The sequence below is a fragment of the Pan paniscus genome, chromosome 7 (genome assembly GCF_029289425.2).
Source record: "Pan paniscus chromosome 7, NHGRI_mPanPan1-v2.0_pri, whole genome shotgun sequence".
NCBI classification, from domain to species: domain Eukaryota; kingdom Metazoa; phylum Chordata; class Mammalia; order Primates; family Hominidae; genus Pan; species Pan paniscus.
The window spans coordinates 162,637,910-162,782,088 of record NC_073256.2 but is presented as its reverse complement, the minus strand read 5'-3'; the positions used below and the strand labels follow the sequence as shown (position 1 = coordinate 162,782,088).

Here is a 144,179-nt window from a genome sequence, read left to right as displayed (position 1 = left end):
CAGCCAGATGCTGAGCGAGCGGTGGTACACCCTGGGGCCCAATGAGATGCAGAAATACCACGACCTGGCCTTCCAGGTGAAGGTGGCCCACTTGCAACAAGGACTGAAAGAAGTCCAGCTCAGAGGCCAAGCCCACAAGCCAGGGGCTAGCAGGAGTGTAACAAGGGCTCGTGGGAGCGGAGCATATCAGAGACGGGCACTGCCACTGCCCCTGGGGTGTCCTCTGAACTCCTGTCAGTTGCAACCTAAACACTCCAGAGCTCGGATACCAAGGAGCAGCTTCTGTGGGGCAGAACGGCTGCACACAGTCAGGGAACCTGGCTCAGCCTGGCCCAAGCCTTCTCCCACAGGGGGGTACACAGCCTGGACGGCAAGGAAATAGACCGTCAGGCACTACAGGAACTGACACAGGTGGTGTCTGGCACTGCGTCATACTCTGGCCCAAAGCCTTCTACTCAGTATGGAGCTCCAGGCCACTTTGCAGCCCCTGGTGAGGGAGGTGACCAGTGGGCAGCCCTGCTGCTGCCCACTTGAGATGCTCATTCCCAGCAGATGGCCAGTGAGGACATGGCGAGTGACGAGGAGCACACGGTCATCCATGAGGAGGAGGGGGTGATGATGTCATGGCTGATGATGGCTTTAGCACCACTGACACTGATCTCAAGTTCAAGGAGTGGGTGACTGACTTGAGAGTGGGGACAACTCTGGGGAGGAGCCAGAGGGCAACAAGGGCTTTGGTGGGAAGGTACTTGCACCTGTCATTCCTTCCTCCTTTACTCCTGCTGCCCCTTGCTGGATCCTGAGCCCCCAGGGTCCCCCGATCCACCTGCAGCTTTTGGCAAAGTCTATGCTCCCACCCTGTCCTCCCCCTACACATACTCGGATGCTTCCTCCTCAACCTTGGCACCCACCTCCTTCTTACTGGGCCCAGGATCCTTCAAAGACCAGGAGTGTGGTCAAGGCAGCAGAGCGGGCCCCCTATGGCCCCTACCCCTGGGGATGGGGACCCACGGACGCCTTCCAAGGCAACCTGTTTCCTCCCAATGGATCCTGCCACCTTCTGGGGCAAGAGACCTGAAAGTGTGGGCGACCTGGAGCTACCAGGCTCCTCAGTCATCAGGGTCCCTCTCAACACTAAGGCTCTCCTAAGCAGGAGCTGGGCTGAGCCACCCGGGGGGCAGAGGGGGGCTGGACTCAGGTGAGTATGGGGGTGGGGGCTCCTGCACTTCGACACAGGCAGCGGGAGGGTTTTCTCCCCATTCCCTCTGCACTCCCAACTTGAGCTATACTTTTTAAGAAAGTGATTCACCCTGCCTTTGCCCCCTTCCCCAGAACAGAACACGTTGATCATGGGCGATATTTTTCATTGTGCCAAAAAGTTGCCGTGACCGTCATTAAACCTGTTTAACACCAAATAATCAGTAAAATAAAATAAAAAATTCCGGCTTGGTGCAGAAACTCACCCCAAATAAATCACCTACCAAAATATTTACATAATGGTGGAAATATTCCAAAATTCAATATTTTGGGATTTATACACAAAAGATAAACAAATTAGAGGCCAAGAGGCTGCCGGAAGGGAAAAACGGGGCCTGGGAAGGCCGTTGTGACGAATGAGCTGGGCCTAAAGAGGCCGCTGGCAGGCGGGAGCTGGGCCTGCCGAAGCGGCCGAGAGGCAGGAGCTTTGGACTCGGGAGGCCGCAATGAGGCAAGGGCTAGCTGGGCATGGAGAGTCCGCTGTGAGTCCGCTGTGAGTCCAGGCCCATGCAGACCTTTGAGAGGCAGGAGGCCAGGCCTGCAAAGGCCCACTGGAGGTCAAGTTCTGGGCCTGAAGAGGCCACCAAAAGTCAAAAGCGGGGCCTGGGAAGGCCGCCAAGAGCCATGAGCTGGTCTGGGCTGAAAGAGGCCACTGGGAGGCAGGAGGAGCTGGGCCTGGAGAGGCTGACTCGAGGAAGTTTTGCACCTGGAGAGGCCGCCGAGAGGACGGAGCTGGGCCCGGGAAGGCCGACTTGCTGCTCTTCCAGGCCCAATTCCAGGCCGACTTGACGACGACTTGGGCCTGCAGAGGCCGCCGGGAGGCCGGAGCTGGGCCTGGAGAGGCCGACTTCAGGACGATTTGGGCCTGCAGAGGCCGCCCGGAGGCCCAAGCTGGGCCTAGAGGAGCCCACCGACCTTGCCATCGGAGGGCAGGAGCTGAGCCTGGAGAGGCCACCGTGAGGCCTGAGCTGGGCCTGGGGAGCTTGGCTTCGGGAAGTGGTGGGCCTACCAGGGCCGCTGGGAGCTGGGCAGGAGCTGAGTCCAAAGACGTTGTTGGGAGGCCAGAGTCAGGCCTGGAGACACAGCCAGGAGGAAGAGCTGGGCCCGGAGAGGACGCCGGGAGGCTACAAGTGGCTCTGGAGAGGCCGATTTGAGGAGGCCCGGCCTCAGCCTCCCACATGGCGGCCTCTGCAGGCACAGCTGTTTCTCTTGGCTGCATCTCCCACCTCCCAGGAAACAAGCTTTTTTGGCTCAGCTCCCGCCTGCGTTTGTAGACACCGAAGTTTCGGCAACCAAGCTCTTCAGACCCACATCCCGCCTCCCAGTACCTGAACAGTCCCAGCTCCGGCTGGAGAACAGAGTCTGTAGGCCCCGCTGTTGCCTCAGAGGGGTGTCTCCAGGCCCAGCTCTCGCCCCACCACGACCTCCCAGGCCCAAGGACCTGCCTACCTCCCAGCAGCCCACGTGCGACCCTGCTCCTCCCTCACGGTGGCCTGTTGAGGCAGGGGCTCACGCTGACCTCTCTCAGCGTGGGAGGGGCCGGTGTGAGGCAAGGGCTCACTCTGACCTCTCTCAGCGTGGGAGGGGCCGGTGTGAGGCAAGGGGCTCGCGCTGACCTCTCCCAGCATGGGAGGGGCCAGTGTGAGGCAAGGGCTCACGCTGACCTCTCTCAGCGTGGGAGGGGCCGGTGTGAGGCAAGGGGCTCACGCTGACCTCTCTCAGCGTGGGAGGGGCCGGTGTGAGACAAGGGGCTCACGCTGACCTCTCTCAGCGTGGGAGGGGCCGGTGTGAGGCAAGGGCTCACGCTGACCTCTCAGCGTGGGAGGGGCCAGTGTGAGGCAAGGGGCTCACGCTGACCTCTCTCAGCGTGGGAGGGGCCGGTGTGAGGCAAGGGCTCACGCTGACCTCTCTCAGCGTGGGAGGGGCCGGTGTGAGGCATGGGGCTCACTCTGACCTCTCTCAGCGTGGGAGGGGCCGGTGTGAGGCAAGGGCTCACGCTGACCTCTCTCACCGTGGGAGGGGGCGGTGTGAGGCATGGGGCTCACTCTGACCTCTCTCAGCGTGGGAGGGGCCGGTGTGAGGCATGGGGCTCACTCTGACCTCTCTCAGTGTGGGAGGGGCCGGTGTGAGGCAAGGGCTCACGCTGACCTCTCTCAGCGTGGGAGGGGCCGGTGTGAGGCAAGGGGCTCACTCTGACCTCTCTCAGCGTGGGAGGGGCCGGTGTGAGGCAAGGGCTCACTCTGACCTCTATCAGCGTGGGAGGGGCCGGTGTGAGGCAAGGGGCTCACGCTGACCTCTCTCAGCGTGGGAGGGGCCGGTGTGAGGCAAGGGCTCACTCTGACCTCTATCAGCGTGGGAGGGGCCGGTGTCAGGCATGGGGCTCACTGTGACCTCTCTCAGCGTGGGAGGGGCCGGTGTGAGGCAAGGGCTCACGCTGACCTCTCAGCGTGGGAGGGGCCGGTGTGACGCATGGGGCTCACTCTGACTTCTCTCAGCGTGGGAGGGGCTGGTGTGAGGCAAGGGCTCACGCTGACCTCTATCAGCGTGGGAGGGGCCGGTGTGAGGCAAGGGGCTCACGCTGACCTCTCTCAGCGTGGGAGGGGCCGGTGTGAGGCAAGGGCTCAGGCCTACGTCTCTCAGCGTGGGAGGGGCCGGTGTGAGGCAAGGGGCTCACTCTGACCTCTCTCAGCATGGGAGGGGCCGGTGTTAGGCAAGGGCTCACGACCTCTCTCAGCGTGGGAGGGGCCGGTGTGAGGTAAGGGGCTCACGCTGACCTCTCTCAGCGTGGGAGGGGCCGGTGTGAGGCAAGCGCTCACGCTGACCTCTCTCAGCGTGGGAGGGGCCGGTGTGAGGCAAGGGCTCACTCTGACCTCTCTCAGCATGGGAGGGGCCGGTGTGAGGCAAGGGCTCACTCTGACCTCTCTCAGCGTGGGAGGGGCCGGTGTGAGGCAAGGGGCTCACGCTGACCTCTCTCAGCGTGGGAGGGGCCGGTGTGAGGCATGGGGCTCACGCTGACCTCTCTCAGCGTGGGAGGGGCCGGTGTGAGGCAAGGGGCTCACGCTGACCTCTCTCAGCGTGGGAGGGGCCGGTGTGAGGCAAGGGCTCAGGCTGACGTCTCTCAGCGTGGGAGGGGCCGGTGTGAGGCAAGGGCTCACGCTGACCTCTCTCAGCGTGGGAGGGGCCGGTGTGAGGCAAGGGCTCACGCTGACCTCTCTCAGCGTGGGAGGGGCCGGTGTGAGGCATGGGGCTCACTCTGACTTCTCTCAGCGTGGGAGGGGCCGGTGTGAGGCAAGGGCTCACGCTGACCTCTCTCAGCGTGGGAGGGACCGGTGTGAGGCAAGGGGCTCACGCTGACCTCTCTCAGCGTGGGAGGGGCCGGTGTGAGGCAAGGGCTCAGGCTGACGTCTCTCAGCGTGGGAGGGGCCGGTGTGAGGCAAGGGGCTCACTCTGACCTCTCTCAGCATGGGAGGGGCCGGTGTTAGGCAAGGGCTCACGACCTCTCTCAGCGTGGGAGGGGCCGGTGTGAGGCAAGGGGCTCACGCTGACCTCTCTCAGCGTGGGAGGGGCCGGTGTGAGGCATGGGGCTCACTCTGACCTCTCTCAGCGTGGGAGGGGCCGGTGTGAGGCAAGGGGCTCACGCTGACCTCTCTCAGCGTGGGAGGGGCCGGTGTGAGGCAAGGGCTCAGGCTGACGTCTCTCAGCGTGGGAGGGGCCGGTGTGAGGCAAGGGGCTCACTCTGACCTCTCTCAGCATGGGAGGGGCCGGTGTTAGGCAAGGGCTCACGACCTCTCTCAGCGTGGGAGGGGCCGGTGTGAGGCAAGGGGCTCACGCTGACCTCTCTCAGCGTGGGAGGGGCCGGTGTGAGGCATGGGGCTCACTCTGACCTCTCTCAGCGTGGGAGGGGCCGGTGTGAGGCAAGGGCTCACGCTGACCTCTCTCAGCGTGGGAGGGGCCGGTGTGAGGCAGGGGCTCATGCCTCTGGGCAGGGTGCCAGAGGCATGGGCATCAACAGGCCACCGTGAGGGAGGAGCTGGGCCGCATGTGGGCTGCTGGGAGGCAGGCAGGGACTTGGCCCTGAGAGGCCGCCGTGGGGTCAAGAGCTGGGCCTGGAGAGGCCCCTGGGAGGCAAGAGCGGGGACCTGCATAGGCTGTTCTCCAACCATTGCTGGGCCCGTACAGGCCACCGGGCGGCAGGAATTAGGCCCGAAGAACTTGGCTGGAGAAAGTTCGGGGCCCACAAAGGCGGTTGGGAGCTGGGCAGGAGTTGAGCCAAAAGAGCTTGCTTACTTGCTGGGAGGCACGGCCGGGAGATGCCAACTTCAGGACAACTTGGGCCTGCAGAGGTCGCCGGGAGGCCCAAGCTTGGCGTGGAGGAGCCCACCGACCGGAGACCATTTGGGGCCCACAGGTGCCATCGGAGGGCAGGAGCTCATCCTGGAGAGGCCACCGTGAGGCCTGACCTGGGCCTGGGGAGCTTGGCTTGAGGAAGCTGTGGGCTGTGGATATTGGATATATCCAATATCCGATGGAGCTGTGCCTGTGGAGGCTGTTGTGAGGCAGTAGCCTCATCTGCGGAGACTGCCGTGACGTAGGGTATGGGCCTAAATAGGCCATTGTGAGTCATGAGCTTGGTCTGTAGAGGCTGACTGGAGAAAGTTCTGGGCCTGGAGAGGCTGCCGGGAGGTAGGAGCTGGGCCAAAAGATTTAAGCACATTTACATTTATTAGGGACTTTATTTCCATTATTACAATATATAATAATATATTTAATATATTAATATATTTAACATATTAATATATATAATAAATATATATATTTATTATATATCCAATATATAATAAAATAATTATAGAACTCACCATAATGTCGAATCAGTGGGCGTGTTAAGCTTGTTTTCCTGAAACTGGATGGTCCCACCTGAGCGTGATGGGAGAAAGTGACAGATCAATAGGTATTAGATTCTCATAAGGACAGCGCCACCTAGATCCCTCACATGCACGGTTCACAACAGGGTGCGTTCTCCTATGAGAATCTAATACTGCTGCTCATCTGAGAAGGCGGAGCTCAGGTGGGAATGTGAGCAAAGGGGAGTGGCTGTAAATACAGACGAAGCTTCCCTCACTCCCTCACTCGACACCACTCACCTCCTGCTGTGTGGCTCCCTACGGCTCCATGGCTCAGGGGTTGGGGACCCCTGCTCAAGTGCATCCAAAGCGACCCTTCCCAAAACAGTCTTCACAGTGGTCAAGGGCAGCAACCACTTAGCTCCCAAGGCATGTGCCTCAGCTGGCATTTCGTCACAATCAACAGTAAGAGGTAGCTTGAGTCACTGTGAGGTCACCTACTGGAAATCACCAGCATCCCATTTCCCACTGGCAAAGAGCTCAGCACTGCCCCCTGGGAAACCAAACCTATGCCCAAATCCCATCTGTGTGGGTTTACCTCCTGGGACCCTTCCTAACATATTAGTCAGAGTCCAATCAGGAAGCATAAACCACTCAAAAGTTTAAAGTGGTAAAATTTAATATGGAGAATTATTCATTATAACAGGTGAACAGCATAATGAGAGATTGGCTAGCACAAAGTAAAGAGAACTCTAGAGAATATGGGACTAGCCCAGGCCAGGCATGGTGGCTCATGCCTGAAATTCCAGCCATTTGAGAAGCTAATGCAGGAGGATTGCTTAAGGCCAGGGGCTAGAGACCGGTCTGGACAACACAGTGAGACCCTGTCTCTATCCAAAAGAAGAAAAAAGTTAGCTGGGAGTGGTGGTGCACACTTGTAGTCCCAGCTACTCGGAATGCTGAAGTTTGAGCCTGGGAGGTCAAGGCTGCAGTGAGGCATGATTATGCCACTACAGTCCAGCCTGGTGACAGAGCAAGACCCTGTCTCAAAGAACAAAACAACAACAACCATTTACAGACAGAAAAGAAATAGAGCTAATAAGCTGAGGAAAGATGTTGAAATGTGACAAATAGAGTAACATGAGGTCTTTTGTCTATTTAAAATAATCAAACAAAAAATGACTTACTAAATTATAATACCCTGTGCTGGCAAAGGTGCAGTGAAATGGGCACTTTCTTATACTATGAGGGGTGTTTAAATTGTGTATAAGCCTTCCTGGGTAAAGCCTGTCAATTTTTTAAAATAATGGAGACAGGGTCTCACCATACTGCCATACTGCCTCCTCCAACTCTTGGCCTCAAGCAATCCTCCTCTCTTAGCCTCCCAAAGTGCTAAGATTATAGCTGGGAGGCACCCAAAACCCTGTCGATTTACATCAAGGGTAATGAGAATGTCCATTCACCATGACTCACAGTAATCTTACTTCTGGGGAGACAATTCAATCTAAACAAAAGGTCATCTGGACACACAGAGTAAAAATCTGGGAGTAACTGAAGACAGAGTTGCTAAGTGAAATAAGAAACAGTTCTAAGAAATTAAACTATGGTATCAGTAGGCACCTGGTAAAAGGTCAGTTGATGTTAGCTGCTACTTTTTTGTTGTTTTGAGACAGGGTCTCACTCTGTCACCCAGGCTGGAGTGCAGAGGCCTGATCATGACTCACTGCAGTCTCAGCCTCCCTGGGCTCAAGTGATCCTCCCACCTCAGCCTCCCAAGTAGCTGGGACTACAGGAACATGCCACCACACTAGGCTAATTCATGTGTTTTTCTGTAGGGATGGTGACTCCCCCTGCGTTTCCAAGGCCTATCGCAAACTCTTGGCCTCAAGCCATCCTCCTGCCTCAGCCTCCCAAAGTGTTGCGATTACCAGTGTGAGCCACCACACCTGGCCAGCTGCTACTTTTAGCAATATTATTATTATTCCACTCAATTAAAAATTATTATTTTCAAGGCTATGCAACAGTATGTATCCTACAGCGTAATTGTAAAAACATATACAGTCGTCGTCCCTCAGTATACAGAATCAGTTCCAGCCCCCCATCTCTGCATATACCAAAATCCATGCTTACTCACGTTTCACTGTCACCCCTCTGGAATCCACGTATACGAAAATTCCAAATATTAGTTGGGCATAGTGGCAAGCACCTGTAGTCTCAGCCACGTGGGAGGTTGAGGTAGGAGGATTGCTTCAGCCTGGAAGGTTGAGGCTGCAGTCAGCTGCGATAGCGCTACTACACTCCAGCCTTGGACAACAGAGGGAGACCCTGTCTCAGAAAAAAAATAAATAAATAAAACAGGTTAGAAACTGTAATGAGGTCTGCTGGGCAAAATTCCATATAAGCAAAGTATAAATTAATAAAGCAAATCGTGATAAATTAGTACGATTGACTTTCTGGAGTTTCTGACAATAAAAGTAAGGAAAATGCAGAACACAAAGACAGAGAGTAAAAAGAGAAATTAGGAAAGCATTCTACATGTTGAATAGGAAGACACTGGCCATGTTCGTGCAGCGGCAGTATGTCGTGACATGACATACCTTGGAGAGAAGTTAACAGATGAGGAAGTTGATAAAAATCATCAGAGAAGCAAAATACTGGTAGCGACACTCAAGTAAACTACGAAATTTCCATAACTTATGTCAGCAAAGTGGGAATACTGTACAGTGCGTGTTGAAGTTCCTATACAACATTGTTTACCTGCCTTTTGTTTGTTTGTAAGGAATGTATATACTAAAAGTTCTTCTTGCTGTCAAAAGAATATGTGTGAATAAGTCATTTTAACTTATTCTTCTGTTTTTCTTTTATCTTCCTGCCATCATCCCACAGCCTTACTTTAGAAATTTCTTGTTTAGAAAATTGAACAAGTGCTCCTTGTGGTGGCAAATACCTCGAGGATGGGAGGCAGGGGTGGAAGGGTCACTTGAGGCCATTAGTTTGAAACCAGCCTGGCCAACAAAGTGAGACCCCATGTCTACAAAACAATTTAAAAATTACCCAAGTATCATCATGTATACCTACAGTCCCAGCTACCTCAACTTACGGAGAAAGTTCAGGGCCTGGAGAGAAGGCTGGGAGGCAGGAGCTGGGTCTAAAGAGGCCATTGTAACGATGGAGCTGTGCCTGTGGAGGCTGTTGTGAGGCAGTAGCCTCATCTGCGGAGACTGCCCTGATGTAGGGTATGGGCCTAAATAGGCCATTGTGAGTCATGAGCTTGGTCTGTAGAGACTGACTGGAGAAAGTTCTGGGCCTGGAGAGGCTGCCGGGAGGTAGGAGCTGGGCCAAAAGATGTAAGCACATTTACATTTATTAGACACTTTATTTCCATTATTACACTGTAATATATAATAAAATAATTATAGAACTCACCATAATGTCAAATCAGTGGGCGTGTTAAGCTTGTTTTCCTGAAACTGGATGGTCCCACCTGAGCGTGATGGGAGAAAGTGACAGATCAATAGGTATTAGATTCTCATAAGGACAGCGCAACCTAGATCCCTCACATGCACGGTTCACAACAGGGTGCGTTCTCCTATCAGAATCTAATGCTGCTGCTCATCTGAGAAGGCGGAGCTCAGGCGGGAATGTGAGCAAAGGGGAGTGGCTGTAAATACAGACGAAGCTTCCCTCACTCCCTCACTCGACACCACTCACCTCCTGCTGTGTGGCTCCTTACGACTCCATGGCTCAGGGGTTGGGGACCCCTGCTCAAGTGCATCCAAAGCGACCCTTCCCAAAACAGTCTTCACAGTGGTCAAGGGCAGCAACCACTTAGCTCCCAAGGCATGTGCCTCAGCTGGCATTTTGTCACAATCAACAGTAAGTGGTAGCTTGAGTCACTGTGAGGTCACCTACTGGAAATCACCAGCATCCCATTTCCCACTGGCAAAGAGCTCAGCACTGCCCCCTGGGAAACCAAACCTATGCCCAAATCCCATCTGTGTGGGTTTACCTCCTGGGACCCTTCCTAACATATTAGTCAGAGTCCAATCAGGAAGCATAAACCACTCAAAAGTTTAAAGTGGTAAAATTTAATACGGAGAATTATTCATTATAACAGGTGAACAGCACAATGAGAGATTGGCTAGCACAAAGTAAAGAGAACTCTAGAGAATATGGGACTAGCCCAGGCCAGGCATGGTGGCTCATGCCTGAAATTCCAGCCATTTGAGAAGCTAATGCAGGAAGATTGCTTAAGGCCAGGAGCTAGAGACCGGTCTGGACAACACAGTGAGACCCTGTCTCTATCCAAAAAAAAAAGAAAAAAGTTAGCTGGGAGTGGTGGTGCACACTTGTAGTCCCAGCTACTCGGAATGCTGAAGTTTGAGCCTGGGAGGTCAAGGCTGCAGCGAGGCATGATTATGCCGCTACAGTCCAGCCTGGTGACAGAGCAAGACCCTGTCTCAAAGAACAAAACAACAACAACAACAACCATTTACAGACAGAAAAGAGATAGAGCTAATAAGCTAAGGAAAGATGTTGAAATGTGACAAGTAAAGTAACATGAGGTCTTTTATCTATTTAAAATAATCAAACAAAAAATGACTTACTAAATTATAATACCCTGTGCTGGCAAAGGTGCAGTGAAATGGGCACTTTCTTATACTATGAGGGGTGTTTAAATTGTGTATAAGCCTTCCTGGGTAAAGCCTGTCAATTTTTTAAAATAGTGGAGACAGGGTCTCACCATACTGCCATACTGCCTCCTCCAACTCTTGGCCTCAAGCAATCCTCCTCTCTTGGCCTCCCAAAGTGCTAAGATTATAGCTGGGAGGCACTCAAAACCCTGTCAACTTACATCAAGGGTAATGAGAATGTCCATTCACCATGACTCACAGTAATCTTACTTCTGGGGAGACAATTCAATCTAAACAAAAGGTCATCTGGACACACACAGTAAAAATCTGGGAGTAACTGAAGACAGAGTTGGTAAGTGAAATAAGAAACAGTTCTAAGAAATTAAACTATGGTATCAATAGGCACCTGGTATAAAAGTTCAGTTGATGTTAGCGGCTACTTTTTTGTTGTTTTGAGACAGGGTCTCACTCTGTCACCCAGGCTGGAGTGCAGAGGCCTGATCATGACTCACTGCAGTCTCAGCCTCCCTGGGCTCAAGTGATCCTCCCACCTCAGCCTCCCAAGTAGCTGGGACTACAGGAACATGCCACCACACTAGGCTAATTCATGTGTTTTTCTGTAGGGATGGTGACTCCCCCTGCGTTTCCAAGGCCTATCGCAAACTCTTGGCCTCAAGCCATCCTCCTGCCTCAGCCTCCCAAAGTGTTGCGATTACCAGTGTGAGCCACCACACCTGGCCAGCTGCTACTTTTAGCAATATTATTATTATTCCACTCAATTAAAAATTATTATTTTCAAGGCTATGCAACAGTATGTATCCTACAGCGTAATTGTAAAAACATATACAGTCGTCGTCCCTCAGTATACAGAATCAGTTCCAGCCCCCCATCTCTGCATATACCAAAATCCATGCTTACTCACGGTTCGCTGTCACCCCTCTGGAATCCACGTATACGAAAATTCCAAATATTAGTTGGGCATAGTGGCAAGCACCTGTAGTCTCAGCCACGTGGGAGGTTGAGGTAGGAGGATCGCTTCAGCCTGGAAGGTTGAGGCTGCAGTCAGCTGCGATAGCGCTACTACACTCCAGCCTTGGACAACAGAGGGAGACCCTGTCTCAGAAAAAAAATAAATAAATAACACAGGTTAGAAACTGTAATGAGGTCTGCTGGGCAAAATTCCATATAAGCAAAGTATAAATTAATAAAGCAAATCGTGATAAATTAGTACGATTGACTTTCTGGAGTTTCTGACAATAAAAGTAAGGAAAATGCAGAACACAAAGACAGAGAGTAAAAAGAGAAATTAGGAAAGCATTCTACATGTTGAATAGGAAGACACTGGCCATGTTCGTGCAGCGGCAGTATGTCGTGACATGACATACCTTGGAGAGAAGTTAACAGATGAGGAAGTTGATAAAAATCATCAGAGAAGCAAAATACTGGTAGCGACACTCAAGTAAACTACGAAATTTCCATAACTTATGTCAGCAAAGTGGGAATACTGTACAGTGTGTGTTGAAGTTCCTATACAACATTGTTTACCTGCCTTTTGTTTGTTTGTAAGGAATGTATATACTAAAAGTTCTTCTTGCTGTCAAAAGAATATGTGTGAATAAGTCATTTTAACTTATGCTTCTGTTTTTCTTTTATCTTCCTGCCATCATCCCACAGCCTTACTTTAGAAATTTCTTTTTTAGAAAATTGAACAAGTGCTCCTTGTGGTGGCAAATACCTCGAGGATGGGAGGCAGGGGTGGAAGGGTCACTTGAGGCCATTAGTTTGAAACCAGCCTGGCCAACAAAGTGAGACCCCATGTCTACAAAACAATTTAAAAATTACCCAAGTATCATCATGTATACCTACAGTCCCAGCTACCTCAACTTACGGAGAAAGTTCAGGGCCTGGAGAGAAGGCTGGGAGGCAGGAGCTGGGTCTAAAGAGGCCATTGTAACGATGGAGCTGTGCCTGTGGAGGCTGTTGTGAGGCAGTAGCCTCATCTGCGGAGACTGCCGTGATGTAGGGTATGGGCCTAAATAGGCCATGGTGAGTCATGAGCTTGGTCTGTAGAGACTGACTGGAGAAAGTTCTGGGCCTGGAGAGGCTGCCGGGAGGTAGGAGCTGGGCCAAAAGATGTAAGCACATTTACATTTATTAGACACTTTATTTCCATTATTACACTGTAATATATAATAAAATAATTATAGAACTCACCATAATGTCAAATCAGTGGGCGTGTTAAGCTTGTTTTCCTGAAACTGGATGGTCCCACCTGAGCGTGATGGGAGAAAGTGACAGATCAATAGGTATTAGAGTCTCATAAGGACAGCGCAACCTAGATCCCTCACATGCACGGTTCACAGCAGGGTGCGTTCTCCTATGAGAATCTAATGCTGCTGCTCATCTGAGAAGGCGGAGCTCAGGCGGGAATGTGAGCAAAGGGGAGTGGCTGTAAATACAGACGAAGCTTCCCTCCCTCCCTCACTCGACACCACTCACCTCCTGCTGTGTGGCTCCTTACGACTCCATGGCTCAGGGCTTGGGGACCCCTGCTCAAGTGCATCCAAAGCGACCCTTCCCAAAACAGTCTTCACAGTGGTCAAGGGCAGAAACCACTTAGCTCCCAAGGCATGTGCCTCAGCTGGCATTTTGTCACAATCAACAGTAAGTGGTAGCTTGAGTCACTGTGAGGTCACCTACTGGAAATCACCAGCATCCCATTTCCCACTGGCAAAGAGCTCAGCACTGCCCCCTGGGAAACCAAACCTATGCCCAAATCCCATCTGTGTGGGTTTACCTCCTGGGACCCTTCCTAACATATTAGTCAGAGTCCAATCAGGAAGCATAAACCACTCAAAAGTTTAAAGTGGTAAAATTTAATACGGAGAATTATTCATTATAACAGGTGAACAGCACAATGAGAGATTGGCTAGCACAAAGTAAAGAGAACTCTAGAGAATATGGGACTAGCCCAGGCCAGGCATGGTGGCTCATGCCTGAAATTCCAGCCATTTGAGAAGCTAATGCAGGAAGATTGCTTAAGGCCAGGAGCTAGAGACCGGTCTGGACAACACAGTGAGACCCTGTCTCTATCCAAAAAAAAAAAGAAAAAAGTTAGCTGGGAGTGGTGGTGCACACTTGTAGTCCCAGCTACTCGGAATGCTGAAGTTTGAGCCTGGGAGGTCAAGGCTGCAGCGAGGCATGATTATGCCGCTACAGTCCAGCCTGGTGACAGAGCAAGACCCTGTCTCAAAGAACAAAACAACAACAACAACAACCATTTACAGACAGAAAAGAGATAGAGCTAATAAGCTAAGGAAAGATGTTGAAATGTGACAAGTAAAGTAACATGAGGTCTTTTATCTATTTAAAATAATCAAACAAAAAATGACTTACTAAATTATAATACCCTGTGCTGGCAAAGGTGCAGTGAAATGGGCACTTTCTTATACTATGAGGGGTGTTTAAATTGTGTATAAGCCTTCCCGGGTAAAGCCTGTCAATTTTTTAAAATAGTGGAGACAGGGTCTCACCATACTGCCATACTGCCTCCTCCAACTCTTGGCCTCAAGCAATCCTCCTCTCTTGGCCTCCCAAAGTGCTAAGATTATAGCTGGGAGGCACTCAAAACCCTGTCAACTTACATCAAGGGTAATGAGAATGTCCATTCACCATGACTCACAGTAATCTTACTTCTGGGGAGACAATTCAATCTAAACAAAAGGTCATCTGGACACACACAGTAAAAATCTGGGAGTAACTGAAGACAGAGTTGGTAAGTGAAATAAGAAACAGTTCTAAGAAATTAAACTATGGTATCAATAGGCACCTGGTATAAAAGTTCAGTTGATGTTAGCGGCTACTTTTTTGTTGTTTTGAGACAGGGTCTCACTCTGTCACCCAGGCTGGAGTGCAGAGGCCTGATCATGACTCACTGCAGTCTCAGCCTCCCTGGGCTCAAGTGATCCTCCCACCTCAGCCTCCCAAGTAGCTGGGACTACAGGAACATGCCACCACACTAGGCTAATTCATGTGTTTTTCTGTAGGGATGGTGACTCCCCCTGCGTTTCCAAGGCCTATCGCAAACTCTTGGCCTCAAGCCATCCTCCTGCCTCAGCCTCCCAAAGTGTTGCGATTACCAGTGTGAGCCACCACACCTGGCCAGCTGCTACTTTTAGCAATATTATTATTATTATTCCACTCAATTAAAAATTATTATTTTCAAGGCTATGCAACAGAATGTATCCTACAGCGTAATTGTAAAAACATATACAGTCGTCGTCCCTCAGTATACAGAATTAGTTCCAGCCCCCCATCTCTGCATATACCAAAATCCATGCTTACTCACGTTTCGCTGTCACCCCTCTGGAATCCACGTATACGAAAATTCCAAATATTAGTTGGGCATAGTGGCAAGCACCTGTAGTCTCAGCCACGTGGGAGGTTGAGGTAGGAGGATCGCTTCAGCCTGGAAGGTTGAGGCTGCGGTCAGCTGCGATAGCACTACTACACTCCAGCCTTGGACAACAGAGGGAGACCCTGTCTCAAAAAAAAACAAAATAAAACAGGTTAGAAATTGTAATCTAACCCTAACCCTAACCATATTACTCATGTAATTTTGGGTGTCATGTGTGCATTAGGAATGCTACATTTGTGTTCCGACGCTGCAGTTGGAACCAGCAATGCAGCCCCCCGCCTCGGGAGAATCTCGGTGCGCAGGATTGAGAGAGGCTTTTGATTTCCCGTTTTCCACACTGAACCGTTCTAACTGGTCTCTGACCTTGATTATTCAGGGCTGCGACCGTGAAAGATTTTATTCACCGTCCATGCGGCCCCAAGTTGTCCCAAAGCCAGGCAGTGCCACCAACATCTCTGCTGAGAATGCTGCTCCGCCTTTACGGTGCCCCCCAGGTCTCTGCTGAGCAGAACACAGCTCCACCCTCGCAGTGCCCTCCGCCCACCCGCGTCTGACCTGAGAAGAACTCTGCTCCGCCTTCGCAGTACTCCCGAAGTCTGTGCAGAGGAGAACGCAGCTCCGCCCCCTGGCGATGCTCTCCGGGTCTGTGCTGAGGAGAACGCAAATGCGCCCTCGCAAAGAGGCGTGGCGCGCCGGCGCAGGCGCAGAGAGGGGCGGCGCGGCGGGCCCGCGCAGGGGCAGAGAGGGGCGGCGCGGCGGGCCCGCGCAGGGGCAGAGAGGGGCGGCGCGGCGCGCCCGCGCAGGCGCAGAGAGGGGCGGCGCGGCGGGCCGGCGCAGGCGCAGAGAGGGGCGGCGCGGCGGGCCGGCGCAGGCGCAGAGAGGGGCGGGGCGGCGGGCCGGCGCAGGCGCAGAGAGGGGCGGCGCGGCGGGCCGGCGCAGGCGCAGAGAGGGGCGGGGCGGCGCGGCGGGCCCGCGCAGGCGCAGAGAGGGGCGGGGCGGCGCGGCGGGCCCGCGCAGGCGCAGAGAGGGGCGGCGCGGCGCTGTTGGGGAAACGCGGCGCAGGGCATAGAGGCACGCCGGCGCGTCCCCGGAGGGGAGAGGTCGCTGGGCGAGCGGGAGTGAGGCGCGGCGCAGGCGCAGGCGCAGAGACGCACGTCGCTGAGCTGACGGTGGCGGGGCGTGTTGCAGGCGCACAGTCGCACGCCGCCGGGCGGGGAGCGCGGGGGTGGCGCGGTGCAGGCGCAGAGACACGTCCCCGGCGGCGCGGCGCAGAGACGGGTGGAACCTGAGTAATCTGAACAGCCCGGTTCGGGCCCCCTCCTGCTTGCACCCGGGCAGTACAGGACCCGCTTGCCCACGGTGCTGTGCCATTGCGCCCCCTGCTGGCGACTAGGGCAACTGCAGGGCCCTCTTGCTTGCAGTATAGTGGCGGCACGCCGCCTGCTGGCAGCTAGGGACATTGCAGGGCCCTCTTGCTCACATTGTAGTGGCAGCACACCCGCCTGCTGGCAGCTGGGGACACTGCCGGGCCCTCTTGCTCCAAGTGTAGTGGCGGCTGGCTCCCCTGCTGGCAGCTGGGGACACTGCCGGGCCCTCTTCCTTGCAGTGTAGTCAGGGGACGCCCTCTTCTGACCGCTGGGGGCACTACAGGATCCTCTTGCTCACAGTGTAGTGGCAGCACGCCCCCTGCTGGCAACCAGGGCACTGCACGGTCCTCTTGCTTATGGTGTGGTGCCCCTACGCCACCTCCTGGCAGCTAAGGACACTGCAGGGCCCTCTTGCTCACAGTGTAGTCGTCGTTCGCCCCCTGCTGGCAGCCAGTGACACTGCCAGGCCCTCTTGCTGGCATTGTCGTGGCTGCAAGCCACCTGCAGGCAGATGGGGACTAGGCAGGGCCCTCTTGCTCCCGGTGTGATGGCTGCCATCCCCTACTGGCCGCCTCCTGCACCACTTAAAGTCAGAGCGCCAGTTATTAATCCCCATCAGTTCTGTAAATTAAAACTGAAAAGGAGCTATTACTGGGAAGAGCTGATGTCCCAGTTAACTTGGAAGAAAGATTTTCACCAAGAGGCAGTGCAAAGATGGAAGACAACTTCATTCAAAAGAAATACAGTGTAAAGAGCTTATTGTAGAAAAATAGAGAGGAGTGGGCTGATAGTGCATGAAAACACCCTAAGAGTCCTGTGCGGGGAATTTTATTTTGGACTTCACATTCCTGCCTCTGTCTCAAGTCTCCGCCTGTTTTCTTTGGTTCTCCTGCTACTGCCTTAGGTCCCCAACTTGCCCCACTTAGGCTTGTGGGACCTCCTTACTGTTGATTGAGGTACATGTGTGGTGATCAATCCGAATCCACACTGGCACCAGCCTCCTTCCCGCCATCCCAGGCAGGCTGACAGCGGTCACGTTTGTATCTACTGCACCTTCCTCTTTTGAATGTCTTTCTCTGCCCTAATCTGTACTTATGGTGCCAGGTTTCTCTTAAGAATGTCCCCTTTGTCCTTCTTATCAGCATGTAGCTAGCAATATTCTGACATTTTTATTGCAGAGTGAATGATGATTGGGGCATCTTAAGAGAAGTTCTAGGGTGTTTCTGCATAGGTACCTCTTCTCCTTCCTAACCACAATTGACAAGTGCCCATCCACTCTAGCACTAGAGATGCTACTAATATGTGCATTTTTGGGGGTCCCTCCAGGTGAGGCTTCACAGACTTCCCCTTTTCCAGGAGCTTCCCCTCCTGTTCATGTCTAGCTATCTACTCTAACAGAGCCCACTATCCTGTGTCTTTCCCAAAAATAGTCAGGGAATGATTAATTGGAAACCATAAGAAATGATATGCATGTAGATGAAAACTTTACAACTTACACAAATAATCACTCAAAATCATCCTTACACTAAAAATGCAAAACTATACAATTTCTAGAAGAAACTACAGAAGAAAAGCTATGTGCCTTTGCGTCTGGTAATGAATTTTAACAAATGACACACAAGGTTGATATACACAGAAGAAATGACAAGGTGGATTTCTTAATATTTACAGTTTATACTCTGGAAGAGACCTTGTTAAGAGAACCAAAAGACAAGCCACATATGGAAGAAAATATTTGCAAAATACAGATCTGAGAATTTGTATTCAAAATATATTAAAAATTGTTAAAACTAAACAATAAGTTAAACAGCTCAATTAAAAATGCACACAGATCTGAACAGACACCTCAACAAAGAAGATCTACAGATGGCAAGTACACTTACAGAAAGATGCTCAACATACTAGAGACCTGAAAACCATAAAAAGCACAGCTGGTCTATATATAAGACCAAATATAAGACCAAAATATGCCACCCCAAAATATAATGGTAGGAAACCAGAATATGCAACCCCAAAATATGTCCCTTTGGCTTAAGAATTATTCCAAGCTAATTATTTTGAAAAAAAAAAAGCTAACAAAGGAAGTTGTGAAAACACAGTAGAAATTACTTGTGTAAGGAAAATTTACATCTATAAAGGAAATAACCATTTAATAACCTTTGTAATAACCTTTGTAATAAACCATTGTAATAACCTTACAATCCAAAAATAACATTCCTAAGTATTTTGACAACTACTTTGATGTTATTTCCAATCAAAACCTACCATGAAACCCCGTCTCTACCAAAAATACAAAAATTAGATGGGCATGACGGCATCTGCCTGTAGTCCCAGGTAATCAGGAGGCTGAGGAGGGAGGATCGTTTGCACCCAGGAGGTAGAGGTTGCCATGAATACTTATGCTGAAGTGGCATATTTTGGGCTGACATAGTCTGATCCCCTTTGGCTACTATAAACATTTGTCTGCAGGTTTTTGAGCTACCTCTCTTGACACCAAGAAGAGAACGATAACTAAATCACTAAAGAGTCTTATCAATGGAGAATGCATGGACTTAAGTCTGTATAACGAAACTTACCCTTGTCTAATGTGCTTTTGCTAGTTAACTCCCCACTAATGCACCTCAAATCTTCTTTCTTTAAGTTGAAGACAGTATTTATGCTTGAACTGAAAGCCACCTGTTGGAGATTTACTCATTTTTCCCTGAGTATCTCCCATGTAACCATAAGGTATACATGTTTTTAAACTTTTCTGTTTTGCTCATTTTAATCTGTCAGTTTTTACAGAGCATCCCATCTAAGAATTCCGAAAACAAAAAATTATTTTTCCTCCCCTATTACAAATTGGGCATTTTTTCCAAAGCTAAACAAGTCTCACCTTACAATCCAAAAATAACATTCCTAAGTATTTTGACAACTACTTTGATGTTATTTCCAATCAAAAGCTACCATGAAACCCCGTCTCTACCAAAAATACAAAAATTAGATGGGCATGACGGCATCTGCCTGTAGTCCCAGGTAATCAGGAGGCTGAGGAGGGAGGATCGTTTGCACCCAGGAGGTAGAGGTTGCCATGAGCTGAGATTGCACCTTTGCACTGCAGCCTGGATGACAGAGCCAGACCCTGTCTCAAAAAAAATTTTAAAGGAAAACTATAGCCATTATAGCTTATCAGATTCTAGTCTTGTTTCTTGTTTCTGGGCTATTTTTACCCCTTTGTAAACTGGATCCTGCCATCTGATGAATTTTGTCCCACAATGATACTTGGGGAACAAGAAGCCAAGTATTGTCTCTCCTACTAATGTATCCATTGTCAGTTAATTTGAAGGTCTCCAACCCTGGAACAAAGTTAGAAGAGGAAGGTTCTGCTCCCCAAAATGCATAACCAAATTGTGGTACATTCATGTAATGGAATACTATTTAGCCATAGAAAGGAACAAGCTATCAACTGACACAAAGACATGAGTGAATCTTGCATGCACATTGCTAAATGGAAGAAGACAGTCTGAGGAGGATACACACAATGTGATCTCATTTAATGAGACACTGGAGAAGGCAAACTATACAGATGGGAAGCCATTGGCTCCATGGGGTGGGGGTTTGAAGCATTCCATATGATACTTTAATAGTGGGATATCTGCCACAATGCATTTGTCGAAATATGCAGAATTTTACAGCCAAATGGTTAAAGCAAACTCTATTCAAATTAAATACAATTACTCAGGATGTGGAGTATCCCAGGACAGAATACATCATGTGAAAAAGAATTTATGCTACAAATTACTATGGTTTGGATGTGGTTTGTCCCCACAAAAACTCATGTTGAAATTTGACTCCCACTGTGTCAGTGTGGGGTGGTGGGGCCTAGTGGATGGTGTTTGGGTCGTGGGGATGGATCCCTCATGAATACATTAATGTCCTCCATGGGGGTGAGTGAGTTCTGTTCTCACAGGAATAGATAATTTCTGCAGGAGTAGGTAATTAAAAAGAGTCTGGCTTCCTTGGCTTCCCTCTTGCTTTCACTTCTGCTATGTGATCTCTGGGGCACCCCTTGCTCCCCTTCCACTTTCCACCATGAGGTGAAAAAGACTGAGGCCCTGCCAGATGCAACTGCCCAATCTCAGACATTCCAGCCACCAGTATTGTGAACCAAATGAACCTTTTTTACTTATAAATTACGCAGCCTCAGGTATTCTGTTACAGAACCACGAAATGGACTAAGACACAAATGTAGGTAAAAACTCACTGAAGGTGTAGGGAAAATGGTGTTGACCTAAGTCACTTTGAAAAGGAACAGAATCTGTAGGCTGAAGGCACATGAACTATACTTCATCATTGGATTCCACTTTATAAAGTTCTTTCCAACAAAAGCAATTGTGAACAATTGTAAAACCACAGTGTCTGTATCTGGAATAAAACAATGACTTACATAAGTCACAGATGGTGGGAACCAGGTTTCTCACTGTTGAAGTGGGAGATTACAAATTAGCAAGGCAAGAAGGCTAGAATGATTCATGTGATAGTAGATCAGAGGTGGAGACATCAACGTAAACTTATGTTTAGTTTAATAAAGATACACACAGTTCTACATAGAAAACTTTATAATTAGGTGTGTATAGGTAGGTTAGACACACACATATACTTCCTAGCATTGCCAATGAGGGACAAGATACAATGTGCTCATTCAGCAGCCAGATGTAAGTTTTCCTACCATTCTGAAAGGAATCAGGCTCTTTGAAGAAATGTCTGATACTAGAACTGGGACAGTAAATATAGGAGCCAGGATAATCTGGAAGTATCAGAAAGTAAGTAAGTACTAAAAAATTTAAAATATATCAAAGAAAAATAAGAGCCAATAAAAACAGCTACTGATGGCCAACACAGGAATGAATTGTGCAACATAATACTGTAGTGTTGAATAATAACTAAAGCTTAAAGTCATTATCTAGGTGTCTGTATTTGTATCCCTAGGTGAATAAGCAAATGGAGTTGCATAGAAATCTCCTTTGCAAAAGAATTCCAAATAATTGATGTAGACACTCAGCCACCAAGAAGGTGGAGCCAACTCCTCACTCCATAACTGTGGGCTCTGCATAGTGACTTGCTCCAAAAGAACACATGGACTCTAAACCCAAACCCGAACCCGAACCCCTAACCCCTAACCCTAACCCTACCCTAACCCAACCCTAACCCAACCCTAACCGTAACCCTAACCCTAGCCCGAGCCCTAGCCCTAATCCCTAAGCCCTAAGCCGTAAGCCTAACCCCAACCCCAACCCCAACCCCAACCCCAACCCTAACCCTAACTCTTCCTCAGCCTCTCAACCTGCTTGGGTTACAGGTATGAGCCCCGGTGCCTGGCCAAACATTCCATTTTATATGCATATGCTAGGAATGAATAATCTCTAAACCAAATTATGAAAATTCTACCTTAAAAAATACCAATAGCAATATTATACTTAGGAATAAATGGAATGAAATGACAAGACTTAGATGAGGGAAATTATAAGACATTACTTAAGGAAATTAAATTCCCAATAAATGTAAAAACTTATCTTATTTGTGGATTTGTAGACCACATTGTTAAGTTTCCCAAAGTACACGAAGCAATCCGTGGATTCAATGTTATTCCTACAAAAATCCCAAAGGCCTTGGGACAGAAGTGGATAAGCTGATCCTGATCACATCCCAATTTCAAATTTTATTACAAAGGAACAGTAATAAAAACAGTGGGATCCTCGCACAGGAATAAACAGAAAGATCAACTGAATTGAATTGGGAGTCCAGACAGAAAACAATACCTCTATGCTCAACTGATTTTAGACAAGGTCCATTACCAGTAAATTGGGGAAAGAATCCTGTCCTCAACAAGTGATGTAAGGCAACTTGCTATCCACATAAAGGGAAATGAAATTGTATCCTTACCTCATACCACATAAAAAATTAAACTACAATGGCTCAAAGACCAAAATAGGTGAAAACTAAAAACTCTGGAAGAAAACATACAGTTAAGCATTCATGACCTTACATGTAGCAATAGTTTCTTACATCTGACACCAAAAGCACAGACCACAAAAGGAAAAATAAATCAATTTATTTCCTCAAAATTTACAACTTTTACGTCTCAGAAGACATGAAGAAAAAAGTTGAAAGACAAAATGTTATAATAGGAAAAACAACTGTCTTATAGTATACTCTCAACACTCAACACAGAACACTTCTGTTACCAGATACATCGGTTTTTTCCCCACACAGACCAAATCTTGGGTACCAGCTGGGTGTCCTACAGTGCAACCCAATTGTGACAGTAAATGGAGAAAGCATCAGACCCCACAGGCTAAGGACTCAGTCCTAGGAATACACGTCATGCCCCTTGTTGCTTGCAAATTTAAATGACAAACACAAGGATGGTAAAAAGAAAGTGACTTTATGCCAGAGCTTAGCTGAAGGGAACATACAGGCTCTTGCCTTAAGGGAAGCGCTTCCACTTTCTGGGCAGAAAGCAGGGCTTTCGGACTTGCCAGAATGGCATGCAGGGGATGAGGTGAGGAGGTGCAGGGTCTATGGGACATGCTCTGATGTTTTCTCCATTAGGTGATCTTGCTAGCACCACCATGGGCAGAGCCAGGTTGTAAATTGACTGTTGTCTGCTGCCAATCTCCTGGTGGGGGAGAGATATGGAAGTGCCAGTTTGTTTCAAGGTTTGGTCCCTGGAACTTTTAAGTTATCACACAGTTGGAAAAGTTTGCAGTATAGGAAGTGTCTGGTGGAGAGACAGTAAAGCTTATAATTGCATTCCTAAAGAGCTAAGTGCAGGAACAGCAAAATGGTAAAACTAATTCATTTCTTCTGTAAGAAAATATGGGTACTCCGTTACAAGACTGTAACCACTTAAGGTGCCAACCACAAACAGTAGGTTCCCAGGTTACCTTCTGTCTGACTTTGCTACAGATTGGAGGCTCCCACAACACCCTTATTGGGTTCAGCAATTTGCTACATCACATTGCACAACCCATGAACGCAGTGTACTTACTATTCCTGACTTATTACCAAGGATCTTTTAAACGCTACAAATGAAAAGCCAGAAAAAGAGATGCACAAGGTGAGGTATGTGGAAGGAATGCAGGCCTCCCATGCCCTCACCAGACATGATCCTCCCAGTATCTCCTGTGTTGGGAGAGCAACACAGATGCTCTCCCAACCCTGTCCTTTATTACACAGGCAAATTGGTTACGTCTGTGGCCATAGGTGATCAACTCAACCATCAGCACCTCTCCCCTTCACAGAGACGGGACGGGGGAAGAAATTTCAAATCCTCTAATGACAAGGTTGCTTCCCTTGGCAGCCAGCCCCACTGAGGCTATCCAGGTGCCCCCAGCCATCAATCATTTCATTAGCATACGAAAGACACATTACTTCGTACATTCCCGAGGCTTAGCGCTCTGTTTCAGGACACTGCAGCAGAGACCACACATTAACTCTTATTACGTTCCAACAACCTATAAAATGGAAGAAAATGTCGGCACATTAGATACTTCATCAGTGTCTGTTATCCAGAATGTATAAAGAACTTTTACAACTCCACAGCAAAGACAACCCAATCTAAAAATTGACAAAAGACTTTAATACACACTTCACCAACAAGCACATGAAAAGATGCTTAACATCATTACCATAATTAAAACCATGAAGAGATAACCCTTAACTCACACAAGAATAGTTATACTAAAAAATAACAAGTGTTGACAAAGATGTGCAGAAACTTGAACTCTTAAACACTGCTTGTGACAATATGTGACAATAAGTGACAAAATGGTGCAGCCTACGTGTAAAATAATTTGATGTTTCTTCATAAAGTTACAAATAGATTTACCATATGACTCAATGATTCCATTCCTAGGTATATACCCCAAAGACCTGAAAACAGCTGTTCAAACAAAAACCTGTGTGCTCTTTAAATGTGTCAAGGTCATAAATATGAAGGAAAGTCTGGGGAACAGTTCCAGGAAAAGAAAACTGGATCCGAATGAAAAAAAAAAAAAACACATTATACTCCCAAGTGTGGCACGAGGTAAAAGTGAAGTGAGTTTGTGGACCGAATTATCATGTAGGAACAACGCTGATTTCCTGATCTAGGGGTTATGTGGTAGTTACCTGGGAGAGTGTCCATGCTTTCAGTGCAATATACCAGAGTATTTTGTGCGACACTGCAAATCTGGTACGGCAATAACTGTTGGGGAATCTAAGGGAAGAAAAAGTTGTATTTTGTACTACTACGGGAAGTTGCTTAGAAATATGACATTATTGGAAAGTAAGTTACTTTTTAAAACAACCATGTCAATACCATGCCAGCAAAGCAGACACATCATCAAAATCCATTACAGAGGCTATAGTTCAGCCAAAGCTGTAAAACCCTTAAAAAAGCCTCAATGTCAACAGGGTCCACTTACTAGATATTATTCTATATATTAGTATTAGAGGCAATTGTGTCAATATATTAGTGTTAGGGCATGGTATGGACATTTAGATTAGTGTTAGGGAATGGTGTGGATATTGTATTGGTGTTGGGAAATGGTGCAGATATTACATTACTGTTAGGGCATGGTGTGGATATTATTACATTAGTATTGGAAGGGATGGTGTGGATTAGATCAGTGTTAGGGCATGGTGTGGATATTATTACATTAGTATTAGAAGGGATGGTGTGGATTAGATGAGTGGTAGGGCATGGTGTGGATATTATTACATTAGTATTGGAAGCGATGGTGTGGACTAGATCAGTGATAGGGCATGATGTGGATATTACTAAATTAGTACTGGAAGTGATGGTGTGGATTAGATCACCGATAGGGCATGGTGTGGATACTATTACATTAGTATTAGAAGCGATCGTGTGCATTAGATCAGTGATAGGTCATGGTGTGGATATTATTACATTAGTATTAGAATGGATGGTGTGGATTAGATGAGTGGTAGGGCATGGTGTGGATATTACTACATTAGTATTAGAAGCCATGGTGTGGATTAGATCAGTGTTAGGGCATGCTGTGGATATTATTACATTAGTATTAGAAGCGATGGTGTGCATTAGATCAGTGATAGGGCATGGTGTGGACATTATTACATTAGTATTAGAAGGGATGGTGTGGATTAGATGAGTGGTAGGGCATGGTGTGGATATTATTACATTACTATTGGAAGCGATGGTGTGCATTAGATCAGTGATAGGGCATGATGTGGATATTATTACATTAGTATTAGAAGCGATGGTGTGATTAGATCAGTGATAGGGCAGGTGTGGTTATTATTACATTAGTATTAGAAGGGATGGTGTGGATTAGATGAGTGGTAGGGCATGGTGTGGATATTATTACATTGCTATTGGAAGTGATGGTGTGGATTAGATCAGCGATAGGGCATGGTGTGGATATTATTACATTAGCATTGGAAGCGATGGTGTGGACTAGATCAGTGATAGGGCATGATGTAGATATTACTACATTAGTATTGGAAGCGATGGTGTGGATTAGATCAGTGATAGGGCATGGTGTGGATATTATTACATTAGTATTGGAAGCGATGGTGTGGATTAGATCAGTGACAGGGCATGGAGTGCATATTATTACATTAGTATCAGAAGGGATGGTGTGGATTTGATGAGTGGCAGGGCATGGTGTGGATATTATTACATTAGTATTGGAAGTGATGGTATGGATTAGATCAGTGATAGGGCATGGTGTGGATATTATTACACTAGTATTGGAAGCGATGGTGTGGACTAGATCAGTGATAGGGCATGATGTGGATATTACTACATTGGTATTGGAAGCGATGGCGTGGATTAGATCAGTGATAGGACATGGTGTGGATATTATTACATTAGTATTGGAAGCGATGGTGTGGATTAAATCAGTGATAGGGCATGGTGTGGATATTATTCCATTAGTATTAGAAGTGATGGTGTGGACTAGATCAGTGATAGGGCATGGTGTGGATATTATTACATTAGTATTAGAAGCGATGGTGTGGACTAGATCAGTGATAGGGAATGATGTGGATATTATTACATTAGTATTGGAAGCGATGGTGTGGACTAGATCAGTGATAGGGCATGATGTGGATATTATTACATTAGTATCACAAGCGATGGTGTGGATTAGATGAGTGTTAGGGCATGCTGTGGATATTATTACATTAGTATTAGAAGTGATGGGGTGGACAAGATAAGTGATAGGGCATGGTGTGGATATCATTACATTAGCTTTGGAAGCGATGGTGTGGACTAGATAAGTGATAGGGCATGATGTGTATATTATTACAATAGTATTGGAAGCGATGGTGTGGATTAGATGAGTGTTAGGGCATGATATGGATACTATAACATTAGTATTGCAAGCGATGGTGTGGATTAGATCAGTGATAGGGCATGGTGTGGATATTATTACATTAGTATTAGAAGCGATGGTGGGGACTAGATCAGTAATAGGGCATGGTGTGGATATTATTAGTATTGGAAGCGATGGTGTGGACTAGATCAGTGATAGGGCATGGTGTGTATATTATTACATTAGTATTGGAAGTGATGGTGTGGATTAGATGAGTGTTAGGGCGTGGTGTGGATATTATTACATTAGTATTGGAAGCGATGGTGTTGATTAGATCAGTGATAGCGCAAGGTGTGGATATTATTACAAAAGTATTGGAAGTGATGGTGTGGATTAGATCAGTGATAGGGCATGGTGTGGATATTGTTAAATAAGTATTAGAAGCAATGCTGTGCAATAGATCAGTGATAGGTCATGGTGTGGATATTATTACATTAATATTAGAAGCGATGATGTGCATTAGATCAGTGGTAGGGCATGGTGTGGACATTATTACATTAGTATGAGAAGGGTTGGTGTGGATTAGATGAGTGGTAGGGCATGGTGTGGATATTATTACATTAGTATTGGAAGTGATGGTGTGGATTAGATCAGTGATAGGGCATGGTGTGGATATTATTACATTAGTATTGGAAGCGATGGTGTGGACTACATCAGTGATAGAGCATGATGTGGATATTACATTGGTATTGGAAGTGGTAGTGTGGATTAGGTCAGTGATAGGGCATGGTATGGATATTATTACATTAGTATTGGAAGCGATGGTGTGGATTAGATCAGTGATAGGGCATGGTGTGGATATTATTACATTAGTATTAGAAGGGATGGTGTGGATTAGATGAGTGTTAGGGCATGGTGTGGATATTATTACATTAGTAGTGGAAACGATGGTGTGGATTACATCACTGATAGGGCATGGTGTGCATATTATTACATTAGTATTAGAAGAGATGGTGTGGACTAGATCAGTGATAGGGCACGATGTGGATATTATTACATTAGTATTGGAAACGATGGTGTGGACTAGATCACTGATAGGGCATGGTGTGGATATTATTACATTAGTATTGGAAGCGATGGTGTGGACTAGATCAGTGATAGGGCACGGTGTAGATATTATTACATTAGTATTAGAAGCGATGGTGTGGACTAGATCAGTGATAGGGCATGCTGTGGATATTATTACATTAGTATTACAAGCGATGGTGTGGACTAGATCAGTGATAGGGCATGCTGTGGATATTATTACACTACTATTGGAAGCGATGGTGTGGAATAGATCAGTGATAGGACATGATGTGGATATTATTACATTAGTATTGGAAGCGATGGTGTGGATTAGATGAGTGTTATGGCATGGTGTGGATATTATTACATTAGTATTGGAAGCGATGGTGTTGATTAGATCAGTGATAGGGCATAGTGTGGATATTATTACATTAGTATTGGAAGCGATGGTGTGGATTAGATCAGAGTTAGGGCATGGTGTGGATATTATTACGTTAGTATTAGAAGTGATGGTGTGAATTAGATGAGTGTTAGGGCATGCTGTGGATATTATTACATTAGTATTAGAAACAATGGTGTGGACTAGATCAGTGATAAGGCATGGTGTGGATATTATTACATTAGTATTGGAAGCGATGGTGTCGACTAGATCAGTGACAGGGCATGGTGTGGGTATTATTACTTTAGTATTACAAGCAATGGTGGGGACTAGATCAGTGAGAGGGAATGGTGTGGATATTACTATATTAGTATTAGAAGCGATGGTGTGGACTAGATCAGTGATAGGGCATGATGTGGATATTACTACATTAGTATTGGAAGCGATGGTGTGGACTAGATCAGTGATAGGGCATGGCGTGGATATTATTACATTAGTATTGGAAGCGATGGTGTGGATTAGATGAGTGGTAGGGCATGGTGTGGATATTATTACATCAGTATTGGAAGCGATGGTGTTGATTAGATCAGTGATAGTGCAAGGTGTGGATATTATTACATTAGTATTGGAAGTGATGGTGTGGATTAGATCAGTGATAGGTCATGGTGTGGATATTATTACATTAGTATTAGAAGCGATGGTGTGCATTAGATCAGTGATAGGTCATGGTGTGGATATTATTACATCAGCATTAGAAGGGATGGTGTGGATTACATGAGTGGTAGGGCATGGTGTGGATATCATTACATTAGTATTAGAAGCGATGGTGTGGATTAGATCAGTGTTAGGGCATGGTGTGGATATTATTACATTAGTATTAGAAGCGATTGTGTGCATTAGATCAGTGATAGGGCATGGTGTGGATATTATTACATTAGTATTAGAAGCGATGGTGTGGATTACATGAGTGTTAGCGCACGGTGTGGATATTATTACATTAGTATTGGAAGCGATGGTGTGGACTAGATGAGTGTTAGGGCATGGTGTGGATATTATTACATTAGTATTAGAAGCGATGGTGTGCATTAGATCAGTGATAGGGCATGATGCGGATATTATTACGTTAGTATTGGAAGCGATGGTGTGCATAAGATCAGTGATAGGGCATGGTGTGGATATTATTACATTAGTATTAGAAGGGATGGTGTGGATTAGATGAGTGGTAGGGCATGGTGTGGATATTATTACATTACTTTTGGAAGTGATGGTGTGGATTAGATCAGTGATAGGGCGGGTTGTGGATATGATTACATTAGTATTGGAAGCGATGGTGTGGACTAGATCAGTGATAGGGCATGATGTGGATATTATTACATTAGTATTGGAAGCGATGGTGTGGATTAGATGAGTGTTAGGGCATGGTGTGGATATTATTACATTAGTACTGGAAGCGATGGTGTTGATTAGATCAGTGATAGGGCATGGTGTGGATATTATTACATTAGTATTGGAAGCGATGGTGTGGATTACATCAGTGTTAGGGCATGGTGTGGATATTATTACGTTAGTATAAGAAGGCATGGTGTGGATTAGATGAGTGGTAGGGCATGGTGTGGATATTATTACATTAGTATTGGAAGCGATGGTGTGCGTTAGATCAGTGACAGGTCATGGTGTGGATATTATTACATTAGTATTAGAAGGGATGGTGTGGATTAGATGAGTGGTAGGGCATGGTGGGGATATTACTACCTTAGTATTAGAAGCGATGGTGTGGATTAGATCAGTGTTAGGGCATGGTGTGGATATTATTACATTAGTATTAGAAGCCATGGTGTGCATTAGATCAGTGATAGGGCATGGTGTGGATATTATTACATTATTATTAAAAGGGATGGGGTGGATTAGATGCGTGGTAGGGCATGGTGTGGATATTATTACATTAGTATTAGAAGCGATGCTGTGGATTAGATGAGTGTTAGGGCATGGCGTGGATATTATTACATTAGTATTAGAAGCGATGCTGTGCGTTACATTAGTGGTAGGGCATGATGTGGATATTATTACAATAGTATTAGAAGGGATGGTGTGCATTAGATCAGTGATAGGGCATGGTGTGGATATTATTACATTAGTATTAGAAGGGATGGTGTGGATTAGATGAGTGGTAGGGCATGGTGTGGATATTATTACATTAGTATTGGAAGCGATGGTGTGGACTAGATCAGTGATAGGGCATTATGTGGATATTACTACATTAGTACTGAAAGTGATGGTGTGGATTAGATCACCGATAGGGCATGGTGTGGATATTATTACATTAGTATTAGAAGCGATGGTGTGCATTAGATCAGTGATAGGTCATGTTGTGGATATTATTACATTAGTATTAGAATGGATGGTGTGGATTAGATGAGTGGTAGGGCATGCTGTGGATATTATTACATTAGTATTAAAAACGATGGTATGGACTAGATCAGTGATAGGGCATGGTGTGGATATTATTACTTTAGTATTAGAAGCAATGGTGGGGACTAGATCAGTGATAGGGCATGATGTGGATATTACTACATTAGTATTGGAAGCGATGCTGTGGACTAGATCAGTGATAGGGTATGGCGTGGATATTATTACATTAGTATTGGAAGCGATGGTGTGGATTAGATGAGTGGTAGGACACGGTGTGGATATTATTACATCAGTATTGGAAACGATGGTGTTGATTAGATCAGTGATAGTGCAAGGTGTGGATATTATTACATTAGTATTGGAAGTGATGGTGTGGATTAGATCAGTGATAGGTCATGGTGTGGATATTATTACATCAGTATTAGAACGGATGGTGTGGATTAGATGAGTGGTAAGCCATGGTGTGGATATCACTACATTAGTATTAGAAGCGATGGTGTGCATTAGATCAGTGTTAGGGCATGGTGTGGATATTATTACATTACTATTAGAAGCCATGCTGTGCATTAGATCAGTGATAGGGCATGGTGTGGATATTATTACATTAGTATATGAAGCGATGGTGTGGATTAGATGAGTGTTAGCGCATGGTGTGGATATTATTACATTAGTATTGGAAGCGATGGTGTGGATTAGATGAGTGTTAGGGCATGGTGTGGATATTATTACATTAGTATTAGAAGCGATGGTGTGCATTAGATCAGTGATAGGGCATGATGCGGATATTATTACGTTAGTATTGGAAGAGATGGTGTGCATTAGATCAGTGATAGGGCATGGTGTGGATATTATTACATTAGTATTGGAAGGGATGGTGTGGATTAGATGAGTGGTAGGGCATGGTGTGGATATTATTACATTACTATTGGAAGTGATGCTGTGGATTAGATCAGTGATAGGGCAGGTTGTGGATATGATTACATTAGTATTGGAAGCGATGGTGTGGACTAGATCAGTGATAGGGCATGATGTGGATATTATTACATTAGTATTGGAAGCGATGGTGTGGATTAGATGAGTGTTAGGGCATGGTGTGGATATTATTACATTAGTATTGGAAGCGATGGTGTTGATTAGATCAGTGATAGGGCATGGTGTGGATATTATTACATTAGTATTGGAAGCGATGGAGTGGATTACATCAGTGTTAGGGCATGGTGTGTATATTATTACGTTAGTATTAGAAGCGATGGTGTGGATTAGATGAGTGTTAGGGCATGGTGTGGATATTATTACATTAGTATTGGAAGCGATGGTGTTGATTAGATCAGTGATAGCGCAAGGTGTGGATATTACTACATTAGTATTGGAAGTGATGGTGTGGATTAGATCAGTGATAGGGCAGGTTGTCTATATGATTACATTAGTATTGGAAGCGATGGTGTGGATTAGATCAGTGATAGGGCATGGTGTGGATATTATTACATTAGTATTAGAAGCGATGGTGTGCATTAGATCAGTGATAGGTCATGGTGTGGATATTATTACATTAGTATTTGAAGGGATGGTGTGGATTAGATGAATGGTAGGGCATGGTGGGGATATTACTACCTTAGTAATAGAAGCGATGGTGTGGATTAGATCAGTGTTAGGGCATGGTGTGGATATTATTACATTAGTATTAGAAGCCATGGTGTGCATTAGATCAGTGATAGGGCATGGTGTGGATATTATTACATTATCATTAGAAGGGATGGGGTGGATTAGATGAGTGGTAGGGCATGGTGTGGATATTATTACATTAGTATTAGAAGCGATGTTGTGGATTAGATGAGTGTTAGGGCATGGTGCGGATATTATTACATTAGTATTAGAAGCGATGCTGTGCGTTACATTAGTGGTAGGGCATGATGTGGATATTATTACATTAGTATTGGAAGCGATGGTGTGCATTAGATCAGTGACAGGGCATGGTGTGGATATTATTACATTAGTATTAGAAGGGATGCTGTTGATTAGATGAGTGGTAGGGCATGGTGTGGATATTATTACATTAGTATTGGAAGTGATGGTGTGGATTAGATCAGTGTTAGGGCATGGTGTGGATATTATTGCATTAGTATTGGAAGCGATGGTGTGGACTAGATCAGTGATAGGGCATGATGTGGATATTATCACATTAGTATTGGAAGCGATGGTGTTGATTAGATCAGTGATAGGGCATGATGTGGATATTATTACATTAGTATTGGAAGCGATGGTGTGGGTTAGATCAGTGTTAGGTCATGATGTGCATATTATTACATGAGTATTGGAAGTGATGCTGTGGACTAGATCAGTGACAGGGCATGGTGTGGATATTATTACATTAGTATTGGAAGCGATGGTGTGGACTAGATCAGTGATAGGGCATGGTGTACATATTATTACATTAGTATTAGAAGCGATGGTGTGGACTAGATCAGTGATAGGGCATGCTGTGGATATTATTACATTAGTATTACAAGCGATGGTTTGGACTAGATCAGTGATAGGGCATGCTGTGGATATTATTACATTAGTATTGGAAGCGATGTTGTTGATTAGATCAGTGATAGGGCATGGTGTGGATATTATTACATTAGTATTGGAAGCGATGGTGTGGATTAGATGTGTTAGGGCATGCTGTGGATATTATTACATTAGTATTAGAAACGATGGTGTGGACTAGATCAGTGATAAGGCATGGTGTGGATATTATTACATTACTATTAGAAGCGATGGTGTGGACTAGACAATTGATAGGGCACGGTGTGGATATTATTAGTATTGGAAGCGATGTTGTGGACTAAATCAGTGATAGGACATGATGCGGATATTACTACATTAGTATTGGAAGCGATGGTGTGGACTAGATCAGTGATAGGGCATGGTGTGTACATTATTACATTAGTATTGGAAGCGATGGTGTGGATTAGATGAGTGGTAGGGCATGGTGTGGATATTATTACATTAGTATTGGAAGCGATGGTGTTGATTAAATCAGTGATAGCGCAAGGTGTGGATATTATTACATTAGCATTGGATGTGATGGTGTGGATTAGATCAGTGATAGGGAATGGTGTGGATATTATTACATTACTATTAGAAGCGATGGTGTGCATTAGATTTGTGATAGGTCATGGTGTGGATATCATTACATTAGTATTAGAAGGGATGGTGTGGATTAGATGAGTGGTAGGGCATGGTGTGGATATTAGTACATTAGTATTAGAGGCGATGGTGTGGATTAGATCAGTGTTAGGGCATGGTGTGGATATTATTACGTTAGTATTAGAAGCGATGGTGTGCATTAGATCAGTGGTAGGGCATGGTGCGGACATTATTACATTAGTATTAGAAGGGATGGGGTGGATTAGATGAGTGGTAGGGCATGGTGTGGATATTATTACATTCGTATTGGAAGCGATGGTGTGCATTAGATCAGTGATAGGGAATGATGTGGATATTATTACATTAGTATTAGAAGGGATGGTGTGGATTAGATGAGTGTTAGGGCATGGTGTGGATATTATTACATTGGTATTGGAAGCGATGGTGTGCATTAGATTAGTGATAGGGCATCGTGTGGATATTATTTCATTAGTATTTGAAGCGATGGTGTGGACTAGATCAGTGATAGGGCATGATGTGGATATTATTACATTAGTATTGGAAGCGATGTTGTTGATTAGATCAGTGATAGGGCATGGTGTGGATATTATTACATTAGTATTGGAAGCGATGGTGTGGATTAGATCAGTGTTAGGGCATGATGTGTATATTATTACGTTAGTATTAGAAGCGATGGTGTGGATTAGATGAGTGTTAGGGCATGCTGTGGATATTATTACATTAGTATTAGAAACGATGGTGTGGACTAGATCAGTGATAGGGCATGGTGTGGATATTATTACATTAGTATTAGAAGCGATGGTGTGGACTAGACAATTGATAGGGCATGGTGTGGATATTATTAGTATTGGAAGCGATGTTGTAGACTAGATCAGTGATAGGACATGATGCGGGTATTACTACAGTAGTATTGGAAGCGATGGTGTGGACTAGATCAGTGATAGGGCATGGTGTGTACATTATTACATTAGTATTGGAAGCGATGGTGTGGATTAGATGAGTGTTAGGGCATGGTGTGGATATTATTACATTAGTATTGGAAGCGATGGTGTTGATTAGATCAGTGATAGCGCAAGGTGTGGATATTATTACATTAGTATTGGAAGCGATGGTGTGGATTAGATCAGTGATAGTGCATGGTTTTAGATATTATTACATTACTATTAGAAGCGATGGTGTGCATTAGTTCAGTGATAGGTCATGGTGTGGATATTATTACATTAGTATTAGAAGCGATGGTGTGCATTAGATCAGTGGTAGGGCATGGTGTGGACATTATTACATTAGTAGTAGAAGGGATGGTGTGGATTACATGAGTGGTAGGGCATGGTGTGGATATTATTACATTAGTATTGGAAGCGATGTTGTGCATTAGATCAGTGATAGGGCATGGTGTGGATATTATTACATTAGTATTAGAAGTGATGGTGTGCATTAGATCAGTGATAGGGCATGGTGTGGATATTATTACATTAGTATTAGAAGGGATGGTGTGGATTAGATGAGTGGTAGGGCATGGTGTGGATATTATTACATTAGTATTGGAAGTGATGGTGTGGATTAGATCAGTGATAGGGCATGATGTGGATATTATTACATTAGTATTGGAAGCGATGGTGTGGACTAGATCAGTGATAGGGCATGATGTGGATATTACCACATTAGTATTGGAAGCGATGATGTGGATTTGATCAGTGATAAGGCATGGTTTGGATATTATTACATTAGTATTGGAAGCGATGGTGTGGACTAGATCAGTGATAGGGCATGGTGTGGATATTATTACATTAGTATTGGAAGCGATGGGTGGACTAGATCAGTGATAGGGCATGGTGTAGATATTATTACATTTGTATTAGAAGCGATGGTGTGGACTAGATCAGATAGGGCATGCTGTGGATATTATTACGTTAGTATTACAAGCGATGGTGTGGACTAGATCAGTGATAGGGCATGCTGTGGATATTATTTCATTAGTATTGGAAGCGATGGTGTGGTCCAGATCAGTGATAGGGCATGATGTGGATATTATTACATTAGTATTGGAAGCGATGGTATGGATTAGATGAGTGTTAGGGCATGGTGTGGATATTATTACATTAGTATTGGAAGCGATGGTGTTGATTAGATCAGTGATAGGGCATGGTGTGGATATTATTACATTAGTATTGGAAGCGATGGTATGGATTAGATCAGTGTTAGGGCATGGTGTGGATATTATTACGTTAGTATTAGAAGGGATGGTGTGGAGTCGATGAGTGTTAGGGCATGCTGTGGATATTATTACATTAGTATTAGAAACAATGGTGTGGAGTAGATCAGTGATAAGGCATGGTGTGGATATTATTACATTAGTATTGGAAGCTATGGTGTGGACTAGATCAGTGATAGGGCATGGTGTGGGTATTATTACATTAGTATTGGAAGCGATGGTGTGGATTAGATGAGTGTTAGTGCATGGTTTGGATATTATTACATTAGTATTGGAAGCATTGGTGTTGATTAGATCAGTGATAGCGCAAGGTGTGGATATTATTACATTAGTATTGGAAGTGATGGTGTGGATTAGATCAGCGATAGGGCATGGTTTGGATATTATTACATTAGTATTAGAAGCGATGGTGTGCATTAGATCAGTGATAGGTCATGGTTTGGATATTATTACATTAGTATTAGAAGGGATGGTGTGGATTAGATGAGTGGGAGTGCATGGTGTGGATATTACTTCATTAGTATTAGAAGCGATGGTGTGGATTAGATCAGTGTTAGGGCATGGTGTGGATATTATTACATTAGTATTAGAAGCGATGGTGTGCATTAGATCAGTGATAGGGCATGGTGTGGATATTATTACATTAGTATTAGAAGCGATGGTGTGGATTAGATGACTGTTAGGGCATGGTGTGCATATTATTACATTAGTATTGGAAGAGATGGTGTGGATTAGATGAGTGTTAGGGCACGGTGTGGATTTTATTACATTAGTATTAGAAGCGATGTTGTGCATTAGATCAGTGACAGTGCATGATGTGGATATTATTACGTTAGTATTAGAATCGATGGTGTGCATTAGATCAGTGATAGGGCATGGTGTGGATATTATTACATTAGTATTAGAAGCGATGGTGTGGATTAGATGAGTGTTATGGCATGCTGTGTATATTATTACATTAGTATTAGATACGATGCTATGGACGAGATCAGTGATAGGGCATGGTGTGGATATTATTACTTTAGTATTGGAAGCGATGGTGTGGACTAGATCAGTGATAGGGCATGGCGTGGATATTATTACATTAGTATTGGAAGCGATGGTGTGGATTAGATGAGTGTTAGGGCATGCTGTGGATATTATTATATTAGTATTGGAAGCGATGGTGTTGATTAGATCAGTGATAGCGCAAGGTGTGGACATTATTACATTAGTATTGGAAGTGATGGTTTGGATTAGATCAGTGATAGGGCATGGTGTGGATATTATTACATTAGTATTAGAAGGGATGGTGTGGATTAGATGAGTTGTAGGGCATGGTGTGGATATTATTACATTACTATTGGAAGTGATGGTGTGGATAAGATCAGTGATAGGGCATGTTGTGGATATGATTACATTAGTATTGGAAGCGATGGTATGGATTAGATGAGTGTTAGGGCATGGTGTGGATATTATTACATTAGTATTGGAAGCGATGGTGTGGATTAGATGAGTGTTACGGCATGGTGTGGATATTATTACATTAGTATTAGAAGCGATGGTGTGCATTAGATCAGTGATAGGGCATGATGTGGATATTATTACATTAGTATTGGAAGCGATGTTGTTGATTAGATCAGTGATAGGGCATGGTGTGGATATTATTACATTAGTATTGGAAGCGATGGTGTGGATTAGATGTGTTAGGGCATGCTGTGGATATTATTACATTAGTATTAGAAACGATGGTGTGGACTAGATCAGTGATAAGGCATGGTGTGGATATTATTACATTACTATTAGAAGCGATGGTGTGGACTAGACAATTGATAGGGCACGGTGTGGATATTATTAGTATTGGAAGCGATGTTGTGGACTAAATCAGTGATAGGACATGATGCGGATATTACTACATTAGTATTGGAAGCGATGGTGTGGACTAGATCAGTGATAGGGCATGGTGTGTACATTATTACATTAGTATTGGAAGCGATGGTGTGGATTAGATGAGTGGTAGGGCATGGTGTGGATATTATTACATTAGTATTGGAAGCGATGGTGTTGATTAAATCAGTGATAGCGCAAGGTGTGGATATTATTACATTAGCATTGGAAGTGATGGTGTGGATTAGATCAGTGATAGGGCATGGTGTGGATATTATTACATTACTATTAGAAGCGATGGTGTGCATTAGATCAGTGATAGGTCATGGTGTGGATATCATTACATTAGTATTAGAAGGGATGGTGTGGATTAGATGAGTGGTAGGGCATGGTGTGGATATTAGTACATTAGTATTAGAGGCGATGGTGTGGATTAGATCAGTGTTAGGGCATGGTGTGGATATTATTACGTTAGTATTAGAAGCGATGGTGTGCATTAGATCAGTGGTAGGGCATGGTGCGGACATTATTACATTAGTATTAGAAGGGATGGGGTGGATTAGATGAGTGGTAGGGCATGGTGTGGATATTATTACATTCGTATTGGAAGCGATGGTGTGCATTAGATCAGTGATAGGGAATGATGTGGATATTATTACATTAGTATTAGAAGGGATGGTGTGGATTAGATGAGTGTTAGGGCATGGTGTGGATATTATTACATTGGTATTGGAAGCGATGGTGTGCATTAGATTAGTGATAGGGCATCGTGTGGATATTATTTCATTAGTATTTGAAGCGATGGTGTGGACTAGATCAGTGATAGGGCATGATGTGGATATTATTACATTAGTATTGGAAGCGAAGTTGTTGATTAGATCAGTGATAGGGCATGGTGTGGATATTATTACATTAGTATTGGAAGCGATGGTGTGGATTAGATCAGTGTTAGGGCATAATGTGTATATTATTACGTTAGTATTAGAAGCGATGGTGTGGATTAGATGAGTGTTAGGGCATGCTGTGGATATTATTACATTAGTATTAGAAACGATGGTGTGGACTAGATCAGTGATAGGGCATGGTGTGGATATTATTACATTAGTATTAGAAGCGATGGTGTGGACTAGACAATTGATAGGGCATGGTGTGGATATTATTAGTATTGGAAGCGATGTTGTAGACTAGATCAGTGATAGGACATGATGCGGGTATTACTACAGTAGTATTGGAAGCGATGGTGTGGACTAGATCAGTGATAGGGCATGGTGTGTACATTATTACATTAGTATTGGAAGCGATGGTGTGGATTAGATGAGTGTTAGGGCATGGTGTGGATATTATTACATTAGTATTGGAAGCGATGGTGTTGATTAGATCAGTGATAGCGCAAGGTGTGGATATTATTACATTAGTATTGGAAGCGATGGTGTGGATTAGATCAGTGATAGTGCATGGTTTTAGATATTATTACATTACTATTAGAAGCGATGGTGTGCATTAGTTCAGTGATAGGTCATGGTGTGGATATTATTACATTAGTATTAGAAGCGATGGTGTGCATTAGATCAGTGGTAGGGCATGGTGTGGACATTATTACATTAGTAGTAGAAGGGATGGTGTGGATTAGATGAGTGGTAGGGCATGGTGTGGATATCATTACATTAGTATTGGAAGTGATGGTGTGGATTAGATCAGTGATAGGGCATGATGTGGATATTATTACATTAGTATTGGAAGCGATGGTGTGGACTAGATCAGTGATAGGGCATGATGTGGATATTACCACATTAGTATTGGAAGCGATGATGTGGATTTGATCAGTGATAGGGCATGGTTTGGATATTATTACATTAGTATTGGAAGCGATGGTGTGGACTAGATCAGTGATAGGGCATGGTGTAGATATTATTACATTTGTATTAGAAGCCATGGTGTGGACTAGATCAGATAGGGCATGCTGTGGATATTATTACGTTAGTATTACAAGCGATGGTGTGGACTAGATCAGTGATAGGGCATGCTGTGGATATTATTTCATTAGTATTGGAAGCGATGGTGTGGTCCAGATCAGTGATAGGGCATGATGTGGATATTATTACATTAGTATTGGAAGCGATGGTATGGATTAGATGAGTGTTAGGGCATGGTGTGGATATTATTACATTAGTATTGGAAGCGATGGTGTTGATTACATCAGTGATAGGGCATGGTGTGGATATTATTACATTAGTATTGGAAGCGATGGTATGGATTAGATCAGTGTTAGGGCATGGTGTGGATATTATTACGTTAGTATTAGAAGTGATGGTGTGGAGTCGATGAGTGTTAGGGCATGCTGTGGATATTATTACATTAGTATTAGAAACAATGGTGTGGAGTAGATCAGTGATAAGGCATGGTGTGGATATTATTACATTAGTATTGGAAGCGATGGTGTGGATTAGATGAGTGTTAGTGCATGGTTTGGATATTATTACATTAGTATTGGAAGCATTGGTGTTGATTAGATCAGTGATAGCGCAAGGTGTGGATATTATTACATTAGTATTGGAAGTGATGGTGTGGATTAGATCAGCGATAGGGCATGGTGTGGATATTATTACATTAGTATTAGAAGCGATGGTGTGCATTAGATCAGTGATAGGTCATGGTTTGGATATTATTACATTAGTATTAGAAGGGATGGTGTGGATTAGATGAGTGGGAGTGCATGGTGTGGATATTACTTCATTAGTATTAGAAGCGATGGTGTGGATTAGATCAGTGTTAGGGCATGGTGTGGATATTATTACATTAGTATTAGAAGCGATGGTGTGCATTAGATCAGTGATAGGGCATGGTGTGGATGTTATTACATTAGTATTAGAAGCGATGGTGTGGATTAGATGACTGTTAGGGCATGGTGTGCATATTATTACATTAGTATTGGAAGAGATGGTGTGGATTAGATGAGTGTTAGGGCACGGTGTGGATTTTATTACATTAGTATTAGAAGCGATGGTGTGCATTAGATCAGTGATAGTGCATGATGTGGATATTATTACGTTAGTATTAGAATCGATGGTGTGCATTAGATCAGTGATAGGGCATGGTGTGGATATTATTACATTAGTATTAGAAGCGATGGTGTGGATTAGATGAGTGTTATGGCATGCTGTGTATATTATTACATTAGTATTAGATACGATGGTATGGACTAGATCAGTGATAGGGCATGGTGTGGATATTATTACTTTAGTATTGGAAGCGATGGTGTGGACTAGATCAGTGATAGGGCATGGCGTGGATATTATTACATTAGTATTGGAAGCGATGGTGTGGATTAGATGAGTGTTAGGGCATGCTGTGGATATTATTATATTAGTATTGGAAGCGATGGTGTTGATTAGATCAGTGATAGCGCAAGGTGTGGACATTATTACATTAGTATTGGAAGTGATGGTTTGGATTAGATCAGTGATAGGGCATGGTGTGGATATTATTACATTAGTATTAGAAGGGATGGTGTGGATTAGATGAGTTGTAGGGCATGGTGTGGATATTATTACATTACTATTGGAAGTGATGGTGTGGATAAGATCAGTGATAGGGCATGTTGTGGATATGATTACATTAGTATTGGAAGCGATGGTATGGATTAGATGAGTGTTAGGGCATGGTGTGGATATTATTACATTAGTATTGGAAGCGATGGTGTGGATTAGATGAGTGTTACGGCATGGTGTGGATATTATTACATTAGTATTAGAAGCGATGGTGTGCATTAGATCAGTGATAGGGCATGATGTGGATATTATTACATTAGTATTAGAAGCGATGTTGTGCATTGGATCAGTGATAGGGCATGGTGTGGATATTATTACATTAGTATTAGAAGGGATGGTGTGCATTAGATGAGTTGTAGGGCATGGTGTGGATATTATTACATTACTATTGGAAGTGATTGTGTGGATAAGATCAGTGATAGGGCATGTTGTGGATATGATTACATTAGTATTGGAAGCGATGGTGTGGACTAGATCAGTGATAGTGCATGATGTGGATATTGCTACATTAGTATTGGAAGCGATGGTGTGGACTAGATCAGTGATAGGGCATGGCGTGGATATTATTACATTAGTATTGGAAGCGATGGTGTGGATTAGATGAGTGTTAGGGCATGCTGTGGATATTATTATATTAGTATTGGAAGCGATGGTGTTGATTAGATCAGTGATAGCGCAAGGTGTGGATATTATTACATTAGTATTGGAAGTGATGGTGTGGATTAGATCAGTGATAGGGCATGGTGTGGATATTATTACATTAGTATTAGAAGGGATGGTGTGGATTAGATGAGTTGTAGGGCATGGTGTGGATATTATTACATTACTATTGGAAGTGATGGTGTGGATAAGATCAGTGATAGGGCATGGTGTGGATATGATTACATTAGTATTGGAAGCGATGGTGTGGATTCGATGAGTGTTAGGGCATGGTGTGGATATTATTACATTAGTATTGGAAGCGATGTTGTTGATTAGATCAGTGATAGGGCATGGTGTGGATATTATTACATTAGTATTAGAAGCGATGGTGTGCATTAGATCAGTGATAGGGCATGCTCTGGATGTTGTTACATTAGTATTAGAAGCGATGGTGTGGATTAGATGAGTGTTATGGCATGGTGTGGATATTATTACATTAGTATTAGAAGCGATGGTGTGCATTAGATCAGTGATAGGTCATGGTGTGGATATTATTACATTAGTATTAGAAGGGATGGTGTGGATTAGATGAGTGGTAGGGCATGGTGTGGATATTACTACATTAGTATTAGAAGCGATGGTGTGGATTAGATCAATGTTAGGGCATGGTGTGGATATTATTACATTAGTATTAGAAGCGATGGTGTGCATTAGATCAGTGATAGGGCATGGTGTGGATATTATTACATTAGTATTAGAAGGGATGGTGTGGATTAGATGACTGTTAGGGCATGGTGTGGATATTATTACATTAGTATTAGAAGCGATGGTGTGGATTAGATGAGTGTTAGGGCATGGTGCGGATATTATTACATTAGTATTAGAAGCGATGCTGTGCGTTAGATTAGTGGTAGGGCATGATGTGGATATTTTTACATTAGTATTAGAAGCGATGGTGTGCATTAGATCAGTGACAGGGCATGTTGTGGATATTATTACATTAGTATTAGAAGGGATGGTGTGGATTAGATGAGTGGTAGGGCATGGTGTGGATATTATTACATTAGTATTGGAAGTGATGGTGTGGATTAGATCAGTGATAGGGCATGGTGTGGATATTATTACATTGGTATTGGAAGCGATGGTGTGGACTAGATCAGTGATAGGGCATGGTGTGGATATTACTACATTAGTATTGGAAGTGATGGTGTGGATTAGATCAGTGATAGGGCATGGTGTGGATATTATTACATTAGTATTGGAAGGGATGGTGTGGATTAGATCAGTGATAGGGCATGGTGTGGATATTATCACATTAGTATTGGAAGCGATGATGTGGACTAGATCAGTGATAGGGCATGGTGTGGATATTATTACATTAGTATTGGAAGCGATGGTGTGGATTACATCAGTTTTAGGGCATGGTGCGAATATTATATGGGTGTTAGGGCACGGTGTGGATATCATAGTAATGTATAGCACAGTGTGATTATTATATTAGAGGCCACTGTAAGAATATATATTAGCAGCCACTGTGTCTTGGACGTTGACCATGATACTAGGGTATACTCCAAACAGTGAGATTTGGGGGTTTTATTTTTCTAGATTAATTTCTTCCTCTGCTGAGTACTCTAAAGACTCACTCCTTGGCACTCAGGGCCGTGGACGGCAGCTTTTTACTCACCAATGAAGAACACCAAATTAACTTGACCCTCGTGCTGCCCTGAGGAAGTTGAAGCTCCTCGCTGCTTCTGGCACCTCAGCGGGAAGTTGGTTGGGGCGGGATCGCGCGCCCTCTGGTGGAGCGATGGTTCATCACAGACGCTCTTGCTCACAGTTTCTCGGCGGATGTGCGCCCCCTCCTGGCTGTCCTGAAATACCTATAAAATTCAATATTCAGTTTATTCAGTGTCATAATTTTGGAAATTCAAACCGAAATAAAGGCCACTATATCCATACCTTTCCCATAAATGGTGATGGAAGAATTATTTGGAAGCCATATAGAATGAAGTGACTCTATACACAAATTAAAACACAAAAACCTACTCAAAATAGTCCAGAGACTCCAACTTGAAATGCAAAACTATAAATAATCTAAAAGAAAACCTAAGAGACATTGGATTTGGTGTTGAGTTTTAACACACAGCATCAAGTGCCAATTCGTGAAAATACTGAGAACAGACTTTATAAAACTAAATTTTCTACTATGAAAAACCCTATTCAGAGAACAAAAAGACAAGACACACTGTGAGAAGATATTTACAAAATACAAATGTGATTTTAAAAACTGTATTGAAAATACACAAACAACTCTTCAAACGAACACTAAGAAAACTAAAGGCCCAAATAAAACTGGGTAAATATCTGAACAGACATCCAGCCAAATAAAATATATAGATAGCAGGCCAGGTGTGTTGGCTCATGCCTATAACCCCAGCACTTTGGGAGGCTGAGGCGGGTGAGTCACCTGAGGTCAGGAATTTGAGATCAGCCCGGCCAACACAGTGATACCCCCTCTCTACTAAAAATACAAAAAAATTAGCCAGGCATGCTGGTGGGTGCCTGTAATCCCAGCTACTTGGGAGGCTGATGCAAGAGAATTGCTTGAACATCGGAGGTGGAGGTTGCAGTGAGCCAAGATCACGCCACTGCACTCCAGCCTGAGTGACAGAACGAGACTCTATCTCAATAAAAAAAAAAGAAGAAAAAAAAGAAAATATACAGATAGCACATAATCACACAAAAGGATGCTCAATATATCTCATTAGGAGACTGGAAATTAAAATAATGCTGAGATATCACTGCACACCTAGTACAACTGTGGGACTCTTAAAAAAGCTCAACAGTAACAATTGGAGGTTGAAGAACAATAGGTACGGCCATTCATTACTGGCAGAATGCATGAATGGGTACAGCCACTTTGGGAAATAGTTTGACAGTTTTTCCCAAAGATAAACAAGTCTTACCTTACAATCCAACAAATGCACCCCTAAATTATGTATGTTTAGACAGCTGCTTTGAAAAATTATGTTCAAACAAAAACTAGCATGTAATTATATACGAGCCACTCTACTCATCATGGCCAAAACTTGAAGTAATCAGAACATTCTTCAATAGCTGAATGCATAATCAATTTGAAGTACAACCATGCAATGGAATGCCATTCACCAACAGAAAGGAATGAACTGTCAATCCATGAAAAGAAATGAATGAATCTTGCATCTATGTTGCTAAGTAAAGGGTGGCATTATGAAGATGCTATACATTATATGACTCCATTCATATGACATTCTGGAAAAAGCACAACCAAAGAGATGATAGTCAGATCAGTGACTGTCTGGGGTGGGGATCTGAAGTATTCTGTATGCTACTTCAGTAGTGGATATCTGACAGTATGCATTTGATAAAACCCACAGAATTTTAATGCACAAAGAACAAATCACAATCTACACAAATTAAATTATTTAGGATGTGGAAGTATCTAAGGACAAAATACAGAGTGCAACCAAGAATCTAACTGTATTACCAATGTATGTTGCAAGTGGTGGGCCAAAGGTGCTGAGCTGGAAATGAGTAGAATCCATAGACTAAAAACAAAATGTACTATATACATGAACAGTGGACTCTATTTTATAAAGTTATTTCCCATAGGGATAATAGTTAATTTTGAAACCACTATATCTGTAAAAAGAAAAATAACCATGATTTTCCTCTATACTATGAACATTCCACTTTTAACAGCAAATTGTGGGGGGGGTGGGTGTTTCCCACACCAACCAATTTTCCAACTCTCTGGAAAACAATTGGGTATCCTGTAATTCAACTGTGACACTGATTACCTGGAGTTAGTATACACCCTACAGGTTAAGGGCTTAGTAACACCAGACTGTCCACAACCTCAGATGCCAATCACAAGTAATGAATCCCCAGTTTACCCAAACTTCTATATGACTTGGCTAGAAACTAGGCATTCCTACACCCCCTCTTCAGGTTTGACAATTTGCTATGATGGCTTATGGAACTAGGAAATACTTACTTATGTTTACCAGTTATTATGGTCTCAATGTGTGTACACCCCCACCCCAAATTCCTATTTTGAAATGTAATCCCCAAAGGGATGGTATTCAGAGGTAACCGAGAGGTGATCGGATCATGAGGGTGCTGTCCTCATGAATGAAACCAGTGCCCTTATAAAAGCGTCTAGGAGCCCGTTTCCCCATTCTGCCATGTCACGACATGCTAGAAGGCACTATCTATGATAGATGAGCCCTCACTAGGCATCAAATCTGTCAGCCTTTATCTGGAACTTTCCAAATTCCATATTTTAGGAATTTTTATGGAAGCTTCATCATGTAGACATGACAGATTATTAACTCAATTTCCAGTCCCTTCACACCCTCAAAGGATTGCATGTTAAGCTAAAAGTTACAACCTTCTTATCATGGCTTGGTCTTCCTGGTGACCATCCCCATCCTGAAACCATCCAGGAACCCACAGAGTGTCCTTATTAGAACAGAAGCCATTCCTATTATCCAGGAGATTCCAAGAGATTTAGGAACTCTGCGTCAGGAACCAGGGCCAAAGACCAAATATTAGAACACAAGATGCTCCTACTGTTCAGGAAATTGTAATAGTTTTAGGAGCTCTGTACCAGGAACTGCAGACACAGACCAAACATATATTTCTTATTAAGTCCCAACCTGGAATCTTGATCAAGAATGAATTCCTTGTTCCCAATGGTACAAGGGATGAAATAAATGGCAGATAGATAGTAGGAGCCAGGTTCCTCACTATTACAGTGAGAAGTTACAGATAAAAAATAGGGAAGCCTAGAATGATCTCTGTCATGAGTCAGAATATATATATACAACATAAGTATAAACTCACATTTAGCTTAACATATACACAGATGGTTCCACATAGAAACCTTTATAATTAAGTGGGTACATATAAGTTAGAAGACACACATATATTTCTTTGCACTGTCAGCTGTAAGTGTCATGATGCAATGACCACATTTAGTGTCCAGATGTAAGTTTTTCATACCATTCTCTAACAAAAGAAATCAGGGCTATTAGAAGAAATAGCTGAAACTAGGACTGGGACAGAAAATATATGAGCCAGGGTACTTTTGAAGTAACAGAAATACATTATAAAAAAAACATGAAATTATGTAAAAGGAGCCAGTGGAAAGAGCTACCAATGGCCACAGGTATGAACAAAGAGCAACAAAATACTGTAGAATTAGATAACAACCAAAAGATTAAAGTAACTATCTGTGGATCCATACTGGTATAAATAAATGATTAAACAGATATGCAAATGGGCTGAATAGAAATCTCTTATACAGAAGAATTCCAAATACCTGATATAGACACTCAGCCATCAAGGAGGTGGGGCTAACTCCCCATTCCTTAAGTATGAGCTCTGCATGATGACTTCCTCCAAAAGCATACATACAATATAGACATGGGAAAAAAGTAACTTCACGGTGAAAAACCTGAAAACACTGCCTCAACCAAGTGATAAAAGTTAACATTAATGGTGATAACGCATCTTGAGAGCATGAAGTGACTAGACTAGCACTTGCAAACCAAAAATAAAATTCAAAGATCTTTCCCACAACCACCTCTCCACCAGGGGACACCAAAGTTAACCTGGAAGACTGGTTCAGGCTATGATGGGAAAGAGGTGGTCAGACATTCCTCAGTATGCCCTCCTCCCTTTTGGAATTCAGGAAAAGCCAATCAGCATTTAACATCAACACGACCTTAAATCTGATAAGAAACATTTACAATCTATTCTCTCTGAAGCCTGCTACCTGGAAGCTTCATCTCCATGATAAAACCTTGGTCTCCATAACCCCTTATCATAACCCAGACACTCCTTTCTATTGATAGTAAGTCTTTCAACAAACTGCCAATCAGAAAAATTTTAAATGTACCTATAACCTGGAAGCCCCACCCCACCCTAATCCTTTGGGTTGTCCCACCTTTCTGGACCGAACCAATATATATCTTAAATACACTTGATTGATGTCTCCTATCTCCCTAAAATGTATAGAACCAACCTGCACCCCAACAACCTCGGGCACATGTTCTCAGGGTCTCCTGAGGGCTGTGTCATGGGCAATGGTCACTCATATTTGGCTCAGAATACATCTCTTCAAATATTTTACAGTCTTTGACTCTTTTTGCGGACACACTACACATCTGCTCTGCTTCCCCCAAACCCCTAAACCCAGGCTGATTATGAGAAAAACCCCAAGTAAACCACAATGGAGGACATTCTACACAATACCTCACCAATCCTCCTAACACTGTTTCAGGTCCTCAGAAGTAAAGTCTGAGAGACTGCCACAGCCAAGAAGAGCCTGACATGATGACTAAATGTCCTATGGGATCTTAGATAGGATCCTGGGAGAGAAAAAGGCAGAACTAAGGGAAACCAAATAAGATGTGAGCTTATTTAATAATATAGTAATATCCAGTCATTAACTATGACAAGAAATGATATAAGATGTTGGTCAGGAGTGGTGGCTCAGGCCTGTAATCCCAGCACTTTGGGAGGCTGAGGCGGGCAGATCACCTAAGATCAGGAGTTCAAGACCAGCCTGGCCAACGTGGTGAAACCTCATCTCTACTAAAAATACAAAAATTAGCCGGGTGTGATGGCAGGTGCCTGTAATACCAGCTACTCAGGAGGCTGAGGCAGGAGAATTGCTTGAACCTGGGAGGCGGAGGTTGCAGTGAGCCGAGATCATGCCACTGCACTCCAGCCTGGTTGAGACTCTGTCTGAAAGAAAAAAAAAAAAAAAAAAAAAGATGTTAAACCTATCTGATACATGTTGATATGTTAAAAAGAGGGGAAACTAGGTTGCGTCTACATGGGAAATCTGCATTTTCTTCCCAATTTCTGTGTGAATCTAAAACTAATTTAAAATAAAACCTCTATTTAAAAATTGTAATTTTTTCAGATATCTGCTAAATTATTTCTACTAAAAATTAGTAATTGGCAGTAACTACTCCTACTTTTAAAAATAAGAGCATTCATGATACTGCAAAGTAAATTATACAGACTAATACATACTTTCAAAGAAATGCCCCCTTTTACATGTTTTATGTTAAGATAACATATATGTGTAAACATGGTCGTATCATTTTTCTTATGGTGTAGTTCACTCTCTAAGAAAGCTGGTCATCTTAGAACCAGGGAAAAAAATTCACATTTTGGAGACTATTTCAATTTACGGCTGGATGCTTTCAAAGTATGACTTTGTGAAAAAAAAAAAAGTTCAAATTGATTCCTTGTGACTGGATCACTTATTCTAATGAATGCTTGCCTTTATTTTGTTTCCCAGCATTTCTTTCAGCTACGATACAACAGAAGCAAATATTTGCCACTGGAAAAAATATTCAAAGACACTCTTAGGTTAATCTATAGCTGATGACAGTCAGTCTAGTCTACATAGCAAGCAGCTTCAAGATATGATTATTTAGCTAAGCGGGAAATGGGACGTGACTGCTGCCTCATTCCCACGCCTCTCTGGACCTGATAATTTAGAGGAAGCTCACATTTGCAAGATAAAAATTTTCTTTTCCTTCTCAGTATTAAATATGCTGTCACAATAGAAGAAAGCTTTACTGACTTCTTAAATGATGTGTTGAGACCGGAAACCTAAAATGATAGTTACTGAGAATAGTGCTAAAGCCCTAAGTTTTTAGTCACACCCTCACCTAGGTAGGAACCTAACCAAAAGGGGAGAACTGTTGAACAAATTACGGGAGGTCATTGTTTTGGTCACAACTCCTGCATTAGGCCACACTGAGCAGGCAAAACCAGAATGGAGACACTCACGCTGAATGACACACAACGAAGCTGAAACTTTAAGGAAGTAGATAGATCCCAAAAGAGCTCCCTTTTTCCTTGAAGAGATTCCAGTCTACCTGAGTCAGCATAAAGAAGTCCCCTCTGCTTTAATTCTTACCAAAACAAGTAACTTGAAGTAATCTGATATTAACAAATCAGTTGTTATTTTCTATTGCTCTATTTCCGCCTTACACAACACAGTGTTCTGCTATTGCCCAGAGGGCACTGAGACCAAATAAAACTTGAAAATGCCACACTGAAAGCAAATAAGTCCTAATAACTCAACTTACAACGATAACAAAGAGTGACACCAATGCCCAAAGTTTTGATCAATATCTCAAAATTGAGAGGCTGACCAAAAGGGAGGAATTCTTACATCAAACAACATTTGGGCTTTAGAAGCCTCCCAATGAGTCCTTGTAAAGAGTCGCGGCCGGGCACCGTGGCTCACGCCTGTAATCCCGGCACTTTGGGAGGCCGAGACGGGTGGCTCATGAGGCAGGAAATCGAGACCATCATGGCTTACAAGGTGAAACCCAGTCTCTACTAAAAAAAAAAATACAAAAAAATTAGCGGGACTTGGTGGCGGCAGCCTGCAGTCCCAGCTACTCGGGAGGCCGGGACAGGAGAATGGCATGAACCCGGGAGGCGGAGCTTGCTGTGAGCTGAGATCGCGCCACTGCACTCCAGAGCGAGACTCCGCCTAAAAAAAAAAAAAAGAAGAAGAAGAAGAATCGCAACCTACTTTACTATAGAAACAAACTGAAAACCTGACTTGGGAATGTATCATTGTTACAAATAGCGGCGGTTCAGCCAATCACATCAGCCGAGTGTCAGTCAATGGCCGGCAGCCAGCTGTTCAAAACAAGTTCCAAGAAGGCAAATCCGGGCTGTAACCAGGTCTGTAACCAATCCAGCCACCTCTATACCTCACTTCTGTTTTCTGTATGTCACTTTTTTTCTCTGGCTATAAATTTAACCTGCACATATTGTGTGGCAGATCATTCTGAACCATTTTTGGTCTGGACTGCTGCCTGATTCTAGAACCACAAAAAAAAAGCCAATTAAGATCTGCAAACGCACATTTGTTGTAATTTTGTATTTTAACAGTTGTGCCCTACAAAAGACATTAAGCTGAAATTAATCAAAAATCATTTACGGTCATGATTAGGTCATAAAAAATTGTCAAACATAACAATTCTTCAAAAAAAGCTAAAAAGTATTTTTTAAAAATATTGTTGATGGAAAAAAGAGTGCAAAAGTAGATAGGAAAATTATGTACAAAACTAAAAACAGAGGAGAAATTAAAAGTCAAATAATTGCATCAAACTGGAAACCTAGAAAAAATGGGTGATTTCCTAGTAAAAATACACATTAACAAAATGGGCACTGAAATAAGGCAACTATGAATATACCAATTAGCATAGAAAAGCTAAGAAAGGTCCTTAAAGATCTCCCAGTGGAAAAAGGCCCCAGGACCATCTGGGTCCATAGCTTAGTGTAAGCTGACTTAACTAAATGTGATTTTACACTCATGCATTGCATACATATGATGGTGGTCCAATGAGATAAAAATGGAGCTGAAAAATTCCTTCCTGGCCATCTTGTCATAAGCTCATGGCTCAAAGCATTACCTTTTCTCTGTTTTGATACCATGAAAGGAAAATAAATCTCAGGACCCCCAAATCACTAAGCCAAGGGAAAAGTCAAGCTGGGAGCTCGGTCAGGCAAACCTGCCCTCATTCTATTCCTAACTAAGATAGCTACAAAGATAAAAAGCTACATACCTCACTCACAATTTGCCCACGAAGAATTTCCTTTTGGACAAAGGACAGACAGCACTCAAAGTCATCCCTCACCTGAGACAGATGCATATCTGATTGCTTCCTCTGCCCTATTATTTATGTAAAAATGCAGATTCATTGAGCCAGACTAAATTGTGTATTCAGTGGAAGGCTGATCAAGGATTCAAAAGAATGCAACCTTTTGTCTCCAACCTACTTCTGACCTGGAAGCACCCCCACTTCCTGCTTCCAGTTGTCCCGCCTTACTGGGCCAAATGACTGTATATCTTACACGTCTCATCTATTCCTAAAATGTACAAAAGCAAGCTCTACCCTGGCCACCTTGGACACATGTCGTCAGGACCTCCTGAGGCTGTGTCAAGGGTGTGTCCTTAATCTTGGCAAAATAAGCTTTCTAAATTGACTGAGACCTGTCTCAGATATTCTGGGATCACAATCTACAATCACCATGGTGTTATAGTTGACTGCAGCATTCAGTACAGAGACATGCTGTACAGGTTCGTAGCCTGGGAGCAATAGGCTATACTATGTAACTTAGGTGTGGAGTGGGCTACACCATTTAAGTTTTATAAGGACACTCTACAGTGTTCACACAAAGATGAAATCACCTAAGGATAGATTTCTCAGAAAGTATAACATCGTTACGAGATGCCTGAGTGTACTTTAAATGGTCAAAGCCTAGGAGAAAAAAAGAAACTTAACTCTTGTTATGGGTTAATAACAAAGCTTAAGAGAGTTAACATAGTTCATCTAATCTAAGATGCCAATGATTAAAAAACATTATTTTATGCACCATCACAAATAGGTTGCCAATTAAACCGACTTTCTGAATAACACACAAATGTGAATTTACTTCTATTAATGCCAGGAAAGTAAAATGAAAAATAAATTATGGTTTTGACATGTTAAAGCAAATAAGGCGGGGGTTAGCCTGAGGCCTTCCCTAAGCAAACAGAAACCGAACTTGGAGGCATTTGAACTGACTTAAAAAAATTAACAAACCAACCACAGTCAATGCCAAAAAGCTCAGCAGCCAGTTGGCTGTATGACTAGGGACGCTGAGGGAACCATCCCCACAACAGGCGGTCGCCTAGCTGGAGCCACTGAGGAGCCTCACTTAGGGGCCACCCTAAGAGCTCAAAGCCCCAAGCCGATTTCCGTTCTGGTGCTTCCTGCGTGATTCATGAACCATTCCTTTGCTGAAATAAACTCCGCTTAAATTTATTTTACCTAAAATCCTTTTAACAGACAAAGTCCAGTATTTACACTGAAAATACGGTTGTGAAAACTCACATCTACATCTGCTCTTCAATATTTTTCAAGTACTTTAACACTCTAAGAAAAACGAGCCACTGGAGCGCAAATAAAAGCAAATCGTGGGGTGCGCGTCTCCCTGGGGCTCTCCATGTTGCCCTCAGGGTTTCTCCCTTCTCTGTCCCGGATCCACCCCAAACAAACCCAAATTGGTCAAAAATTAAAAAATGAAACAACTCAGTTATGCTATAATAATGAATAACAAAGCCACTTAATGATGGGCCACTTTGTAAAATAAAATAAATACAACTTGAGAAAGTGGAGCGCGAGGCAGCGCGGCCTCCTCAACGCTGAGCCGGGACAGAAAGCTTTTTCCTCACCTTTCCTCGGGCAGCCTCGGGGACCATGAAGCCACAGCTTCCCCAGTCGTTCCTGAGGAGCTGAGGAGAAGGAGGCTGGGTCGTCCCTGGCCACGGTCCCCAGGTGTTCCTATAGAGCCAGCGGCGTCTCCCGAGTGGGTCCTGAGGAGGAGGAGGCTGGGTCCTCTCAGGTGTCCCTGTAGGGATGGAGGCGTCTCCTGCGTAGGTCCTGAGGAGGCGGCTCGGCTCCGCCCCCTGGAGCCGCAGGGCGTCTGTGCCGGAACCCGGGCGCCTCTTGAGGTTCTGTGAGGCGGCATCGCGCCCCCTGACGGCCGTCGCAGGCGGTGCAGGATGCTCAGGTGCTCGCGGTCGAGCTGTGGCCTCGCCCCTCCGGTGAATCTCCGAAGTTCACTGTTCTGACAATTACTTGCCATGACTTTTGAAAAACCAGCTGAGGCCGGGCGCGGTGGCTCACGCCTGTAATCCCAGCACTTTGGGAGGTCGAGGCGGGCGGATCGCGAGGTCAGCAGATCGAGACCATCCTGGCTAACACGGTGAAACCCCGTCTCTACAAAAAAATAAATAAATAAAAAATTAGCCGGGAGTGGTGGCGGGCGCCTATAGTTCCAGTTACTCGGGAGGCTGAGGCAGGAGAATCGCTTGAACCCGGGAGGGGGAGGTTTCATGGAGCCTCCTCTAAACAGAAAAGACCGACCCCCAGTCAGTGTTTTATTTTCCCTGATGACCGCAGGCCATGAACTTATGGAACAATAACGTAATTAGGCTCTTGGACCCAGGGAAGTAGCTCCATGCCACCTGCCCTCATTTGCTGAACATTTTGGTTTCTCGGATCTGCTACTCAGTTTCCAGTCTCTTCCTCCCTGCCAATGCTGCCAGCGTGCCTCTTCTGCAAGCAGCAACCGCCTTCCACCTTCCATTCTCTACTCTTTAGCCATCATCTGGCTGGACTTTTCAGAACGGACTGCAAAGGAGAATAAACTGGCTGAGTCTGAGGGTGCACTCACGTGCAAAGTTGCAAGCTTTAATGTACCCATCTTGGCAGATTTTGGCTCCTTAGAGTTCTTTCTCATTTGGGGATCTCATGTGCCCTCTCATGAGGTGGGCTCGCTGACTGTCTGCGCTGGTGGCATCTGGCAGCACCTTGTCAAGTGCACCTAGGTAAGAACCTGGCTGCACCTGATGCTTAGCCAAATGGGGAGCCCACAGTTCTGTGTATCAGGTGATGTTTAATCTCTGGAGGTTAATGAACGTGAGGGAGCGATACTGTCTGGGACTGTCCACATATTGCGTCTGAGTCACTGAAGGAAAAGAATGTAGGGTCTGTTTGCTGGGACTGGACACCTCCATAATCACATGCTCCGTGAAATGCAGGCAGGAGATCTCGCTTTCTACCTCTGGGATGGGAGTGTGCAGTTTCAGAGTGAGACTAGCTCACACAACTGACTCTTTATTTGGGAAAGAGAAATGAAATCAGATGCAGCAATTTAATATCCACTAAGATGATATCTTAATCACAAACACTCTTCTGGTTTTTAGAAATGTGAATGTTATTTACACTAGGTTAAAAAACCTGAGTATCCAACAGCATGACACCGACTAAAGAAATACTGGTGCACTCTGGAACCTTGCACACCACTTATTGGCATGGGAACAATGGGAACACGCCTATGCAAAGATGTGCATGGAAATTAGAAGAATGCAACACTGTAGAACAGATGTGACTAGGTGCATGATCAAGAGCACACAAGACCAAGCCTGCCTCTTCACACACAAGACCGCGCCTGAGTCTGCACCACGTGACGGGACCATTGTGGAGCAAGCCTGGGAGATTCTGATGTAGGCAGCAGAGGCGTCACTTAGGGACCAGACTTCTGTGGGAAACCACCATCTCCTTCCAACCCAGATGCACTTCGTGGGAAACGCGAGCAGATGAAGGTCATGTAGGAGATGAAAGAACTCGCTCCCCAAGCCCATAGGCCTTTGTCCTCCACCCATGGACCGAAGCATCTTGTTAGATGACGGCCGCCCGCAGCCAGGGCCAGCGGAGAACCTGCCATGGAGCAGAGGTCCGTAAAGAACTGCTGACTGTCACTGTCCCTACTTGGGGGCCACTGGGGGATCTGATGCATCTCACTACCCTTTGTAAAGGAATTATTGAAAATGTCAGCCCTCTAACAAGGCATAGGTTGATTAGTTACAGGATTTAACATTTCTATTTTAAAAGGCAGCATTGAAGAATGTCTTTACAAAGGCTGTACAAAGCCTGCCATATTCTTTGTCACACAGATTGACTCATGTGCAATGCAGCCATTTGATGAAACACTGGCATTTACTAGATGTAAACTTATTAGCAGACGACAACTAGAAATAGTGTGCTGGATGTGCCCGTTTATTTATATGAATATAACCATCTCTCTAGATGCATCGAAAGATACACAACATGAGATCCACTTTATTTCTACAAGTTTATGATCAGGTGGTCAGGACAGGGAAAGAAGAGGAAAAAACTTTAAATCATGGACCTTTATTCTTAGACACCTTTATCCTACATACACAAGGGACATGCATGGTTGAAATAACGGAAACAAGGTGGATAAAAGTGAAAGTAACTTAAACTACTTTACCCAGGAATGCCCAATTCAGGTGCTGCAGAGAAGAGCATGAGAACCGGGTGTCTTCAGGACAGGTGTGCATCTGGGAGCAGAGTGGGCATTCATCAGCAGGGAGGAGCAAGGCCTGGGTCGGGGGACACTGGGGCTGCTGTCCCAGAGGCTGGCAGTGTAGCCCTGAACCCCCAAGACTTCACTGAGTCTCCCCTCAACCACCTAAACCAGAATAAACTGATGTAGCAGGACTCCTCAAACACTGTGCAGGGTCTCCATGTCCTCGATGGCCCCCGATGAGCCACAGTACCCTCAGGTCCTGGTGAAGGAGCTGGTGCTGCCTCCTGCCTTTCCCCACATGGGGTCCTGCAGCTCATCCCACACAGCCTCAGATTCCCTCTACAGAACCTGCCCACAGATGTCTTCCGAGACCGGCAATACTGGGAGGCCTGTGGCCCAGACCCAGGAGGAACCAGCTGAGAGGCTCCGTGGAGGTATCGCTGATGGTGTAACCAGAATGAAAATGCCCACTTCTGTTCTGCTCCCTGAGAACAACTGTCAAGCCAGCATGAGTTTCCAGTTGGAACTTTTCCTTTTCTCCCCATGTTTGTCGCTGTTTTAATGGACATTGCCTGGCTATTAAATCCCCCGATGAACTCACTTTGAAAATTATCTATTGCACTGGGCACCCTTTCAGGAATCACTGAGTGTTAATTTTCTCAGTCTGAGTGATAATTTATGAGTCAAACAAGGACAGATCTGAAGCCAGAGGCTGCTCCTGTTGGAAAATCCCTGAGGATGATGTTCCGGGGAAGCCTCCAGCCTTGGGAGTCCCGTGGAACTGAGCCAGCCCAGGTCATGAAGGGAGCTGGTGCCAGACACTGACTGGGGACCTGCTGGCCTCTGGGCAGACCGCTCTGTCCCTGCACCTGGCCTGCCAGGTATCCCTGTGCAGTCATACCAAGTCCTGTGCTCAGAAGGGCCCCAGAGTAGTTTAAAGTTCTGCTGCCGCCCCTGGAAGCTCATGATTTTGAACAACAACAACAAAAAAAACCCCACGTTTTCCACTCAGCCCCACACATTATGTGGCCTGCGCAGCTGTCAGGCTGTGGCCACAGTGCTGGCATCTCTCACACAATGAAGGCTGCTGGAGTCCTGGCTGACTTGTTTTGACTCTTTTGTGAGGCCCACACCTAAGCTAAACACTCACGTGCCCCCATGCTGACTCCCCACACTCTAAAGCGTGAATCTGCCCCTTCAGCTGGCAGAGGGTCCTCATGTCATCTGGGTTTTCAGAGAGAAGGTCAAGGGAGCCTGGGTTCTAGTTCTTCAGTAATCAAGAGTAAGGGTCTTACCTGTTCACAGGTCCCTGTGGCTGCTTTACAGAAAGCAGGAAGTGGCCACTTCAGCCACACGGCTGCATTTCCAGCTCAGTCCAGGCAGAGCTGCACCCTGCCTTGCACCTCTGCAGATCCTGAGGGGAGTCCTTAACTGAGCCAGGGCGAGTCCTGGGGGCACTCTGCCCCTGTGGACACTGCCCCTGGGCAGGCCCTGAATCTCCTCTGCTCCCACACTCTAGAGTTCAACAGGTCTCAGGGGCTCTGCCTGAGGACTGCCCTTCAACCAGGTATTCGTAATTTCCCCAAGACCCAGGCTTGCTGAGTCACTCAGTTACCTGAATGCCTTTTTCACAAAGGGATGACTGTGCTGCTCCGTCTTCCTTCTTTTTGTTTGCGAGGCCACAGGGAAATCTGGATCCTCTGGTGAAAAAGCAAATCCAGTTTCTTCTTCTTCTCTTCTTCTTCTTCTTCTTCTTCTTCTTCTTCTTCTTCTTCTTCTTCTTCTGCTGCTGCTGCTGCTGCCGGTTCTTGTAAATGTCCTCACTTGGTTTCTGGGCAGCAACTTCCTTGACTTGCCTGGGGAGCGGATCTGAGCTGCATTTACCAGGCCATGCCCAGGGGAAGTGATCAGTGTGGGACCGTGAAGCTGGATTTCCCCAGGAGCTCCCTCCAAGCTTCTGGTATGATGATAAGACTCGGGATGAACCAAGGATCTCGAACCATGGGACAATGTGAAGTCTAGACCCAGTGGAGGAAGAGAAAGGCTACGGGAAGGGCAGGCTTCACTTTACTGAGCATCCGCTACCTGCCACACAGTTTCACGTGACTTATTCTGTGTGTTTCTCACAGCACCCTTGAGAAATACAGACTACGATCACATCTTTTACATAAAAGAAAACCACCATCCAGGGAGGCGAAGTCCCTTGCTCACAGACTGTCATGTGGGAAGCTCTCTGGATGCAGTGATGTCCTCCAGCTGCAGTACCAGGCAAGCTGTCCCAGAGTTCATGGAGCGGAAAGGCTCGAGAAGCAACTGAGGATGCTCGAATCACAGGTTTATAAAATCCATTCGTAAAACACAGCAAGAAGCTGAGGGAAGGAGATGGGAGGGCCGTATGACCTGATTCCTGTGCTGTCAACATTCATCGGTTCTCTTCTTTCTCTGCTAGTCAACCTCACCCCCTCAGGTGTGACCACGAGGACCAGAGCTGAGGTCTGGGCAAGAGTGCTCACAGCTGAAGGGCTTATGACACACACCAGCTCAATGGGACAGACATGGGACAAGTGTGCCTGATCATGGTGGAGTTGCCAAGAAGCAGCTGTCGCACTGCCATGGGTTCTACGTGTTTCTTGGGCAGAGGACGCATGCGACCAGAATGGGCACCAGGAATGGTGGTGAACGAAGGCCCCATGGTTCTGCATGTTTAGGTGTCTCTTGTATAAAGGCACATTGTGAATTGAACATTTAGTGCCCAGGAGCCTCATGCATATTAAGTATCTCTTGGCCCTTGTGTCTCTTCCTTCCCACATGTAACATACCTGTTCTCTGTAACTATCTATTCTGAACGTATCTAAAAACCATGTCTTGCCTGTGTTATACAAACCACATGCATACTCACGTTCTCTGATGTAGCTGAATGTTTCCTAAGGCCAGGGCACATTTCAGGGTCACATAGAGTGGAGAGAGGGACCAAAATAGCCTTGCTCTGTTTGACTCCCAGCCGAGATGTCTGCTGGGCAGCACTGCCTCTGTAGGCTCTAATGGGGGAAGGGAGCTCAAGGGAGCCTCTGGGGCTGGGCAGGCTACCAGAGAGTGTGGACATTTGGGTGGACCCTGACGGAGGACTTGGGTTTCCTTGGGAGGAAATGTCAGGAAGGGCATCTGGGGCTGAGAGCACTGTGTGAGCAACAGAAGGAAGGAAACTGTGGCTGGCTGGGAAGGGATGGTATGGGGGACAGGGTGAGACTTCTGGCCCTGGGTGCTCAGATGAAGACCTGGGGTTGCCTAGTGGCTGGAAACACACACCAGCTGTGGCAACTTGACCTCTGGGATGTGAGTGTACAGGCAGCTGCTGAGAACGGCTGTGGATTTGGAGATGTGGCTACAGGGAATGGGCAATGGATTCATCTGGGAATTCTGCAGGCAGTGGCCCATAGAGGAAACAGCCTGGAAATGAGACTGCAGATACGTGCTAAAGAGGCTGGAGGAACAGTGACCCCAGTACAAGTTTATGGATCTTATCCACAATCTAAAGAAATGGAGGCCAAATGGCTTTTGAAATTCTAAGATACATGCAGAGGAAGAGTAATGCTTCATGGGAGAGCCAGACTCTTACTGGCAGTGACGCTACACAGTAGAGCTCTGTTCCTCCTGCCCATGTCTGTGGTTGGGGCTGGGGTAGTGCACAAACATGACGCTGATGAGGCCCAAGCATTGTTGGAAAAGAATTCAGCAGCTGCCACAAGAATCTTGAATCCGTGGGTGAAGACCTTGACTTTCTCTGGGACCAATGTGGTCAAGAACAAAGTAAAATCATGACAACAAACACTGTTCAGTTTTCCAAATATAGGCTATTTTAAATACTCTACATTTACCCTCAAAGACTGACATAACTTAGAATAACTTTTATAACAGCAAGGATGAGAACTAAAACTTAAATTGTAAATACAATTTTATTTATAAAAACAAAGTTAGCTTCAAATATTTTATGAACTAGTAGAATTTTAACCTTTTGTCACATTTCCCAACAAAGTAAATAATTCTTTTTTTCACTTCTAGTCTGTCAGAAGAAAAGTCTTAGCTGAAATGGCCAGAAACTCTGACGCACACTCCGGAGGCTGCTTCCGGGGCACCTCGGCACGGCCACTTTTCCATCCCGGCCCTCACTTGATGAGGTCCAGCAGGGTTGAAATTGTTTGACATGCTTGTTCCCAGTGCGGTAAAGAAATAGCACTTGAATGTAAATTTAATTTCCTCAGCAAGGCCATTTTTATTTTTTTTTTTAATTTCTGCAGAAAGGGTACACTCACCAGCAGTTTTGCCACAAGAGTATACTGAGCAAAGGAGACAGGGTCATTTATAACCTGACGCATCCACCCTACTGCTGTGTCCAGTTTCCAGCGGCTGGAACGGGACCTCACATTCTGTATTTGTTCCGATTGGCTAGCAACTTAGAACTTTTTTAGAGAGGAAAAGGCAGAGGAGAACAAAGGAAGGAGGAAGTAACTTGTGGAATGCTGAAAAAAGTAAAAACACCTTCGAATAAAGAAGAGGAACAGGCAATGACCTAAAGCTTGCTTGGACTAGTATAAGCATGCCAGGGCAAATATTTAGGCTAAATTGTGGGAGCTAAGAACATAAAGTACATTGATTTCTTTATTAGGGCTAGCAGATATTTAAGAATGTTAGCACAGGTCTTTGAATAAATTTTGCTTCTAAGAGAAGTTACTATTTATTTCTAATGAGATGGGAAGGAAAGTCTTTGAAGAGGAAACTCTACTTTTTACAGAAGTAGGAACTTAGACTTACAGTTTGCACATTGACAAACTTGTTTTCCTTCCGTACACGAGGGGTTTATGATCCTCTGTTGCAACTGATTTGTCTTATGTAACTTCAAGAGTTACTCGTCAACCTACTTACTATTCTGGACTTTTCGGGAAATGGCAATTTGCCTTCCTATTTAGTGGGAGGGATACTGAGACTGCACTTTTTCTTACCCCAAGAAGTGCACAGTGTCATTGCAATGTCAACATCAGGGAGATCTCAGCCAGTGTGAAATAATTAGATCGTCCACTCAAAATTCTTAGTTACATCTTTTTAATATTTTCTTCACACTTCTTAAAAGCAGCTTAACAAGAATTGCATTAGTCAGGGTTTTCCAGAGAAACAGAAAAGAGAGGAGGAGATGTCCAGAATTGTCTCGTGTAATTACAGAGGCTAGAATCCAAGGAAGAGTGGCTTGAGTCCAGGGGCAGAATTCCCTCTTCCCCTGGGAGGTCAGTATTTCTTCCTTTAAGGCCTTCAACTGATTGGATGAGACCCACCCACATTATGGAGCATAATCTGCTTTACTAAAAGTATACTGGCTTAAATGCTAATTTCATCTGAAAAATACCACAGAATAATGTTGACCAAGTACTGGGAGAGGCCTTTTCCTTCATCTTTTGGTAAATTGCAATCCCTGGGTATATTCACATTTGAAACTCAAATGTGGGCATTGGCTACTGCAGGCCTTTCCCGGCTCAATGGAGTGCAGACAGGGGAGGCACAGGAGTGACTCCATTGTGTGAAGAGAAGACTGATGAGGGCCCGTGTGGCACCTCAGGTAGGGTCTGCACTGTCTGGACTATGGTCAGGCCCCTGCCTGAGCCAGCCCTGCTCTCCAGTGTCCCCAAGGAATCCCTGAAACTAGCATCTCATGGAGGAGATAGACGATGCAGGAGGTCCCCTGTGCCCAGAACAAATGGTACAACAAGGCCCCTCTGTTCCCCAAACTGGTCTCAGCAAACTTTCCCCACAGCTTGGATCTGGGCAGGTCACAGGGCCCAAACCTCATGACCAGCAGTGCTGGACCAGGGGGCTAGAAGGGCAGGTGGAGCTCTCTGACGACATTGTGGAGAGGAAGGGTGCCAGGCAAGGGGTGTCCAGGCAGGGGGTGTCCAGGATACTGTCCTGAGAGCCTCTCCAGGGACAGGTGCCCTTAGGGGCAGAGAAAAAGGCAACCGGGGAGACCAGAGGAGTCTGATGCAGATAAGGAGGGGCTCTGTCCAGTGATGTTTCTCCACAATGAGCTCTCCCGAGGACAAGCAGCCTGCTTTATAGGTGAACCCCATTGCACAGTGAGAAGACGAAGACTTCGGAACTCAGTTCCCTAGAACCTCTTCTCTCCCTGCATAGTCCGGCCCTATTGGTTCCTTCTGGTCTTGAAGGTCTTTAATGGAAACAAACCGCAAGGCCAAGGCCAGACCTGCCTGCCCTTCATGCCCATCTCCACGCAGCAGTTGAGTGTGGACTCTGCCTCCCCTGTCCCCCGAACAGTGAGTCCCCACCAGCCCCTCCAGGGACACAGTGCCAGCTCTGCAGCCCTCCCATCCCTCTGTCCATTCTTCTGCAGGCAGGATGGGCACTGTGGCTGGAGGAAGGCTCCTGATCCACTGCTTTGGGGGAATCTCTGATTTAGCACTCCACAGGGAACCCAACAGAGATCCAAAGCTGAGTACTGATTCAGAGAAAGAACATTTCTGCTAAGCTTAGGGCCTCAGGGAGGACAGATAATTATCTAAAGTTGACAGAACAATCAATTTTCTGGGTCTGAAGTTTACAAACAAAATCCCTCTCCTTTGAAGGCAGATTAGCCGTGGAAACACCTTCTACATTGCCTGCCTAAATGGTTTGTCTCTGCAATCAATCTCTCTATTCTTTCAAACAGAATTAGGATAATTTGCATAATTGTTTCTTGTCTCAGAGAAATCTTACGGGGAGGCTGTCTCCAGATAACCAGCAGCCTGGGCTCCAGGCTGGGTTGTTTCCCGACGCCAAACCCACAGGCAGCCTTGCGGTAAGGCTCCAGGCTCTAGAGCCAAAGGCTCTAGGTCAGAGGCTCCACCTGGGACCCCTGCGCCCTCCCTGCCAGGGCGGCAGAGGGAGCCACATCCCTGAAAGCCTCTGGCTTAGGGACCTCAGAATTCCCACCTCTGATAAGGTAATGAAATGAGCCAAAGTTGGTGAACAAACTGTGAACAAACTGGCCTACAGTGGCTAAAACCAGAGGGAGAAAAATAAGGTGATAAACCCCAAAAACCAGCCATCCTGGGAAGTTTCAAGGGGCTGCATAGGGTTCTACATAGGGTTCAGTGCATGTCACAGGCCCAGCAACCACATCTGCAGCCCCCAGGACCTAATCCCCTTCTACATAGGGTTCAGTGCATGTTAGCAAACACTGGGCTCGATTCCTGCCTAGTCCCTGCCAGATATCCCATGCCAACCTCATTAAGAGAATGAGGCCACACAATCACACCCAGGCCATCGTGGTGATGGAGTGGCTGGGGTCCAACTTGCACACCCTTCATTGCTGGTTCAGAGCCAGCTGTCTGACCACATTCCTACTCCAAGATGGGACTTTGGGGACATTAAAAGGGGTCAGCGACCCTGGTGGACAAAGTTCCAAAACATGGCCAGCTGGTCCCCTAGAAGTTTGGTACATGGGATAAGCCAAGGCTTTTCTTCAGGAACAGGTTTTCCACCACGTTGCTGCCCAAGGCCCAGGGCATCCCCAAGTTTGCGTGAAGCCTGCCTGCCATGTCCACAGCCCATGCTGAGCCCTCCTGGAGCCACTGGAATGCTTGTTCCTGGGCATGTGATAAGCCCAGACAGCTTCCGCCTTGCAGGACAACTGTGTGCATCTGGCAGCAGTAGCCAGAGGGCCCATGGAAGATGGAGGTGAAACCAGATGCTGTGAGAACACTTTATTAGGCAAAACCGCATACTATACAAATGCTTTAAAATGCAGCAGGAGATGTGAAGACACAAATGAACAAGCGCATAGTGACACATGGCTGTCAGAACACAGGAAAGAATCCACACTGCTTCCCCCCTTTACCTAGAAAAGGAGAGTTCTAGGCCACCTCCTCCTCAGCACACTCCTCATCCTCCTCCTCCTCCGCCGTGGCATCCTGATATTGCTGATATTCAGGCACCAGGTCGTTCATGTTGCTCTCGGCCTCGGTGAATTCCATCTCATCCATGCCCTCGCCTGTGTACCAGTGGAGGAAGGCCTTGCGCCTGAACATTGCTGTAAACTGCTCTGAGACACATGTGAAGAGTTCCTGGATGGCCGTATTATTCCCAATGAAGGTGGCTGACATTTTTAGCCCCCGGGGTGGGATGTCACAGACGGCTGTTTTTACGTTGTTGGGGAGCCAGTCAGCAAAGTAGCTGCTGTTCTTATCTTGAATGTTGAACATCTGTTCATCCACCTCCCTCATGGGCATGCGACCCCTGAAAATGGCAGCCGCCGTTAGGTAGTGGCCGTGATGGGGGTCACAGGCAGCCATCATGTTCTTAGCATCAAACATCTGCTGGGTGAGCTCAGCCACAGTCAAGGCCCAGTACTGCTGGCTGCCCCGGCTGGTCAGTGGGGCAAAGCCGGGCATGAAGAAATGCAGCCGGGGAAACGGAACCATGTTCACGGCCATCTTCCGCAGGTCAGCATTCAGCTGGCCCGGGAAGTGCAGGCACATGGTGACCCCACTCATGGTAGCAGACACCAGGTGGTTCAGGTCACCATAGGTGGGTGTGGGCAGTTTTAGGGCCTTGGAACATATGTCATATAGCGCTTCGTTATCTATACAGAAGGTCTCATCCATGTTTTCCATGAGCTGGTGGACTGAGAGGGTGGCGTTGTAGGGCTCCACCACGGTGTCTGACACCTTGGGCGAGGGCAGGATGCTCAATGTGTTTATGATCCTGTCTGGGTACTCCTCCCGGATCTTACTGATGAGAAGGGTACCCATCCCAGACCCAGTCCCCCCACCCAGGGAGTGGGTCAGCTGGAAACCCTGCAGGCAGTCACAGCTCTCAGCCTCCTGACAACGTCCATCACTGACTCCATCAGCTCCGCGCCTTCGGTGTAGTGTCCCTTGGCCCAGTTGTTTCTGGCCCCACACTGACCTGTAAGACAGTACAGCCAGTCACTCGACGGCCAGGTATACGGTCATCAGTGGTCACCACCATAATGCAGAAAGGGCCAAGTGTCACATGTGAGGTGAAAGCACCATTCGCCCTGCAGGTGGAGCAAATGAAACCCGCTCCCCCAGAGTTACAGGACAGCAGCTTCCCCTGTTAGAAATTAAGACAGGAGTCAAACCTGAGACGGGCTCACAGACCTCGCTGCAGGTGGCTCCTGCCCATTCTCAGGAAAGGCAGTAGCCACGACCCCAGCTCAGCTCCCGACAAGGACATCAGTAGCTCCTCACCTTGAGGAGACACCCGGGCCTTCCTCCCGAAGCCCGTTTAGGACAGGCAGATTGAGCGACTCGACTCGGCGGATAGGAGGGTGTTCAGGGGCCCTGGCGCCACAGTTCCCACAGGATGACCTTGGGGTGTTCCTAGATTTTGAGCTGCCCTGGCTAAGGAGCCGCACCCCAGTCCTCGCCCGCAGCTCACCGGAAATGAAGTTGTCTGGCCTGAAGACCTGCCCGAAGGGCCCCGAGCGCACAGAGTCCATGGTGCCTGGCTCCAGATCCACGAGCACAGCGCGGGGCACGTACCTGCTACCTGCGTGGGGAGGGAGGGCATGAGCGAGGGGAGAGCTACGTTCCCAGGAGGGCGGTGGGGGAAGGACGAGGGTCTCACCGCTGGCCTCGTTGTAGTACACGTTGATGCGCTCCAGCTGCAGGTGGCTGTCCCCATGGTAGGTGCCAGCGGAGTCGATGGCATGTTCATCAGAGATCACCTCCCAGAACTGCAACAGACAGGAGGGGCCAGACAGGCCGGGGCTGAGTCACGGAGGCGCCCCGGCCCCTCTCCCACCCCCACCCTCATCCACACCCCCATCCCTAGGCCGCCCTGTCCCTGGGGTCCACCCCAGCCGCCTCACCAGCCGCCCAGTTCCACCGTCCCCGACAGGGAGCCCAGGGGCCGCAATGCAGGGGCACCGCTCCCGCCACTGCCAACATCTTCCCCGGCCACCCGGTAGGCCCGGGCTGGGCCCTCAGAGCCCCGGCTGCCAACCTTGGCCCCGATCTGGTTCCCGTACTGCCCGATCTGCGTAAGCACAATCTCCCTCATGGCTAAGGCAGGATTAGGGCGGCAACAGAAGCGCGAGAAGGAGGAGCAGAGGCGCAGCGACCCAGCCCGCCCTCCGCTAACGCTTAAATAGCCCCGCGTCCACCTCCCTCAGCCTCCGATTGGGCTCCCAGAATAAGCAACAGCTTTACTTCCACACAGGTGCACCCACCTGTGAATCCCTTGGCGTTGAACGTCTGTTGGAGAACTCAGGTATCCTTGCTATGGTCCCTTCCACGTTGGGGAAAGCTGCTCAGCTGAAGAACTTCCTCCCACGTCTTTAGTAAGACTAAATTCCTAGCTGAGCTGAAACTGATTTTTCCTCCCATGTGGGAGGGGAAGACTCTTGTTTCCATATTCACAGAGTGCCTTTGCACCTGTCCCAGATTGATGACATATTTTTGTAACCGATGAGTCTTTTCATCTATTAGGAGATCTGTGGTTAGGAAAGGCCTTCCACATGTTAACTCAACAGGACTTAATTATACGTTTTACTTTGGAGCAGTTCAAACCCGCAGTAAGCTATGGGTGTTAGAGATAGTCAGGCCTCTGATTTAGCTAGTCTTCTTTAGGATTAGCCCTTTCACCTTTCCAGAGGACTGCGGTCTCCAGCAGAGTGAAGGTAATATTGGATTCTTAAAGCTGACGATAGGTGTTGGGTTACGCCTGCTGTGAAAGATGGGCCATTGTCACTTTGCAGGCTTTTGGATTACCCAAACTGAGGAGTTATTTCTTCTGGTAAACATTTTTCAGATGGGGTGGGGAATGCCTCGATCTAACCAGTGAAGGTATCAGTAAGCATTAGCAAATATTTGAATCTCCTGCAGAAAGGCTTCAGGGTAAATTAGAGTTGCCAGTTCTCATGTAGATAGGTTCCTCAATTTTGGACAGGTTTAACTGGAGAAGGAGAAAATTGCTGGCCGTTTGGGTCATGTCAGGCACAGAGCTCACAGGGCTAAGTCACCTGTTTTAGTGTCTTGAAAAGATTTACCCCTATAAACAAATGAGACATTAACAGAAACAAAGAATCCCTTCTAGGGTGAAAAGAATCATGAAAGTGCTGAGTTATACTCCTGTGTTTGGTACTTGGCATTAGTAATTTATTACCATCATTCAGCCCGAGGGGCCCTGGACTGAAATGCAATCCCTGGACCATTTTTGTTCTTCTTCAGGGTATTCCGGCCCAGTTCTATGTATGCTGACCAGCACGCCCACAAGCTTCATTGGCCCTTTCAGTGCAGGGGCCTTGGCTGTGGCATCTACAAGGGCATTTCCTTTTACATGGTCAGTCTCTCTTTTGATCTCCTCTGCAATTAATTATAGTCACTTTTTGGCAGCAAAGCAGCATTCTAACAAGCTCAAAATCTGAATGATGTTGTATGGAAAAGCCCTTTGGGGTCAGGAGTCCCCACCCATTCCAAATTGCAGCATAAGCATGAAGCACTAAAAAATCAGACTTGGAATCAGTGTAAATGTTAACTTTTAAATCCTTTCCAACTGCAGGGGCCTAGTAAGTTCAATTAACTCAGCTTTTTGAGCTGAGGTCGAGGCCAGCAAGGCTTGTGCCTTGATTCTCTTGTGCTGACTACTAATAGCATATCTAGCCCTCCTGTTTTCCTGATGCATAAAAAAACTTGCATCTGTTAACCACTCTTCCTTGGGATGGTCAAGGGGCTCATCTCTCCTACGTCTGGCCTGCTAGAATAAATTTGTTTCATAACCTGTGACATGCTTTGGCTGTGTCCCCAGTCAAATCTTATCTTGAATTATAGCTCCCATAATTCCTACATATCGTGGGAGGGGCCCAGTGGGAGGTAATTGAATCGGGGGATGGGTCTTTCCCATGCTGTTCTCGTGACAGTGAATAAGCCTCATGAGATCTGGTGGTTTATTTATTTATTTATTTTTGAGACAGAGTCTTGCTCTGTTGCTCAGGCTGGAGTGCATTATCGTGATCTTGGCTCACAGCAACCTCTGATTCCCGGGTTCAAGCGATTCTCCTGTCTCAGCCTCCCGAGTAGCTGGGATTACAGGTGCCCACCACCATGCCTGTCTAATTTTTGTACTTTTAGTATAGACGGAGTTTCACCATGTTGGCCAGGCTGGCCTCGATCTCCTCACCTCAGGTCATCCACTGCCTTGGACTCCCAAAGTGCTGGGATTACAGCTGATGGTTTTATAAAGGGGAGTTTCCCTACACAAGCTCTTTTGCCTGCTGCCATGTAAGAGATGTGACTTTGTTCCTCACCTGCCTTCTGCCATGAGTGTGAGGCCTCTCCAACCACGTGCAACTGTGAGTCAATTAAACCTCTTTTTTAATAAATTACCCAGCCTCAGATATGTCTTTATTAGCAGCGTGAGAACAGACTAATACAACCTGTATGCCAGAAAGGCTGGGAGCACCTGTGGACTCTGACAGGTAAGTAGCTGGGTTTATGGTTTGCCAGGCTTTAAGGGTTATGTCTGGAGGGTCGGTCTAGCAATAAGGCCTCACACTTTCATAAATATTCTCCTATTATCCACTGGTGCCCTTTAGCTTCTAGGACCACCTTCCCTTGTTGTGGGGTCAAAAACCTGTAGGTGCTGTTCTAATGTTAGTTTATTAGCTTTGCCAACTAGAAAAGTGGTAGCAGCAATAGCTCTAAGACATCAAGGCTAAAAGTCAGAGGATCACTAAGGAAAGTAAAAGCTAAACTGTTTGGGGCCTCTTTCCTGGGGCAGCCTCCAGACTACTGCAAAACGGAGGCGGTGGGCAGAAAGGCAACAATATGCAGAGCACTCAGGTGAGGGACAAAGCACAAGGTGGACAGTCCAAAAACAGAAAGTGGCAAACATCTTGTTTAGCCAAATCCATTCTTCTCAATATTCCCCAGGGCCTCTAACCCTGTGGGCTTGGCCTCTAATCTGAGTATGACACCCCCAGGTCTCTAACTTTGGGCTGAGTCTCTCACCCTAATATTATACCCTAGGGCCTCTCACTTAAGTAATAGTGGGTAATCATTCTTGCCAACCTGAATGGCTTCGCGACTCTAAAAGACAGCCCACTTGCCAGCTGAATGATTCTATGTGGATTGTTTTCCTTGGAGTGGGGGTCTTGTCTTGGTGTCCCTTCATGGTGTTGCTGAAAGATTTTGCTGGAAAAGAGGTTCCTGATACAGACCACAAAGTAGGATTCTTAGATCTTGTGCAGTAAAAAATTTGAGGTGAGTCAGAGAGCACAGTGAAAGAAGCAAGTTTATTAGAAATGACTCCATTACAGATTTGGACATCCTCAGAAAACAAGAGCAGGAATGCATTGTCTTTTGTTAGTGTCTGTACTCTAACTATAAAGAGAAAGAGTTATAATTACACTTGGAAGGTGCAGATGTACTCACTAAAGTCGGGGCTATTGGTTTTAACAGTGACCATTAACCCGTTAACCTAAGCTAGCTCGTTAATATTATCTTTAACAAAAAATGCTGCACTCCTAGGACATTTATACATTTTTCAGGCTTGGTGGAAGATGTCTTGTATGGCCATAAATATTCTGCAATTGTAATCTGTGGCCAGTAAAAAAATGTGGCTATTTCCAGACCATAGGTATTAACCTTCTAGATGCCTTGTGAGTACCTAGCTACTCATATTAAGATAGAGAATTCTAGTCATGTTTATTAAACTAGAAGCTTGATAACCATGAGTTCCTCTAACACAGCAAGTCTACTCCTCAAGGAGAAAATGCATTTCTCAGGAATTTTGTGCATTTTGTATGGTGGCATTTGGTATGTTTACCAAAATGGCAGAAAAGAGTGAAATTAGTCCTCAAAGATTTCTCAAGATTGGATATAAAGTAAACAAAATGATTATAGTTAATATGCAAGTTGACACAGTTGATATGCAAAAGAAATTTTGTTTGAAACACAATGAGATTTTTATTTTTATTTATTATTATTATTTTGAGACAGAGTCTTGCTCTACTGCCCAGGCTGGAGTGCAGTGCACCATCTTGCCTTACTGAAACCTCTGCCTCCCAGGTTCAAGTGATTCTCCTGCCTCAGCCTCCCAAGTAGCTGGGATTACAGGCATGAATCACCACACCCAGCTAATTTTTGTATCTTTAGTAGAAATGGGGTTTCACTCTGTTGGCCAGGCTGGTCTCAAACCCCTGATAACAAGTGATCTGCCCACCTTGGCCTCCCAAATTGCTGGGATTACAGGCATGAGCTACTGCTCCCAGCCACAATGAGGCTTTTAAATAATTCTGATTTCCTGCTGTTGAGCAGGGAGCTGAGCAAATTCAACAGATCATGAGCCTAAAGTAGGAGAAGACTGAGGACAAACTCTAGAACACATGTGATTAAATTAATTACAATGGAAACCAAATCAAATTTAATAAGGCCATACCTCTTAGTTTCAAGATGTTTCCCCTCATTTTGAAATGTGGTGTTATTCAGTGGAAAAGAAAAATAGTGTTTATCTCCAGAGTAAAGAACAGGGTTCCCTGCAGGGACTGACTGACTGAGAGCTATGGCTCAGGATTAAAAATTCTCTTTTTTCCACTTACAAACTAAAAATTAATTTCTAAGCCCCTATTGACTAAATGGACCCCCCTTCTTGGATAAGGACATTCCAAAGTTACCCTGAAAAGCTAGTTCAAGCCATGGGTCACACCTGCCTCGTTAGACTCTCCTCCCTTTGGTTTTAATTGTAATTTTTAATTAATTTTTATGGGTACATAGTTGGTGTATATATTTATGGGGGTACATGACATACTTTGATACAGGCATGTAACAAGTAATACATAATAAAAAACAGGGTATCCGTCCCCTCAAGCATTTATAGCTTGTGTTATAAACAATCCAATTATACTATTTTAGTTTTTATAAAATATATAATTAAAATTTTTTTTACCATAATCACCCTGTTGTGCTATCAAATACTGTCTTATTCATTCTTTCTAACAATTTTTTGTACCCATTTCACATCCCCACTAACCCCCTGTTCCCCCACTGCCCTTCCCAGCCTCTGGTAAACACCCTTATACTCTCTATGACATCAATTATTTCAAATTTTAGCACCCACAAATAAGTGAGGACATGTGACATTTTTCTTTCTGTGCCTGACTTATTTCACTTAACATAAAGCCTTTCAGTTCCATTTCTGTTACTGCAAATGACAGACTCTCATTCTTTCTTATAGCTGAATAGCACTCCATTGTGTATATGTACCACATTTTCTCTATCCAGTCATCTGTTGATGGACATTTAGGTTTCTTCCAAATCTTGGCTATTAGCAACATTTGTTTTTGACTGACTTCTGGATAAAAGCCACCTTAACTGAGGTGAAATGATATCTCATTTTGGGTTTGATTTGCATTTCCATAATGATCAGTAATGTGGAGCACCTTTTCACTTGCCTATTTGCCATTTGTATGTCTTCTTTTCATAAATGTCCATTTAAATTTTTGTCCACTCTTTAATTGATTATATTTTTTCTATAGAATGTTTTGAACTCAATATATTGTAGTGTATTAGTCTGTTTCTGCACTGCTATAAAAAAACTGAGACTGGGTTATTTATCTATTTATGTATTCAGATGAAGTCTTGCTCTGTCGCCCAGGCTGGAGTGCACTGGTATGATCTCGGTTCACTGCAACCTCCACCTCCTGGGTTCAAGCAATTCTCTGCCTCAGCCTCTTGAGTAGCCGGGATTACAGGCACCTGACACCATGCCCAGCTAAGTTTTGTATTTTTAGTAGAGACGGGGTTTCACCATCTTGGCAAGGCTGGTCTTGAACTCCTGACCTCGTGATCCACCCGCCGCAGCCTCCCAAAGTGCTGGGATTACAGGCATGCACCACTGCGCCTGGCGAGACTGGGTAATTTATAAAGGAAATAGGTTTAACTGAGTCACAGTTCCACATGGCTGGGGAGGCCTCAGGAAACTTACAATCATGGCAGATGGGAAGCAGGCACCTCTTCCATGATGGCAGGCGAGAGAGCATGTATGTGAAGCAAAGGGGGAAAAGCCCCTTATAAAACCATCAGATCTCATGAGAACTCACTCATTATCAGAAGAACAGCCTGGGGGAAACCAACCCCATGATCCAATCACCTTCTACCAGGTCTCTCCTTCAACACCTGGGGATTACAATTCAATATGAGATTTGGGTGGGGACACAAAGCCTAACCATATCATGTAACTATTAATTGCTTTTCAGATGGGTAATTTACAAATATTTTCTTCCATTCTGTGGGTTTTCTCTTCACTTTGTTTATTGTTTCCTTCACTTTAAAAAAGCTTTCTGACTTGCTGTAATTCCATTTGTCCATGTTTGCTTTGGTTGTCTGTGCTTATGGGGAATTATTTAAGAAATTTTTGTCCAAACCAATGCCCTAAAGAGTTTCCCCAGTGTTTTCTTGTAAAATTTTGATAGTTTGAGGTGTTAGGTTTAAGTCCTTAATTCATTTTAATTTGATTTTTGTATTTTGCAAGAAATAGGGTTCTAGTTTCATTCTTCTGCCTATGGCTTGCCAGTTTTCCCAGCCCTATTTATTACTGAAACTGTCTTGTTTTTTGTTGTATGTTATTGACACTTTTGTTGAAAATTAGTTTAGCTGTATGAGTTTGTTTCTAAGTTCTCTATTTCATTCCATTTGTCTTTATGTCTTTTTATTCTAGTGTCATGCTGTTTTAATTACTATAGCTTGATAGTACAATTTAAAACCATGTAATGGGATTCCTACAGTTTTGGTTTATATACTCAGAATAGCTTTGACTATTATGGTGTTTTGTGGTTCCATATATATTTCAGATTTTTTTTCTATTTCTGTGAGGAATGTCATTGTTATTTTGATAGAGATGGCATGAAATGTATAGATTGCTTTGGATCATATGGACATTTTTTAAAATACTGATTCTTCCAATCTGTGAACATAGAAATAACTTTCCATTTTTTTGTCTTCTCTTTCATTTCTTTTATCAGTGTTTTACATTTTTAACTGTTGAGAACTTTTATTTCTTTGGTAAATTCCCACACATTTTGTTTTATTTGTGGCTATTTCAAATAGGATTACTTTTTTGAATTCTTTTTCAGTTTGTTGACTGTTGGCATATAGAAATCCTACTGATTTGTATATGTTAATTTTGTATTCTGCAAATTTACTCGTTATTACTTCTAATAGTTTTTTGATGGAAATATTATGCCATTCTCACATTGCTGTAAAAACAATCGGTGACTGGTTAATTTATAAAGGAAATAGGTTTAATTGGCTCATGGTTCTACAGGCTGTACAGAAAGCATAGCACTGGCTTCTGCTTCTGGTCAAGCCTCTGACAACTGACAATCAAGGTGAAAAATAAATCCAGTGCTTGCACATCACATGGTAAGTGTGAGGGCAGGGGGGAAGTGCTACACACTTGTAGATAACCAGCTCTCATGAAAACTTACTATTGTGAGAATGGCACCCAAGGAAATGATGCCAAACTGTTCATGGAAATCCTGCCCTCATGATTCAATCACCTCCCGACTAGGCCCACTTCCAACATTGAGGATTACATTTTAATATAAGATTTTGGTGGGAACACATACCTAAACTATATCATTTTGCCCCTGGCCATTCCAAGTCTCATATCCTTCTCATATTTCAAAATACAATCATGACATCCCAATAATCCCCAAAGTCTTCACTCATTTCAGCCTTAACTCAAAAGTCAAAAGTCTCATCTAAGACAAAGCTAGTTTATTCTTCCTATAAGCCTGTAAAATAAAAAACAAATTAAGTGCTTCCAAGATACAAATGGGGCATAGGCATTGGGTAAATACTCCTATTCTAAAAGGAAGAAATCAGCTAAAAAAAAAAAGAGACCACAGGACCCATACAAGTCTGAAGCCCAGAAGGGGAGTTATTGAATTTTAAGGCTCCAAAATAATTATTTTTGATTCTATGTCCCATTTCCAGGGCACACTAATGCCTTGGGATGTTTAGACCTTGTGGCTTTGCATGGTTCAGCCCCCACAGCTGCTCTCATGGGCTGGTATTGTGTGCCTCTGGCTGGTTTTGTGTGCTTCTGGCTTTTCCAGGTGCAAAGTGCAAGCTGTAGCTAGATCTACCATTCTGGGATCTGGAGGACAGTGATCCTCTCCTCACAGATCTACTAGGCCATGCCCCAGTGGGGAACCCACATGGGGATTGTAACCCTACATTTCTTTGCTGCATTGTTTTAGTAGAGGTTCTCCATGAGGGCTCCACCCTTGCAGCATGCTTCTGCCTGCACACCCTAGCTTTTTTATACATTATTTGAAGTAAAGGTGGAGGCTCCCAAGTCTCAGCTCTTGCATTTTGTACACTCACAGGCCTAACAACATATGAAAGCTACCAAGGCTTATAGCTTGCACCCTCTGAAGCAGTGACTGGAGTTGTAACTGGGCCAATTTGTGCTACACCTGGAGCTGGAGCAGTGGCCAGAATGCAGGGAGCCATGTTCTAAGGCTACCCAAGGCAGCATTTCCTGGGCCTGATCCCAGAAACTATTCTCTTCTTTTAGGCCTCAGGGTCTGTGATGGGGGGCTGCCTTTTAGATTTCTAAAATGCCTTCAATTCCTCTTCCCCATTGTCTTGGCTATCAACACTTGCTTTTTTTTTTTAAGTTATACAAATATCTCTAACAAGTGATTGCTCCACAGCCTGCTCGAGTTCCTCTCTTGTAAAAGCTTTTTATTTTTCTGCCACATGACTGGGATGCAAAGTTTTTAAGCTTTTACGCTATGCTTCCCTTGCAAGTAAAAATAAATTACAACTTACTTTTTTTTGCTGCAATATGTGAGCATAGGTTGTTAGAAGCAGCCAGGCCACATCTTCAATGCTTTAGTGCTTAGACATTTTTTCAACAGAAACCCTAAATCATCACTTTCAAATTCAAACTTTTATATATCCCTAGGGCATGACAGAAATTCAGCCAACCACTTTGCTAAGACAACATGAATGACCTTTGCTTCGATCCTAATAAGTTTCTAATTTTCATCTGAGACCTCCTCAGCTCAGCCTTCACCATCCAGATCACTATCAGCATTTTCGTCAAAGCCATTCAAAGTTAAGAAAATCTCAACTTTCCCTCATTTTTCTGTCTTCTTCTGAATCCTACAAACTCTTCCAACCTCTGCCTGTTTACCCAATTACAAAGCTGATTCCACATTTTCAGGTATTCTTATAACAATTTTCCACTCCTTTGTGCCAATTTTCTGTATTAAGCTTTTTTCCCATCACTATAAATACCTGAGGCTGGGTAATTTATTTTTTAGAAAGGAGGTTTAAGTGGCTCATGATTCTACAGGCTGTAGAGAAGACACAGCACTGGTATGCACTTCTGGGAAGGCCTCTGGAAGTTTACAGTCATGGCAAAAGTTGAAGCAGAATCTTGCACATCATAGGGCAAAAAGCAGGAGAAAAAAAACAGAGGGGCGAGTTGTTACACACTTTTAAATAACCAGGTCTTATGGGAACTCACTCACTATCATGAAGATAGTACCAAGTGGGATGGTGCTAAGCCATTTATGAGTAATCCACCCCAATGGTTAAATCACCTTTCACCTGGCCCACCTCCAACATTGAGAATTAAATTTGGGAGGGGACACACATTAAAACCCTATCAGAGGAGTCTTTACATTTTTCCAAATATAAGATTATATCACTGGCAAAAACAATAATTTGACTTCTTTTCCAATTGGGGTGCCTTTTATTGCTTTCTCTTGTCTGATTGCTCCAGATAGGAATTTCAGAATTATGTTGAATAACAGTGGTAAAAGTGGATATTCTTGTCATCTTCCAGATTTTACAGGAAAGGCTTTTAGTTTTTCCCCACTTAGTATGATACTAGCTGGGGGTCTGTCATATATGACTTTTATTATGTTGAGATATGTTCATTCCATACCCAGTTTTCAAAGGGTTTATTATTAAAGAATATTAAATTTTATCAAATACTTTTTAGCATAATGGAAATGATTATATGGATTTCATCCTTCATTCTTTTTTTTTTTTTTTGAGATGACGTCTTCCTCTGTCACCCAGGCTGGAGTGCAATGGCATGATCTCAGCTCACTGCAACCTCTGCCTCCCGGGTTCAAGCGATTCTCCTGCCTCAGCCTTCCAAGTAACTGGGATTACAGGTGCCCACCACTCCACTCGGCTAATTTTTGTATTTTTAGTAGACATGGGGTTTTGCCATGTTGGCCAGGCTGGTTTTGAACTCCTGAACTCAGGAGATCCGCCTATCTCGGCTTCCAAAAGTGCTGGGATTACAGGTGTGAGCCACTGCACCTGGCCCCTTCATTCTATTTATATGATATATCACATTGACTGATTTGCATGTCGAACCATCCTTGTATCTCTGGGATAAATTCCACTTGGTCATTATGAATTACCTATTTATGTATTGTTTAATTGAGTTTGCTAGGTTTTTTGCAAATTTTTGCATCAATATTCTCAAATATGGGCTCATAGTTTTCTTTTTAAATGTGTCTTTGTCTTGTTTTGATATCAGTGTAATACTAGCCTCAAAGAATGAGTTTGGAAATGTTCTTTCCTTCTCTATTTTTCAGTCTGGTCCTACAGACATTTTTTTATTATGGCTTTAATTTTGTTACTCATTATTGGTCTGTTCAGGTTTTGGATTTTTTCCTAGTTCATTCTTGGTAAGTTATGTGTGTCTAAGAATTAATTTCCTCTAGGTTTTCTAATTTGTTGGCATACAATTACTTATAGTAGCCACTAATGATCCTTTGATTTTCTGAAATGTTACTTGTAATGTCTCCTTTTTCACCTTTGATTTTATTAATTTGTATCATCTCTGTTTTTTAGCTAGCTGTCTAAATATTCATTAATTGTTTTACTTTTCAAAAAACCAACTTCTTGTTTCATTGATCTTTTGCACTGTTTTCTTCATTTTATTTCTGCTCTAATTTTTATTATTTCTTTTCTTCTAATTTTGAGTTTTGTTTGGCCTTTTTATTCTAGTGAATTAAGATGTATTGTTAGGTTATTTATTTGCAGCTTTTCTGATTTTTATATAGGCACTTACAGTTATAAATTTTCCTTTTATAATAGTACCTCTTTTACCATATTCCACAGGTTTTGCTATGTTATGTTTCTATTATTTGTTTCAAGAAAATTTTCCATTTTCTTTTTAACATTTTTATTGACCTACTGATCATTAAAGAGCATATTGTTTAATGTCCAAGTGTTTGTATAGTTTCTGAAATTCATTTTTTAATTGATTTCTAGTTTGTTCCATGGTGGTCAGAGAAAATGCTTGATATTACTTCAATTTTTTAAAATGTTTTTAGACTTGTTACTTAATATATGGTCTATCCTTGAAAATAACCCATGTGCAGAGAAGAACAATGTGTATTCTGCAGCTGTTGAATGAAATTTTCTGTAAATATCTATTAGGTTCATTTGTTATACAGTGCAGATTAAGTCTGATGTTTCTTTGTTGATTTTCTGTCTGGAAGGTCTATCCAATGACTAAAGTAGGGTATTGAAGTGTCCAGCCATTATTGTATTGAGGTCTCTTTCTTTAGCTCTTATAATATTTGCTTCATTTATCTAGGTGCTTTAGTGTTGGGTGCATATATATTTCTTATTATATCCTCTGGAAGAATTGATCTCTTTATTATTATATAATGACTTTCTTAATATCTTCCTACAGTCTTTTGTTGAAATCTATTTTTGTATGGTATAAGTAAAGCTATTTCTGCTCTTTTTTGGTTTCTATCGGCATGGAATAACTATTTCCATTGTTTTATTTTCAGTCTAAATGTATCTTTACAGGTAAAGTATTTTTTTGTAGGTCATAGATTATTGTCTTGCTTCTCTATCCATTCATCCACTATTTGTCTTTTGATTGGAGTATTTAGTTCATGTACATTCAATGTTATTATTGATAAGCACTTACTCCTGCCATTTTGTTACTTGTTTTCTGATTGATTTTTATCCTCTCATTGTTCTTTTCTTTCTTCCTGTCTTCCTTTTAGTGAAGGTGATTTATCTTTTAATATTATCTAATTTATTGCTTTTTACTTTTTGTACATCTGTGGTATGCTTTTTGATTTAAAATTACCATGAGGCTTGAATATAATATCTTATAACACATCATTTTAGACTGTGGACAATTTAACATTGATTGCATAAACAAAGAAACAAGCAAAGCAACTAATAAAAACTCTACACTTTAACTCCATTGCCATTCTTTTAAACTTTTTGTTGTTTCTCTTCCTTCCCTATTTTACTGTCTATGTCTTGGAAATATGTTGTAGTTATTTTTTATTGGTTTATTGTTTACTCTATTTGAGATTTTTGCACACCATAATTACCATGTTATAATATTCTGTGTTTTTCCATGTGCTATTACTACTGATTTCTGTACCTTCAGATGACTTCTTATTGCTCACTCACTTTTTTTCTTTCAGGCTCAGAACTCCCTTTCGCATTTCTTGTAGGACAGGTCTGGTGTTAATGAAATACCTCAGTTTTTGTTTGTCGGAAAAGTTCTTATTTCTCTGTCAAGTTTAAAGGACTTTTTGCCAGATACATTATTCTAAAGTAAAAGTCTTTTTTTTTTCCTTCGGCTTTTTTAATATGTCATGCCACTCTCTCAGCCTGTAAATTTTCCCCTGAAAAGTCTGCTGTCAGATGAATTGGAGTTCCATTGAATGTTATTTGTGTCTCTTCTCTTGCTGCTTTTAGAATCATTTCTTTATCCTTAACCTTTGGGTGTTCAGTTAAGTGCCTTGAGGTGGTCTTCTTTGGGTTAAATCTGCTTGATGTTCTGTAACTTTCTTGTACTTGAATGTTGATATCAAATGTTGGGGAATTGTTTTTAATATTATTTCTTTAAATAAATGTTTAATTTTTTTTTTTTTTTGACAGAGTCTCGCTCTGTAGCCCAGGCTGGAGTGCAATGGCGCGATCTCGGCTCACTGGAAGCTCCGCCTCCTGGGTTCACGCCATTCTCCTGCCTCAGCCTCCCAAGGAGCTGGGACTACAGGCACCCCCACCACGCCCAGTTAATTTCTTTTTGTATTTTTAGTAGAAATGGGGTTTCACCGTGTTAGCCAGGATGGCCTTGATCTCCTGATCTTGTGATCCACCCGCCTCTGCCTCCCAAAGTGCTGGGATTACAGGCGTGAGCCACTGCACCGGGCCAATAAATGTTTAGCTCTTATCTCTTTTTCTACCACCTCTTTAAGGTCAATAACTCTTAGATTCCTATTTTGAGGCTATTTTTTAGATTCTGTAGGCATGCTTTATTTTTCATTCTTTTTTGTCTCCTCTGACTTTGTCTTTTCAAATAGTCTGACTTCAAGTTCACTAAATCTATCTTCTCCTTGATCAATTTTTCTAAGTAACTCTGATGCATTCTTCAGTATGATAATTGCATTTTAACTTCAGGATTTCTGCTTTATTCTTTTTATTTCAATCTCATTGTTAAATTTATCTGATAGAATTTTGAATTCCTTCTCTGCATTATATTGAATTTCTTTGAATTACCTCAACCAGCTATTTTGGATTTCCTGTATGAAAGGTCACATATCTCTATTTTTCCAGGATTTGCCCCTGGTGCCTTATTTAGCTTGTTTGGTGAGGTCATGTTTTCCTGGATGGCCTTGATACTTGTAGATGTTCATCCATATCTGGGCATTGAAGAGTTCAGTCTTTATTGTAGTCTTCACAGTCTGGGCTTCTTTGTTCCCATTAGTTTTGGGAACATTTTCCAGGTGTTCAAAGACACTTAGGTCCCAAGCCCAAAAACACAGTAGCAAACACGTAGAGGTACTGCTTTGGTGGCCTTGGATTAACATTAAGAAAAATTCTCTTGATTTATCAAGTAGAGATTCTTGTTCTCTTCCCTTTCTTTCTCTGAAACCAGCAGTGTCTCTTTCTGTGCTGAGGCATGTGGAGCTGGAGTTGGGGTAACATAAGCACCCCTGAGGCCATCACCACTGAGACTGTGCTGGTTCACACTTGAAGTAGGCATAGAACTTGGTCTCACCCAAGGCCCACTGTAACCACAACTTGGCTACCATATAAGTTTATTCAAAGCCCTAACCCTAACCCTAAACCCTAACCCTAACCCTAACCCTGACCCTGACCCTGACCCTAACCCCTAACCCTGACCCTGACCCTGACCCGACCCTGACCCCTGACCCCTGACCCTAACCCGACCCTGACCCCTGACCCTGAACACTGACCCTGACCCCTGACCTTGAGATAGGAATTTTCTAAACACAACAATCGGCCTCCAGCACCATCTCCATTGTCAGGGCCCAGTGCTTTACTCCTAAGATCACCACCAAGGCATCAATGCTCATTTTCATCACTGTATTCAACACTGTATGGGAAGTTCCATCCACAACAAATAGGAGAGAAACAGAAGTAAAGAGCACTCATATGTGAAAGGGGACAGCAAAACTGTCTACTCACAGATCACATGATCTATCTTACATACAGAAAATCATTAAGAACCCCCAAAATATTATTAAAACTAGTAAAGTAAGCAAAGTTACAACACAAAATCTCAATACACAGTAATCTGCTATATTTCTAGACACTAGAAACAAACAACGTGAGAATGTAATTATGAAAAAAATTCCAGTCTAGGGGTGGTGGCTCACACCTGTAATCCCAGCACTTTGAGAGGCTGAGGTGGGAGGATCTTTTGAACCCAGGAGTTTCAGGCCAGTCTGGGCAATACAGGGAAACCCTCTCTCTACAAATAACTTAAAAATTAGCTAGGTGTGGTGGTGCACGTCTGTAGTCCTAGTTACTCAGGAGACGGAGGAGGGAGGATTGCTTGAGCCCAGGAGGTTGAGGCTGCAATAAGCTGCGTTCACACCATTGCACTCCAATCTGGGCAACAGAGCAAAACCATGCCCAGAGAAAAAAAGAAAGGAAAAAGAAATTCCATTTTTAAAAATCAGCAGGCTGGACATGGTAGCTAACACCTGTAATCCCAATGCTTTGGGAGACAAAGAGAGGAGTATCACTTGAGGCCAGGAGTTTGAGGCCAGCCTGGGCAGGAGAGAAAGACCCTACCTGAAAAAAATAAAAAAAAATTAGCCAGCTGTGGTGGTGCACACCTCTAGTCCCAGCTACTTGGGAGGTTTGAGGTGGGAGGATCACTTGAGCCCAGGAAATAGAGGTTGTAGTGAGTCATGATTGTGCCACTGCACTCCAGCCTGGGAGACAGAGTGAGGCCCTGCCTCAAAAAATAAAACAATTGCTCATAGGAGTATGGGTTTATCTGGACTCAGAATTCAGTTCCATTGATCTATTCCATTGATGATGCCAAAATCATGTTGTTTTTGTTAATGTTGCTTTCTAGTAAGATTTGAAATTTGGAAATGTGAGCCTCTGAGTTGGTTTCTTTGACACTATGTTGGCTATTCTGCATCCCTTGAAATTTCATATAAATGATAGGATCAGCTTGTGAATTTCCGCCAAAAGTTTTCTTGAATTTATTTCAGCAATGTTTTGGAATTTTCTATGTATGAGTTTATTTTTTCCCCCCAAAACAGAGTCTCGCTCTGTCACCCAGGGTGCAGTGCAGTGGTGCAATCTCGGCTCACTGCAACCTCCGCCTCCCGGCCTGTAATCCCAGCACTTTGGGAGGCCGAGGCGGGCGGATCATGAGGTCAGGAGATCAAGACAATCCCGGCTCACACAGTGAAACCCCGTCTCTACTAAAAATGCAAAAAAAATTAGCCGGGCATGGTGGCTGAGACTACAGTCTCAGCTACTCAGGAGGCTGAGGCAGGAGAATGGCGTGAACCCGGGAGGTGGAGCTTGCAGTGAGCAGAGATCACACCACTCCACCACACCACTGCACTCCAGCCTGGGCGACACAGCGAGACTCCGTCTCAAAACAAACAAACAAACAAACAAAGCACTATGTCTAGGTATGACTGTTTTCAGAAGAGGTGTCATACTGGTATAACATATCATGGCATATCGTAATACCCACCCACAACACTGCTGTGATGTTCACAATGCAGATGATACCTGCAAGACTGCTATGGCACCCTTAAAACTGATGTGAAGCCCGCAAGATTCATGACACTCCTAAGACTCATATGACACCCTTAATAATGATATGACACCCATAAGGCTGATATGATGCCCATAAGACTGATGGGACACCTGCAACAGTGATATGATGCACACGATACAGACATGACACCCGCAATACTGATGACACCCACAAGAGTACTATGACACCCCTAAGACTCATATGACACCTGTAATACTGATATGACAGCCGCAATACTGACATGACAGCAGGGCGCTTGGTATACAGCTTCCACTGACCTGGATTTGGATTGGTTTGGCCTCTATAATGAAGTTTGATGTCTCTGCTTTACTGACAAGGTATTAATGTGGTTGTTTATAGTTTACAATAATTTCCTTCTTCTAGGAATATTGCAATAGCAAAGTTTAACTTATCCCTTCTCTTGGATTCCCCAGCAGTTACAGCAACTTCACACAAAATACTCCTATGTATTTTATCAAAGCAAAGACAGCCTAAAAATTTTTTTAATTTAGAAAAAAAAAAGCAGCCGGGCATGGTGGCTCAGGCCTGCCTGCAATCCCAGCACTTTGGGAAGCCAAGGCAGGTGGATCACTTGAGGTCAGGAGTTTGACACCAGCCTGGCCAACATAGTGAAACCCCATCTCTACTAAAAATACAAAAACTTAGCTGGGCGTGGTGGCGGGTCCCTGTAATTCCAGCTATTCGGGAGGCTGAGGCAGTAGACTCGCTTGAACCTGGGAGGCGGAGGTTGCAGTGAGCTGAGATGGCGCCATTGCACTCCAGCCTGGGCAACAAGAGCGAAACTCGGTCTCAAAACACACACACACACACACACACACACACACACACACACACACACACACACACACACAACAAACAAAAAAAAACGAGCACTGATCCGGGGGCGCCTGTTTTCTTGGCCTCAGGCTGTGGCGCCTTCCCGTCCCCAACCTCCTGACCGCGTCTCCTCTCCTGGTACCAGGGTCTCTCCCCAGAAACAAACTCACATCCATAACCTGCATCTTGGCCTGCGCTGGGGGTGACCAGCCCAAGCCCTCATGAGGGGACGCTTTTATTAATATAAAGTGAGGTCCCGCTACAAACGGCGGACAGGGAAACACGGCCGCGCTCCCGCCGCTACACTCAACGGCAACAGGAAGCTTTTTCCTCATCTTCGCCTGGGCGGCCCCAGGTGTCCCGAAGCTGCAGCAGCGTCTCCTTGTCTCACTGTGGACGCGGCCCCAAGTGTCCCCATGTCTCCCGAGGCCGCAGCCTCTCCCAGCCGCGTCCTGAGGGGAGGAAGCTCTGTCCTCACGGTAAACGCCCCGCAACGCCGCCTTGCGGATCAGATATGGCTCAAGCGCGCAGCGCTCGGGTTTAGCAGGGGCTGGGCGCCCCCTCGCGGCAGCCCTCGGGAATCTCTGAAATTCAGCCTCCAGATTACTCCGGGCCATGATTTTGGAAATTTCAACTGAAATCGAGCCCACCATCACATGCCTTGATCAGAACGCATGGAGATTTTTAACAAGTAAAGAAGATGGCCAGTAGACAAAGGTCAATGGATTTTCTTTTTCTTTTTCTCTTTCTTATTTTAGAGACGGAGGCTTGCTCTGTAGCCCAGGCTGGAGAGGCAGTGGCATGACCTTGGCTCACTGCAGCCTCCGCCTCCAAGGATCAAGCAATCCTCCCGCCTCAGCCACCCAAGCGCTGGGATTACAGGCGAGAACCTCCGCGCCCAGCCCTAGCTGATTTTTTTTATATCACCAATAATGTATAGGAATAATTTGAACTTAATGAATTAAATTTTGGGTGTGCTATTGTAAATGATATTCTTTAAAATTTCAATTCATTGAGTATAAATCTAACAAAAGACAAACAAATACGCATTCAGGAAACTGAATCATGGTTGAGAGGAATAAAAAATATATAAATAAATGCAGATAGTCCTCGTTCAGAAACAATAACTTAGTATTGTTATCTTTACCACAAAGCTAAAGTAATGAAGAGTGATATTGGTGACAGAATAAGCAAAAAGATAAATGGAACACAATAGAGAACCCAAAAGACCCGAATAAATACAGTTAACTGATTTTGTCATGGGGCAAACGCAATTCAATGGGGAAAGAAAAGTCTGTTCCACAAGTGGTGACAGCACAACAGAAACCATAGTGAAGGAATGAACAAAGACACAAACTTCACGGGTCAACCAAAAAATCACTCAAGGTAATCTATAGACTTAAATTTCCAAATATAAAATAGTAAAAGTTATAGAAGAAAACCTACATGGATTTGGGTTGGTGATAAATTTTTAGATACAATAGCAAAAGCTAGTCCATAAAAGAAAAAGAAATTGATAATGTGGACTTTATTAAAATTTGAAATGTCTACTCTGTGAAACATCCTGTTACAAGAATCAAAAACAAAGCCACGGACTGAGAGAAAATATTTATAAAACAAACCTGAAAATGACTTATATGCAAAATATACAAAGAAATTCTAATGCTCAACAAGAAAACAACACAACTAAAAGGTTGACACCTCACTAAAAATGATATAAGACAGCAAACAAGCATCCAAAAGAACGCTCATGGCACTTGTCAAGAGGGAAAAGCAAATTAATGCAACAATGGTATACCACTGAGCATCTACTAAACTGACTAAAATCTTTTTTTAATGCAATAAAAATTACAACAGGAGGCGGGGCACAGTGGCTCATGCCTGTAATCCCATCAGTTTGGGAAGCAAAGTCAGGAGGATCAACTGAAACCAGGAGTTCAAGACCAGCCTGGGCAACATAGTGAGACCCTCATCTTTAACAAAAATTTAAAAAAAATTAGCCAGCCCTGGTGGCACATGCCTGTAATCCCAGCTGAGGTGGGAGAATTGCTTGAGCCTGGGAGGTAGAGGCAGCAGTGAGCAATGTTCATGCCACTGCACTCAGATTGGGCTACAGAGCAAGACTCTCTCTCAAAAAAACAAATAAATAAATAAAATTAAAATAAGTTGCAACAGGAACTCTCATTCAATGATAGTGGGATGCATAATGATACAGCAACTTCAGAAAACAATACAGCAGTTTATATTAAAGTTAAACATGCTCTCACCATAGAAGCACTCCTAGGTTTTGGGGGGTTTTTTTGTTTTTTTTGTTGTTGTTGTTGTTTATTTGGTTTTGTTTTTGTTTTGTTTTTTGTTTTTTGGAGATGGAGTCTCGCTCTGTCACCCAGGCTGAAGTACAGTGGTGCGACCTTGGCTCACTGCAACCTCCACCTCCTGGGTTCACGCCATTCTCCTGCCTCAGCCTCCCAAGTAGCTGAGACTACAGGCACACACCACCACGCCTGGCTAATTTTTTGTATTTTAGTAGAGAAGGTGTTTCACCGTGTTGCCCAGGCTGGTCTGAAACTCCTGAGCTCAGGCAATCCACCCACCTCAGCTTCCAAAAGTGCTAGGATTACAGGTGTGAGCCACTGCGCATGGCCAACTACTAGGTATTTAGATAACAACTTTATAAACTTAAGTCCAAACAAAAGCCAATATGCTGTTATGTACAGTTGATCTCTTCATAATGGCCAAATACTTTAAGGGGTCAGGATGACCTTCAATAGGTGAATGAATAACCAAGTTGGGTACATCCATGCAATAGAATGCTATTCAGCGAGAAACAGGGGTGATCTATGAAGCCATGCAAAGACATTGATGAATCTGACATGCACATCGCTAAGTGAAAGAAGCCACTCTGAAAAGATCACATAATGTGTGATCCCATTTCTGTGACATTATAGAAAAGTGTGACTATAACTCGTTTTAGGCTCAAACTCCTGGGCTCAAGCAATCCTCCCACCTCAGCCTCCTAAGTAGCTAGGACTCCAGGCAAGTGCCGCCACACCCAGCTAATTTTTTAACTTTTTTGTACAGTTGGGATCTCCCTATGTTGCCCAGGCTAGTCTTGAACTCCTGGGCTCAAGTTAACCTCCCACCTCAGCCTCCCATGTAACTTGGACTTAAGGCATGGACCACTACACCCAGCTAATTAAAAAAACATAATTTGGTAGAGATGGGCCTCAAAATGTTGCTCAGGCTAACGTGAAACTCCTGGCCTCAAACAATCCTCCCTCCTTGGCCTCCCAAGTGCTGCGATTACAGGCATAAGCCACTGCACCCCACCTGATTTTTTAGTCAAGTTATTGTTTGTTGTTGAGTTATAAGACTTTTTAAAATAAGTTTCTGGATATTAACTCCGTACCAGTTATATGATTTGCAAATATTTTCTCCCTTTCTATATATGTTGCCTTGTCACTCTGTTGATTGTTTCCTTTGCTACACAGAAGTTTTTAAGTTTGATGTACTCCCATCTATCTAATTTTGCTTTGGTTGCTTATACTTTTGGTGTCATATCCAGGAAGTAATTGTTCATTACAATGTTATAAAGATTTTATTTTTTTTCTTCTTGGAGTTCTGTACTTTTAGGTCTTACATTTCAGTCTTTAATTTATTTTGAATTAATGATAATAGATGATGCATTACACGGTAGCATTCCATAGAATGGAATGATCTGGTTGGGATCTGTGTCCAAAACTTAGTTGAAATGTAATCCCCAGTGTTGGAGGTCGGGCCTGGTGGGAGGTGATTGGATCACAGGACAAACTTCTTATGAATGGTTTAGCACCATCCGTCTTTGGAACTGTACAGTGAGATCTGGTTGTTTAAAAGTGTACAGCACCTCCCCATCTTTCTCTCTTCCTCCTGCTCTGGCCATGTCAATTGCTGACTCCCCTTTCGCCTTCAGCCATGAGTGTAAGTTTCCCAAGAAGCCAAGCAGGTGCCAGCATCATGCTTCCTGTACAGCCCGCAGAACAATAAGCTAATTAAATCAATTTTAATTGGAGGAGACTCTGGCAGCAGCTGACGTCTGAGCCAGGAGACAGCAGTGGCAGCTTCCCTGTGGGACTTGGGTGCCTCCGTTCTGCAAGTCCTCCTGTCCACTGGCCCCTCCCAGGGCCCATGCCTAGCCACTCTGCAAGAGTAGGTGCACAGTGCAGCCTCTGCAGCCCAGCCTGAGTGCATTGCTCCACCTGAGTACCTTCCCCGTGACCCAGGAGCACATTGGATTCCCCAGCGCAGCGAGAGCCCAACCCCAAGCCACAGGACTTCCTGGTGTCCCCAGGGCTGTGGCACGTAGCTAGGGATACCGAGGGGGAGATCTGTGGCCAGCACTCGAACGGAGGAGGAACCCCCACTCTCAGAGCACTGAGAGAGGTGAGACATGTGGGATCCTGGGCAACGAGGGAGCGAGGCATGCCTCCCTCCAGAGGGCCAGTCCAGAAAGGGGGCGACCTATGCAGCCTCTGCCCTAGGGAGCCCCGCAGCTCAGAACACCTAACAAAAGAAACGCAGGCAGGCGCCAGTGATCACAGGAGGCTCCCCTCAAGGTCCAGGAGCTGATGAGGGGCTATCGCTCTCCCGTCTCAATGCAAAGCACACCTGCGAACGCGAAGTACAAAAGAACTTTGCTGCTGGAGATAGCAGCCGTTCCTCTTAAGCACCATCTATTGGATCACAGCCCTAACTACAACACCAAAATTGGCCAGCTAATACAACATCTGTGAAACCAAGCACAATTCACCCACCCGTAAGGGTCCTGTACAGAACCTTGGCCCTCTGAAGCATCCAGAAACGAAGCCAGCTGACAATACCCAACTTACACCGCAGTTAAAGGAACACCAACCCTCCCAGATGAGAGTCAGTGCAAGAACTCTGGCAATTCAAAAAGACACAGTGTCCCCTCAGAAGACCCAGGCCTGACGAGGGACGTGAGGAGCAGCCCCGACTCCCGGCTCAGTCGCAAACACCGGCGTTGGGGAAAACCAAGTAATAAAACCGCGAAACTGCGCCTGTGCGCGGGAGGATTCCAGATGGTTGCACGCAATCCCAGCGGGGTGGGGCAGGACCTTCCCCAGGGGCGGGACCTTCCCCAGGGGCGGGAAAAGCCAGGCCCCTCCCCGACCTCCTGAGCCCAAAACCGGGTTGTGCCCATGACTGACAGGCAAGGCTCCGCCCTACTCCCCGCCCCTTTAGCACCTCCTGACTGCCGATTGGCGGGCTCGCCTTGGTCTCAACGCTGATTGGCTGGCAGCACTACAGGCTGGCACCCACCGCGTCTCACCTCCTGAGCGGCTCCGAGAAGACGCCCGGCCAGGGTGAACACCGCGGCAGGAGAAAACGGGAGACTGTGAAGAGCATGGGGAGCCTTTGTCGTGCAGTGTGAAACCCTCGTAAACCCTCATCCCAAGACCTTCAAATTTTAGCCTAGGAGACCCCAGATCCCCTCACCCTGAGAAGCTCCAAATCCTCTCAGCCTCAAAAGACCCCAAATCCTGCCACCTTGAGGGATTTAAAATCCCCTCAGCATGAAACCCCCAAAGTACCTCAGCTTCAGACACCCCAAATCCCTTCACCCAGAGGAACATCGAATCTCCTAATGCTTAGATCCCCAAATATTCTGAGCCTGAGGAGCCACAATTTCCCTCACCCTAAGGCACCCCAAATACCTCAGCCTGAGGAACCCTAAATATCTCAGAGAGACCAAATTTCCCCAACCACAGATAACCTACATAGCCTGACAACTCAACCCCGTCAGCTTCAAGGACCAAATAACCTCAGTGTCAAACACCCTAAAACCCATTAATGAGAGACCCAAATCTCCTTTACCCGAGACCCAGAATTTCCTCAGCCTCAAATATCCCAAATCCTTTCATCCCGAGGAACCCCAAATCCCCTTAACCTGATGAATCTCAAATCCTGTCAACTAGAGCACCCCAAATCTCTTCAGCCTAAAAGACCCCTAATCTCATCCTGAAAAACCACAAATACTATCAGCCTGAGGGATACCAAAGCTCCTCAGCTCGAGATACCCCAAATTCCCTCAACCTGAGAAACCCCAATTTCTTCAGTCTAAGACATCTCAAATCCCCTCAGCCTGAGGGACCCCAAATCCCAACCAGAGAGATAGCTTCCCCTTAGAGATGCAGACTGATTTACTCCTGGATTTTTCTAGAATCCCCAGGTAGAGATCCCCAAATCCTGTCTATGCAAAATGTTCATTTTGCCTCGCTAAAACAGAACCCTGCTCCTCAGTGTGACCCAAGTCCCAGCAGTCAGGGGGCCTCAAGGTCTCCTTGGGACTCCTCTGGCTCTCACACCTCAGGACTCCCCTCAAACACCGGTAGCTACAACCCTCCAGGCACCTGTGCCACCCTTCTCCAAATGAGCCAAGCTGCAGGGGAACTAAAAGAACAAAATCCAGCTTACATTAGGTGGCAGCTCATGGCCAGTGGAGGCCTTCCCATCCCATCAGTACCCCCAGACCTCCCTGGGGTGCTCGAGACCTCACCAGGAACCCAGTCTTCCTGCTCTGAACACCCCAGCCAGATGGAGACGACAGAGCCTGGTTCTGGGTAGTGCTCAGGGCTGTTGCCCCATCTCAGCACCTTCTCCTTCCACAGGAGCCTTTGGCCTAGGAGCTGGGAGACTCAGGGGCCCTTCCCATACGCAGAATTGGAGCAGGGCCTTCTAGACAGTCCCAGCACCATGAGCCCTGAAAGGTCCCAAGAGGAGAGCCCAGAAGGAGACACAGAGAGAACAGAGCGGAAGCCCATGGTGAGAAGTCGGGGAGGTGAAGCCAGACTCCCAGCAGAAGCTGATCTCTGGAGTGCTGCAGACTCCTGACATGTACCCTTGGGTGACTCTGTCTGAATGTGCATGGAATGGGGGCAGCTGGTCCTGGCCAGGACATGGGGGAGAAAAGAACACTAGCATCAGCGACTGCTCTGTGTCAGCAGAGAGCTAGGAAAATGCTCAGTGTCTGCTCAGTTAAACAGGACACAATCTGGAGAAGGAGGGAAGGTCTTTATGTTTCACAGAGACTCCCAGAGGCCCCAGGCTATGCCCTACACACAGGGTAGAGGAAAAGGACCAGCTCAATGTGTATTAGTAAATCACTGATGGAATCTGTTACTTCCTCTAGGTCAAAGATGCCTTCAAAGACATTTCCATATACTTCACCAAGGAAGAATGGGCAGAAATGGGAGACTGGGGGAAAACTCGCTATAGGGTTGTGAAAATGAACTATAATGCACTGATTACTATAGGTAACAGGAAGTGCTGGGCACAGACCAGCCTGGGCGATATAAAACAGGTCTTTGGTCCCTATATTATTTTAATTATCAGGTGGCGGCATCTGCCCACAATTCCCTTTTGCACGGAGACAAATCTGGAGGGAAATATTGTTCTTTTGCGTCAGTGCAGGGTTGTGTGTGGATACTGACCATGCAGAGGTCACATCTTGACCTTGTTCAAGACTCTCCCAGCTCATCAGACTGAGCAGCACTGACTTTGTGGTGCTTTCCATTGCCACTGCCCTTTGTTCCTCCTCCCAGCTCTTCCATTTCAGAGCAAAATTTTTTGCTTCTTTTCAGGTCTCAGAGCCACTCGACCAGCTTTCATGTGTCACCGAAGGCAGGCCATCAAACTCCAGGTGGATGACACAGAAGATTCCGATGAAGAATGGACACCTAGGCAGCAAGGTAAGAGGGAAGGGAAGGAGGATTTTTTTTTTTAAAGATGGAGTTTCGCTCTTGTTGCCCAGGCTGGAGTGCAATGGAGTGATCTTGGCTCACGGCAACCTCTGCCTCCCAGGTTCAAGTGATTCTCGTGCCTCAGCCTCCCAAATAACTGGGATTACAGGCATGCGCCACCACACTCAGCTAATTTTTTGTAATTTTGTTTAGTAGATATGGGATTTCTCCATGTTGGTCAGGCTGGTCTCGAACTCCTGACCTCAGATGATCTACCCACCTTGGCCTTCCAAAGTGCTGGGATTACAGCCATGAGCCACCACACCTGGCCTATTTTTATTTTTTTTAAGACAGAGTCTTGCTCTGTCATCCAGGCTGGAGTACAGTGGTACAATCTCGGCTCACTGCAGCCTCCACCTCCCAGGTTCAACAATTCTCCCACCTCAGCTTCTCAAGTAGCTGGGACTGCAGATGTGCACCACCTTGCCCAGCTAATTTTTGTATTTTTTGTAGAGATGGGGTTTCACCGTGTTGGCCAGGCTGGTCTCGAATTCCTGGCCTCAAGTGATCTGCCTGCCTTGGCCTCCCAAAATGCTGGGATGATGATGATGATGATGATGATGATGATGATGATGACTGTTACTATTATTACAGACAAGGTCTCACTCTGTCACCCAGGCTGGAGTGCAGTGGCACAATCATAACTCACTGCAGCCTCAAACTCATGGGCTCAAGTGTTCCTCCCACCTCAGCTTCCCAAAGTGCTGGGATTACAGGCATGAGCCACCGTGCATAGCCCCCAGTAAGATTTAGAAGTGACCTCCTGGCCAGGCATGGTGCCTCACACCTGTAATCCCAGCACTTTGGGAGGCTGAGGCAACCATGTCACTTGAAATCTGGAGTTTGAGACAAGCCTAGCCAACATGGTGAAACCCCATCTCTATTAAAAATGCAAAAAAAGATAGCTGGGCATGGTGATGGGTGCCTATAATCCCAGCTACTCAGGAGGCTGAAGCTGGGAAATAGCTTGAACCCAGGAGGTGGAGGTGGCAGTGAGCCGGAATCGTGCCACCACCCTCCAGCCTGGGCAACAGAATGAGAAGACTCCGTCTCGGGGGGAAAAAAAAGTGACCTCCTGAAACCGGCCTCGGTTTAGGTCTCAGCTTCATTTCAGAATTTAACAAAGGAAAAAGAGTCTTCCCTCAAAAACATAAATGTTCAACAAACCAGCACAATGTAATCCCAGCACTTTGGGAGGCCGAGGTGGGCGAATCATGAGGTCAGGAGATCAAGACCATCCTGGCTAAAACGGTGAAACCCCATCTCTACTAAAAATACAAAAAATTAGCCAGGCACAGTGGCGGGCACCTGTAGTCCCAGCCACTCAGGAGGCTGAGGCAGGAGAATGGCATGAACCCAGGAGGTGGAGCTTGCAGTGAGCCGAGATAGCACCACTGCACTCCGGCCTGGGTGAAAGAGCGAGACTCCATCTCAAAAAAAAAAAAAATTGTCATTCTTTTTTTTAAAAAAAGAAAACATTGTTTTTGCTAAACAATGTTAATAAATCACAGAACAATTAAAGAAAACAATTAAACTGCAAATCCACAAAAAAGCTTTCTAACACCAATCTCATAATAGTTATTGAGTTAAATGTCTTAGAAGAAATAATATTAAGTAAAGATACATCATTTATGTACATTTAATCATACTATATGATCCTCTTATACCAAAATGTATCTACTTCTTTGTCTCGATTCTGGAGCGGGTTTGAGAGAGCTGTTTAGTTGCCCTGATCTTTCCCATACGTCACTGACCAGAGACAGCATCAAGTAGATAAAATAATGTACCATAATTATAAAATAGAAGTGCAAAGCTCATTTCCTCTTCTACTGCTTGGTTAGGAGAGTTTAGAAGTAAACACAGTCAATCTGCCCAAACTGGAGAAAGCAACTTGGATTGGGTCTACGATTTCCCCATCTGTGGATTTGAGATTCCTTAAGACCTTAATGTAATGTAAGAGGAATGAAAGGCCAGCGTTTGCTTTTCTGCAAATGTTTTGACAGGAAAAGAATGTCTCTTTAGAGGGAATCTATCTCCCGTGGTTTACCACACATCTATACATCTTTATCTGAACTCAGTTAAAATCCCCAATTTAAATCAATTTATTTTCTATTGTGGAAATCAAACAACATATATTTACTCTTCTAACAATTTTTAAGCATACAACTTTATTAACTATATGCACACTGTTGTGCAATCGATCCCTAGAACTCTTTATCTTGCATGACTAAAACCCTAACCCATTGAACAATAACACTCCATTGCTTCCTCCCTCCAGCTCCTGGCAACTGCAATTCTGTTTCTATGAATTTGGTTACTTTAGATACCTCATATACGTGGAATCAGCCATGAAACATTTGTCTTTTTGTGACTGGCTTATTTAATCACTTAGCAGAATGTTCCCAAGATTCACCCATGTCACAGCATGTGACAAGATTTTCTTCTTTTTTAAGGCTGAATAATATTCTACTGCATGTATATACCACATTTTGAAAATCCATTCATTTGTCAATGGATATTAGGTTGCTTCGCCTCTTGTCTATTGTGAATAATGCTGTAATAACTATCAGTGTGCAAATATCTCTTTGAGATCGTTTTTAATTCTTTTTTTTTTTTTTTTTTGAGACGGAGTCTCGCTCTGTCGCCCAGGCTGGAGTGCAGTGGCGCAATCTCGGCTCACTGCAAGCTCTGACTCCCGGGTTCACGCCATTCTCCCGCCTCAGCATCCCAAGTAGCTGGGACTACAAGCACCTGCCACCACGCCAGGCTAATTTTTTTGTATTTTTAGTAGAGACGGGGTTTCACCATGTTAGCCAGGATGGTCTCGATCTCCTGACCTCATGATCCGCCTGCCTCATGGGCTCGATCTCCTGACCTCATGATCCGCCTGCCTCGGCCTCGTGAAGTGCTGGGATTACAGGCATGAGCCACCGCGCCCAGCCTTTAATTCTTTTTAATATATTATATATCCAGAAGTGGAATTTCTGGATCAGAAGGTAGTTCTGGTTTTAATTTTTTGTGGAAGCGCCATACTGTTTTTTTACAGTGTCTGCACCATTTTATATTCCCACTACTATGGTTTGAATGTGTGGAAGTTCATGTATTGGAAACTTAATTGCCATTGTAACAGTATTAAGAGGTGGAGCCTTTAAGAGGTAATTCGGTAATGATAGCTCCAACCTCATGAATGGATTAATGCCATTATCACAGGAGTGGGTTAGTTATTGCAGGAGTGGGTTCCTGATGAAAAGGATGAGTTGGGCCCTTCCCTGTCTTTCTCTCTGTCTCACATGCACACTTACCCTTCTACCATGTCATGATGCAGCTTGAAGACCCTTGCAAGATGCCAGTGCCATGCTCTTCAACTTCCCAGCCTCCAGAACCACAAGCCAAATAATTATTTTCTTTATAAATTACCCACTCTGGGCCAGGCACAGTGGCTCATGTCTGTAATCCAAGCACTTTGGTAGGCCAAGGCAGGCAGATCACAAGGTCAGGAGTTCGAGACCAGCCTCGCCAGCTTGGCAAAACCCCATCTCTACTAAAAATACAAAATTAGCCAGGCATGGTGGCATGCACCTGTATTACCAGCTACTTGGGAGGTTGAGGTAGAAGAATCACTTGAACCCGGGAGACAGAGGTTGCAATGAGCCGAGATCACACCACTGCACTCCAGCCTGGGCAACAGAATGAGACTCCATCTCAAAAAAACAAACAAACACATAAATTTCCCACTCTCTTGCATTCTAGGAAAGCAGCAGAAAACAGACTAAGCTACCCACCAACAATAAGCAAGTGTTCTAATTTCTCCACATCTTCGCCAATACTGCTATTTTCTGGTTTTTTGACAGAGGCTATCATAACAGGATAAGGTGATATCTCATTGTGGTTTTAATTTTCATTTCCCTGATGATTAGTGATGTTAAGCATATTTTCATATGCTTCTTGGCCATTTATGTATCTTCTTTTGAGAAATGTCTATTCAAGCTTTTTGCCCATTGTATTAGTCAGCCCAGGCTGCCACAAGAAAATACCACACATTGAGTGGCTTAAACAACAGAAATTTGTTTTCTGACATTTCTGAAGTCTGGTAGTAAAAAATCAGAGTGCCAGCATGGTTGGGTTCCGGTGAGGGCTCTCTTCCTGACTTGTAGTCAGCCTCCAGCTCACTGTGTATTTACATGAATTATTTGTGTGCCAACAGCAGGAAGGAGAAGGAATTTCTCTCTTCTTCTTCTTATAAAAGCAATAATACCTACTAGAAGATTTTTTTTTAGACAGCCTCATTCTGTTGCCACAGGCTGGAGTTCAGTGGTGCAATCTCAGCTCACTGCAAACTCCACCTCGTTCAAGCAATTCTCCTGCCTCAGCCCCCCACGTAGCTGGGACTACAGGGGCACGTCAGCTAATTTTTGTATTTTCAGTAGAGATGGGGTTTTACCATGTTGACCAGGCTGGTCTCAAACTCCTGGCTTCAAGTGATCTGCCCACCTCAGCCTCCCAAAGTGCTGGGATTACAGGCATGAGACACCGCACCTGACCAAAAGCACTAATGTCATCCTAAGGGTCCCACCCTCATGACATCACCTAGCCCTAATTACCTACCAGTGGCTCCATCTTTAAATACCATCATATTGAGGTATTAAATATGCTTCAGCATATGAATTTGGGGGAAACAAAATTCAGCCCATAGCACCCATTATTTAATTATTTGTTTTGTTGTTGTATTATAGGAATTCTTCATATATTCTAGATATTAACTCTTTCTTCGGTTTTTTTTTTTTTTTTTTTAGACAGAGTTTCGCTCTTGTCACCCCGGCTGGAGTGCAATGGCGCGATCTCAGCTCACTGCAACCTCCCCCTCCCAGGTTCCAGCGATTATTCTGCCTCAGCCTCCCGAGTAGCTGGGATTACAGGCACACACCACCACGCCCAGCTAATCTTCTGTATTTTTAGTAGAGACAGGGTTTCACCATGTTGGCCAGGCTGGTCATGAACTCCTGACCTCAAGTGATCCATCTGCCTCGGCCTCCCAAAGTGCTGGGATTACACCCATGAGCCACAGTGCCTGGCCTGGATATTAACTCTTTATCTTCTTTTTTTTTTGAGACAGAGGTCTCACTATGTTGCCCTGGCTGGTCTCGAACTCCTGGGTTCAAGTGATCCTCCCACCTCAGCCTCTGAATAGCTGAACTATAGTCATGTGCCACTGCACTCAGCAACATTAACCCTTTATCAGATACATGGTTTGCATATATTTTCTTCCACTCTGTAGGATGCCTTGACACTGTGTTGATTGTTTTCTTTGCTACACAGAAGTCTTTAAGTTTGATGTAGTCGTACTTGTCTATTTTTGCTTTTATTGCTTATGCTTTTGGTGTCATATACAAGAAGTTATTGTTCATTTCAATGTCATGAAGCTTTTCCTCTGTGTTTTCTTCTTGAAGTTCTGTACTTATAGACCTTACATTTCAGTCTTTAATCTATTTTGAGTTAATTTTTGTATGAGATATGTGGTAAGAGTCTGTCTTCTCTTTTGCATATGTATATCCAGTTTTCCCAATACAATTTCTTGCAGACTGTCCTTTCCTCCATTGTGTAGTCTTGGCATCATTGCTGAAGATCATTTGACCATATACACAAGGGTTTATTTCTGGCCTCTCTATTCTGTTCCATTGGTCTATATGTCTGTCTTTATACCAGTACCATACTTTTCTGATTACTGTAGCTTTGTAATATGCTTTGAAATCAGGAAGTGTGAGGCCTTCAACTTTATCCTTCTTTTTCAAGATTGTTTCAGCTATTCTGGGTCCTTAGAGATTCTACATGATTTTTTGGATATTTTTCCATTTCTGAAAATAATAGCATTGGCATTTTGATAGACAGGGCATTGAATCTATAGATCATTTTGATAGTATGAACATGTTAACAATATTAAGTCTTCAAATCCACGAACACAGGATGCCTTCCATTTATTTGCGTCTCCTTAAATTTCTGTCGGCACTGTTTTGTAGTTTTCAGTGTTCAAGTTTTTGCCTCCTTGGTTAAGTTTATTCCTAATTATTCTATTCTTTTTGATGCTATTGTGATTGGGATTTTTTTCTTAATTTCCTTTTTGGATTGCTCATTTTTACTAAATAGAAACACAACTGATTTGGGGTGTTGCTTTTGTATGCTGAATTCATGTATTACTTCTTTTTTTTTTTTTTTTTTTTTTTTGAGACGGAGTCTCGCTCTGTCATCCAGGCTGGGATGCAGTGGCATGATATCGGCTCACTACAAGCTCCACTTCCAAGGTTCATGCCATTCTCCTGCCTCGGCCTCCTGAGTAGCTGGGACTACAGTTGCCCGTCACCACGCCCAGCTAATTTTTTGTATTTTTAGTAGAGATGGGGTTTCACCATGTTAGCCAGGATGGTCTCGATCTCCTGACCTCGTGATCCCCCCACCTCGGCCTCCTAAAGTGCGGGGATTATAGGCTTGAGCCACCATGCCCAGCCCAAATTCGTGTATTACTTCTAACAATTTTTTGGTAAAATCTTTATAGTTTTATTTTTATTTATTTTTTTAGATGGAGTCTCGCTCTGTCGCCCAAGCTGGAGTGCAGTGGCATGATCTCGGTTCACTGCAACCTCTGCCTCCCAGATTCAAGTGATTCTCCTGCCTCAGCCTCCCGAGTAGCTGGGACTATAGGTGCCCGCCACCATGCTCAGCTAATGAATCATTATAGTTTTCTGCATGTAAGATCATGTCATCTGCAAACAGAGATTATTTTACTTCTTCCTTTCCATTTGGATGCCTTTTATTTATTTTACTGGCCTAATTGCTCAGGCTACGACTTACAGGACTATGTTGAATAGAAGTAGCAAGACTGGAAATCCTTACCTTGTTTATGACCTTAGAAGGAAGGCTTTCAGTTTTTCATCATCGACTATGATGTTAAAAAATGGGCTTTTTGGCTGGGCGCGGTGGCTCATGCCTGTAATCCCAGCACTTTGGGAGGCCGAGGTGGGAGGATCACAAGGTCAGGAGACCGAGACCATCCTGGCTAACATGGTGAAACCCCATCTCTACTAAAAATACAAAAAATTAGCTGGGCGTGGTGGCAGGCACCTGCAGTCCCAGCTACTCGGGAGGCTAAGGCAGGAGAATGGCCTGAACCCAGGAGGGAGAGCTTGCAGTGAGCCGACCTCGCGCCCCTTCACTCCAGCCTGGGTGACAGAGCGAGACTCCATCTCAAAAAAAAAAAAAAAAAAAAAAGGGCTTTTCTTATATGACCTTTTTACATTGAGGTGATTTCCTTCTATTCCTAGTTTGTTCAGTGTGTTTGTCATGAAAGGTCAATTTACATTTTAAAAATTAATGTAATAAACACCTTATTAGGTATACCTTTACAGATAGGCTGGAACAAAGATGAAGTTTTATCTATTTTTTTTAATCTTAAGAAAATTAGCAATGCCCCCAATAGAAGCATAGGCCTTAATGATACTTCAGAAAACATTTCCAAATTGCCCTTGGATAATACTTGGAATCACCACTCTCTGATTCAGAATTCTCTGTCTCTAATGAGAAACTCCAGAGTTAGGCCGAGCATAGTGGCTCATGCCTGTAATCTCAGCACTTTGGGAGTCCGAGGCAGGTGGATCACCTAAGGTCAGGAGTTCGAGACCAGCATCGCCAACATGGAGAAACCCTATCTCTACTAAAAATGCAAAAATTAGCTGGGTGTGGTGGTGCACACCTGTAGTTCCCAACAACTCACAAGGCTGAGGCAGGAGAATTGCTTGAATCTGGGAGGCGGAGATTGCAGTGAGGGGAGATTGTGCCACTGCACTCCAGCCTGGGCGACAGAGGGAGACTCCATATCAAAAAGAAAAAAAAAATCTCTAGAGTTTGGAAACATTTACCAACCAAACCACTGATTTCTCATCACCTTTTAGTCAAACCTCCTTGGATGGCCTTCAGAGGAGAACAGAGTAAACACCAGAAGGTAAGTATCTCCCAAATCCTGTTGACAAGAAAACTTCCTCATAGATCCAAATACAGGTAAGAGAAGGAGAATGTACAGACTATCCTAGGAACTACTGCCTTCCTCTCCTGATCTCTTTAGCGCAGTGTCTGACATCATCATTATTTTAAGAGTTAATAAGAACAGCAACAATAATCGCTACCATGGGTTATTTTCTCAGTATTTTCAGACTTTATTTTAAGCATTTTACATGAATAAACTTTACGTATAGTACCTATTCAACTTCACATATAGTACCTATTAAGTAGGTACTATAACTATAGCCATTTTACAGGTTAGGAAACTGAGGTATAAAAATGTTCAGTTATATCCCTGGGATCACATTCAGTGTTGGTGCAGTCTAATCCAAAACTCCTTCTCTAAAGCACTTACAAGATCATTAAAAGTTTCATAGTTTTATAAAGTTTATGCTGTCTTACCCATATGTCTTTACATCATTCGTCCAATTGATTTTTCAACCTCAGTTTTTCTCTGTTGTAGTAAAGTCAGATTTGCACTAAAACACTCTGATTAAGGGAAGCTTCCAAGTAAATAGACAATTCATACTGTGGATGGTACCAGAAGAAGATAGGGTCCCTACCCTCATAAGGGACCCATTCTGATCAGAGGAAGCAGCTTCCAGCCCTGAGGAGTTTCAGGTTCGAAGATTGAGAAACAACAAATAAGAAAATGGTTTAGGACTTCATATAGGTTACACCCTATTAAGTAAAAATATATTCTTCTGGAACCAATTTCAAATGCTCATTCCTGTAGAAGGCAGTAACGGCTCCTTCCTCTGGGCTCCAATTAGGGAACTCTCATGTTATTTGGAATTATTTGTTTAGCCTGCCTGCTGCCTCTTCATTGTGAGCTCTTCAGGAGTCTAGTCCCTTCCTGATTCTTCTCAGAACTCCCAAGCCCAGCTCAGGGCCTCTGAGAGCCTCCTGAGTGTTTTCTGAATGATTGATTCCAAGCTTATGAATTAAACTATAAGTAACAGGGTCAAGGAATGCTGAAAATATCTTTGAGTTAGATTTCAACTGTAGAGATATATCAGGACTATGAGATAATTTTTGTTTGTTATTTTTCTACAGGGGCAGGGGGTGGTTTGAGACAGAGTCTGGCTCTTGCGCCAAGGCTGGAGTACAACGGCTCAATCTCGGCTTACTGCAGCCTCCATCTCCTAGGTTAGTGTGATCCTCCTGCCTCAGCCTCCTGAGTAGCTGGGACCACAGGCATGCACCACCATGCCCGGCTAATTTTTATGTGTTTTGTACAGGCAGGGTTTTGCCATGTAGCTCAGGCTGGTCTTGAACTCCTGGGCTCAAGCCATCCTACTACCTTGGCCTCCCAAAGTGCTGGGATTACAGATGTGAGCCACCGCACCCAGTCTGTGAAAAAAATTATTTTTTTCTTTTCTTTTCTTTCTTTCTTTTTTTTTTTTTTTTCAGACAGTTTCACTCTTGTTACCCAGGCTGGAGTGCAGTGGCGCAATCTCGGCTCACTGCAACCTCCACCTCCTGGGTTCAAGTTGTTCTCCTGCCTCAGCCTCCTGAGTAGCTGGGATTACAGGTGCCCGCCACCACACCCGGCTAGTTTTTTGTATTTTTTGTAGAGACAGGGTTGGCCAGACTGGTCTCAAATTCCTGACCTCCGGTGATCTGCCTGCCTTGGCCTCCCAAAGTGCTGGGATTACAGGTGTGAACCACTGTGCCTGGCGAGAATAATTATTAATCTCACATTCATACTGTATTAAGTACCTCAAAAAACACTTTGGTGAACATTATTATCTTTCATGTTCACTACAATATTAAGAATTAGTGCCGGGGGCAGTGGCTCACACCTGTAATCCCAGCACTTTGAGAGCCAGAGGTGGGCAGATTACCTGAGGTCAGGAGTTCGAGACCAGCTTGGCCAACATGGTGAAACCCCATCTCTACTAAAACTACAAAAATCAGCTGGGCATGGTGATGGACACCTGTAATCCCAACTACTCGGGAGGCTGAAGCAGGAGAATCGCTTGAACCTGGGAGATGGAGGCTGCAGTTAGCTGAGATCATGCCACTGCACTCTAGCTTAGGCAACAGAGTGAGACTCCCTCTCAAAAAAAAAAAAAAGAATTAGCATGGGCTGGGTGCGGGGGCTCTTACATATAATCTCTGCACTTTGGGAGGCTGAGGTGGGTAGATCACTTGAGGTGAGGAGTTCTAGACCAGCCTGGCCAACCTAGCGAAACCCCGTCTCTAATAAATATACAAAAATTAGCTGGGTGTGGTGGCACGTGCCTGTAATCCTAGCTTCTTGGGAGGCTGAGGTAGGAAAATCTCTTGAACCTGGGAGGTGAAGGCTGCAGTGAGCTGAAATCATGCCACTGCATTCTAGCCTAGGCAACAGAGCAAGACTCCTTTTCAAAACAAAACAAAACAAAAAAACCATGTATGCCAACTTCTGGATCGGGAAACTAAAGAGAAATTAGCTAACAATACACCCTTATTCAAGCAGACAAGCAGAATTGGTACAGGAACTAACTAATCTAATTCAAAAGCCAAATATTCTTTCCAGGATATGGCAACATGCAACTTTGACTTCACTTTCTTAGTTGTCTAGATATATTTTTGCCAATCATCTCTTTGTTCTGTTCCGAACCTTACTGCCCTATTACCTCATTTTCCAGATGTGCTTTGTCCCTCTGTGCTTTTCTACATTTCCCCTTCCATCAAAAGTCTACTAGTTTATGGAAGATTTCCTCCTTCTCTCTGTAAGCCCTTATCCCCTTCTTTCACAGATCTTGCTGATTCTCCAGCTAGTCTTCCCAAGTATTCTTCCTCCTTCCCTTTAACTTACATAGAACGTTTTGAGAGAAAGTTGAAGGAAAGAGCCTTAAGACATGGGTTAGAGTCCCAGATTCACTACCCACTTAGACCTTGTCTTTTCCCTCTAGTATTTAGACACTCTAGGTATTTCCAAGGTTTGAACATTAACTACAGTCATATGAAAACATGTTGCAAGCCGTAAAGAACTAAATAAATGCACGTTGTCTTTTAATATGTGATTCTCACATTAAAGGGAATGCCCAAGGCGTCATTCAATAATGAATCTAGTTTGAAAGAATTGTCAGGAACGCCAAATTTACTGAATACAAATGGCTCAGAGCAGGCTCAGAAACCAGTGTCCCCTCCTGGAGAAGCAAGTACCTCTGGACAGCACTCTAGACTAAAACTGGGTAAGAAAAAATTTGAGGGGAATTTAGTCCCGCTATGCCCTCTAGAAAGGTTGGTGAGTATGGTCTACCTATGTGGGGTGGACTTTGGATAGGCCTGGGCTTAAGCTGGACTCAACTGTGAGACCAGAAGTTAGATGCAGTATTTTGTTAAAATTATTTATTTATTTGTTCACTGAGACAGAGTCTTACTCTGTCACCCAGGCTGGAGTGCAATGGTGAGATCTCGGTTCACTGCAACCTCTGCCTCCACGAAAATAGCGATTTTCATGCCTCAGTCACCCGAGTAGCTGGGATTATAGGTGTGCACCACCGTGCCTGGCTGATTTTTAGTAGAGACAGAGTTTCACCATGTTGACCAGGCCGGTCTCAAACTCCTGGCCTCAAGTGATCTGCTCAGCTCAGCCTCCCGAAATGCTGGGATTACAGGCTTGAGCCACCATGCCTAGCCTTGGATACAGTATTGAATAGCATGTAAGAACATTAACTTTGAAGTCACTCACTTGGGTTATAATCCACACAGAAGCATTGGGGCCTTGGGCAAATCTTATAAATTCCATGGGCTCCTGAATGGTAATCTGTAAAATGAGACCAAGTATACAGAGCTCATGTATTGTTTGAAATCATTAAATTAAATATAAATGAATTGATACATGTGAGGTGTCCAATAAGTACCTCTCTGATAATATATATTCTTTTGTGCGTTTCTACATTTCCTTTTCCATCACATGTCAACTAGTACATAGAAGATCCCCTATAGAGACTATACTTTCTTAGTGTTGTATGTCCAGGCCTTTGTTCAATGCCTAAGATGTAATGAACTCTCAAAAAATATTTTCTGAATAAATAAATGCATGAATGAACCATTTTGTAAGCAGAAAGGCTGGGAGGTTAATGGGATAATGAGAACAGCTAGAAACTAAAATTGAATAGGCATCTACAGTCAGTGTGGGTGTGGGGTCTAAGTCTCTCTGAAGCAGTAAAGAGGGGGAGACTAGAGTATGTAGAAAGGTAGATGCTAATTTGATGGTAGGAGATTTCACATTTTCTTATGAAACAAGGACAAACACCCCAGACTCCCAATTTTACCCATCTACTCTTCTCCAACCTAGAACTCAGGAGGAAGGAGACCGTAGGAAAGATGTATAGCCTGCGAGAAAGAAAGGGTCATGCATACAAAGAGATCAGCGAGCCACAGGATGATGACTACCTCTGTGAGTGACCCTTTCAGCCACTCACACAGCTTGCTGTTATGTCCTGGTACAATAATTTCATCATTTGGCCCACAAATCATTCCCTTACTCGAATGAATTAAAGTACAGGATTGGGGCTAAATAATGTGAGTGCCAAGCTCTTTCTGAAGCTCTTATATCAAGGAACATGCATTACAACTTTCCTAATCCCTGCTTCCCTCACTTCCAGATTGTGAGATGTGTCAGAACTTCTTCATTGACAGCTGTGCTGCTCATGGGCCCCCTACATTTGTAAAGGACAGTGCAGTGGACAAGGGGCATCCCAACCGTTCAGCCCTCAGTCTGCCCCCAGGGCTGAGAATTGGGCCATCAGGCATCCCTCAGGCTGGGCTTGGAGTATGGAACGAGGCATCTGATCTGCCACTGGGTCTGCACTCTGGCCCCTGTGAGGGCCGAATTACAGAAGACGAAGAGGCAGCCAACAGTGGATATTCCTGGCTAGTAAGAAGAGCCTGCTGTTTCCCCTGTTCTGTCTTCCCACATCCCTTCTGTGCCTTTGGTGGGACATCACCTTCTACATGTTAGGATATAGGTAGGGATAACATGGTTAGCTCTGTGTACTCAAGGGTCTTTGCATGAACATGGAACTCCTATTTAGAGATCACAGGGTACGTGGGAGCAGAGTGGTACAAAGACAAAGAAGTGCATCCTCCCTTTTGGAGCTTCTGCTCTGATTGGACAAACCAACTCAGATGTGTAGATGATGACTAAGGTGCATGCCATGTGGTCTCAGTTGGCAGTTGAAGCTCTGAAGGTCCAAAGGCCATTGATGACCGTGGAGTAAAATAATTCTTCAGATTTTTACCCTCTAAAAAGTCTTTACCTTATTTTTTGAAACTCAGATCACCAAGGGGAGAAACTGCTATGAGTATGTGGATGGAAAAGATAAATCCTGGGCCAACTGGATGAGGTAAGGCCACTAGCTCTCTTAGTTTCAGAGAGAACCTCCATCTCTCACAAACCCGGACTTCCTTCCTTCTCATTATGCCTCCCTCAATGATTTTCACATCCCCTATTTCTATTTTTCTCCATACAGTGCTGTTTTATACCATCAACTTTTAGAAATAAAAAATAAAAATATAGATATTATGATTTATTGGTATCAAAACACAAATATGTATGCTAGACAAAATTGAGGCACCAAGATAAACCTTGACAAGGTTAATTCATGCTTTAATTTATGTAATCCACATTTGTTAAACACTTAGTATGTTCCAGGTTAGGAAGTGAAGTTCACTACTTGAACAGAAGTGAGCTGCAGGATGACCCAGCCCCTTTCCACAATGGGCTGTCGTTCTATCAGAGAATAGAAAAATGAATCAACTATTACTGTTCTATGTTATTGGGCCAAGAGAAAGAGGCTTCTGAGTTTCTCTAGGAATCTGAAGAAGTCAGGTGAATGGCAGCTGAGTGAACTGTAGGGTGATTAGAGGAAGGCCTGTCAAAGAAAGATGGACTTGAGCTGAGTGTAGAATGATGTGAGCTAATCTAGAAGCAGAGCACGTGATCAAGCACCAAGTTCTGTGGTATAAAACGAATTAATTTAGAGTTTAGAGAAGCTAGAGGTCAATGTGTTTTATGGCCAATCAAGGTGGAGGTAAGTCTGGAGTTGGGCTTTGAAAAAATGGCTGATTAGGCACAGCAGGGAAGCATTCTAGGCAGGATGAGCACTGTAGTCATCCTGCCTAGAGGGAACTCACTGCCTCTTTTCTTTCCCTTTGCCTGCCTTGACCCCAGGTATGAGAACTGTGCCCGGGATGATGAAGAGCAGAACCTGGTGGCCTTCCAGTACCACAGGCAGAGCTTCTATAGAACCTGCCGAGTCATTAGGCCAGGCTGTGAACTGCTGGTCTGGTCTGGGGATAAGTATGGCCAGGAACTGGGCATCAGATCTTCTATAGAACCTGCCGAGTCATTAGGCCAGGCTGTGAACTGCTGGTCTGGTATGGGGATGAGTATGGCCAGGAACTGGGCATCAAGTGGGGCATCAAGTGGAAGAAAGAGCTCATGGCAGGGAGAGGTAGGCATCACTATTACTCTTTTAAAAGGACAGGAAAGAAAGAATTATCCTAGAGAATTTTCATGATTGAACACTTAAGTAGACTAAAACGCCGTCTAAAGTCAGTAAAATTTTACATCAGTGGCTCCAAAATTAAAGATTCATGTTATGTGCCTTTGCCTCTTTGGAACAGTTTTTATATTTTTAAATCTTTGTTCCGATTTTATATTCAAAGTACTTCAGGCACAAAGTATATAACAGCACACAGTGCTCAAAGACTTAAAGACAAAAATCAAGTTCTCAAACACCTACCAGCTCTCCCAACAAGGTAGTTTCTTCTGGTATTTCCTTGATATTTCTTAATGATATGCATATGTTGTTATTCATTCATTCATTATCTCAATTAGCTGTCATGTGAATTCCTACTCTGTGCCAGACGATGTTGCAGGAAGTGTAAATACAGACTGATCAAGACAATCAAAAAAACTGCTCTTGAACAGATGACTTGTGAATTAGGGAACCATATGAATACACACAGACATATGTGTAATATCAGACGGCGATTAGTGCTTTGAAGAAAATGAATCCAGAAAGAATACCTGGGATCAGTGTGAGACCTTGGATCAGTGTGAGAGCTGAGGTCAGTGTGAGACCTGGGGGTCAGTGTGAGACCTGAGGTCAGTGTGAGACCTGGGGGTCAGTGTGAGGTGAGAGTAGAGTGTTGCAGGGGATTGTCAGGGAAGGTTTCTCTTAGGAGACAGCATTTGAGAAGTGCAAGTGCCTGTGGGCCAAGGATTCCAGGCACAGGGCGCAGCTAGTGCAATGGTCCTGAGGCCAGAAAGAGTTCAGCTTTGGTTCATTTTTGGAAAATAGGCTGCCATGGGTCATCCCTTCAGAGCTGCTCCAGTTTCCAAGTGAGAGAAAACGGTGGGCAGGATGAAGGTGGGGAGCATGGCGGTAAGCCTGAGTAGGGATATATTTTGAAACAAGACTTCCTATTATATTTAAAATGGGTTCAGACTGAATGAAATAACTCAAACATGAATACTTGATGTGCAGCCTGACAAAGAGCATATTCTCATTTTATGATTTGTGGAATCTGAAATAGAAGCAGTCCATGCACCTAGTTGGCGCAGCAGGACCCACAGTCCTTTAGTCAGTGGGACCTGGACCACTCTGTGTTGGCCAACCTGAATCACACTTCCTGATGGAGAACCAGGCACATAACAGTCCTCAATTAAATATGTCCTTTTGAATGAGGACACTCAAATTCAGCCTAGCCTAGCCTGTCACTCACACACATGTACAGATCCCAGGGTCCACACAGATACAGATCCCAGGGTCCACACCTATCACATATATGAACATTATCACACAGACCCCTGCAGACACATCTGTGAGGCATATGCATTCCCAAACACACAGACAGACTCATGATAAATTTGTTCCTACCCAGCCGTGACTTCTAAATGCTTGGGGAAACCAAGACATAGTAGAAAGGAGTGTGCAATTATCATTTCCCATGATGCCGTTACTTAAGAACTCTTTGTGTCCATCCTTCTAATGGCACCAATGCCTCCCATCAAGCCTTAAACCTCACCTAAATTATGTCATTGGGCTTTTTCATCCATAAATGAGCATACCAGGTGCCAAGGGAATCAATATGCCCTTTCACATGCCTTAGACCAGTGTCCAAAGAAAGATAAAATGTTATTCTATAAAAGCTTTCTCCCAGCATTTCTATTCCTTTACATTTTGTCCCATATACAACTATGGTTTTCTAATGATCTTATTTCTGACAGCTGTTTTTCTTCAGAACATCAACAGCTTCTTTCCTAAATTAGTTTTAGTATGAGTTCCATTTCTAATTAGCTCAAATTAAAGTCCTAGAGAGCAGCGAGGTAATATTTAAACCCTCAGGCTAAAATTTCGGAGTAGGTGCAGAATGTTGACTCTAAATGAGTTTTTCCTGTGACATAACACGCATGAAAGCAGGATTTCCTTCATGTGTGAAATGTCTTAAATCAGACTTACCCTTTGTGATTCTCTTTTAGCTTTAAATGTCATTTAAGAAAAAAAAAAGAAAAGAAAATTAAGCATGACATTCCCCAATATCCTCTGCTCACTGTGTTATAATCCCTATCACTCCCCAAGTGAATTGGAGAGAGTGAAGACACAATGAACAGAAACTTCCCTGATGCTTCACAGAGGAAGTGTTCTCCAGGACCACACAACCTCCACCATGTCCATCTATGAAGGGCTGTGGCAAGCCATATACACAAAGATGCCTGTTTCCTGTCTTCTCGGTTAAAAACAAAAACAAAACACTGGAAGGAACCCCAAAGCCAAGCTGCCATGGGTTGCAGAGTGCCAGCCCTTAAGTAGTGTTGTCCATGGGTAAACAGGAGACGGAAAAGGGCAATTTCAAGAAATAACAAACTCAAGGCATGAATATGGTTATCCAAACATCAAGGGACTCCTTCATTTGCATTTGGATAATTGTGCAGTTATATGATTTGTTACATGGAGACCAGATGGAAGTAAGAGAGCTCATCCTCAACTTCCTGTACCTCTGGAAGTCTTTACACACATGCTGGAGAGATAGATGAGAGTTCATTAGCATCAAACCACCATGGATTTCATAATCAATTCCTAATATCTGAATAAGTGCAGAAAAGTCACAGGCATCTAGAAGTGTGGCCCAAGTCCTGTTCTTCAATCGGCCCACCCATTTCTCAAGATTTCATTGAGAAGATCAAGAAATCTAATCTTCCTTGGATGCAAAATGGAGGTGGTGAAAATTGGAAGTATGTCCTTCCTGGTAATGAGGCAATTTCAGTACATAGGAAGTGCTCTGAAATCTTTAAGGTATACAGTCTGACTCACTAGAACGAGAAAGGGCCCCACTTGTTGCCATTTTATGAGGTGACCACCCCAGCTGGATAAGAGCTACAAGTGTCCATTGGGTCTACCTGGGTGTGGGTCAAGAAAGCAGAGTTGAGTGCCCTGAGGTAAGCTGAGATTTTGGTGTTCAATGGGAAAGAATGTAAGAATTGACTTTGCTACCTACTGCCTGAGTGACTTTGCGCAAGATCCCAAATCCCTATGTATCTCGATTTTGTTATCTAAAAGATCACATGATGGAGGATGTAAGCAAGTAACACAGCCAAGACCCAGTTTACAGTGTCTAGTACCTAACAGACTCTTGACACGTTTCACTTGCCCTTGAGTCAATCTTTCCATGTCACTGAATATTCTTCCACAACATGATTTTAATGGATATAGTCGTCCATTGTTTAAATGTACCATTATTGACCAATGTAAAAATGTTCTTTTACCTCAAATTTTTATATGTAAAACAAAAACATGTTTGAGGACTAAACCCACACTGTAGTATAAATTAAACTGGATGTAGGCCAGGCATGGTGAGTCACACCTATAGTCCCAGCACTTTGGGAAACCAAGACAGGAGGATGGCTTGAAGCCAGGAGCTCAAGAGCAGCCTGGGCAATACAGCAAGACCTCATCTCTACAAAAAAATAAGAAAAATTAGCTGGCCATGGTGGCGTGCACCTGTAGTCCCAGCTTCCTGGGAGGCTGAGGTGGGAGGATCCACGGAGCCCAGGAGTTTAAGGCTGCAGTGAGCTTGGATAACGACTGCACTCCAGCCTGGATGACAGAACAAGAACCTGTTTCAAAAAAGAAAAAAGAAAAAAAAAAACCTAAAAACTAAAAACTGGATGTAGTTTGCTAATAACTAAACAGCAAATTAATTGTAACATGCTGACATCAACGATGTCTTTCTTCTTTAATCATAAACCTGCTCACTAAGAAGCTGCTGAAGTCCATGGTAGTGACAGGTACATGTCTGCATCCTTGTCCTGACCTGCATCTTCTTTGATTGTCCCCATCTGTGTCTCCGACTGGCACTGCCGAACCGGCTTGCTACCTGATCAATGTTGTACTGAACCGGACTGCTAACTGATCAATGTTGTTGAGCTCACTGCACAAAGCTGTTCTTACAAGGTAGATTTCTGCCTGGAATAGTCATACTTACACTGTTTATATTCCTTACTCCTGACCCATCCAACGCAGCACAAGTTCTATTTATTGCCATAAAAACATAGGTCATTTGGAAACACCTCCTTCATTTCTATGGAATGTTCAAACATTTCTGACATTTTGGACTCTGTTCTAGCCTCTTGTTAAATATATCCAGAAAAGAGACAAAGCTTTATGGGGGGGCTATATGCACACATATGCTATAGAATAAGCTATCTAAATGCTTAAAAATACTTTCCATCTGGCACCACACCTTAATAGGTAGACAGAAATTAAGTATGTGTATATCTATCTGTATAGATACGTATAAATATATATCCCCAAAACAAAAACTCATTCTCTTACTTATACATAGGTAGAATATAGGTGAATATACATATACATTTATAGGTAGAACAAAAAACCCCTCAGCCTCTTTAGGGCCATGTGTTTTCTCTGAGTAATTGTCACAATTAATTAAAATACATGTGTATGCCTTTTTAGATAAATTCCATCAGACCAGTTTCTGTCTGGTTGGAAAATAATAACTGCCTATTTGCTAAGTGCCCCTGCCCCCATACTATGTTCCAGTGAACTAAAGACCTCTGGCAATCATAGATTTACAGCTCAGCAAGATTAAACAATTTATTGTTATTTATGACATCCAAGCTGGATCCTCTGTATTATATTCCACATTAGCATCTATCACTTTACATTTGGGAGATCCTGTCCAAAAAAAGATTATGCCTCCTAACCAAACATTCAGCAGGGCTGCAGGAACAGACCCCTGAACAAACATCCTGCCAAAGTACTTTAAAGCACCGTGAGCTCCCACAGCTGTGCATTTTCAGACGACTCAGCAGATTAGCATGGAGTCTCTTAGCCTCTGCTTGGTCTGTTCCTTTCAGTGATCTCTCACATGGCCCAGTCCATTCGGTTTGAAAATCCTCATGAAATGAGCAGATTAAGATCTGGCTTCAGTAGAGGGCCATGGGGTGGGCATGGAGGGGAGAGGGTTTGCTCTTAACACAGCCTGAGCCTCAGAAAGGTTTCAGATGGAAAAGCATGGCACTGACTCAGCTCATGCTTAACAGGAAATAATGCACAGACCACACCAAAAAAGTCCTTTATGTTGTGTGAAAGTCTATGCTGGAGCAGCTGCTGCCACCTCATGTACTGTGATAGAGTGTGCATGTGTGTGTTTGTGTGTGCATGAGTGTGAGTACGCACACAAATGTGTGCTGGGAGGGGGAGGAGATCACACCTTCCACAGTCGCCACCTCAGCCTTAGCTAGCAGCATGGAGAAATGCCAAAAGTCAAGAGGAAGCTGCACCAAAGCAACTGTGATCACCACATCAGCAGGGGCTTTCTGGTTAGTAGAACTACCGGGACTGAAAAACACACATGATCTCATCCTTCTTTTATTTTAATCAGAGCAAAATATTTTTATAATAATTGTGTTATGTGAATAAATAATTCATAATGCTGTAACCCATTATCACATTCAATCCTCCTAACAACCCTAGAAGATACGTAGACAAGTATTATTACTTTCCCTATTTTTATAAATGAGGAAATAAACCCCAGAAGGCTAGGCAACTTCCCCACGGTCATATAACTTGCAAACAGTAGTATCATGATTCAAATCCAAAGCTTCTCCTTTTGTCTTTATCATTTTAATTTTGAAGGTAATGCATATGCATGTATGATCTTTTAAATCCAGAGATGTATATGGAATAGATAGGAAAAGGGACTCTCCTTCCCCATTATACAGCCCCTCCACCCAAGCTATATACACTGTTGACTAGAGTATGTCCTTTCAATCCTATTTTCTATGCCTACATTATATACAGAAAAGCAGGATTACGTTACACACAATATTCCAGTCATTGCTGTTTTTCACCAACAAGCTATCATTCACATCTTTTTCATACTACATATAAATTTATATCCTTTATTTTAGTGGTGTATATTGTGCAGTTGTGTCATAAATTATGTACCTGTTCTCTGTTGAACATATAGATTTTTTCTGAGTTTTTCCTTAGCAAAATGCTGCAGTGAGTACCCTTGTACATAAATGTTTGTATATTTGTTCTAGAAAAATCTAGTAAAGATTCTTAGATTAAGAGATTCCCAGGTTATTAGAAAACTACTCTATTAATTTAGATATATACTTCCAAATTGCCTGACCAAAAAGTTATGTCAATTTAACTTCTATGAACAGTATACAAACATGACAATTTTACATCACCTACACCAACTCTGGGAAATTTCATCTTTTTTACAAGTTGATGGATTGTTTTAATTTATATTTCTCTGGTTATTAATAAGGTTGGCCACCTGTTCATGTGTTATTATTGATGATATTTGTATTGAATTGTTTGAATTTTCTTGATTTCGAAAACCTTTTTACATGTCATAGATATTAAATATTTGTTGTAAAACTCTCCTTCCAGTATTTTGTATGTGTTTAGTCAAGTAGAATAAACTCTTGTCCTCTGATTTCAGATTCCTTTGTCTTTCCATTAGAAATCCCTAAATGTAAAACTACATATTGATAGCTAAAAACCAGGATGTTTACTAGAGAAAAGGAATACAAAGGCAATAATTAAATATTATATTTATACAAAATACCTACTAGTACAAACTTAAAAAGAGAAAGTAAAAGTCAAATGCTTCTATGACTTCAGACTAAGAAAAAGAACTTTTGAGGTTGAATGTTCCTGAAATTTTTCTTTTCATACAACTACGGACATGACTTCAAAAGTTGATGTTACTAAAAATGTAAGATATGAAAGATATTTGAAGACTCAGAGAAGGTGGATTTTCATTTTAACAAGTCACATATATATTCTAGATATCCTCTTATTCGTAACTAAGAGAGTCAAATCAGATGAAAGAATCTAAAAATTTCCCTTTGACTGTGTTAAGTAGAAGTAGTAGAGGCATATTGGCCAAATCTTGAGTGTTTGCAAATTGACTCTTAAGGCTATAGGCTGGCACAGGTCATTGAAGCCCTAGCTTTTTATCTTTAATTTTAAAATCCCCAAACAATTTATACTAATTTTTCTTGTCCATTATTTCCAAATAATCTTGTTTAAATGTTATTACAGTGCTTGCTCATGTTACTGTTGTCTAACAGAAGGGTATCCGGGGCCTTAAAACTGAGAGGGTTAGGATTAATGATTCCAATACCTATGCTTGGACATCTCCAAAAGTGGGTTCCAGCTTCTTGTCCTCAAGTCTATATAGAAACTAGCAAACTTCCAGAGTTCACAAAAGGCTCAAAGAGAACAGATGTTTTATAGAAAATTCTTAGAGCAAGTTTCACGCATAATGTTGCTGATGTGTGTCTGCCTTTTCAATAAACATCACTATGCTTTATCACAAGATTTAATAAAGCAGCTTAGTTAAAAATGCCATCTGGGTCTCTGGACACATTAAACAAAGCTTAAAATAACCACCCCAGCAACTGGGAGGACCCAGCTGTTCTCATAATCTGTCCCACTCCTTTTACTTCCCCATAAAAAGAGTGAATGAAGACCACAGACTAAAAGCATCCAGAAAGAACTGACACAAACAGGGAGATAGATGGAGCCAAGGGCTTCTGTAAGTTTGCTATTGCTCACATAATAGATTTGCTAATTCCACAACCTGCGGATGGTGATTCAGAAAGGGAAGCAGAAAGAGGGAAGAGAGAATCATAGAAGGGCTCATTCAAGTTTTCTAATGTATCACAAACCTGTCCTCCCTAATGTCTGGATAATAGCAGCCCATTCCATTCACCTATTCTGTAGTGAACTCCAGTAGAAAATACAAAGCCATCACCACCCAGTTCTTTCTCCCTTCTAGAGATGAGATATTAGCCACCCAATCCCAGATTCTCAGATCCATTCCAGGAAAGAAGCCCTAGGTATTGAAGCACAGCTTTCCCTCCCTCCCTTCTTTCTTCCACCCCAAGATTTGTTCCCCAGATAGTTCTAGTAAATGCAAAACCAAGTATATTCTCATTCTTTAGAGCAACCAGCTTTTCATGGCCAACTGGAATCAAATACAACCTGCACAAACATCTATCTGGAGGACACTCCCAAGGCTCCTACTGAGCCAGCCTTCTGCATACCACTGCATTTCAGCTTCCTAGTTCACAAGACACTGAGACATTCTTGAATTCTGCAAGGTGCACTGTGTGTTAATATCATTGCTGCTCATCATGTGGCCAATAAAGGGCATGACTAGTCAACAAATAAATTTTCTCTTGGCTAAAACTTGCAACAAAACTGTAAGCTGTTTACCAAGGGGCCCACTACAGGTTATATTCAATACATACAGTCAAATCATAATTATCTGAGATGTATTCAGTTGACCATACACCTTTATATTTCAGTAAAAGGTCTTTACATTTCCCAGTGCTATCGATGTTACAAAGTGCTTTCATATGCAGTGCTTCATCTGATTTCCAGGATAGTTAAATGATCCTGTCATACCTGATTTTTAGATGAGGAAACAAGTGGTTTCTGGGTATTTCAAGAGGCTAATGCATCTGCCCTCCAACTTGTATGTGAAAACCAAAAACAAAATTCCAAGGCCCCTCAACCATCTGAATGGACTTTGACTCTTTTGGTCAATATATGGCAGAGCTAGGAAAAGAAGGTGAGTCTTCCAGCTGCTGATACAGGGTTTTTTCTGCCATACTCCATTACCTCCAAGGCTAAAGTCAAAAGAGGGTGTGGTTATCACATGAAAAAATCTGGTTTGGATTTCCCAAATGTGTATGTAGTATTTGGTGATTTATCTGAATTTAACCTACAGTTCTTTTGGGTTGTAACAGTCTGACTCCATTTTTGAAAACAAAACAAAATCGATTTTAAATGCTGAATTATAGATCTTTGCTGTCCAGTATGGTAGCTACTAACCACTTATGGTTATTTGCATTTCTATTTTAATTAATTAAAATTAAGTAAAATGCAAAATTCAGTTCTTCAGTTGCTCTAGCCACATTTCAAGTGTTACAGTAGTCACATATGGCTAGTGGCTGGGACAATGCAGATTATAGAACAGTTCCATCATCAAAGAAACTTCTATTGAACAGTGCTATTATATAACGTCATCTCCAGAGAAAGAAGACTTTAGAAAAAGTCAGAAACGGCCGGGCGCAATGGCTCACACGTGTAATCCCAGCACTTTGGGAGGCCAAGGCAGGCAGATCCCTTGAGGTCAGGAGTTCAAGACCAGTCTGGCCGACATGGTGAAACCCCGTCTCTAGTAAAAATACAAAAAATCAGCTAGGCGTGGTGGTGCATGCCTGTAACCCCAGCTACTCAGGAGGCTGAGTTGGGAGAATCACTGGAACCCAGGAGGCAGAAGTTGTAGTGAGCCAAGATTGTGCCACTGCACTCTAGCCTGGGTGACAGAGCAAGACTCCATCTCAAAAAAAAAAAAAGAAAAAGAAAAAGAAAAAGTCAGAAACATCTTGAGGCAGGCACAGTGCTGTCATCTGTCCAATATTGAAGATGATTTAAGAATAAGAAAGAAGAAGAGAACAAAGAAGAGAAAAAGAAGTTGCCTTAGGTGTACCTACCCAGAAAAGGACAAAGGCATTCTTGTAGTCATTGTGTTGTATTTTAGCTCTTAAACTTTTTAGGAGATTAGAACAATTTGACACATAGAAGATCTAAACCACTGAAGAGGCTCTGAAGCAGATAAAAGTAGAAAGAAAATAAAAAACTAATTAGTTACAAACTAAGCTTAACCACAATTCGTTTAAACGATACTATTTACTCTTCACATGATTGGTTTTTCTTTTGCTTTATAGTATGACATAGTTTATATCTTTCAAGGGGAATTAAAATATTTCTGGGAATTTTTAAAAGTAAGTTCACACAGCCACATAAAAACTACAGAAACAGATAAAACCTATCTTCTCATTTATTCCCTAATCCATTCAAATTAAATATAAAAATCCAAGCATCCACAGTGATATTCAAAAAAGCAAAAGTGAGACAAAACAAAATTCATTTGTCACCTGTGGAGGTAGTTACCTCACCTAATCTTCACTCCAAACACCAGTAATTTTTAAAAGACAGAAATAAACATATGTTCTGCCTTCCCGGAAGGAACTATGTTTCAGGGTAGCCAAATAACCCAGTTGTGAAGAAAATGGTCTGCTTATAGAAAAATGCCAGCTAAAACATGTAGATAGAATTAGAGAATTAGAAATTCACCATTTTGAAACCCCTAATGAAATAATCAAATCAAGCAAGGATCATTAATAAATGCTAAAACAATCAAGTAACTATTGATACAGAATATAACTGAATATACACATGGTACAAAGTTCACGTCACAGACTACTGGCTTGACCCAAGGGGGAATATAGCAGAGGAGATAGGCAGTGATCACCCTAACCTTACGATCATCTCACCATCACTAATGATGGGATGTGAATACACATTATTGCCTATGAAATAGTCTTTAAAAAAAGAAGTTGAACCTGAATCTAACTAAACCTTGCAATGGGCTGAACGTGTATGTCTTCCCAAAATTAATATGTTGACATCCTAACCCCAAAGGTGCTGGTATTAAAAGGTGGGGCCTTTAGGGGGTCATTAGATCATAAGGACAGAGCCTTCATGATTGGAATTAGTGCCCTTATAAAAGAGGCCCCAGAGAGCTAGCTAGTCTCTCCCACTATGTGAGGGCCCAGCAAGAAGGCCAATCTATGAACCAGAAAGCTGGTCCTAACCAGATATCAAAACCGCATGCTCCTTGATCTTAAACTTGCTAGTCTCTAGAACTGTGAGAAATAAATTTCTGTTCTTTATAAGTCATCCAGTTTTTGGTATTTTGTTATAGCAGGCCTAAAAGCCTTTAGAACTAACTTCCAGTTAACCAGGAAAAAACAGAGTGAAAAGTTAAATGACACCATAAAAAGCAACCAGAAAATTCCAGAAGGGGAAATATTCTACAGGACCACTGACTAGTTTTTCAACAAGTCAATTTCATTAAATAAATACATAAACAAAGAGTGAGGGTATTTTCCAGGTTAAAAAAGTCTTGAGCTAAATAATCAAATGCAATGTGTGTCCCTTGATTAGAAGAAACTAATTTGAACAAACCAGCCACAAAAGATATTTCAGGGAGACCAAGCTGGAAGGATCACTTGAGGCCAGGAGTTTGAGACCAGCCTGGGCAACGTAGTAAGACCTCCATCTCTACAAAAACAATAAATTAGCTGGGCATAGTGGTGTGCACATATAGTCCTAGCTACTCAGGAAGCTGAGGCAGGAAGATCACTTGAGCCCAGGAGTTTGAGGCTGCAATGAGCTATGATTGTTTCACTGCACTTCAGGCTGTGTGAAACAGCAAGACTTTGTCTCAAAAAATAAAAGGACATTTCATAATACTTGAGGAAATCTGAATGTGGACTGGGTAATAAATGATATAAAAAAACTATTTTTTATTTTGTTTGAAAAGATGATTTTGTAACTATACAGGAAAATGTTCTTATTTTTTAGAAATCTGCACTAAAGAATTTAGGGGTAAAATATCATTTTCTTTAATATACTTTCAAACACAAGCAAAAAATAATCATGACACAAATATAGCAAAATGTTTACAATCTATGTTCTATGTTTGCCTATGAGTGCCATTAATCTCATCTCTCTGCTTTTCTGAAAGTTTGAAAATTTCAAAGTTTTATAATAAATTTGTTTACATCCCATAATTTTATAATAAATTTTTTAAAGTTTGAAGCAAATCAACAACTATAGCTTCAAAAATATCCTGACCCACAATAAACATTGAACAGGGTATATTTCTCCCATTTCCTAAAAAAGTTGGCCCAGGAAGGAGTATGAGAGCTGCCATAGCTCTCCCAAGGCTCATTATTCTCCATCACTCCATGGGAAATCCCAAAATAAATTTTTTAAAAAGTTGTTTAAATTTATAATGTTTTTGATTCTATAATAATTTTATAATAAAATAATTTTATAATGTTTTTGATTTTATATTTTTAATTTATAAAAATTTTTATACATGTTTATGTTTGAAATGTCTATTTCAAACTTTATGAGATATTAAAATATAAGTAATATAGTTCATCACTTTAGAAATGCCATGCTTTTCTTCTCCAGCAATTACATAATCAAAGAGTAACTGTAGTTTTTCCTAGAACATTGCTTTGTAGGCTGGGCATGGTGGTTCATGACACTTTAGGAGGCCAAGGCAGGCAGATCTCTTGAGATCAGGAGTTTGAGACTAGACTGGGCATCACAGAGAAACCCTATGAGTAGTAAAAACACAAAAATCAGCTGTGCGTAGTGGCGTGCACCTATAGCCCCAGCTACTCAGGAGGCTGAGGTGGGAAGATCACCTGAATCTGGGGAGGTCAAGGCTACAGTGAGCCAAGACTGTGCCATTGCACTCCAGCCTGGGCAACAAAGTGAGACCCTGTCTCAAAAAAAAAAAAATGAAATTTAATTTAAAAAAAGAAAATTGCTTTGTAAAATTAACTTTTTCAATCAAAACCAAGATTTTTCAGATATAGAGAATGCAGCCCACTGGTCAGATTTGTCAGTTCAAAGAGAATAAATTCTAGTTTCCTATTTTTCTAGCCTGCTTATGATTATCCAATAGGATATCAAAAAAGACCAAAGCCTTTGGGATCCAAGTTCAGTATTCCTGAGTCTAACTCAGGATGCCAAATCAGGAGACAAGCACATTCTCATCAATTTTCAATCATTCAAGACCAATTTTGCTTATAATTATTCAGTTCTTTTAGACCGCCTTTCTCCTGAAGCCAGCCTTATGGCTGCTCACTTCACTTTAGCATAAGCCCCCAAGAAGGTGAACAAAATGAGAAAAAGATTGGTTAAAGTTGGCTGTTTGAAATTCTGAAACATGTCCACCATTCCCTTCACCCATGCCCACCCCTCTTAGAAGTAGTACTTTCAGATTATTTAAAAGTCGATGCTTCTATGTGGATTTTGTCATCTGTCCTTTATAACAGCTAGTAGGTTTAATTTGACTCTATTTTAAGCATATATTGACCTATGCTAATTATCTGTTAAAATAAATTCCACTCTTAGAGTTAATAAAGTGTGTTTGTCATGGAAGACCCATTGAAGTAAGAAGCTGAGGAGCCCTTATGGTAAAGTGGGACAAGAAATAATAAGACATAATAATTTTCCCATGCAAATCAACAACCGTAGCTTCAAAAATATCCTGACCCACAACAAGTATTGGACAGGCCATGTTTCTCTCACTCCCTAAAAAATTGGCTCGGGAAGGAGTATGAGAGCTCCCATAGCTCTCCCAAGGCTCATTATTCTCCATCACTCCACAGGAACAGCCTGTCAGAGAAGAGTGAAAGTCCATTTGTCAACCTCTCTTCAACTCCCTGACTCTAGCCAAACTTCATCAATCCCAAGTGAGGAGCCAGAGAGAAATCAAACCCCATATATCCAGCATCATTGTCTATTGGAGTCAAAAATCACAATTCCACTACCCACCCCAACACCACTGGCGCTGTTTCTCCCAATTGCTTTTTATTGTGTTTTTTAAAAAATCCTCTTTCCCCATCCCTGCAACACCGAGAAGGAGGAATTATAGTAGATAAATATGAAGCACGGAGATCCTTTAAAAATGTTTTTAATAATAAATGAGAAAATGAAAAGGAGAGGGTTGGGAAGGAAGGAGGGAATTCAAATGCCAGGGAATTGTTGAGTTTCGCTTTTAAAGATGTTAACACTCATTTATACATCTGCAAGACACTCCCCTTAAAGAAAAGTTCTATGAGTGTGGGTCTGGTTGCATGAATAAGGATAAAATTACTTTTTTAGACGATGTTTCCCACATATAATTCAGAGACCCCTGAAGTTAGGTATCCCTCTTGTAGATGTCCTTGAGATGCTGCTGGACCTGGGAAAGAGGAAACTGGGATACGGGTCTATGCCAAAAGGTGCTTCTAGTTATAGGACAGAGAGGAAAGGGGCAGAGGGAGAAAAACCCAAAGTCTGAGAATCTAGATTGCAGAAGACTACCGAGGTCGTGGGAGAAGGGAGAGAAAACAAGGATGAAAACCGAAAGGGGAAGAGGCATGAAATGTTGTTAAATGTCAAAAGGCATTTGGAGAGAAGTTGGGAATTGCATTAAGAAAACCACTGCAAATCTCATTTCAGACCATTTAGAGATATGCCCCCTGGGAACTGCGAGCTCAGGCTGTTTAGCATCAAACAAATGGATCCACTCCATCCCTACCCTAATTCAATAAATCATTCAGTAATTCCACTGGGTTAAAGAACCAAAATATTAAAAACCTTCAGGGCCTACTCTTGCCAAATATGTCAGGGATCGTGTGTGTGTGTGTGTGTGTGTGTGTGTGTGTGTGTGTGTGTGTGTGTGTGTTCTGAGACACCACTACTGTTAAATAGGCAGAGCTAAGACTTAGGGGACTGGCAGATTATTGCAAAAAGGGCACGGGGCAGAGGGACTATGTTGTGAGCCTGGGAAAGAAGTTTGTGTGGGGACTGTGGGCAGTGAACGCGTTGGGAACAATATGGAAAACTGGGAGCTGCCTTGGAATCCACAGGGCCGGGTAAGAGAATGTCCGAAAGAAAAATGAGCAGGTGCGGGATGTGCGCAGAGTCGGAGAAGAGTCCAGGGCGCCCGGAGTTGCTCCAGGAACGACGGAAACCCCTCAAGGCTTTTGGGGGCGGTGGGTACTAATAGAACCCAGTGTCCGGGGTGCGCCGGGGAGGCTGCGAGCGCGGCGGGAGTGGGGCGCTGGAGGGTGAGGACGCGGGAGTGAGGAAGCAAAGCCGGGGCCGGGCAGGGGCCTCCCAGCTGGGCCCGGAGGCAGCAGGGGGACAAGGGCTAGGAGAGGGCATGGCGGCGGCGCGGCGGGAAGCGAGGGGCATCCGGACACTCACCCCGTTGGCCGCGGCCATCTGCCCCACGATCTCGATGGCCGTCCTGCTAAAGTACCTGCCGTCGCTGCCCACCACCATGGTGCAGCCCTGACCGTCGCGCAGGTCGATGGACGACAGCACGCTCTGGATGAAGTTGGGCAGGTAGTTGCACTGGCCCTCGAAGAGGCCGGTGGGTCGCCGCAGACCCCCGCCGCCGGCCGGCCGCCGGTCCTCGTAGGGCGCGGTGGGCGCTGTCAGCACCGGGATGGGGCTCCCCTCCGTGGCGCCTCCTGGCCGGTCCTGCTGCGGCTCCCGGGGCCGGAGGGAATCTGCAGCCTGCCGGGGGCCTCCACCAGCCTGGCCGCGCGCCGGGACTCCGCCTCGCGCCCGGGCCCCCTCTCCGGCAGGGCCGCGCCCTGCGCCCGCCCGCCTGGGGACCGCCCGCCCCTCCTCTCCGCGCGGCCGCTCGCTGACTCCCTCGGCGGAGATTGCTTCTGCCTGCCTGTAAAGTTTTCTCCCGCCCACCTTCTCCGCGGCCAGACCGCCCGAGGTGCCCTCAGTTTCTCCCCAAGTTGGACTCACTTTCGGGGTGTCCCAAAAGCCTGATTCCAGGGCCTGCTAGCCCGACCCCGGTGACGCCTCCACCCGCGCCTGGCCCCAGCCTTCACCCGCGATCGCCGCCCTCCGGGGCACACCCTCCGCCAGAAAACAGCCGGCGGGCGGCGAGACTTTGGGCAGAGTCCGGGTTCCTCTCCGGCGCCAGGCCCGTCTCCCTGTCTCCCTGGGAGTGCGAAGCCTACACGCACCAGTTTCTCTTTAGAACAAGGACGGGGAGGGATTTGGGAGGGGGCTGAAACCTTTTGCCATCAGCGAACAGCCTCAGCCAAAAATAACCCTGGAAAGGCGAGCTAAGAATGGTTATCTCCTTCCAGCGCTGAAATCGGAGGCTGGGCGCTGCATGTGGGGTTTGTGTGTGTGTGTGTGTGTGTGTGTGTGTGTGTGTACCCTCCCACCCCGACCATTTGTTGAAGGGAATCACCACTGTCAGACTTCAATCCAACAGGACCCATTCGAGCCATCCACACTTGCCCCAGCCTCCTCCAAAACAGCACACTTTCTGGTATGGACAATTCTTTTTTTTTTTTCACTTGTTTGTTTGTTCTGGTGGTTGCAACAGCAGCAACACAGACGACAAATATTTCCCTATTCTTCTCGCCCTTCTCACCCTCCCTACCCAGCTCCTGCCTTAGAAACAGGCTTGGCCTACACTGTATCTGTCCACACTGTCTGAACTCTTCCCTGAATTAATCGTTTTCAATAGGAGGGGGCTAAATCCCTTATTAATGCCCTACCAGGAGTGAATGAATAAAGCCAAGTTAAAGGGGAACTGGGTACCACATACTGTGCTAGGTTCCTTTGCATGTATCCTTTCATTCTGCTGGAGCTAAAGATGTTCTGCCTCCTCTCCATAAAACGCACCCAAATTCCAAAACCAGGAAATTCTCCATAGAAAATAGGAGTGAAGAGAGAAAAGACTAACAGGATAAAACCCAAAGCAGGAAGAAAGTTCTGTCTCCCATTTCTCTCAAGGAATTTTTGGACCCACCAAGGCTACTGTCCTGAAATATCCTGCTGCTTCTCCTTCCCCAAATATTGTCCACTTCCTGAGAGTGAGGCTGACTTGCCGCAGGCTTATAAAGTGTTTGGTCACAGTAAGACAACTGTGAGTAATAACACACATTGTATACTGTTTTGCAATTGATAAAAGGCTTTGCATCTCTTTTTTCTTTGGAGGCTGAAGAAAAGAAGAATGGTATTCACGCAGTTCCCATTTTACAGATGAAAACAAGAGGACTTTTTCTGTGAAGTCAAGAAAGTGGTTACAATGGTACTTTCCGCCTGTCCGAATTATGTATTGCCCCTCCCCTTTCTATTAATAACATTGAAGTGTGATGGGAAAACCACTGAAACCGTCAGTTGAAACCTGCTGGGACTTTTTAGCCATTCTCTTCAACATAAAGAATGGGTGTTTTTGGAGGGGGTGAGAGGAATGGGGAAATGTTGTCAAAGAGTACAATGTTTTAGTTGAGACAGGAAGAATACATTTTGTTGAGATCTACAGCACAGCATGGTGACTGTAGTTAACAATGAAGTATTGTGTATTTCAAAATTGCTAAGATAATAAATTTCAAATGTTCTCAACGCAAAAAAGATAGGTTTTGAGGTGATGAATCTATTAATTCTCTGGATTTAATTATTCCACAATGTATACATATATCATAACATCACATTATACCTCCGTAAATACATAGAATTTTAATTTGTCAATTAACATTTTTTTAAAAGAATAGTGTGGCCAGTCGGGGAGGTAGTTTTTTTTTTTTTTTTTCCTCTAGTCTCTACTCAGTCTCCAAGATCCCATTCCCCATAAAGTTCCTGTCACCCAGGTGGAGTGCAGTGGCACAATCATGGCTCACTGCACCCTCTCCCTCTTGGGCTCAAGCGACCCTCCCGCCTACAGGTACATGCCACCACACCCAGCTAATTTTTGTAGTTTTTGTAGACATGGGGTTTCACCATGTTGCCTAGGCTGGTCTTGAACTCCTCAGCTCAATCAATCTGCCCACTTTAGCCTCCCACAGTGCTGGGATTACAGGTGGGAGCCACCAAGCCCAACCCATAAAGTTCCTAACTTTTTATCTCCCTGGGAGTGCACAGCCTACACACACCAGTTTCTCTTTAGAACATACTTAAGAGTCTTGGCTTAGCATCCAACAGACAGAACTTTAACACTTCTAGGGATCTGTGCACCTGTCTATGGTGTGGGGTTTTTAAGATCTCTTTCTAATGACACTTCATTTTGCAAAGCAGGACAGTTTCATTCCTAGAAGAGCAGGTATGGTAAATCCTTTGTTCCAGTAACGAAGACAATGATCCAAACCCTAAGCCTCAGAGAAGCCCAGAAACCCTCCAGGCCTCCATCTCTCTGCTCCTAGCACCTGCCTCTCTCTTGACATCAACATCATTCTCCCCTCTCACAGCCCAGCTCCTTCCACAGAGCCAGGGATTAGGCACCAGCACCTCAGACTAGATTTTAGAGAATTACCATTCAAGAGGCAATCCTCTTCCCTTGGTTCCAATTTCAAGGTTCTCAAAGACTGGAACAGGGCTGTTTGAGGCAATGTGCCCTACCACATAGCCAGAAAGAACCTTACAGTGAAAAGGAAAACAATTCTTCCAAAGTAAGGGGGTGCTGATCCCCAGAGGTAGGACAGATGGGCAACCAAACAGTAACCAGGCCACCACGTGCTTCACACTCACTGATCAAGGATTTCTAAAACCACTTTTCTTTTCTCTGAATTTATATAGGACTTTGTATCACTCATAAAGGAATGTCTTATAGGCTGATAACACCTTTCTATTCATGCTTATACTTAACATTTAGGCTAGGATAATTTCCTAACCTCAGTGTCCTCACTATAAGATGGGAATTATTATAATCCCTACCTCATAAATTGTTGGGAGGATTAAAATACTTAGTAAAGTGCCTGACTAATAGAAAGGCATTCAATAAATGTTAGCTATTCATGGTGTCATCATCATTATATTTACCATTATTACTAATCTCCTGTATTGCAAGAATTACACTTTATATTTTTGTAGACCATCACTGTAGCTAAAGGGTCTTTGGGCCATAGGTGATATTCCATAAAAGTTGGTTAAATTGATCTGTGGTTTTTGACTATGGAAACTCAGAACTACCTCAAAATGTACAAAACAGATTTACCTGCTAAATAAATCTCTTCAAAGCTGACCCCAGGTTTAATTGAATTAATTCCAATGAATTTGTCACAATGATGGAGAAAGGAAACTTAGAGGGCCCCACAGTTGTTTGCTGGTAAAATGAGAAGTTTGGATTAGATCAATGTTTCCCAAAATATTTTCCTCAGAATGTTAGTGCCCCTCGAATCCTGCACAAAGCAAGAGTTTCATGACCAAGTAGCTTTTAAAACTCCTGTACACTCTACTCCCATTCTTCACAATGCACACTTTCATATTAAAAGTTCTGAGAGGTCCTCAACAGAAGACATCACTTAACTTTTTTTTTTTTTTTAAGACAGATTCTCACTCTGTCACCCAGGCTGGAGTACAGTGGCCACCACTCCTGGCCTAAAAGTTTTTTAACCTGGTGCTTCCCAATCTAAACTCACAGGGACCAGTTTTCTTAATGAAAGAGAATCAGACTAGCTTGTAACCATAGCTGGTGACACTCCCCTGCCCCATTCCTTGTATGTCCTCAGTGGACTAGGTCAGGAATAAATAAATTTTCCTGATTCTCAAGGGCTGGACACTCCTTTGCACTGAGCTCAAAGCTTCTCTGTAGCATGGGTCACAATGAATGGTAGCCCTGATAGCCTAGAGTAGCCTTTCAGCCTTCTCTGAGCCTCTAAAGACTGAGGATCCTTGGCATGAAATAGGAGCAACTGATATACCCTTGCTTCCCCTGGGGACTCTCTTGCTCTCAAAAAGGCATCAGCCATCATCTCCATCTAGAGAATATACTAGCTGACTCAGCTTGACCAGCCTGTCCCAAAATGAGAATCTGGGTAAAATAAGTATTGAAACACTTCATTCCTTGTAGATTCACAAAACACATTAGCATATTAAAGACTATGAAGTTCTGCAGGAAAAAAAAACCTATTTAACTTTAATCCAACATTGCCAAGTTTTATTTGACCATGGAAGATTTTTCCAAAACACTTACAAGCAGATCAAGGACATTAATCTTTCATGAAACACTTTAGATCCCCAGGGTCCTCTCCAGCTACATCATTCTGTGATTTTCTTTTTTATTTATGATGCATTAAAAGATTAATCTCTATCAGACTTCCATTTAGAAATTCACCAGAATGTGCAAAGGCAGCAGGTAAAATTGCCGAAGGGTATTATAAAAATACCTTCCAGTGATTTTTGAAACTTAAACTGAAATATTTATATAACTATATATTTCAGTTTGTATATTATATATATATGTATATACACACATATATATTTGTGTATATATATTTGTGTATGTCTATCTATATCTATGTATATATGGCATTATATCCATTTTACAGATGCGGAAACTGAGCTTTAGAGGGGGTGAGCAATTGGTCCAAAGCCACACAGCACACAGGTAGTCATTGATAAAGGTAAAAACAAGAGTTGAAGCCTGAAGTGTAAGGACACAGAGACAAGTACACAAATGTTTACAAGTTACACATATGACACGTGCCTTTAACATGAATTTCTTGAACATTCATTTAGAGGCCTTACAATGAAGACATCAGAGTGGCAGCAAGTTCTGTTGGAATCAGGGGAGCGTGTTCTTCTATAATCCCCTGGCTGACAGGAAAGCACACTGATTTGGCCCATGGTAGTTATACACTCCCATTGAGTCAGGGGCCACTTCTATGCACGCAGGAGGTGCTAAAAATATGCTGTTGACTCATTGCCTCTAAGAGCAGAAGAAATGCCAAAAGTATAAGACAAGAGGCAGAAAAGCACACGGAAAATGTCGTAGGGCAGTCCTCTAAGGAAGTGTTAGATCCCTTTGAAATCTGTCCAAACACTTTCTTGTGCTGGGGAAAGTCAATTACATATTTCAAGCAACCCCACATGTCATATGAGTATCTTGTACATGTTTGCGTACTCGTGTCTGTGAACTTACATCTCAGACTTCAACTTCTCGCTTCCCACCCTTATCAATGACTGCCTGCATGGCCTTGGGCAAGTTGCTTTCCCTCTTCAAAGCTCAGTTTCTGCATCTATAAAATGGACATAATGCTACCTACCTCATGGGGTCAGTGATCACATTTAAGGAGCTAATATGTGGAGATTGCTTACACAGTACCTGTCACATCATAAGGGTTTAATAAGTGTTTGATGTAATTGTTTTGATTATTACTACTATTACTAAAATAATAATTACTACAATAATAATGATTCTTATTCTCTATATTAGTATTATCTTTGAAAACGGGCATGGATTATGTCTATGTAACACTTTTGGCACAATATCTAGCGTTATATCACACACAAATTAGAGAATTCATGTTATTTAGGATGAAAAAATATTTTTACTGACCCTTAAATTCTTCGTAAGTAACTGCAAAAGAAGCCATTATCCCAACACATGAAATAAAAAAAAAATTCAGTTCCTCTGGAGTTTGTTTTTGGAGGTAGCCACAGGATACCTAAATTTTTTTTTCTTTTCAGAGAGACCGAGGGGCTCATTAGGTTGACCAGGCTGGTCTTGAACTCCTGGCCTCAAGCCATCCTCCCACCTCAGCCTCCCAAAGTGCTGGGATTACATGCATGAGCCACCACATCCAGCCTACCTAAAATATTGAATGCTGTTAATAAATCTCCTTAGGCCAGCATAAGAAGGTGATGGGCAAAACTAATGCAGGTATGTTTTTCTGGCTTTTTCATGTATTGGGCCCAACTTTGAAAAGCACTTACTATTAATGGCTAACTTGCAAAATTTGTGATTTATTAAAAGCAGATATTAATTGTTTTACCTAAAAATAATAGGCCTCTGATCTGCCAAAGATGAAGATTTAATTTCTAGGTGTTCCCCACAATACCTAGAAATGCCAGTGTAATCGATTATTAAACACTTTAGAACTATTCTCATCAAAGTTCTTTGTTATATAATACAGCAAAAGAAAAGTTTCTTTTCTAAAGACTTCTCTATACCTTTTTTAATAGTTGAATTTCATTTCTGAAGGCTCCTTAAAAGAATAGAATTTAGATCTTTATTAAAGAGGAAATATATTTTCCATGTTTAATTTAAATTACATTCCATCAGTCATTTGCAATCTTAGCCTACACGGAATTTTTTTTTTTTTGGTAGTTTTTATGTTTGGGCTTTAGGAGGGGATTCCCAATAATCTCTATATAAATATTTCTAATCTCTATATAAATATTTTAACATTTCAATGTAAATTAGTTTTTAAAGCTATTTTATCCATAAAAATAATGAATTTGCATGGCTGAGGGTGAAATAATGTGTTATCAGGACCCCTCAGTTTTGGGGGTTGTGAGTAGATCCCATCTTCATGTTCCTCCAGCCCAGCCCAAGCCTGGCTCAGGTCCTCCTCCCCCTTTTGTCAGGAACCACCATCCCCAGGGATTCTATGTGCCCTGCCTGACCAGTGTTCTCCATCAGAGTTTACCAATCTTTTGTTCATTCCCTCAGAGCACAGCTAAGCAAGAGTACACTAATTTGAAAATTAACTCAAGCAAATAGAGGAACAATATCCCCAACACATTGCATTTTAACATAGGGTTTCCTGGACACACTGTTTCAACCCAAGAGTTGGGCTAATAGTAGGAGTTCCATCTGCTAAAATACGGCTGTCAGCTTCAGAGAGAAATTCATGAACGTCTTCGTAGTTTGTTTTTACGTTTCACTTGGCACTGTTTCTAAAATTTCCTCTGAAGCCAAAAAATAAGTTATTTCCCAGCACACTGGTCACTTTTCATTTATCATTGGATTGATTTTTCTAACTTGCAGTAGGAGCTAAATCGACCAGGGGGTTCTTATCCAACAGACAGCAGCAAAACTCTTTGTGTATCTGCGTTCCTTTCAACAAGTGTGACTTCCTCAATGGCATCATTCGTGAGCATAACACAGAGCTCAGCAATAACGTTTCTTCACTAACCCTACCAGGTATCCAACATAGGATGTTACTTCCTTTCACTGTTTTCCGACTCCTGGCAGATATTAATCATTGGGATTTGGGAACAAGGAAATAGAATTTCTGAGAATGCTTGGGAATTCCCAAATTCATATGATTTTCATAACACTTCACTTACAAGTTTTTGAAAAATAATAAGTGACTATAATAACAAGCAAATAGTCGTTTTTTTCTGTAACAGGATTATATGAAAAGTTTTAGTAGTCTTCTGTTTTAAAAAGATATGATAACAAATGATTTATTATTATTATGAGCCAACATATTGTAACAAGATTATAAAATCCAATAGCATTAATAGAGAAAACATTAAAAAGAAATGAATATTATCACAAAATAAATGCTAAAGAAAAGTCCTTTAAAGATTGAAAGGTAACACCACAAATACTTAATGCTTTAATCATTGTTTACATGACATTGTTAAACAAGGCATCAATCATCCCCTCCAATACCATTTAAATAACATAACATTCTGATCTCCTGGCAAGATGAATAGCACTAGAAAGAAGCAACTGTCAAAATTGCCGATTTAAGGGCATATTTTGTTTCTAAAACTTGGCATTTCTTAGAAAACCTCTCATAGGATTTGTAAAACATATACTATGCCTATGAACACATTAATATTTATTTGCAGAAATGGTTCACTGTTAGCCGTGGACAAGGCCATGAACACACACTTGTAACAGAGCAACAGATACAAGAAAGTCTGACTGAGGCTCCTTTACTGCTCCTGTCCTGTTCACCTTAACTTTCATCTCCACATGTCAGTGCTTCCTCATCTTGCTTGACTTGAAGTCAGTGCATTTCTTCAAGCCAGTAAGTTCTCTATACTGACTATTAAGCTGTAATTTTCACAGGAAAATTAGAATGTTCCTTCCCATTTTCCTAATTTCTCAACTGATTTTTCTCAGAATTCAGAATCCATAAATATTGAAATGCCAGGAGAGAATTTCCAAATGGAAATGCTATTCCCTTCATCCATTTTCAGAAGAAACTGTAGCATAGTGTTATCCTTCTCTTCTCCAATTTTTTTTTTCCTGCAAACTTATGGTTATCACCTCTTTAAGTGCGTAGCTCACAATTTTGCCTCCCCTGCAAATGGTCCCAAAACAGTGAAGTGGGTCCTCTTTAGCTGTGTCTTTAGTACATAATCCTGCATTTCTGACCATATGCAGGGAGTGTGACCCAGGGAAGGATCCCTGACTCAATGGGATTTCTCTTGCTGTCTCTAGAATTTGAACACCGGAACCCAGACGTGCAGAGGCTGGGAGTCATTGTGGTGTGCTATATTGATGACGGCAGCAGTGGGTGGTGTGGGGGCAGTTAATTGACAGCTACCTGTTGCTGACATCCCAGGAACTGCCTGAACTTCCTCTTTCCCAGTCATAAGATATCTAAGATTCTGCAGTATTCTTCATTAAATCCTAGCATGGTTTAAGCTAGCCAGAATTAGGTTCTGCTGCTTTCAATCAACAGAACCTTAGCTAATACATTATTTCCTGGTCTTTGTTCCTTTAATTTTCCAGGAAAAGAAGGGAAAATGGCTTACTGGTTTTAAAAAGAGACAAGGGACAACATACCATTTATGCAAAATTTAGAAGCACTCAAAGGAAACTCTGGAAAGTTCCTGAGACATATATAGGTAGGATCAGCATAAAACTTGAACAGTGTATCTAGATCATGGTTGCCATGGTTGCCTTGACACAATGAACATCTGTATCAAGATCATATTTTCTTGGTGGGACAGAGAGAAGCACAAGGCGGGACTCACATTTACAATAATCCTTGTTTTCCAGGGACCATACAACCCAGTTTGTCCAGAGCTGTTCATCTTAAGTTTGTTATCCCGCCATAATTATAAATAGAACCTCCTTTTTCTCTCAAGAATATCCCACTTCGGATGATAATTTCTGTGACTACCCATTAAGAATATTTAATAACTATAGAAAACTGATTCTCTATATTTTTTGTATGTTTGAAACATTTTATAACAAAAATATCTTTTAAGTAATCGCCTACACAGAATATAGCTGCCAAATGCTCCTACTCTGCTATTCTAACCATGAATCCCTCTGGGGCCCCTTCCTCCTACGGCGCTTGTGAGGATGAAATGAAATAAACTCTATGAAGTGCCCAACAGTGACCAACACTGAATAAAATACAGCCACCATAGGCGGCCTTCCCTTATGTTCACCAAACTCCTGATAAGTTATTTGGTGATGTTTTAATCTTAATATTTTATGTAGATTATACATTCATCTGATTCAAAATGCAAAAGGTACAAAAGCATATACAGCTAAAAGTTTCCCAACCCACTACCATTTATCTCCCTGGAGGCAACTGTTTCCAGATTTTTGAATATCCTTAAAGAATATCATATGTATGGAAAATAAAGATTATATATTTATATGCATCTGTGTATGCATTTTCCTATGAGAGGCTCACAAAGTCTCCTTGAAGAGATATCATTATTACAAATACCCCTCAATTTACAATGGGGTTATATTCCAATAAACTTATGAAAATATTGTAAGCTGAAAATGCATTTAATACACTTAACCTACTAAACATCATAGCTTAGCTCGGCCTACCTTAAACACTCACATTAACCTACAGTTAGGCAAAATCATCTAACAGAAAGCCCATTTTATAATAAAGTGGGCTTTGAATATCTCATGTAATATAATGAATACTGTACTGAAAGTGGAAAACAGAATGGTTGTATGAGTACTCAAAGTACAGCTTCTGCTGAATGTGTATTGCTTTCAAACTATCTTAAAGTTGAAAAATCATAAGTCAAAATATTCTAAGTCAGGGATTGTTTGTACTTCTACTTTACATGATGAAATTGAGCCTTGAAAAGATTAAGTGACTCGCCCAAGGTCACACTGGCAGTTAAATAGTGAAACTTGGATCCAAATTGTTCAGTCACTACATGTATTGTCTTGAAATTTGAAAAAGAGGAAGAGGAATTAAACTACTAAATTGAAGGACTATTTTAGGCATAGAAGCAGCAGATGCCTTCATGTCCAAGTGATTGTGAAAAGCCCACTTGCCCCAAAATATGTCTCCTGGTCATATGAAATTCCACCATTTCAGATTTTTACCTGGGGATTTAGAGTAATCTGCTGTTTTCCTAGAGCTCCCCTAAAATAGAAATAGAAAATTTTGGAAGGCTAAATATATGCTAACATTGGAAAACTCATTTTCTCCCCTTCGTAAGGCAAGGTACTGAAGGAGGGGGCCCTACGGGCTGTGCAGGGACATCCTGGAGGCATGGGGAGAAGAAACTGAAAGGCAAGTTTGTATGGAACAAAGAATACCGATCTCAGGATTCTCCCTTGAACCTGCCCTAACTTTGTTCAAATAGACTTAGCCACTGACCTGCTGTCAAAAGACCACAGCCAATCTGACTTGTTTTCAATATAATGATGAATATTGATTTGGTCCCTTCATCCAACATTCTCAGCTGGATCTTTTTTGACCAAGGATATACATTACTAGGTGAGTACAGGCAGTTAATTCTTCCACACGGGACTTCGGAGTTTCTGAGTTAACCAGAATCACCCACCTTAACATCTGCCAGTTTATACCCCAAGTCCTGACCAGTGCCCCCTACCTGCTATGCCTCATGTTTTCAATATAGCATAAAATCAGAAATGAAAGATGAAACATCATAGCCAATATCACAGAAATACAAAGGATCCTAAGAAACTGCTAGGTATAATTACACACTAACTAATTGGATCATCTAGAAGAAATGGATAAATTCCCAGACACATAAAACCTACCAAGATTGACTCATGAAGAAATTAAAAAATCTGAACAGACTAATAGCAAGCAAGGAGTTTGAATCCGTAAGAAAATGTCTCCTATCAATGAAAAACCCAAAACCAGATGGCTTCCCAGATTAATTCTACCAAATATTTTAAGAAGAACTAATACCAGTCCTTCTCAAACTCTTCCAAAAAGCTGAAGTGGAGGGAATACTTCCAAACTCATCTTACAGGGCCAGCATTACCCTGATTCCAAAGCCAGACAAGAACACTACAAGAAAGGAAAATGACAGGCCAATATCCTTGATCTACATAGATGCAAAAATCCTCAACAAAATCCTAGCAAACCAAATTCAATAGCACATTGAAAGAATCATTCACCATGATCATGTCATGGGTCAACATAAGCAAATCAATACATATAATATACCATATTAGAAAAATAAAGGATAGAAACTATATGGCCATCTCAACAGATATAGAAAAAGCTTTTGACAAAATTCGAAACCCTTTCATGGTTAAAAAAAAAAAACACCCAACAGATCACGTATTGAGGGACTGTATCCCAACAAAATAAAGGCCATATATGACAAACCCATAGCTAACACCATAATCAGTGGTGAAAAGTTGAAACTTTTCCTCTACCATCAGGAACAAGACAAGGATGCCCACGGACACCACTTCTCAGGGTAATTAGGCAAAAGAAAGAAATAAAAGGCATCCTAATAGGAAAGGAAGAAGTGAAACTGTCTCTACTGACAGCGTGATCTTGTTATATATAGAAAACCCTACAAACTTCACTTAAAAAAGGTTAGAACTCAACACAAAGAAGGGAACAATAGACACTGTGGGACTCCAAAGGTGGGAGGGAAGGATGGTGGGAGCAAGGGTTGAAAAACTACCTATCGATTACTATGCTCACTGCTTGGGTGGTGGGATCATTAGAAGCCCAAACCTCAGCACCATGCAATATACCTGTGTAAGAAACCTGTACATCTACCCTCCTGACTCTAAAATGAAACATACAATATTTTAAAAACAAAAACAAATAAATAAAATTTGAAAACTGTTAGAACTGAACTGATAGGTGAAATCAGTAAAGTTGTAGGATACAAAATCAACATATAGAGCCTTGAACACAGCAACATCCAGCTGTCTGACACGAAAGTCTCAGGGGCAAGAAAACCTCTATATGAACTCAGAAACAATGAGCTAGGTTGTGTTTATGTCTGAAAGGATGTTAAGAACTGCATTCATGTTACATCAGAGCCAAAAGAAAGAACCAACAGGAAACCTGTACCCAACAAACAGAAATGACAAGATGAAGGGAAAGCAGAGGTAAGGGCTTACCTTAGAAAGGGCAAGTGATTAGCTCAATATGCAATACAATGTTTGCTCCTGAGCCAAAAATTTGTACAATAATTTGGATATTACTTGCACAACCAGAAAAATCAGCCACTCATTAGGAAAATGTGTTTCTGTATAAGTCTTAGGACTCAGCTATCTATAATAACATGAAAAGACAATATTTTCATCCAAAATGAGTATTTTTGTTTGTCTTGGCTTGTTATTCTAACGTCAACAGCCTCTAAATAAACTGTTGAAGTACATGATATAACCACCTCTTTCTCCATCTTTCCCATTGCTCCCATAGGGTTTCAGTTGTGCAATTTCACCATTAGCAAAGCTTTTTGCTGAAATCTGGCTTTTCAAAGGGAGAGTATCCAGAAACAGAAGATGCTGATCTGGGAGGCTCTTCCTGATAGAACTGCTGCTTCAGTTTAGCTTGAAAAAGCCCACACCCAGTTCCTAATGACAAACATCTGAACACCGGGTCTTCCCACGAGCAAGACCATGCTATGCCTCCTGCTCGCTCTGTTCTATAAGCAACCCACAGATTGCTCCCTGTGAAGAGGAGCCTGCCAGGGGAGCAGCATTCCACCAGACCCTGATTTAGCAAGATATTTCTGTATCATTCCCCCAACCAGCTGGAAGTCCTCCACTGCTCTTGTGTAAAAATCTAACTCATCTCGCTGAATTTCCTGATTTAAAAGTCTAATTCATTTCACCAAAAGTGTGACAGAAGGAAACCAAGTACACCATCTCTCTCTTACAAACCAAAGCTATTGCATGTGCCTTCTGGGGGAAAAAAATGGTCCAAATATGTTATGGAGGGGGTGCCAGCCCAGTGTCATCCGCTTACTATTGCCATAGGATCTTGGCTGATGGCATCAGAGGAAAAACAAGTTTATCGATTACTTTCAACCATTAAGCTCACTCCTCCATGAAAAATAAGTCACAAGTCCAATGTCTCTTATTAAAATAAGCACTGCAAAATATAAAGGAGTCACAGTTTTAAAATGGGACACACGTTCTCTAAGCGGTGAACCACGTTAGAGGTGCACTGTTTACATTGTATAAAGTCCCCTGGAGCCAGGGTTAGGAAGCGCATCTGTTCTTTGGTGTTCTGGGATGAAGGAGAAAGGAAAATGTGCTGCCAGAAGTGAGTGGGAAGGAGCCCATGAGATAAAGGAAGTAAATCCATTTGCTGATTGCAATAATAATGGTAATACACGAAGCTATACATACATACATACATACATGCAAACTTTCACATTTTTTAAAAAAAAGAACTTAAGGCTTCCACACATGTAATCAGCCCTTATGAACTCTCCTGATTAGCTGCAAGGAAAATCTTCCTTTCTCCTTTTTCCTGCACCATCCTGGGCTCCCTTTTGACTTGTTTTTTTTTTTTTTTTTTTTAACTTATAAACAATCAGCTCATATTCTGAAGTTTGTAGTCCCCTCCCGCCCCCTCTCTCTCTATACCGCTCATTTACATTGGCAGCTGTCGTGCTGCTGGGCATCCTCAAACCCACCAGTTTCCCTTTTATGTTTGAGCAGACAAACATGATCATGCACTAGGCATCACTGTGCCACTCAAAATGCTTTTTTGTTTTTTTAATTGCATCTGAGAGAAATCTCAAGGTTGCAAACCTGGAGTCAGAATTGTCTCCATGTGTCTCAGTGGGAAGAGTATCGTGTGAAGAAACAAGTTGATTCTACTAATCAAAAGGAATTTTTTTGATATCAGGTCATCCTCCGAATGAATTTATATTACCGAGTGGAGGGTCACATGAAGAAAATGGTCAAACAGCACCACCTACAGCAAGAGCTCAGAAGTGCAGCGGAGCCGGGCTGAGTCAGGAAAGAAAAGCAAGCTGGGGCCTGGCTCAGCGCTCTCCCCTCTGCTCCTGTCTGCACGGAAAGATTAGGATGACAGTGGCAGGAAGCCTGTGCACCTAGTATGCATCACTTGAAGGGAACACACAGATTCCAGTAAACATTTGGAAGGAAATGTTAATACCAGGCTCTGCTAAACAATATGAAATGACTCCTAGATGAGACAAGCGACTTTCATCAAAGTTTCCTGATACCTGAAAAGACAGCCCAGGGGATCCTGCACTACATCTGCTGTATGTAAATTAAGCGGGTTTTTTTCCCCTTTGTAATCAAGGCTCATACACAAACAAAATCACACTTTAGAAATGGCCTATTTCAACTTGTAACTAGCTTGCTTTCAGGGGCTCCAGGTCAAAAAGAAATAGAGCACAAAGACGCTTTCTCCTTAGGGATCATACACAAATTCACTCTGTCCGTTTCTTTCCCACACGGAGCAACAAAGCCATCAGACCTCTCCATCCACCCATCGGGTCCTTCCTGATTAAAGTGAGATAAATCACAGCCCTCTCTCTCCAGATGGCAGGCGACAAGAGGGGGATGCTTGCCTCAAGAAGTCCTCCCCATCCCTCTGCATTCATGCAAGCCCGAGCGGAGAGATGCAAGATATTATGGATGCATTTTAATTCCCCAGACCCTGCAATTAAAAATGGAAATTTTTTGGCCACACGTGTTGGCTCACGCCTGTAATCCCAGCACTTTCAGAGGCCGAGGTCGGCGGATCACCTGGGGTCAGAAGTTCGAGACCAGCCTGGCCAACATGGTGAAACCCTGTCTCTACTAAAAATACAAAAATTAGCTAGGAATGGTGGTGGGCGCCTGTAGTCCCAGCTACTCGGGAGGATGAGGCAGGAGAATCACTTGAACCCGGGAGGCAAAGTTTGCAGTGAGCCAAGATCGCACCACTGCATTCCACTCTGGGTGACAAAGCAAGACTTCATCTCAAAAAATGTTTTTAAAAAATGGAAGTGTTGTTCTTTCATTTGTAAATGTGTTTTGGTAAAAGAGGGGCAGTTTAAGCAACCCTTTTTATTGTCTACATTGTTAAAATTCATCAGACATGGACTCTTGACTCCGTTTTGCCTGGGCAGACCCAATTCAAGCATTTACAACAGCTATAACCTCCTCAAATCAAAAAGAGGAATCAGCATTATTGCTAAGTTCAAATAAGGTCTTGTTTTATTTCATTTTTATTTTTGAATGCAGCCATTCCTCCAGGTGCTATCATCAGGTAAGATTGTCAGTCCCGATTAGGTAAAAGTATTATTACAAAATGCAATTCTTAAAAATTCAGTGTCTAACTACACTTTTAATAAGCCTTTCCCCCTCCCCTATGTATTCTCCCTTAGACACCCCTTCTCAAATTTAAAATCACAGAAACTAAAATATGATGCCTAAAGAGAGCCTAGCAACTGCCCAGTCCTCTAATTTGATGAGTGGGAGTACTGAAGCCCAGAGGAGGTCAAGTAATTTGTTCAATGTCTTAGATAAGAAGAAAATGACCAGCTGGGAAATCCCACTCATGTCAAGGCAGAGGCACAGGGCCACAGACTGTGGTTGAATTGTGCCACACTCCTACATCCTTCTTTAGGAATCACAGAATATTCCTGTGTTGAGTCGGAGTCACTGACTTCCTTTTCAGGCTGATTGAGTTCTGTCCTTATGGGCTGCGACAAGAAGTTTTGGTATTATGCTACACCAAGACCATTTATCTAGTTCAAGAAATGAGCACAGTCCTTAGAGCCCAGCAACTTTCCCCATGTCCAGTAAATGTAGCTTCTCCACTAGAAGCTGTCAGAATGGAGCCTTCTGGCTCATCTTGATTTTGATTTGTGCAAGAATGAATGGTTGTGCTAAGACAGCTTTCCTAGCTGATAGTGAGCAAAACTTTTTTCTCATAATCTATAAAAAAATATTAAATTAGAAGCACAGAGGTTATTTCATGACTTTTATCTTCCTGCAATTTTCTTGTGGGCATAAATGATTTGTTTTTATCCTGCCTGCCCCCCCAATCCCTTTTCCAAGAGACTAAAAGAGTATCTAGTGCAAAGTAGAGACTCAAATATTTTTTAATAAACAGTGATCCCAGCCACCCAGTGCATGTTGCCAAATGCCAACCCCATAAATGATCAAACACATCATCTCATTCAGCCAATCAAAATCAAGTGCTACCTATTTTTTTAAGTTTTCATAGCCCTTGGGCATCTGCTTTCTCAGCATTTCCCAAACTTGAGTCATTCTCATCCTGCCTTCATAATTTTGCTCTGTCAATTACCTCTACTATTATTTATTTCATATATTTTTAAATAGCCCCACTTTTGAAACTTAAATACATGCCTTTTAAAAGGAAGCTTTCTTACTACTATACATCAAAAGCCATTATTACTTGTTCTAAGTACTCATAACAACATGTTCACAACTATTAAAATTTAGTAATGTGCATCCACATACTCTATAAATTCATGGAGCATCTGCACACACTTTAAGAAACAATTCTGCATTACTCACTCAATTTTCTTGACATCCTTCTGAGGCAGGACAAACCTTGGGCCCAAAGAATTGAGGTAGGAGTCCAAGCAAGTTGCCAGCCACATAAAGGCAAACCTTGGCTCGGAAGTCAGGACTACCGGCCCCTAGGTTATGGTTCATGCTCTTTCCTCTGCTCTCCAGAACCTCCTATCTCCAAGTGTAGTTAGCAGCCCAGATGCAGCAGCATCCTCTAGAGACTTGTTAAAAATGCAGAAGCTCAGGCTCCACCCCAGGCCTATGCAGACTGAATCTGCATTTTAACAAGGTCCAGGTAATTCACGTGCACATTAAGTTTGAAAAGGCCTGGTCTAGATCAGCGGTTCTCTAACTTAGCAGCACATTAGAACCATCTGTAGAGACTTTAAAAATACCAGTGCCTGGGCTTCACCTCCCAGAGAATCTGACTTAAGTGTCTGGGGTTTGCCCTGAGTCTAGGTATTTTTAAAAACTCCTCAGCTTATACAAAGCTGGCAGGGCCGGGCACAGTGGCTCATGCCTATAATCCCAGCACTTCGTGAGGCCAAAGTGGGCAGATTGCTTGAGTCCAGGAGTTTGAGACTAGCCTGGGCTAAAACCCCATCCCTACAAAAAAAAATACAAAAAGTAGTTGGGCATGGTGGTGGCACATACCTGTAGTCCCAGCTACTCAGGAGGCTGAGTCCTCGCTTGAACCCTGGAGGTCACGGTCTGGTCAACAGAGCAAGACCCTGTATCAAAACAAACAAACAAACAAACAAAAAATGCTAGCAGCTTACCAGCTAGGGAGGCCTGTACAGCCAAGTTTTCCAAATGGGGCTACATTAGTTGTTCCAGAACTTTAGCTGCATCAAAACCACCTGGATGGCTTGTTCAGCTACAGAGGGTCTGGCCATGCCCCTAGAGTTTCCAGCTGAGGGTCTGGAATGAGGCCCGATGATTTGCATTTCTAACAATCTCCAGGCGATGCTAATGCAGTGGGTCCAGGGACCACATTTTCAGAATCTATGCTAAATGAACCGGACAAGATCAAAGCTCAAACTTATTCCAAGAACTTTTCAAGGCCCACCTGCAAGTTGTAGTGGAAGTAAGCATCTAAGGGTGCAAAAAAGTTTGCACCCTTAGATGCTATCAACCTAAATAACAAACAGAGAGAGGCTCTCCACAAGAAAAAGATATTCGTTTGGAAACAGAGCCTTGCAATAGAAATAGGCAAGCCAGAGTAAACTATATGCATATTCACGGAGGTAAAGGAAGACAAAAGAAAAAATGAGGAAGATTATATGATCATTTGGAAATGATTATCCTTGGCTACAAAGATCAATAACAAAGGTGATGCCAGGCCCAGGTTGGACAGGCAGTTGTTGGGCAAATATCCTTCAGAAGCATTGTTGTGTGCAAAGTTGCAATGGGCTTTGTGCAAGATTGTGTTTTTTGCAGTCTTCTGTGATAAGTTTTTGTTATCAGGCATACAAGCCCAAGAATCCTTTTTTGCATGGCCTTCCCTGGCTCTATTTGTCAGGGTTTGGGTTAGGGGAGGGGTATTTTTAACACTCTCAATGTAAAAAATGCCATAAGGTAGGTGCCCCAATTGCTTGTTTCATCTTCATAAAATAACTTTTCCACCCGAACAAAGTCTACACATAAATTGTAAAAATACCCTGGCATGCAGTCCCTGGAAAAGTTTGGAGTCATTCTCGGGGTTCCCACCCAGGTGGGCAAGCGTAGCCACCACAGATAAACACAAAGTAGGGGTGCCCACTGGGGTTTGGTGGCAGGCAGTGGCCCTGGTTCTGATATTTGGCTGAAAACACAGCTCCTCTTTGTCACCCTCAGGAAGCCATCCCAAACCGCTCGAGGAGTCCTTGAAGCCAATGTTACCACTAGGACAGCAAGTTTGCCTGAAAACTATTTGCCTTTGCAGCAGATTCATTAAGCCAGAACAAAGAGAAGACCAATGACTAAAAGATTTCTCTCCTTTTAAAAATCATGCTCTTTAACTCATAGCACATTTTCATTGTCCATCTGGGCAAAGCCGCTGTCTCATTTTGCTTTTTCCCTCATCTGTGATGCTCACACTCATCCTCCCTATCCCATCAGCAACCTCTCTAGTATGTTTGATATGTGTCCTTAAACTTTCTATCTTGGCTGGGGGCGCGGTGGCTGTCATCTCAGCACTTTGGGAGATGGAGGTGGGTCTATCACTTGAGCCCAGGAGTTTGAGATCAGCCTGGGCAACATAGTAAGATTTCATCTTTACTAAAAATAAAAAACAAAAAACTTTAGCCAGGTATGGTGGCCTGTGCCTGTAATCCTAGCTACTCGGGAGGCTGAGGCAGGAGGATCACTTGGGCCTGGGAGGTCAAGACTGCAGTAAGCTGAGATGGTGCCACTGCACTCCAGGCTGGGCAACAGAGTGAGACCCTGTCACAAGAAAAAAAAGAAAGAAAAAGCAACTATCTCTGTAGAAATAGGCAAGGTTGTTTGATATGCAAATGTGGCTTTAAATTACATAATAACATTATATCAGTAAGCCCATTTTTTTCTTATAGTTGCACTCAACATCATGATTTTAAGACCTAGGCATGTTGCTTTATATTTTACCTCATGAGAAGTCACCTTTACACATCTGTTTCTCACACTGAAATCAACATGCTTTTGAGTCAGTATTTAGGACTGAGTGAGGCTGTTCGCTGGAGTTAATCTGACACCAGATGCATTTATCCCTCTTTAGGACTGTAACGAATTCCTTTCCGCTCTGTTCGCCCATGCTCACTAGTTGGCATCACAGGTGTCATCTTTGAAAAAGAAAAACATCTCATCCCTTGGTTTCCTGACAACCACCCCCACCCCCTGCCTTGGCTCTTTTTCATGGAATTTGCACCAAACAGCACAGAGACAAACATATCTCTAACGTCTATGATTTATCCTTGCTTACACAAGATCACTCCAGCCTATAAAAAAGTATTTTTTAAAAATATGAAAAGTTACCCCAGTCTTGGATTACAGAGTTTCAGATAAAAATGAAAACATAGTAAAATTGCTTATCAGAGAGTTTCCTGTTCTTATTCGCCCTTACTCCTTTCGCAGATGTGAGTCATAAATCCACAACCAAATCCTCCCTCCTTCGAGGTCAACTCCTACTAACACCCATGAGGAGGGAATTTGGCTCATATAATAACACTTAATTAAAATGTATAATGTCCACATGTACATGAGAGATAAAAAGAATGCTTCTTCGGGTATGTTTCCGCCCAATCTTTCAAAATACGTGAAGTATTTCTTAACCTACTATACCCTATAAATGATAAATATAAGATACTAAGATTTAAAATACTTTCAATAACACTTTCCTAGGCCTCCAGATGAGCACTACATAAGTTTATAATCAAATGTTTCAAATAGCTACCATGTATTATGTGTTTATAATGTGCCAGGCACTGGAGTAATGTGTTTTCACATTTTAATCCTCATAAGCCAAAGACATAGATTTTTTATCTTCGTTTTAAAGTTGAAAGACCTAAGGCTCAGAGATAAATTTTTTAAAAAATCTTTAATCCCTTTATACAAGATTAGCTCATTCTCATAAGCCAAAAATAAAACCCAAAACTCCCATATCTCCCCATATAAAAAAATACTCTTTAACTTCTTTCTCCCTCCAGAACCCCTCCTCCCTCTCCTTTCTATCTTCAGCCAACATCTGGAAGGTTCTGTCTACATTCACTCCTCCATGTTAACGCCTCCCTCTTCCCCTCCTTTCCTTGCAACCTGGTTGCCCCTCACAGCAGTGAAACAGGAAGCTGTTTCCCCAGCCCATAACCAGCTGTAACTTTGAATCACTGTGCACCCTTGGCCGCGGCCGCCTCCTCCTTCAATTTAACTCCCTGCCTTGATCTGCCATCTCTGGCATGCTCTACTTACATTCACTCCTCCTCTTCATGTGTTTCTGGGCTGCTTTGCCAACTCTTCTTCCTCTGCTGCCCTCATACATCCAGGCAGAGGAGCACAGCTTCTGCCTTGGCCTCCTGCCTTAGTTCTAACTGGTGTCCCCTGAGCATCTCAAGCCCCCAGACTGGAGCCTGTGTCCTGGGGTTAATTCCCTTCCCCACCTATGGAGGCTTAGCTCCTGCCCACCAGTGGGGTTATCACAAGTGCCTGCCTTTTCCTCACACTCTGCCTCTTACAGGGTTTCCGTAGGCTGGCCATTTGTGAGTTGTGTGACCCTGGACCTCAGTGTCCTCCCATAGAAAACAAGGAGCATGAACTAGATTTATCTCTAGTGTCCTTTCTAGGTGTTTCTTTCTTTCTTTATTTTTAAACAAGATCTCACTCTCTCACCCAGGCTGGAGTGCAATGGCACTAACATGGCTCACTGCAGCCTCAACCTCCTGGGCTCAAATGATTCTCCTGCCTCAGCCTCCCAAGTAGCTGGGACCACCACTCCCAGCTAATTTTTTTATTCTTTGTTGAGATGGGGTTGCAATGTTTCCCAGGCTAGTCTCGAACTCCTGGGCTCCTAAGAATTTTAACATTTGAGTTTTCTTCCAACAAAGAGGTGGAGGAAAATATAACTTTATATAAACATGTATAAACCCTGCTTCCCACTTTAATTAAGCCATAAATTCCTGCGGCAGCTAGGGATGTGAAGAGGCAAGTGAGAAGAGGAAATGTGCATAAGACTCCCAGCAGCTTGGAAGTAAACAGGGAGGACTGAAGTGACCCTGTTGCTCCGAAGGTGGCTGTTCATTAGCCTCCTTCTGTCCTTAGACCCAGCTGGAGCATTGCATGCACTGGCTCCCAGGTTGCAGGGGATGTCAGCAGCTCCAGCTCATCCGATTGAAGGAGGCCATGTGGCTTTCCCTGGACTTTCTGCTTGAACAGTGAATCCCTGTAGGGCCTGGATCCATTGCCCTCTTCTCCTCCCGCCCCACCCAAGCACTCTTCTTCATGAGTTTGCTTTCTCCTATCTTTTTTTCCTCCACTTTTCCTTCAGAAATTGTTGATTAAGCACCTGCCATGGGCCAGACATTTTTCTAGAGTAACACCTCAATGAGCAGACAGGTTCTTGTTCTCATAGATCTTCCATTTTAGAGAGAAAGCTGAACGATAAACAAATAATACAGCAGGTGGTGAGGGGTGCTATAAAGAAGGATGAGCAGGGTAAGTGGGTGAGAAAGTGTGCTACTTTGTCCTCTAGAGGCCAGGGAAAGCCTCTCTGTTTAGGTGATATTTGACAGAGATTTGAAGACACTGAAGGAGTGAGCCATTTGGATCTCTAGGGAAAGAGCATTCTTCCCCAGACAGAGAACAGCAAGTGCAAAGGCCATGATGAAGAAGGGAGCTTGGCCAGAGTGAGGGACACAAACGGCAGCCTACGGTGCATGCACGTCTTAAGAGATGAGGTTCCTGGTGCCCTTTGACTGCCTCAGAGATCCCGTGCTCACAACACACAGCCCCAATCATCCTAAAATACATCTATGCTATAGAAACTTGTCCCAAAATATCCTTGCATAATGATTTACCTTCTGGTATCCCACCCATGAAAGCAGAAATTTCCTGCTTTCTCCTAATAATTACTAATAATTCTCCTAATAATTACTAATCTGTCTCCTCCCCCAAAATGTAAGGCAAAGAAGAGCAGGGACTTGGCCTATTCATTCACTGCTCTATGTTCGGCTCCTATTTCAGTGCTAAAAACCAAGTGGGCCCTCAATAAATATTTTTGTGAATTTATTTATTTATTTATTTTATTTTTTGAGACGGAATCTCTCCCTTCCGCCCGGGCTGGAGTGCAGTGGTGCGATCTTGGCTCGCTGCAACCTCCGTCTCCTGGGTTCAAGGGATTTCTGGCTAATTTTTGTATTTTTAGTAGAAACAGGGTTTCACCATGTTGGCCAGGCTGGTCTCGAACTCCTGACCTCAAATGATCCATCCACCTTGGCCTCCCAAAATGCGGGGATTACAGGCGTGAGCCACCGCACTTGGCCAGCCCTCAATAAATATTTATTTTCTAGGTGAAATGGGGAATCTAACTATGCTACATGGTAATGAGGCAGCTGACTTTCTTGGAAGCAGAAGACCTAATTCTAGATGTGGTGACATAAAAGCAATAAAGGAAGGACCTCTATAAATCACTTGTGCAGCTGAGCCTCAGCTCTCAAAGTGTTAGATTAGAACTAGGGATGGCAAAATCCTGTTACAGGCACAACTCACCCCCTCCCTTCCATGCCCACTAGACTCTCTAATGAAGCGTGGCTGTCTCTCTCTGGAAAAAACTACAGAATTCTTCCCACCCAGTGCTCCTAGCAGCCACAACCAAAGGGTCAGAGGTGACCCTTACAATGAACCCAATTTGCCATCCCTCAATTAGATGTTTAAGATTCCTTTCCACTTTAATATCCTGTGGTGCAAATCTAAGCAAGCCTGCTTGTTTGGCCACATGGAGGTACATGTTCCTGCAAAATCAACCCCAAGAAATCCTATTGCTCACAGGTAAGCAGGTAACCCCTGCTTCCATAGCAGAGGCAGTCACTAGTAGTACTTGCTTCAATTGGGACAAATATTTTTCACCCGGAAACTAATTCAAGGCTACCTTTTTCAGACTCCTTCGAAGACTGCTAGAATTGGTCCCT

General features: G+C 43.5%; 3 protein-coding genes, 1 long non-coding RNA gene and 2 pseudogenes across 5 annotated transcripts; 2 read left to right on the top strand and 4 right to left on the bottom strand.

The window, feature by feature from the left end:
- Positions 1-1,388, top strand: part of LOC134730856 (protein capicua homolog) — a 2,919-nt pseudogene extending 1,531 nt beyond the window's left edge.
- Positions 1,389-1,488: 100 nt separating this feature from the next.
- Positions 1,489-2,834, bottom strand: LOC134730839 (putative uncharacterized protein FLJ44672). Its single transcript, XM_063606517.1, has one exon. The coding sequence runs from the start codon at positions 2,474-2,476 to the stop codon at positions 1,625-1,627; it is 852 nt and encodes a 283-aa protein (XP_063462587.1). The 5' UTR covers positions 2,477-2,834; the 3' UTR covers positions 1,489-1,624.
- Positions 2,835-3,591: 757 nt separating this feature from the next.
- LOC134730840 (putative uncharacterized protein FLJ46235) lies at positions 3,592-6,266 on the bottom strand (annotated as a pseudogene).
- A 1,098-nt stretch (positions 6,267-7,364) lies between these two features.
- On the bottom strand, positions 7,365-15,793 carry LOC129398384 (uncharacterized). 2 transcript variants are annotated; one of them, XR_010112858.1, is made up of 6 exons: positions 15,084-15,793; positions 12,950-13,007; positions 12,624-12,856; positions 9,528-11,848; positions 9,202-9,434; positions 7,365-8,426 (listed from the first exon to the last, which is right to left on the bottom strand). It is a non-coding gene; the product is annotated as an uncharacterized LOC129398384 (long non-coding RNA). The 2 variants fall into 2 exon arrangements; XR_010112859.1 differs by lacking the exon at positions 9,202-9,434 and having other exon boundaries at positions 8,326-8,426.
- Positions 15,794-22,590: 6,797 nt separating this feature from the next.
- Positions 22,591-120,691, bottom strand: LOC129397839 (tubulin beta-8 chain-like). The gene is given in 9 exon segments (XM_063606516.1): positions 22,591-24,015; positions 24,671-24,758; positions 43,803-43,998; positions 53,427-53,973; positions 57,705-64,955; positions 64,958-65,038; positions 65,534-65,644; positions 65,723-65,831; positions 120,303-120,691. Coding segments are annotated over 5 exon segments (1,350 nt in total). The 5' UTR covers positions 120,381-120,691; the 3' UTR covers positions 22,591-24,015; positions 24,671-24,758; positions 43,803-43,998; positions 53,427-53,973; positions 57,705-63,984.
- On the top strand, positions 103,255-109,782 carry LOC129397840 (histone-lysine N-methyltransferase PRDM7-like). Its single transcript, XM_063606519.1, has 3 exons — positions 103,255-103,774; positions 104,176-104,243; positions 105,071-109,782. The coding sequence occupies exons 1-3, from the start codon at positions 103,511-103,513 to the stop codon at positions 105,417-105,419; spliced, it is 681 nt and encodes a 226-aa protein (XP_063462589.1). The 5' UTR covers positions 103,255-103,510; the 3' UTR covers positions 105,420-109,782.
- Positions 120,692-144,179: the final 23,488 nt, after the last annotated feature.

Excerpts from the sequence above, each read along its gene's own strand:
- LOC134730839 (XM_063606517.1), bottom strand. The coding sequence starts at position 2,476 with ATGCAGCCAAGAGAAACAGCTGTGCCTGCAGAGGCCGCCATGTGGGAG.
- LOC129397840 (XM_063606519.1), top strand. The coding sequence starts at position 103,511 with ATGTGTCAGAACTTCTTCATTGACAGCTGTGCTGCTCATGGGCCCCCT. Across the intron at positions 103,775-104,175 it reads ACAGTGGATATTCCTGGCTA|ATCACCAAGGGGAGAAACTG; the intron begins GTAAGAAGAGCC and ends TTTGAAACTCAG. Across the intron at positions 104,244-105,070 it reads TCCTGGGCCAACTGGATGAG|GTATGAGAACTGTGCCCGGG; the intron begins GTAAGGCCACTA and ends CCTTGACCCCAG.